Genomic DNA, 144179 nt, shown 5'->3' with positions numbered 1-144179 from the left:
CGACATCAATGATGGGGGGTGATTCAGGAAGGATTTGAGGTGTACATCCTACAAGCTGTTTACAAGGTCATTCAACTGTTTGTCACCCGCAAGTGTTTTTGTTGTGACAAGTGATGGCAGCGACTGTACTGGTTGCGGTGATTTCAACTGTTTTTGCTTGAATTAGGATGTTCCGCTGACCTTCCGACAATCTAAGTTAAGGAATTTCATCTAGTGACATCACGCACAATGGAACAGGACTATCACTATCTTCATCATTCAAAATCTGTGCGATCTTACTGTTCATGATCAGATGACTGTCACTGCACCACAAATACCGCTTACAGCATCATCAGCAATTTGTAGGAAAGGATTAAGGTCACTTTTTGAACACAAACAGCATGAGATAAAAAGTTATTATAATGCCATAAATATCATTCACAAAATGTAACTATGCAAACTTTTTTAGTTTTTGGTCTTCCTTCCACACTTTGTTAAAAACTGAACAGAGATACACTGATACAGTACGTGGACTTTACAGGCAAGAATTTATTGTATGGAAAGATGTACATTTTTTGAAAACCATGTACCACAATTATATTGACATGACATGACATGTATATGTAAATGCTGTATCTGCTGAGATGAATAAAGAGGGAAAATAGTACATTTCTTTTAAAAATCATCCGCAATTTGACAGTCTGAATTTTCTTCCCTTGACTGGTAGATACGTGAACACTAAAACAGATGCCTTGGCATTGTCGTTTAAATTTAGATAAACTATGGTTTAGGTATTACAAAAATACCCTGCAAATTAAAATGTTAATGTTTCCAAAAGCTTTTTTGGAAACTGTAATAAATGTAGTCAAAGATATTACCCCCATGGTAAACCTGTAAATAGACCACGGACCATGCTTGATCCATATCGTTAGAAAATCAGAAAACAATTCCTGGAAACGTCGACGAGACTAAGTTTTTTCTATAAATGTTTGAATCTACATGTAGAGTAGAATCAAGTCCAAAACATCCAAACCAACAAAGATTGATTATATTAATAATATGAGACAACTACACTACGAAGGTTCTTGTCAATTTCTTTTCTTTTTAGAAATTGTTCGGAAAATAGGACCCATATCATAGTTGTCCTTTCTTACCTAAACTTTGAAAATTATATCCAAACAAACTGCATATTTATATTTCAGGTCGTCCTGTTGGATACCCCTGTAGACTCTTCCTGATGGCTCCCTACCACATCACTGGTGATATCAGACACAGAGACAGATACAATTTTTTTTAAAAATATTTTTCTTTCAATTCAGTGGACATAAATGTAACTTTGGTACATGAGGCATATAATATGTAGCAATTCATAGAATCTTAAAACATGATCAGATATGGGTAAGTACATATAAAAGGTAGGCTGATAATTCCTTCCATTTTCTGTCGAATCTGTTAATACTTCTTTTTTTCATTGCGATAAATGTTTCTATTTTACATATATCTTTCAATATTTTGATGAAAAAGGGAAAGCATAATGGAGTTTTCTTCATGCAAGACTGGTGAATGTATTTTTTTGCAAGGAGAATTATATGCTTGAAAAGGTTGTTTTTGTTGTAGCAAAATAACTTATCCAGAATATTAATATGAATATCATATGTTTTGACTTTAGGTACCTTTCAATTTCTAATCAAAATTCCTCTACAAAAACACATTCTACATACACATGGTATACGTTTTTAGATTCAGAGACAGTAAATGAGCATATATCATCATCTATTAACTTCATTTTCAATCATTCCTTTTTGGTATATAGATCTCTATTTATGAATCTGTACTGGAAATCTATCAGTTTAACATCATTGGTACACATTCAACAATTTGAGAAAACATTATTACATAAAATGCTTTGATTAAGTTCATTTTCCCATTTATCACACATCAGAGGAAAGTTAGTTGTAGCTCTGAGTTTATCATAACATATTCTGGAGCCCTTTGTTCTTATCAACAAGTCTCTCAAAATGTTATTTATGTATAAATTAGCTGTGATACCAAATCTATTGCATTTCCCCATGATTTAGAGATATTAGCTTTACTTTATTCTAGTCAAATAAAGTACCTTTAATTTGAAATTTGTTTTGTGCTTCTTCAAATGTTAAAAAACTGTTGTTGCTACATAAATCTTTTAAACTGTGATAGAATACAATTCTTCTCTCTGTAGATTGAACAAACCTTTGGTCTTTTAAAGAAAGCCTTTCTTTGTCTCTCGACTTGATTGAGAACCAATCCAGCCAGAAGATGTACATATGTTGTTTCGTGTGCAGTTTTACATAATATAGGAATTTGAAAGAGGATATGGTGATTCATCCATGTATATCGGTTGACAGTACAGGGTCCACATCAGCAATAGGAGCAGTTTCAGAGAAATGATGGCTTTGGGATCAGAGACCACATTGCCCAGAGCTACTTTATGTAGTAAAAAACCCCAAGAAAACAAAACAAAAATCAGCCTTACTGGTTGGTGCTAATTAAGTAAGATGGCATGAAATTTTAGGTAAATTTTTCAATGAATGGTTTGTATGTGTGGTGTGGTGTTGTGGTGTGTGGTGTGTGGTGTGGTGTGGTGTGGTGTGGTGTGTGTGTGTGTGTGTGTGTGTGTGTGTGTGTGTGTGTGTGTGTGTGTGTGTGTGTGTGTGTGTGTGTGTTTGCGTAACGTTTCTTGTTTCCGACATCATCATATCTTATGTTCTTTGATGTTGATATATGTAAATCATTTTTTTTTATACAGCCACTACATCCATGCTGCTGTTTGTTTTCTTTCTCATTTGGGGATTAGCTACACATTCTATACCTTTTAAGCTCAAATAACGGAAACGTTATTTATCAGATTATAGACTCCGTCGTCTATCATCATTATATGGTGGATAGCAATGGCTACATATTATTACACATAGTGTGATGGGTAAGCCATACATCATGCGATGCATGTTTGTTACCTCGTTAACCCCAAACAACGACGTTCCCGTGTTTTTTTATGTTTGTACATTTATGCAACAAAACCCTTTCAATAATGCAATCTATGCCAAATGCGGGGTCCAATGTATTAGAGACACGTGATTATAAATCACTATCAAATTATCTCGTGGAGATCCGGTTAAAGAATAAAGACCAAATCTCAGAAATGAAATAGAAACCCTACATAGTTTCAGACGATGTGACCGTCTTCCTGGTGTTATGGACAGAGCTTCTACCCGGGGAATGGAAGGTCGGTTGGTTAGATCCCACAGTCGCGTCACACAGAAAGATGGTAACTCAATGTGCGAACAAGATCGACTGTGACATGACAAGTGACCTCACATTAAATATATGACTTTATGGTTATTGAACGACCAGCAGACTCGAACGGATTTGTACAAGAGAATGCTATCCAACCAGTTACATATTTATGACCTTGAAAGATAAATGCTACTCTTGTTATGGTTCTTTTGTAACCCACATTCGTAAAGGTTATGATCTTTAGTTTGTCAACACCAAATCCATGATCTCGGATTTCATCAAGGTCTGTGATAGACGCTGAAGTGCTCTCCTCCCTGACGGCTGAAATACCGCCAGAAGCGGATAACATCCTCTTTGCACAGTACAAGGGAAACAACTCGTGCAGTACAACAAATCGTTAAAGAAGCCATAACATCAACATTTTGTGTGGACTTTCTGGGATGGATCCAAGGTATCGCTGACAATTTGCCGTTTCACACAAAAGCTGGTGTACCTTTTCAGATATTAACCTCTGAGTGTGCGTGACTGTGTTGTTGTGGGTGTCATGTCATAGATATGCTTTGATGGTTTGGTCCAGAGTCAAGTATTTACATGTAAATGATATTGCTGACAGCAAAACACATCCAAATTGAACTATAATATTGTTCTGCTCTGACGAAAATTCCACTTGATCTGTTTCTTTCTGAACACAGCTGGATACAATCTAATGACTGTCCGTTTTAGCCGATTGTTCACTGTGTCCGATTCCCTATTGTTTTAAGTGTTGACTTGCTCTGTTGGCAGAGGGCGGTCGGGTAGCCTAGTGGTTAAAGCGTTCGCTCGTCACGCCGAAGACCCGGGTTCGATTCCCGACATGGGTACAATGTGTGAAGCCCATTTCTGGGGTCCCCCGCCGTGATATTGCTGGAATATTGCTAAAAGCGGCGTAAAACCATACTCACTCACTCACTGTTTGCAGAAGATAATATTTACTCCTATTTTAAATGCATATACATACCACAACCTCTGGTCACAAATGAGTTCAGTCAATGAGATACTGATACACACTGTGAGGGGTACAATGATACCCACAGTGACCTGTACATCGTGACACAAGTTTATGATACACTATTTGCCCTCAGACACATCTACATTAACGCCGCTTTTAACAGTAGTCCGGTCATATCACGGCTTGACAGCCCAATGTGGGAGGAAAGCCGGAAGTGATGCAGGTCTTAGACGTTTACCACTGCGGTGAAACTCACGAGCACGGGTATGGTGCTGACAAACCTAGAAACATAATCCGGGCGAACCGGGATTCGAACCCACAATCATAGGTTTCTGGTGTGCCAAAACGGACGCAACTCTGCTCAGCGAATCGCGGCGCCTTAGACGACTGGGCCACCCGTGCCCACGAGACACCACACCAGAGTTCTGGTTTAAATGATTGCCTTGATTAGAGAAGAGCGATTATAGTTCAAGGCTGAGCTTTAATACTAAATTGTAAATACCCCAACTGAGAGCAAAATGACTAATTATTTCAAGTGAAAAGAGAAGAGAATAAAATTAATTATTTACGTTTTTCTTTTTATGAGAAAATTCTTACCCATTAGTTCAGAACAATGCTGTACACGAGAGAAGAAGAATAGAAGAAAATAGAATTAATTATTTACGTTTTTCTTTTAATGAGAAAATTCTTACCCATTAGTTCAGAACAATGCTGTACACGGGTCATGAAATGTTAATTTCCTTTGTTTGCCTGTTGATGTAGAACATGAAAAGACATGTCGATTTGTGAAAATCCAACATATGATACACGTGTGCCCACTTTCGAATAGCCTCAATTCGATTAGATTTCAGTATCGAAATGTTAAGGCACGCCATTAAAGGGAATGGATTACCTCGCTTTAAAATGTTTGTAAAGGAATCGTTGAACCAAATAATATTTCATTTCATGTACATGTAATCATTAATCAAAATATCTAATCGTGGATGTTTGGATGATGTGAAATTAGACAAAGTAGACACATTTATGGATAACAACTTCTTGAATGCCGTAACTGGACCGATATTTGAGCCGATGATCATCAGTCCCTGGCGTTCCCAAGGGACGCAACGCTGCACTGCGAATTGCGGCGCTTAAGGCGGCAGGGCCACCCGTGTCCTACCCGTGACCTTGTTGTCCTACCTGGCTTCCCCAATTTATAAACACCACCTTCCCCTCACACCTTATAAATCCCACTTCACCTTATAAGTACGTGATAAGCACCACCTTCCTGTCCCACCTTATAATTAACACCTTGCTGCACCACCTTAAAAACATGCATTATATGGTGTGATACGTAAACCACAGGGCTACTGCACTTACCCCAGAAGGGGGTCTTTGGGGTTAAAACATTGCATTCAGAACCATTCACCAGATCAAGTACTAAACAAATAAAAATGCGATTGCATTAGGACTATTCCAAGTATGCTCTAGAGGTATGCTCATAGCATTATAGAGCACGAATGCAAACTGTCATAACCACAGCAATTCGATCCCGAGTCGAAACCCGCCATGTAATCTTCGATACAAACAGTGCTTACGCAATTTAACTATTATCCTTGAAGGGATACGGAATCTGAAGAATTGCACCAATATTCCTTTCACCAGAGCTAGTAATATATATCGTCATGTTTGATCCTGATTGGATGGTCAAAGGAAACTCAGCATGCAGCTTGCCTCAACAAGGAGTAGATATGAGCAGCTGGTGGAAATAGTTGTTCCTATGTTTTTTACAACTCCTCTGTGCACCATGAAAGGACACAGTTTCCTGTTTTCACGCATTTTATGTTACACACAGTTTCTCACTGTAAAGGTCCATTCTTGACTTTCGGTATCTCTTGAGGATGGTGGTGCATCTAGGTACCCGTATCTTGACAGAAGACAGGTACCGTTTTTGAGTGTGTGCTCGCAGGTAACACAAGTAAACGTTTTCTCTGTTATGCACATTTCAGAACATTCCTCTGCAGTTTTACCAAACTCCTCTTTAGTGTTGTATCCCCATATGCCTAGGCCTTGGTATGTCGTAAATCCGTTACCATACGTTTTGCAACCTGGGAAACATATTGCCACGCCATGAACATTGCATATATCATTAAGCATTTGGAATAAATGCACTTGCTTTGTATGAAAATACAATATTTACTTTTGTACATTGGACATTGATTCTTTCTCGCTGCATGGTTCAACACATGTTTTCATTATATTTGTTAGTGTGCCAAACTATCTGACGATTAAAGTCAATATTTCCCGATGTGACACAGCATTGTATTTCCTAGTTAATACCCCTTAATACCAGACTTAATTGTGTCCGACTTAGTCCACTGAGACAAAACGAAATAAGTGTGAGTAGAACATTTGGCCTTTCCTGTCACAAAAAACGATGCCACAAGTACTGGATCCGATCATATATCCTGTCTTTATTTTGTTAGGATCGCAGCCACAAAAGCCGCATTAAACCAGTCCCTACAAAACTGACTTACTCCGGACACAGTTGTTGTTGTCAGGATTAAAGCTGTATCCTGGTTCACACTTGCAGGTCTTGGTGAAGCACACGAACATCTTGGCTGCTGGGCAATCGGAGTCAGTTATGCATCTCGATTCCAGGGCGCTGGTGACAGTGTGACCTGTGCATTTTCCACTTAATTCAGGCTGACGTTTGTATTAACGATACAGGACACAGTTAAATTCTCTCAGGTAATTGATTTAATTGTGGAGTGGAATAATCTTCCGGTTCAGAGATAATTAAATCAAGTCGGATAAGACTTGATTTAATAGTGCTACATTCTCTACTTCAGCTTCGCACCTATCTACACCTTCACCCTCAGAATCATCCTCTCGCTCAGCTTCACCATCAAGCTCAATTTGATTCTCAACGACAACTTCACCATCACATTCAGCTTCACCTTAATCCCAATCTACCCCCAAACTCACTTCACTCTCACCCAAAGTTCTTAGCCTCACCTTCAAAGATGATCATCACGATCATCGTCACCTTCAGCTTCACCTTCACACCGAGCTGCATCAGCACACTCAATGTGAGCTTCATGGTCACCCAAAACATTATCCACAGCTTCATCCTAAACCCACATAAACACACTGACCCTAAGCTTCAACACTAACACCACCTGCACCACCACCTACACCTACACCGTCGCACTTGACATCAATATCACTTTCAGCTCAATATCACTCAGCTTCACCATCACACTCATCTTCATAGTCAACCCCATCTTTACCATCATACCCATAACCAAGGTTACACCCACAACTCAACTTTATGTACAGGTCTCCCATAGATTTCCCATTGCCCTCAGCTTCACCATCTCCTCGCCCTTATCTCCACTGTAGCCCTAAGCTTTTACAACAAATCATTTTAATTATCAGTTTCACCACCATCATCATCAGGTACATCATCACCCTTATCTTCACCACCACACACAGCTTTAACATCCCCCTACAGCCAAACACAACCCCCACCCCACCCCACCCCCACACACCAACACCGCACCTACGCGATCACCCTCAGCTTCAACGTCACCCTCGGTTTCACCATCACACACAGCTTTAACATCCCCCGTACAGTCAAACACAACCCCCACCCCATCCCCTCCCACACCCCCACAACGCGATCACCCTCAGCTTTGCTCTAACCCTCAGCTTCAACATCACCCTCAGCTTCACTATCACACACAGCTTTAACATCCCCCGTACAGTCACACTCAACTTCCTCAACCCCACCAGCACACCCTACTCACCCCCACCCATCCCACAAACACACCTCAGATTCTCCCTCAGCCTCCTATATATCATTACACTCAGATTCAACCTAACTGTCATTTACATCCCCAGTTTTGCCCTCATCCACAGCTACACCCTCAAGCCCAGCTTCACTCTCACCCCAATCTGCCCCATCGCACACAGCTTCACTTTCACAATCTGACTGTGCACGCAGAAAATGTCGCATCTAGCAAACATATTATAAGGTCTTGCCCTGGTCATAAAAGAAGCCTTACCCTCAACACATACTGCGACACCATGGCGTGTCTCAACACAACGAGTGTTCGATTTACAGTTCACGAAGGAGCACATATTTGTTGAAACCTGAAACAAACATAACATTAAATTAGTATCAGTAATAAGAATGCACTTACTGAGGATAAAATGTCTGTTGCTTTTAGGAAAGGTGATGTTTTCTTACACCTGATTGTTCAACAGGGGTATTTGAATATCAACTATTGTGAATTATGTGTTTTAGTGCATATGAGGTTCCATTTATTTATTAAATCAAACCCTTATCAAACTAGATGAAAGAAGACAAAACGTGCTGATGCAATGTGGTGTGTTTGATGAGAGAGTCAATATGTTATTAGTGTAATACAATTTGCATTTTAAAGAACACCATATGCATGTAAATTACCACCACATTTGAAGAAGCAGTATTTCGTCGACTTAAGATACTGTATTTCCACAACATCGATAATTTCCTTTCCTTGTGGTTTGTTATAGAACATATCTTCAGTGAGGAGCAAAACATTGGTTATAAATGCACAAATTTGAGTCCGATCGTCGTGCTAAGATATCAATTAATAGTTTCAGGACCAAAGTTAGAGCCATCGAGAGACAAAGGACAACACATTTAATTTCTTTCAAATTTAGATCTTATCAGTCTGTATGACGAATTGAAATATAATGAGAGCTGCCTTGATACATCATTATCCCCCCAATGTCACACATTTTACAACATGAATTCTGCATGATTAAAGATATCGTTAAAATTGTTTGATTTTTACACATTGACATCAATGCGGATTATTATCCTCACATCCAAAAAGAAGTATTACTTGGTTTCTTTGCTTTTGGTGAACAATATATCCCTCCTTCATTGTCGAATTCATTGCCTCATTGTGCAAAAGATGACACGCAAGTCTGTCAATGTTGTATGAAAAACTCAAACAGGCTCCCCTTTCAATACATTTGAGGTTGCATAGCTTGATTCCGATACCGTAAACAATTTCCTGTTCCAACGCATGTCCCCTTGAGTGGTACATGAATGTAAGTAACAGAAATAGTAACACCATCTTCTCAAGAGTCCCAAGATTGAAGACCTTCAAGAATGTATCTGAGTTCCTTGGATGACTCAACAGAAGCAAGGGGGTGGCCCTAGTGTCCTACGCGCAAACTGTACTTCAGTCCCTGAATGTATAGCAGCTCCTTGTATGTCTCGAGGGAAGCAGGCTTGGGGCGCTTACTGTCAGAGAAACGAGTTGTACTTTAGGCAAATAATCTATAAAAGCCACACGAATGATTGAACAAAGCTGTTAGTCTCTGATATCCGAACCCCCTGATATAGTTCAGTCCATGAATGTATTAGAGTTCCCTGGACGGCACAATGATATCAAGTTGGTGGAGTTGGTGGAGCGTATGTATGCACGTCCATGTGAACCTATTATTGATGAACGTGAATAATATATCACACCAAATATGCCACATTATTCAGTTTGAAAGTGCCATTATTTCTGAATACCACGTGACAGATGCCATGTATCATGTGACAAATAAGCTTGCATTCCACAAGTAGTCAAAGGAATATCATCAACTCATTGAAAGTGGGACAAAGTCAAATCCCTCGCCACCAAGAGTTCAAAATCAGAAAACGACAAGAAGCCATCAAAAGACTCCAACCATTACTCAACCGTGACCAAGGCTAATACGTACCACCAAATCATCAAAGACCCCAGTCAGTTTTGTTGTTTATATTACTGAATTCATCCTTTTGTTTATATGACAGGCTTCATCGGCCAATATGTTTTACCCTTCTGTGTAATAAAGGGTTTCTCCACTCCAGCAGTGTAACTGCAACTTAAACCTGCTCAACTGTATAAACACTGTCTCCTATCCTGCATATATACATGTCTACCATACCCTGTACATCACTTGCTTGATAACGGTGTTAGAACCAACACCGAAACGTCGCTCCTAATTGTAATAAAGAAGTTTTTCATCCGTGTATCTTATCCTTACTTAGTTCTCCAACTTCTAAATGTCTCTCAAATAAGTCATTGAAAGTTGATGATTTTTTTGAAGATCTATATTTATATCCGGATCCCTGCAATAAATTCAGCTCTTTGTCTTCTACAAGGCAAATTTAATTGATATGTAAGTAATTGGTGAGGGGCTCAACACATATGGCCGGTCATTTCCCATACTATGTATTTAGTCCTTAATTGACATGACACTTTGCTTTTACATGTTCTCAAAACATTTTAAATTTTCAGACTGAGGCCATGTAAACTTTGCCATGTAAGTTGTCCTTTTAACTGTCGTAGTCATTTATTCAAGTCTATTGTTCTTAATTACCTGTAATAAAATGCTGAAAACAACCTATTTAAAACTTTCTTAGTTTTAAACAGGAAATTCCATATCCGGAATATCTACAGTGAAATTAGTTTATCTTCTCTCTTCGTCAGCTGGACATCAACCTGAACTGTTTTGTCTTGATTCACCTTCTGACATTGGTGGTGATTGGCACATCATCTGCTTGCTAGAAATAATAGAAACAAACATGCAAAAGCAACACCAGTATTTGCGTGATAATCAGATGACGGAAACACTTTTCAAGAAATATTTAAAACAATGCAATCATAATACTTCCAACGCGGACCCGTTTCATTGCAAGATAAATGAGTGAGTGAGTATGGTTTTACGCCGCTTTTAGTAATATTCCAGTAATATCACGGCGGGGGACACCAGAAGTGGGCTTCACACATTGTACCCATGTCGAGAATCGGACTCCGGGTATTCGGCGTGCAGAGCGAACCCTTTACCCACTAGACTACCCCACCACCCCCATTGCAAGTTGAATGTATTGAGTTCGAGACAGTATTTAAACTATTTATTGTCCATATATTGATGTACATATCGGTCTTAGAACACAGCAGCATGAATCAAATAATATCAGCATTAAACGAATAAAAACATCTCAAACCAGTGTCATCAGATTGAAGACACTGTTTTTACGGAGAAAAATGTACTTTGTATATTTATGGTCGTTCCTGACATCCGGTGAAAATCCGTGTTAGAATCGATCACCAGCAACACATGCATGCTTGTCATAACAGGCTCCTGACGGGATGGGGTGGAGTGGCTATCAAACAAACTTTTCTGTTTTGCAAGGTTTCACGGTACTCTAGTCATCGTATACAAAGCAGTGACAAGTGAATGTTTTTTTAACAACAGAGTCAGCAATATAACAGTTTTACAAAGTCTGAAAATGGAGCGAGTGAATGAGTTACAATGTGTATCATCGTATCTAAAAATCGTTGCTCATGTTATCAAGCTTTGGTTGGTATAGTTCAGACTCGATCATTTACAGGCCGTCGTCATGTTGATCTAATGTTGCTGACAACAAACACAAAATCAAATTTAAGTATATTCTACCATGATACATGATTTTAAGTGGTTGAAAGAAGTTTTTTCTCACTGAAATTTAAATGCAGCCTATACACACGATAACCTTGTGTATGAACACATCGATAGCATATGTATTAAGATATTTGAAACCGTGTGATAAAGCTCTGGGATCCCAATTAGTGCTACAGTGGGACTATAGCAGATTTCACAGCAGGTTTATCTCATAGATATCGTCGTGCTTTGACTGAAGACTCACTTGTTTGCATTTTTTCTTGAACATTGCTCGAAAATTTGTGTCCAATTATAGCTAGATACTATCTATATGACTATTTGTCAACAAGGGATTAAACACTCGGAAGGCTTTATCCGAAATTGACTAATGATTGATCGCTTTAGCTGACTGTTCAGGGTCTCAGATTCCTTCATACGTATTGAAGTCCGGGGTTGATTGAATGGATTGATTAGAGACAAGCTATTCTTGTCCCAGACAAAACTTTAATCCTAAGTTTTACATACCCAAATTGACAACAAAATGACTAATTCCTTTATTAACAATCATGAAATACTCATATCCCCTCGCCAATATGTCATGTCCGGTCTAAGTCAAAGTCGTTGCTATTGAAACTCGAAAAAATGATTTTTGTCAAAAGTCCTAAACTATCAAAAGACACCAGTTCACCACTAGAACTAGCACCCGTTCCTATATCCCCCTTCTACTTCGTGGCTGGTGATAATTATACACCACGCTGACAGAAAATACCTTAATGATTTACGTTTCACTTTCAATGAGAACATTCTTACCCATCAGTTTAGAAACACTGCTGCAAGGGTGATGTTAATGTTAACGAACACGGGGACACATATTACATATTACATGAAACCTTTATAGTCGAAAACATTGATTTATTTTAAATACGCTCATTGAAAACAAAAGGACATATTCCTGTAACAATAATACGCAATGTGACAGAAGGTTACCTTCCATTGTTTGTGTTTTCTTTGTTAGCAAATTCGTTCGGTAGCTATTTATTATATAAACATGGAAAGTTTCTATGAGTAAGTAGAAAAAACAATCACTCCAAACGATTATTTTTTTATTTTTTTCCCTATTGATGAAGAAAATGGAAAAAAAAATGTTGACAATAGAACATCGAACGTCTCAGACATTTACCACGAGCTCGAAAAGGTGCTGACAAATCTAAGAACACAATCATGACGAACCGTTGATCAAAGGTTTCTGCTGGTGTGCAGACCTGCAACATTGAATATCATACAAAAGTCAACTGTTGTAGATTTTCAGAACCTATTGATGCCTCACACACCTCAATTACCCTTAGAATATTATATTACACTATGATGTTTTCTAATTCTCAATATAAACACATGTGAATGTATTAATGTGTAAACACCCAAACTGTCAACATCATTTTTTTCATGCATTGAAGACCCTCTACCTACCTGTACAAAAGATTGATACATAAACTACTGCGCTTATCCCAGGAGGGTTCCTTATGGTTGAACAGAACCATCCATCAGAGCAAGTCTTGACCAAATGGAAATGATATTGCTTAAGTTCTAATCATCCATGTAAGCAATCCTACTAACGCCCACCCCCACAACATCCTCCCCCACACCCGCGATAATAACATGAAAATTCTCAATCTCAATAACAGAAAAAAATTGATACAGACTGTCAAAGCCACAGCAATTAGTACCGAGTCAAAACGCATCACCTTGTTTTCATATTTACATAATAGAACATTGTCGGTGCTTAAGCGACAAGAATATAATACACTTGTACACTTAACACAAACTGTCAAAACCACAACAATTAGAACATGAGTCGAAACACATCACTTCATCCCCCTTAATGGAAATAAGAGCATAATCAGCGACAGGACTGATCCTGGTAGGGAGACTAATACGCATTGCATCAATATTCATTTCACCAGAGCAAGTACTAAACATTGTCATATTGTCTTGACTGAATGGTCAAAGAAAACGCAGCATGCAGCTTGCCTTAACAAGGAGTAGATATGAGTTGCGGGTTGAAACAATGGTTCTTATGTTCTATATAACTCATCTGTAGCTTGCCTTAACAAGGAGTAGATATGAGTTGCGGGTTGAAACAATGGTTCTTATGTTCTATATATCTCATCTGTAGCTTGCCTTAACAAGGAGTAGATATGAGTTGCGGGTTGAAACAATGGTTCTTATGTTCTATATATCTCATCTGTAGCTTGCCTTAACAAGGAGTAGATATGAGTTGCGGGTTGAAACAATGGTTCTTATGTTCTATATATCTCATCTGTAGCTTGCCTTAACAAGGAGTAGATATGAGTTGCGGGTTGAAACAATGGTTCTTATGTTCTATATATCTCATCTGTAGCTTGCCTTAACAAGGAGTAGATATGAGTTGCGGGTTGAAACAATGGTTCTTATGTTCTATATATCTCATCTGTAGCTTGCCTTAACAAGGAGTAGATATGAGTTGCGGGTTGAAACAATGTTTCTTATGTTCTATATATCTCATCTGTAGCTTGCCTTAACAAGGAGTAGATATGAGTTGCGGGTTGAAACAATGGTTCTTATGTTCTATATATCTCATCTGTAGCTTGCCTTAACAAGGAGTAGATATGAGTTGCGGGTTGAAACAATGGTTCTTATGTTCTATTTATCTCATCTGTAGCTTGCCTTAACAAGGAGTAGATATGAGTTGCGGGTTGAAACAATGGTTCTTATGTTCTATTTATCTCATCTGTAGCTTGCCTTAACAAGGAGTAGATATGAGTTGCGGGTTGAAACAATGGTTCTTATGTTCTATTTATCTCATCTGTGCACCATGAAAGGACACGGAGGAACATGTTTTTTCCATTTAAGCTGTTGCCCGCTTTAACTCCTGTAATGTTACGCACAGTTTCTCACTATCAATCAATCTTTATTGTATGAAAGGCCATTGGCCCATATACACATACAGATAAACAATATTATTTACAGCTGTACAGCGCATTTTATAATTATTTGATAACTAATATGATGCTTGACATATAATAAAGGTATCGTAATAACATTGGTAATAACCACAGTGGCAGCAGTAGTAGTAAAACATACAAAAGGAATACAAAAGGAATGGAATGGAAATATGAAGTTTTACGTCGCAAAGGCTTTCAGCCATAACGCGACATTCAATAGAAAAGGATCTATCAGGAGGATCTATCAGAAATATACTCATCATGTCAGGACAATTTGACAATTTAAATTTATATGCATTTCTAGTAGAAACAAACAGACAAAAATGAAATGTAGATACTCCTGATCTAGATGCGAAAGTTTCAAAACAACTTATTATTTCTGGACATATCGGATTTACTAAGTAGTTTACTACGCACTCGTAGACTCCATCCGTGCTCTCCCGTCTCTCTGCGGGATGGTGGTGCATCTAGGTACCCGTATGTTGAAAGTTGACAGAGACCATTACGGAGCTGGTGCTCGTGGGTAAAAAGTAAAACCTTTTCTCTATAATGCACATTTCATAACATTCCTCTGAAGTTTTACCATATTCCTTTCTCCCATTGTATCCCTTCCGAGCTAGGGCTTGGTGTGTGGTAATTTCTTAACCATACGCTTTACAACCTGGGAAATATATTGTCAAACCATCACTATTGCATATAAAATTAGGCATATGGGATGTATGTACTTGATTAGTATGAAAATATATTATGGAACGTTTCTACATTGAAAATGGATACTTTCATTATGTTTATTGCGTGCGATATTCATGATATTCATAAAAGATGAATATTTCACTCACATGTGATCAGAACATTTGGCCTTTCTTGTCAGAACAGTTGCGGATACTAGCAGAGAGAATGTATTTACAAAATTAATCGATTAAACATAACCGGTATCTGCTGCTTTTTTCATCATGTTACAAATGATCACTCTGAAACTTTCCTAGAATCCTAACGAATGTTTGTGATACTACAGGGCCCTAATGAAGAGCAACCTTCACGTGGTTAGTGCTCGCTAGCCCAAACAGCTTTTCCCCCCATGTGAACCTGGGGTCGTATATGTCCTCAGCACCCCGTTGTAGAGGCGACTAAATTGTGCAACCTGTTTGCCGTGGGTTGCGTCCCTGTGTCGGTGGAGGAAGGGTGTCTGGTAGTTGAGGGCACTGGTTCCAGGAACTGTGTTCCTTTGCCCAACATACTGCTTTGATCCTGACTTCACCTAGACGAGTGGTAAAATCGGCCAAGACCTGTGCATAATATTGTGTATTCACATTTGTGATTTTTATAAATGTTTTGTTTCGTCTTGGCCATGTACAACAAGTTTGAATTCTCAAATTATTTATGTAACAATTTGCCAAGTCGTGGCTCATGGGTCAATCTGGTGATGTTAACCTCCAAATTCAGTATGTATCCAATTCTTGGTACCAGCCTGGCATAGTTTTGTAAACAAATATTGCTATTTGTGTCATATTTGCTGGAGTATGACATCCCTGTATCCATGGTGTATCTCAGATATCTGGTGCACCAAACCACTGTTCTTTGTGACACTTCGTGGTGGGTAGGGAGCAGGGGTACAGAATTACTTTATCTCATCATGTCTCACACTACCCTGCTTTAAACCGTTCAATACGTTGACCTGTCGATCTAGATGATCAAACTGAACAGTTATCACGTGGATTGGATTTCTGGGTCTGATTGTTTGTGATCGAGGCAACTAATATACAACCCCTTGAGCTTAACCTATTCGCCTTGTCCAAAGCTGTTTCTGGCACTTGTGGAGAAGTGAATAATGTGACAGGTCTCAGTAGTGGCTCTATTCTTGTTGAGTGTTCATGGAGACATCAATCTCTCATTCTTTAACTTCATTTGCAAATATCGAGGTTGCTGTGTCCGTGCACAAAACCTTGAATCCTTGCCGAGGCATTGTTCGAGAGAACCCACCGATGCCTGTCGGACGTGTCAGTGCAAGAAATTACAGATGAATTGGCAACTCAAGGGTTAACAGCAGTTCAGCGTTTTTCTATGAAATCTAGAGACGGTGACATCATCCTGTCAAACACTCATGAAATTCTAGTCAACCGTGACATCCTCGTCTACAGAGGTACTTCTCCACAACTCCCTTGATGTTCTGGACATGGATGCAACCTCATCGTCCCAGAGCAGCAGTAAGAGTCCATCTTCCTCGCGTGCATGTGAGAGATCCCCTTTGGAACCACCATAACTCAATCTCCTAATTTTATTCAGTGGAATTGCATAGGACATAGAAATAATCATAATGAAGTACAATTTTTTGCACACGATTATAAACCATCAGCATTTCGTTAACAAGAAACCTGTCTTCAGCATAATGACAAACGGACAAGTCTCATGTCCTCCTTCGTTGAGAAATGCCAGCGTTGTACCCATACCATCATACAGATCCCTCAACCTATCGAGGGGGGGGGGGGGGGGGGGGGGGGGGGGGTCATTAATCTGCTCTAAATTGGAGGAGCTTGAAAGAGTTATTAAAAAAGGCTAGATTCCATCCACCATCAAGGACTGAGACTATACCCTGTTTTGCGGCATAGCTGGCACTGTTGTAAGCATATACACTGTCGGTTCTCCTGGCGTGCCGAGGTCTGATGTCAAATCCACAGTAGCATCTTCCCAGCTGCAATAAGTAATAGGTGGATGCTATATCCGATGTTCTGCTTATTTGGACTCACTAAACCAACGATAACCTGATGTATCTATCTCAACCTTTGATTTTTTAGATGGGAATAAACGAACTCGTAACCATTAGATAAAAGTCATTTTACAATTCTGCAGGTCGACAGTAGCAGACATTTGCATGTGTCGTGGTAACTATCCGATATGCAATGATGTACTGTTCTCACGACGTGGTCTGACGTATTGGTCTGATGTACATGGTCTGATGTATTAGACTTACTAGTCCACCAGTTAGTGGATCGTGGGAGGTGTTGTCATGTGTGTACTTGTAGTCACAGTAGTTGTTGTCATGGTGGTGGTAGTAGCAGTGAAATGGAAAAATGAAATTTGATGGAACAGGTGAGTTAACATCAAGGCTAATAAGCGTATGGTGTAATATCGACACTCACATCATGTCAGATGTCACTGTAAAACTTCAAATTCATGAAAACAAAATGTTTGAGAATACTGAAAAAGTACATTTTTTTATAAAAACTGCTTCCGGAACAAATAACATTTTTTTAAAATGGACAATAATAACATTGATAACACAACAATCGCTGCTGGATCAAGAGCAACACTCAGCTCAACCTTCCACACAGCGATTACAAGCTATACACATTTAAAGTAAAAGAAGCCGGACACCCAAGTAGTTATTAACAAACTTCATGGCATCAAACCAACGCATAAATATCGGCATGAGTTGTTAGTCCAGCTTTGATGCTATATGATCAACACAACACATGTAATAAATTATGTGAATTGAATTTGTAAGTAAGATATTGGCGACAGACTCAAGTGGTATTTCAAATATCAGTGTGTGTGTACTAACCGACTGTCCACAAGGGCAGATGGTGACGAGACACAAATGGTTACTTTCAAATGAAGCAAAAGATGACAAGACGCATATCTCGAGACCAGTGAAGAGAACAGGCGACAATGCTTGTCTTAAGAGGCGACTAACGGGATCGGGTGGTCAGGCTCGCTGAATTGGTTGATGCATGTCATCGTATCCCAATTGCGTGGATCGATGCTCATGATGTCCATCACTGGATTGTCTGGTCCAGATTCAATTACTTACAGACCGCCGTCATATCGCTGGAATATTGCTGGGTGCGGCGTTTAACAACAAACAAACAAGGCATATATCTAATGATTATTTTGTTTGTTTATTGGTTTAATTATTGTTTTACGATACAATCTGCAATGATCTCGTTATATAGGAGAAGGAATCCACCTGTGCCTACTCATGGATATACATTCTATTGGACGTTGGTTGTGATAATATAAAACCAATCGTATTGAGTGTTTGATATTTGGCAGCTATACAAGCATACAGCATCGGACGACAAATAACATGCAGTTGTTACGCTTGTGTTGACTCAGAGTAAAAGAAGAATGGAGGTGAGATGTGACCGGAAGATTTACATGCCATGCTATAAGCGTACTTCCAAATCATGTGCTTCCAGACGATTTTGTGTAGACCCTCATGAAAATCTACCAATATATGTGATACCTCTCTGGTTGTAATGCAATACAATACCCTGTTCTTGTCACGATATAACTAAGAAAGAGAATTTATGGATGTCAACTTCTTATGAAGGCCATCGACACGACAAGGTCATGTATCTATTGGGCTACACTACCAGGCCGTCGGCATGATGAGGCCATGTGTTACCTACTGAGCTACCCCACCAGGTCATCGGCATGACAAGCCTATGTATTATCTACTGGGCTCCCCCACCAGGCCATCGGCATGACAAGCCTATGTGTTATCTACTGGGCTACACAACCAGGCCATCGTCATGACACGGCAATGTGTTACCTTCTAGGCTACACCACCAGGCCATCGGCATGACACGGTCATGTGTTATCTCTTATTGCTTACCCCACCAGGCCATCGGCATGACGAGACCATGTGTAATCTAGTGGGCTCCCCCACCAGGCCATGAGATACGGCCATGAGATACTATGCTGGTCTACACCACCCTGGCTATCGCCAAGACGAGACCATGTTTTATCTAGTGGGCTACCCCATCGGGACATTGGCATGATATGGCCATGAGATTCTATACCTGGCTACACCACCCGGGTTATCGTCATGACGAGCCCGGTATGTTATCTACTAGTCTCCCCCACCAGGCCATCGGCATGACGAGGCCATATGTTATCTACTGGGCTGTACCACCCGGGACATCGGCATGACGAGGCCATATGTTATCTACTGGGCTGTACCACCCGGGACATCGGCATGACGAGGTCATATGTTATCTACTGGGCTGTACCACCCGGGACATCGGCATGACGAGGCCATATGTTATCTACTGGGCTGTACCACCCGGGACATCGGCATGACGAGGTCATATGTTATCTACTGGGCTGTACCACCCGGGACATCGGCATGACGAGGTCATATGTTATCTACTGGGCTGTACCACCCGGGACATCGGCATGACGAGGTCATATGTTATCTACTGGGCTGTACCACCCGGGACATCGGCATGACGAGGTCATATGTTATCTACTGGGCTGTACCACCCGGGACATCGGCATGACGAGGTCATATGTTATCTACTGGGCTGTACCACCCGGGACATCGGCATGACGAGGTCATATGTTATCTACTGGGCTGTACCACCCGGGACATCGGCATGACGAGGTCATATGTTATCTACTGGGCTACACCAACCAGAATATTTCAATGACAAGAAATGTGTTATATACCCTGCCCACTGCCCCAATCCCCATCCCCAAAAGTCATCTGACAGAACATGAAAAACAAACATTTGTGTGTGAAAATAGTTTTATTCAGTCAAAAAAGCGTATTTATTTTGTTCTGGTATCTAAAATGAAATCTAGATATATATTTTAAAGTCTTCTCCGTTATTATCTTGTAAAAATAACCTGTTCTATGCCAATTGTTTTCAATTGTGTTTCCAATATCAAATGTACTAGGTATATTTAGTCTATTTCAGAGAGAGACAAATTCACAGTTTTCGAGCAAAATATATAAATGGACAAGTGAAAGTGCTGATATCACACGCACAGTAATCGTCTTCTAAATTCAAACCTATTTGTGGCGTGGTCTAAAGCTACCCGCGCAGCGGTGACAACTGCTTTCATTGTCTGATATATCTGCAGCGTTTATTAATCTTGTTATTCTTTGCCGTTATAGACATACTGTTTCTGCTGTTACTGTTAATCCTACAAAAATACAACATTGAATATACAGTGGAATGTGCGAAACAACCTTTGCTCTTGATATTCTGAATATTTAAAATAACATCAAACTATTCACTATTTTATCATTACGGTGTGGCTCTGAGAGTGAGGAAAAATCCCAATATGTGATAAGTGCGTTATAATCATATCTGTAATTCATGATGCATAACACGAAGTTTTAACATTTTGCCAGTTCTCAAGGGGTTTAGGTGTAAATTAATTACAATTACTTTGTAAACGCTACTTGGAGAAATACTGAAATACTGTTTTGCATGTCGATTCACTGTAGGGTACGTAAAATACGATCAGGTATTTTCTTGTAAGAAGTGTCTGTGAGCACAGAAATATCCCACTCTCATTATTGTGTTGAACTATGTTTGAAAAATGCTGTAATTCAAGTCCAAAATTATCATCGCCAAAGACAAGTGGCTTCATACAAGTTGATCAGTGATATCTTCACGTCGTGCTTGTCTGCTTAACTCACTGGTCTGATTCATGCAGGTGTTTCTGGAAGTAACAATTACAAACGGTACAATAATATATTATCAGCACATCGCGTATGAATGCCCACACGACATATATTGGTTTTCTATAGCAATCCATGCAGCACCAATTGTGTTGTGACATTTGCAATTACATAATTTTGTTTTTGACATATGATCACGCCATTGCTGTAATATATATAGTAGCGGATGCATCGTCCATCGGCATACATGTAGTAAGGTGGTAAAAGCTTGGAAATGACATACGCTACAAAATACATAAGGTTTATATATAGCATTGGTTATAATACGTAACAATATTACATTGTCTCTTTAGAGCTATTATCCTGACAAAACATGCTAAGAGGAAGACATATTTATATATAAAACATAAGCAGGAGAAATGTGAATGTCAACTTCCTTATTATCAGGAACACAACGTTGTGTTCTTCATGATAAAGAAGTTGACATCCACAAATTCTCTTCCTTATGTGGGTCACAAAGACTTGAAATAAAACAAAACACATAATAAAATGTACATAGGAAGTTAAAAAATATTTACAGTGACATATAATTAAAAGAAGAAATACAAAAACAAACCACGGGGGGTAATCATTTATCATATTTACACAGAGAGTACTTGCATATGATGCCTGAACAGTTCCAATGAAGCCTGCAAATATCTCGATATGATTCAGCAGACTCCTAAGCAAACACATTCAGCCCGAGCTCAGAGGCTGTAACCCGGAGAAATTTCCGCTGTAAGTTCTGTCTGAGGGAATAGGTCGGCTGCTTTAAACACATTACGCGTGTCAGATTGCATTGCAAATTCTGTAAACTTCCCGTTCAATGTCCTTCAGACGGTGAAAATGAATTCAGTTAGTGTCAGCTTTCGGGGCTTGGGAGAGGACTAATGCAATCATTATGCATACAATCTACGGATTCGTTCCTGATTTTTTAAAAATCGTTTTGAACAAACAGTTAGTTACAATTTGAGTGAATGAAAGATTTGTAGAAAACAATCGTATCCTGCCTGGTGAGGTGCTGACCTATGCGTTTAAAACCTGGAGCTACTTTGCGTTCTTTTTGCACAAATGTCGTATCACGCTGTATGGCGTTTGCGTTGAGTGTTTTAATCACGTGGTATGGTGTTTGGTTAGAGCATCGTATAACGTGGTATGGCATTCGTTTTGCGCGCCGTTTGCTCAGAGTGCAGTTGACCGTGGTATGGTGCTTTTACCGACGTGTCATGCCACGTGGTATGGTGTTTGCTCAGAGTGCAGTACACCGTGATATGGTGTTTTATAGCGACGTGTCGTGCCACGTGGTATGGTGTTTGCTCAGAGTGCAGCACACCGTGGTATGGTGCTTTTACCGACGTGTCATGCCACGTGGTATGATGTTTGCTCAGAGTGCAGTACACCGTGATATGGTGTTTTATAGCGACGTGTCGTGCCACGTGGTATGGTGTTTGCTCAGAGTGCAGCACACCGTGGTATGGTGCTTTTACCGACGTGTCATGCCACGTGGTATGATGTTTGCTCAGAGTGCAGTACACAGTGATATGAGAGAGTTATAGAGACGTGTTGTTCCACGTGGTATGATGTTTGCCTAGAATGCAGTTGACCGTGGTATGGTGTTTTTTATCGACGTGTCGTGCCACGTGGTATGATGTTTGCTCAGAGTGCAATACACCGTGGTATGGTGTTTTATAGAGACGTGTTGTGCCACGTGGTATGATGTTTGCTTAGAGTGCAGTTGACTGTGGTATGGTGTTTAAAGAGACGTTTTGTGCCACGTGTTATGATGTTTGCTTAAAGGTCAGTATACTGTGGTATGGTGCTTTTAGCGACGTGCCGTGCCACATGGTATGCTGTTTGCTTGGAGTGCAGTATAACGTGTTAAGGTGTTTTCTAGCGACGTGCCGTGCTATATGGCATGGTGTTTCCTTAGAGTGCAGTATACCGTGGTATGGTGTTTGTTTGGGGTGCCGTGTCACGTGGTATTGAGTTTGCTCAGGGTGCTTTGTCACGTGGCATGTTTTTTTCCTGGGATCCCGTGCCACGTGGTATGGTGTTTGCTTGGGGTGCCATGTCACGTTGCATGTGTTTTCCTTGGGATGCCGTGGCACGATGTATGGTGTTTGCCTTGGGTGCTGTGTCACATGGTACTTGTGAGGCGACGACTTTTATGACGTTCTTCCTCGCGGGGCCAGGTGACCTCCCCATCACAGTTGCATAGAGCCTGCTGTCAGTCTCTTCTTCATCTACAGGCCGGGGGTCACTAGGCTGATTTTGTGAGTCCGGATCAGTCGTATTTACCTGTTTTCTGTAGATAAGGAAAACGACCACGACGACAACGACCATGATGAGAACCAGAGAAGAAGAAACTGCAACAATTATTGTGGTCTGTTCTGTTCCTATATCGACATTGTTTGAGGCACCTGCATCATTACCTAAAACAAAACTTATAACGATACATATTCATTGAGAATGTTACTAATAACGTGGTATACACGTGATAAATACACAGCCGTCACACTTATTTCTGGAAGACAGTGGATATGGGCAATTCAGAGGAAAAATGTACCCATTGTGCAAATGGGCATTTTAACGGAGTAACGTATACATAATGGATGATGGCATTTTAACGGAGTAACGTATACATAATGGATGATGGCATTTTAACGAAATAATGATCACAAATTGGATATTGGCATATTAGCACACATAGTGAATACTTGCATTTTAACGGAATAAAGTACTCATTGTGGATGTGGGCATTTTAACAAAATAATGTACTCATTGTGGATGTGGGCATTTTAACGGAAATATGTACTGATGGTGGATGTGGGCAATTTAACGGAATAATGCACTCATGGTGGATGTGGGCATTTTAAAGGAATAATGTACTCATTGTGGATATGGGCATTTTAACGGAAATATGTACTGATGGTGGATGTGGGCAATTTAACGGAATAATGCATTCATGGTGGATGTGGGCATTTTAAAGGAATAATGTACTCATTGTGGATATGGGCATTTTAACGGAATAATGTACTCATTGTGGATGTGGGCATTTTAAAGGAATAATGTACTCATGATGGATGTAGGCATTTTAACGGAAAAATGTACTCATGGTCGATGTGGGCATTTTAACGGAATAATGTACTCATGGTGGATGTGGGCATTTTAACAGAATAATGTACTCATGGTGGATGTGGGCATTTCAGAGGTATAATGTACTCATGGTGGAAGTGGGCATTTTAACAGAAAAATGTACTCATGGTGGATGTGGGCATTTTAAAAGAATAATGTACTCATGGTGGATGTGAGCATTTCAGAGGAACAATGTACTCATGGTGGATGTGGGCATTTCAGAGAAATAATGTAAACATGGTGGATGTGGGCGTTTTAACACAATACTGTACTCATGGTGGATGTTGGCATTTTAACGGAATAATGTACTCATGGTGGATGTGGGCATTTCAGAGGAATAATGTACGCATGGTGGAAGTGGGCATTTTAACAGAAAGATGTACACATGGTGGATGTGGGCATTTTAACAGAATACTGTACTCATGGTGGATGTTGGCATTTCAGAGGAATAATGTACTCATGGTGGAAGTGGGCATTTTAACAGAATAATGTACTCATGGTGGATGTGGGCATTTTAACAACATACTGTACTCATGGTGGAAGTGGGCATTTTAACAGAATAATGTACACATGGTGGATGTGGGCATTTTAACAAAATACTGTACTCATGGTGGATGTAGGCATTTCAGAGGAATAATGCACACATGGTGGATGTGTGCAATTTAACAGAATACTGTACCCCTGGTGGATGTGGGCATTTCAGAGGAATAATGTGCTCATGGTGGATGTGGGCACTTCAGAGGAATAATGTTCACATGGTGGATGTGGGCATTTCAGAGGAATAATGTACACATAGTGGATGTGGGCTTTTCAACGAAATAATGTACTCACGCTGGACGTGGGCATTTCAGAGGAATAAGGTACTCATTGTGGATATGAGCATTTTAACGGAATAATGTACACATGGTTGATGTGGGCATTTTAACAGAATACTGTACTCATATGTATGGTGGATGTGGGCATTTTAACGGAATAATGTACTCATGGTGGATGTGGGCATTTTATCAGAATACTGTACTCATGGTGGATGTGGGCATTTTAACAGAATAATGTACTCTTTGTGGATGTGGACTTTTAGCGGAATAATGTACTCATGGTGGATGTGGGCATTTTAACAGAATAATGTACTCATGGTGGATGTGTGCATTTTAACAGAATACTGTACTCATGGTGGATGTGGGCATTTCAGAGGAATACTGTACCCTTGGTGGATGTGGGCATTTAACAGAATACTGTACTCATGGTGGATGTTGACTTTTAGCGGAATAATGTACTCATAGTGGATGTGGGCATTTCAACGGAATAATGTACACATGGTGGATGTGGGCATTTTAACGGAATAATGTACACATAATGGATGTGGGCATTTTAACAGAATAATGTACTCATGGTGGATGTGTGCATTTTAACAAAATAATGTACACATGGTGGATGTGGGCATTTCAGAGGAATAATGTACCCATGGTGGTTGCGGGCATTTTAACAGAATAATGTACTCATGGTGGATGTGGGCATTTTAACAGAATACTGTACCCATGGTGGATGTGGGAATGTCAGAGGACTACTGTACCCATGGTGGATGTGGGCATTTCAGAAGAATAATGTACTCATGGTGGATGTGGGCATTTCAGAGGAATAATGTACTCATGGTGGATGTGGGCAATTTTAACAGAATAATGTACACATGGTGGATGTGGGCATTTCAAGAGGAATAATGTACTCATGGTGGATGTGGGCATTGTAACGGAATAATTTACACATGGTCAATGTGGGCATTTAAACAGAGTACTGTACTCATATGCATGGTGGATGTAGGCATTTTAACGAAATAATGTACACATGGTGGATGTGGGCATTTTAACAGAATAATGTACTCATGGTGGATGTGGGCATTTCAGAGGAATACTGTACCCATGGTGGATGAGGGCATTTAACACAATACTGTACTCATGGTGGATGTGGACCTTTAGCAGAATGATGTACTCATAGTGGATGTGGGCATTTTAACGGAATAATGTACACATGGTCAATGTGGGCATTTTAACAGAATACTGTACTCATATGCATGGTGGATGTGGGCATTTTAACGGAATAATGTACTCATGGTGGATGTGGGCATTTTAACAGAATAATGTACTCTTTGTGGATGTGGACTTTTAGCGGAATAACGTACTCATGGTGGATGTAGGCATTTCAGAGGAATAATGTACTGATGGTGGATGTGGGCAATTTTAACAGAATAATGTACACGTGGTGGATGTAGGCATTTCAGAGGAATAATGCACACATGGTGGATTTGGGCATTTTAACAGAATACTGTACTCATGGTGGATGTGGGCATTTCAGAGGAATAATGTGCTCATGGTGGATGTGGGCACTTCAGAGGAATAATGTTCACATGGTGGATGTGGGCATTTCAAAAGGAATAATGTACACATAGTCGATGTGGGCTTTTTAACGAAATAATGTACTCACGCTGGACGTGGGCATTTCAGAGGAATAATGTACTCATTGTGGATGTGGGCATTTTAACGGAATAATGTACACATGGCGGATGTGGGCATTTTAACAGAATACTGCACTCATATGTATGGTGGATGTGGGCATTTTAACGGAATAATGTACTCATGGTGGATATGGGCATTTTATCAGAATACTGTACTCATGGTGGATGTGGGCATTTTAACAGAATAATGTACACATGGTGGATGTGGGCATTTTAACTGAATACTGTACTCATATGTATGGTGGATGTAGGCATTTTAACTGAATAATGTTCACATGGTGGATATGGGCATTTCAGAGGAATAATGTACACATAGTGGATGTGGGCTTTTTAACGAAATAATGTACTCACGGTAGACGTGGGCATTTCAAAGGAATAATGTACTCATTGTGGATGTGGGCATTTTAACGGAATAATGTACACATGGTGGATGTGGGCATTTTAACAAAATAATGTACACATGGTTGATGTGGGCATTTCATAGGAATAATGTACTCATGGTGGATGTCGTCATTTTAACGGAATAATGTACACATAATGGATATGGGCATTTTAACGGAATAATGTACCCAAGGTGGACGTGGGCATTTTAACAGAATAATGTGCTCATGGTGGATGTGGGCTTTTTAACGGAATAATGTACTCATGGTGGATGTGGGCATTTTAACAGAATAATTTGCTCATGGTGGATGTCGGCTTTTTAACGGAATAATGTACACATGGTGGATGTGGGCATTTCAGAGAAATAATGTACTCATGGTGGATGTGGGTATTTTAAAAGAATAATGTACACATGGTGGATGTGGGCATTTCAGAGGAATAATGTACTCATGGTGGATGTGGGCATTTCAGAGAAATAATGTACTCATGGTGGATGTGGGTATTTTAAAAGAATAATGTACACATGGTGGATGTGGGCATTTTAACAGAATACTGTACTCATGGTGGATGTTGGCATTTTAACGGAATAATATAGTTATGGTGGATGTGGGCATATTAACGGAATAATGTACACATGGTGGATGTGGGCATTTTCTTGGAATAATATACACATGGTGGATTTGGGATTTCAGAGGAATAATGTACTCATGGTGGATGTCGGCATTTTAACGGAATAGTGTACACATAATGGATATGGGCATTTTAACGGAATAATGTACTCATGGTGGATGTGGGCATTTTAACAGAATAATGTGCTCATGGTGGATGTGGGCTTTTTAACGGAATAATGTACTCATGGTGGATGTGGGCATTTTAACAGAATAATGTGCTCATGGTGGATGTCGGCTTTTTAATGGAATAATGTACTCATGGTGGATGTTGGCATTTTAACGGAATAATGTACACATGGTGGATGCGGGCATTTTAACGGAATAATGTACACATGGTGGATGCGGGCATTTTAACGGAATAATGTACTCATGGTGGATGTGGGTATTTCAGAGAAATAATGTTCTCATGGTGGATGTGGGCATTTCAGAGAAATAATGTACTCATGGTGGATGTGGGTATTTTAAAAGAATAATGTACACATGGTGGATGTGGGTATTTCAGAGGAATAATGTACTCATGGTGGATGTGGGCATTTCAGAGGAATAATGTACTCATGGTGGATGTGGGCCGGAGTAATGTACACATGGTGGATGTCGGCATTTTAACGGAATAATGTACACATAGTGGATGTGGGTATTTCAGAGGAATAATGTACTCATGGTGGATGTGGGCATTTCAGAGAAATAATGTACTCATGGTGGATGTGGGTATTTTAAAAGAATAATGTACACATGGTGGATGTGGGCATTTTAACAGAATACTGTACTCATGGTGGATGTTGGCATTTTAACGGAATAATATAGTTATGGTGGATGTGGGCATTTTAACAGAATACTGTACTCATGGTGGATGTGGGCATATTAACGGAATAATGTACACATGGTGGATGCGGGCATTTTCTCGGAATAATGTACACATTGTGGATTTGGGATTTCAGAGGAATAATGTACTCATGGTGGATGTCGGCATTTTAACGGAATAGTGTACACATAATGGATATGGGCATTTTAACGGAATAATGTACTCATGGTGGATGTGGGCATTTTAATGGAATAATGTACACATGGTGGATGTGGGCTTTTTAACGGAATAATGTACTCATGGTGGATGTGGGCATTTTAACGGAATAATGTACACATGGTGGATGTGGGCATTTTAACGGAATAATGTACACATGGTGGATGTGGGCATTTCAGAGGAATAATGTACTCATGGTGGATTTGGGCATTTTAAAGGAATAACGTACTCATGGTGGATGTGTGCATTTTAACGGAATAATGTGCTGATGGTGGATGCGGGCATTTCAGAGGAATAATGTACTCATGGTGGATGCGGGCATTTTAACGGAATAATGTACAAGTGGTGGATGTGGGCATTCTAACCGAATACTGTACTCATATGCATGGTGGATGTGGGCATTTTAACGGAATAATGTACACACAGTGGATGTGGGCATTTTAACAGAATAATGTGCTCTTGATGGATGCGGGCATTTCAGAGGAATAATGTACACAGGGTGGACGTTAGCATTTTAACGGAATAATGTGCTCATGGTCAATGTGGGCATTTTAACAGAATACTCTAATCATATGCATGGTGGATGTGGGCATTTTAACGGAATAATGTACGCACAGTGGATGTGGGCATTTTAACGGAATAATGTACACACAGTGGATGTGGGCATTTTAACTGAATAAAGTACTGATGGTGGATGTGGGAATTTCAGAGGAATAATGTTCACAGGGTGGATGTGGGCATTTTAATGGAATAATGTACACATGGTGAATGTGGGCATTTTAAAAGAATACTGTACTCATATGCATGGTGGATGTTGGCATTTTAACGGAATAATGTATTCATGGTGGATGTGGCCATTTTAACGGAATAATGTACACATGATGGATATGGGCATTTCAGAGGAATAATGTACACAGAATGGATATGGGCATTTCAGAGGAATAATGTACACATGGTGGATGTGGGCATTTTAACGGAATAATGTACACATAATGGATATGGGCATTTCAGAGGAATAATGTACACATGGTGGATGTGGGGATTTCAGAGGAATAATATACCCATGGTGAATGTGGTCTTTTTAAGAGAATAATGTACACATGATGAATGTGGGCATTTTAACAGAATAATGTACTCACGGTGGATGTGGGCATTTTAACGGAATAATATAGTCATGGTGGATGTGGGCATTTTAACAGAATAATGTACTCATGGTGGATGTGGGCATTTTAACGGAATAATGTACTCATGGTGGATGTGGGCATTTGCACGGAATAATGTACTCATGGTGGATGTGGGCATTTCAGAGGAATAATGTACTCATGGTGGATGTGGGCATTTTAACGGAATAATGTAATCATGGTGGATGTGGGCATTTTAACCGAATAATGTGCTCATGGTAGATGTGGGCTTTTTAACGGAATAATGTACACATGGTGGATGTGGGCATTTTAACAGAATAATGTACACATGGTGGATGGAGGCATTTTAACGGAATAATGTACACATGGTAGATGTGGGCATTTCAGATGATTAATGTGCTGATATTGGATGTGGGCATTTTAATGGAATAATGTACTCATGGTGGACGTTGGCATTTTAACGGAATAATGTACACATGGTGTATGTCGGCATTTTAGAGGAATAATGCACACATAGTGGATGTGGGCATTTCAGAGGAATAATGCACATATAGTGGATGTGGCCATGTCAGAGGAATAATGTACACATGGTGGGTGTGGGCATTTCAGAGGAATAATGTACTGATAGTGGATGTGGGCATTTTAACGGAATAATGTACACATGGTGTTCGGGGCATTTCAGAGGAATAATGTACTCATGGTGGACGTGGGCTTTTTAACGGAATAATGTACACATGGTGGATGTGGGCATTTTAACAGAATAATCTAGATATAGCGGATGTGGGCATTTTAACGGAATAATGTACACATGGTGTTCGGGGCATTTCAGAGGAATAATGTACTCATGGTAGACGTGGGCTTTTTAACGGAATAATGTTCACATGGTGGACGCGGGCTTTTTAACGGAATAATGTACACATGGTGGATGTGGGCATGTCAGAGGAATAATGCACACATAGTGGATGCGGGCATTTCAGAGGAATAATGTACACATGGTGGGTGTGGGCATTTCAGAGGAATAATGTACTGATGGTGGATGTGAGCATTTTAACGGAATAATGTACACATGGTGTTCGGTGCATTTCAGAGGAATAATGTACTCATGGTGGACGTGGGCTTTTTAACGGAATAATGTACACATGGTAGGTGTGGGCATTTCAGAGGAATAATGTACTGATGGTGGATGTGAGCATTTTAACGGAATAATGTACACATGGTGTTCGGGCCATTTCAGAGGAATAATGTACTCATGGTGGACGTGGGCTTTTTAACGGAATAATGTACACATGGTGGATGTGGGCATTTTAACGGAATAATCTAGACATAGTGGATGTGGGCATTTCAGAGGAATAATGTACTCATGGTGGATGTGGGCTTTTTAACGGAATAATGCACACATGGTGGATGTGGGCATTTCAGTGGAATAATGCACACACAGTGGATGTGGGCATGTCAGAGGAATAATGTACTCATGGTGGATGTGGGCATTTTAACAGAATACTGTGCTCATGGTGGATGTGAGCCTTTTTAACGGAATAATGTGCTCATTTTGGATGTGGGCATTCCAGAGGAATAATGTACTCATGGTGGACGTTGGCATTTTAACGGAATAATGTACACATGGTGGATGTCGGCATTTTAGAGGAATAATGCACACATAGTGGATGTGGGCATTTCAGAGGAATAATGCACATATAGTGGATGTGGGCATGTCAGAGGAATAATGTACACATGGTGGGTGTGGGCATTTCAGAGGAATAATGTACTGATAGTGGATGTGGGCATTTTAACGGAATAATGTACACATGGTGTTCGGGGCATTTCAGAGGAATAATGTACTCATGGTGGACGTGGGCTTTTTAACGGAATAATGTACACATGGTGGATGAGGGCATTTTAACGGAATAATCTAGACATAGCGGATGTGGGCATTTTAACGGAATAATGTACACATGGTGTTCGGGGCATTTCAGAGGAATAATGTACTCATGGTAGACGTGGGCTTTTTAACGGAATAATGTTCACATGGTGGACGCGGCTTTTTAACGGAATAATGTACACATGGTGGATGTGGGCATGTCAGAGGAATATTGCACACATAGTGGATGCGGGCATGTCAGAGGAATAATGTACACATGGTGGGTGTGGGCATTTCAGAGGAATAATGTACTGATGGTGGATGCGGGCATTTTAACGGAATAATGTACACATGGTGGATGCGGGCATTTTAACGGAATAATGTACTCATGGTGGATGTGGGTATTTCAGAGAAATAATGTTCTCATGGTGGATGTGGGCATTTCAGAGAAATAATGTACTCATGGTGGATGTGGGTATTTTAAAAGAATAATGTACACATGGTGGATGTGGGTATTTCAGAGGAATAATGTACTCATGGTGGATGTGGGCATTTCAGAGGAATAATGTACTCATGGTGGATGTGGGCCGGAGTAATGTACACATGGTGGATGTCGGCATTTTAACGGAATAATGTACACATAGTGGATGTGGGTATTTCAGAGGAATAATGTACTCATGGTGGATGTGGGCATTTCAGAGAAATAATGTACTCATGGTGGATGTGGGTATTTTAAAAGAATAATGTACACATGGTGGATGTGGGCATTTTAACAGAATACTGTACTCATGGTGGATGTTGGCATTTTAACGGAATAATATAGTTATGGTGGATGTGGGCATTTTAACAGAATACTGTACTCATGGTGGATGTGGGCATATTAACGGAATAATGTACACATTGTGGATTTGGGATTTCAGAGGAATAATGTACTCATGGTGGATGTCGGCATTTTAACGGAATAGTGTACACATAATGGATATGGGCATTTTAACGGAATAATGTACTCATGGTGGATGTGGGCATTTTAATGGAATAATGTACACATGGTGGATGTGGGCTTTTTAACGGAATAATGTACTCATGGTGGATGTGGGCATTTTAACGGAATAATGTACACATGGTGGATGTGGGCATTTTAACGGAATAATGTACACATGGTGGATGTGGGCATTTCAGAGGAATAATGTACTCATGGTGGATTTGGGCATTTTAAAGGAATAACGTACTCATGGTGGATGTGTGCATTTTAACGGAATAATGTGCTGATGGTGGATGCGGGCATTTCAGAGGAATAATGTACTCATGGTGGATGCGGGCATTTTAACGGAATAATGTACAAGTGGTGGATGTGGGCATTCTAACCGAATACTGTACTCATATGCATGGTGGATGTGGGCATTTTAACGGAATAATGTACACACAGTGGATGTGGGCATTTTAACAGAATAATGTGCTCTTGATGGATGCGGGCATTTCAGAGGAATAATGTACACAGGGTGGACGTTAGCATTTTAACGGAATAATGTGCTCATGGTCAATGTGGGCATTTTAACAGAATACTCTAATCATATGCATGGTGGATGTGGGCATTTTAACGGAATAATGTACGCACAGTGGATGTGGGCATTTTAACGGAATAATGTACACACAGTGGATGTGGGCATTTTAACTGAATAAAGTACTGATGGTGGATGTGGGAATTTCAGAGGAATAATGTTCACAGGGTGGATGTGGGCATTTTAATGGAATAATGTACACATGGTGAATGTGGGCATTTTAAAAGAATACTGTACTCATATGCATGGTGGATGTTGGCATTTTAACGGAATAATGTATTCATGGTGGATGTGGCCATTTTAACGGAATAATGTACACATGATGGATATGGGCATTTCAGAGGAATAATGTACACAGAATGGATATGGGCATTTCAGAGGAATAATGTACACATGGTGGATGTGGGCATTTTAACGGAATAATGTACACATAATGGATATGGGCATTTCAGAGGAATAATGTACACATGGTGGATGTGGGGATTTCAGAGGAATAATATACCCATGGTGAATGTGGTCTTTTTAAGAGAATAATGTACACATGATGAATGTGGGCATTTTAACAGAATAATGTACTCACGGTGGATGTGGGCATTTTAACGGAATAATATAGTCATGGTGGATGTGGGCATTTTAACAGAATAATGTACTCATGGTGGATGTGGGCATTTTAACGGAATAATGTACTCATGGTGGATGTGGGCATTTGCACGGAATAATGTACTCATGGTGGATGTGGGCATTTCAGAGGAATAATGTACTCATGGTGGATGTGGGCATTTTAACGGAATAATGTAATCATGGTGGATGTGGGCATTTTAACCGAATAATGTGCTCATGGTAGATGTGGGCTTTTTAACGGAATAATGTACACATGGTGGATGTGGGCATTTTAACAGAATAATGTACACATGGTGGATGGAGGCATTTTAACGGAATAATGTACACATGGTAGATGTGGGCATTTCAGATGATTAATGTGCTGATATTGGATGTGGGCATTTTAATGGAATAATGTACTCATGGTGGACGTTGGCATTTTAACGGAATAATGTACACATGGTGTATGTCGGCATTTTAGAGGAATAATGCACACATAGTGGATGTGGGCATTTCAGAGGAATAATGCACATATAGTGGATGTGGCCATGTCAGAGGAATAATGTACACATGGTGGGTGTGGGCATTTCAGAGGAATAATGTACTGATAGTGGATGTGGGCATTTTAACGGAATAATGTACACATGGTGTTCGGGGCATTTCAGAGGAATAATGTACTCATGGTGGACGTGGGCTTTTTAACGGAATAATGTACACATGGTGGATGTGGGCATTTTAACAGAATAATCTAGATATAGCGGATGTGGGCATTTTAACGGAATAATGTACACATGGTGTTCGGGGCATTTCAGAGGAATAATGTACTCATGGTAGACGTGGGCTTTTTAACGGAATAATGTTCACATGGTGGACGCGGGCTTTTTAACGGAATAATGTACACATGGTGGATGTGGGCATGTCAGAGGAATAATGCACACATAGTGGATGCGGGCATTTCAGAGGAATAATGTACACATGGTGGGTGTGGGCATTTCAGAGGAATAATGTACTGATGGTGGATGTGAGCATTTTAACGGAATAATGTACACATGGTGTTCGGTGCATTTCAGAGGAATAATGTACTCATGGTGGACGTGGGCTTTTTAACGGAATAATGTACACATGGTAGGTGTGGGCATTTCAGAGGAATAATGTACTGATGGTGGATGTGAGCATTTTAACGGAATAATGTACACATGGTGTTCGGGCCATTTCAGAGGAATAATGTACTCATGGTGGACGTGGGCTTTTTAACGGAATAATGTACACATGGTGGATGTGGGCATTTTAACGGAATAATCTAGACATAGTGGATGTGGGCATTTCAGAGGAATAATGTACTCATGGTGGATGTGGGCTTTTTAACGGAATAATGCACACATGGTGGATGTGGGCATTTCAGTGGAATAATGCACACACAGTGGATGTGGGCATGTCAGAGGAATAATGTACTCATGGTGGATGTGGGCATTTTAACAGAATACTGTGCTCATGGTGGATGTGAGCCTTTTTAACGGAATAATGTGCTCATTTTGGATGTGGGCATTCCAGAGGAATAATGTACTCATGGTGGACGTTGGCATTTTAACGGAATAATGTACACATGGTGGATGTCGGCATTTTAGAGGAATAATGCACACATAGTGGATGTGGGCATTTCAGAGGAATAATGCACATATAGTGGATGTGGGCATGTCAGAGGAATAATGTACACATGGTGGGTGTGGGCATTTCAGAGGAATAATGTACTGATAGTGGATGTGGGCATTTTAACGGAATAATGTACACATGGTGTTCGGGGCATTTCAGAGGAATAATGTACTCATGGTGGACGTGGGCTTTTTAACGGAATAATGTACACATGGTGGATGAGGGCATTTTAACGGAATAATCTAGACATAGCGGATGTGGGCATTTTAACGGAATAATGTACACATGGTGTTCGGGGCATTTCAGAGGAATAATGTACTCATGGTAGACGTGGGCTTTTTAACGGAATAATGTTCACATGGTGGACGCGGCTTTTTAACGGAATAATGTACACATGGTGGATGTGGGCATGTCAGAGGAATATTGCACACATAGTGGATGCGGGCATGTCAGAGGAATAATGTACACATGGTGGGTGTGGGCATTTCAGAGGAATAATGTACTGATGGTGGATGCGGGCATTTTAACGGAATAATGTACACATGGTGGATGCGGGCATTTTAACGGAATAATGTACTCATGGTGGATGTGGGTATTTCAGAGAAATAATGTTCTCATGGTGGATGTGGGCATTTCAGAGAAATAATGTACTCATGGTGGATGTGGGTATTTTAAAAGAATAATGTACACATGGTGGATGTGGGTATTTCAGAGGAATAATGTACTCATGGTGGATGTGGGCATTTCAGAGGAATAATGTACTCATGGTGGATGTGGGCCGGAGTAATGTACACATGGTGGATGTCGGCATTTTAACGGAATAATGTACACATAGTGGATGTGGGTATTTCAGAGGAATAATGTACTCATGGTGGATGTGGGCATTTCAGAGAAATAATGTACTCATGGTGGATGTGGGTATTTTAAAAGAATAATGTACACATGGTGGATGTGGGCATTTTAACAGAATACTGTACTCATGGTGGATGTTGGCATTTTAACGGAATAATATAGTTATGGTGGATGTGGGCATTTTAACAGAATACTGTACTCATGGTGGATGTGGGCATATTAACGGAATAATGTACACATGGTGGATGCGGGCATTTTCTCGGAATAATGTACACATTGTGGATTTGGGATTTCAGAGGAATAATGTACTCATGGTGGATGTCGGCATTTTAACGGAATAGTGTACACATAATGGATATGGGCATTTTAACGGAATAATGTACTCATGGTGGATGTGGGCATTTTAATGGAATAATGTACACATGGTGGATGTGGGCTTTTTAACGGAATAATGTACTCATGGTGGATGTGGGCATTTTAACGGAATAATGTACACATGGTGGATGTGGGCATTTTAACGGAATAATGTACACATGGTGGATGTGGGCATTTCAGAGGAATAATGTACTCATGGTGGATTTGGGCATTTTAAAGGAATAACGTACTCATGGTGGATGTGTGCATTTTAACGGAATAATGTGCTGATGGTGGATGCGGGCATTTCAGAGGAATAATGTACTCATGGTGGATGCGGGCATTTTAACGGAATAATGTACAAGTGGTGGATGTGGGCATTCTAACCGAATACTGTACTCATATGCATGGTGGATGTGGGCATTTTAACGGAATAATGTACACACAGTGGATGTGGGCATTTTAACAGAATAATGTGCTCTTGATGGATGCGGGCATTTCAGAGGAATAATGTACACAGGGTGGACGTTGGCATTTTAACGGAATAATGTGCTCATGGTCAATGTGGGCATTTTAACAGAATACTCTAATCATATGCATGGTGGATGTGGGCATTTTAACGGAATAATGTACGCACAGTGGATGTGGGCATTTTAACGGAATAATGTACACACAGTGGATGTGGGCATTTTAACTGAATAAAGTACTGATGGTGGATGTGGGAATTTCAGAGGAATAATGTTCACAGGGTGGATGTGGGCATTTTAATGGAATAATGTACACATGGTGAATGTGGGCATTTTAAAAGAATACTGTACTCATATGCATGGTGGATGTTGGCATTTTAACGGAATAATGTATTCATGGTGGATGTGGCCATTTTAACGGAATAATGTACACATGATGGATATGGGCATTTCAGAGGAATAATGTACACAGAATGGATATGGGCATTTCAGAGGAATAATGTACACATGGTGGATGTGGGCATTTTAACGGAATAATGTACACATAATGGATATGGGCATTTCAGAGGAATAATGTACACATGGTGGATGTGGGGATTTCAGAGGAATAATATACCCATGGTGAATGTGGTCTTTTTAAGAGAATAATGTACACATGATGAATGTGGGCATTTTAACAGAATAATGTACTCACGGTGGATGTGGGCATTTTAACGGAATAATATAGTCATGGTGGATGTGGGCATTTTAACAGAATAATGTACTCATGGTGGATGTGGGCATTTTAACGGAATAATGTACTCATGGTGGATGTGGGCATTTGCACGGAATAATGTACTCATGGTGGATGTGGGCATTTCAGAGGAATAATGTACTCATGGTGGATGTGGGCATTTTAACGGAATAATGTAATCATGGTGGATGTGGGCATTTTAACCGAATAATGTGCTCATGGTAGATGTGGGCTTTTTAACGGAATAATGTACACATGGTGGATGTGGGCATTTTAACAGAATAATGTACACATGGTGGATGGAGGCATTTTAACGGAATAATGTACACATGGTAGATGTGGGCATTTCAGATGATTAATGTGCTGATATTGGATGTGGGCATTTTAATGGAATAATGTACTCATGGTGGACGTTGGCATTTTAACGGAATAATGTACACATGGTGTATGTCGGCATTTTAGAGGAATAATGCACACATAGTGGATGTGGGCATTTCAGAGGAATAATGCACATATAGTGGATGTGGCCATGTCAGAGGAATAATGTACACATGGTGGGTGTGGGCATTTCAGAGGAATAATGTACTGATAGTGGATGTGGGCATTTTAACGGAATAATGTACACATGGTGTTCGGGGCATTTCAGAGGAATAATGTACTCATGGTGGACGTGGGCTTTTTAACGGAATAATGTACACATGGTGGATGTGGGCATTTTAACAGAATAATCTAGATATAGCGGATGTGGGCATTTTAACGGAATAATGTACACATGGTGTTCGGGGCATTTCAGAGGAATAATGTACTCATGGTAGACGTGGGCTTTTTAACGGAATAATGTTCACATGGTGGACGCGGGCTTTTTAACGGAATAATGTACACATGGTGGATGTGGGCATGTCAGAGGAATAATGCACACATAGTGGATGCGGGCATTTCAGAGGAATAATGTACACATGGTGGGTGTGGGCATTTCAGAGGAATAATGTACTGATGGTGGATGTGAGCATTTTAACGGAATAATGTACACATGGTGTTCGGTGCATTTCAGAGGAATAATGTACTCATGGTGGACGTGGGCTTTTTAACGGAATAATGTACACATGGTAGGTGTGGGCATTTCAGAGGAATAATGTACTGATGGTGGATGTGAGCATTTTAACGGAATAATGTACACATGGTGTTCGGGCCATTTCAGAGGAATAATGTACTCATGGTGGACGTGGGCTTTTTAACGGAATAATGTACACATGGTGGATGTGGGCATTTTAACGGAATAATCTAGACATAGTGGATGTGGGCATTTCAGAGGAATAATGTACTCATGGTGGATGTGGGCTTTTTAACGGAATAATGCACACATGGTGGATGTGGGCATTTCAGTGGAATAATGCACACACAGTGGATGTGGGCATGTCAGCGGAATAATGTACTCATGGTGGATGTGGGCATTTTAACAGAATACTGTGCTCATGGTGGATGTGAGCCTTTTTAACGGAATAATGTGCTCATTTTGGATGTGGGCATTCCAGAGGAATAATGTACTCATGGTGGACGTTGGCATTTTAACGGAATAATGTACACATGGTGGATGTCGGCATTTTAGAGGAATAATGCACACATAGTGGATGTCGGCATTTCAGAGGAATAATGCACATATAGTGGATGTGGGCATGTCAGAGGAATAATGTACACATGGTGGGTGTGGGCATTTCAGAGGAATAATGTACTGATAGTGGATGTGGGCATTTTAACGGAATAATGTACACATGGTGTTCGGGGCATTTCAGAGGAATAATGTACTCATGGTGGACGTGGGCTTTTTAACGGAATAATGTACACATGGTGGATGTGGGCATTTTAACGGAATAATGTACACATGGTGGATGTGGGCATGTCAGAGGAATATTGCACACATAGTGGATGCGGGCATGTCAGAGGAATAATGTACACATGGTGGTTGTGGGCATTTCAGAGGAATAATGTACTGATGGTGGATGCGGGCATTTTAACGGAATAATGTACACATGGTGGATGCGGGCATTTTAACGGAATAATGTACTCATGGTGGATGTGGGTATTTCAGAGAAATAATGTTCTCATGGTGGATGTGGGCATTTCAGAGAAATAATGTACTCATGGTGGATGTGGGTATTTTAAAAGAATAATGTACACATGGTGGATGTGGGTATTTCAGAGGAATAATGTACTCATGGTGGATGTGGGCATTTCAGAGGAATAATGTACTCATGGTGGATGTGGGCCGGAGTAATGTACACATGGTGGATGTCGGCATTTTAACGGAATAATGTACACATAGTGGATGTGGGTATTTCAGAGGAATAATGTACTCATGGTGGATGTGGGCATTTCAGAGAAATAATGTACTCATGGTGGATGTGGGTATTTTAAAAGAATAATGTACACATGGTGGATGTGGGCATTTTAACAGAATACTGTACTCATGGTGGATGTTGGCATTTTAACGGAATAATATAGTTATGGTGGATGTGGGCATTTTAACAGAATACTGTACTCATGGTGGATGTGGGCATATTAACGGAATAATGTACACATGGTGGATGCGGGCATTTTTATCGGAATAATGTACACATTGTGGATTTGGGATTTCAGAGGAATAATGTACTCATGGTGGATGTCGGCATTTTAACGGAATAGTGTACACATAATGGATATGGGCATTTTAACGGAATAATGTACTCATGGTGGATGTGGGCATTTTAACAGAATAATGTACACATGGTGGATGTGGGCTTTTTAACGGAATAATGTACTCATGGTGGATGTGGGCATTTTAACGGAATAATGTACACATGGTGGATGTGGGCATTTTAACGGAATAATGTACACATGGTGGATGTGGGCATTTCAGAGGAATAATGTACTCATGGTGGATTTGGGCATTTTAAAGGAATAACGTACTCATGGTGGATGTGTGCATTTTAACGGAATAATGTGCTGATGGTGGATGCGGGCATTTCAGAGGAATAATGTACTCATGGTGGATGCGGGCATTTTAACGGAATAATGTACAAGTGGTGGATGTGGGCATTCTAACCGAATACTGTACTCATATGCATGGTGGATGTGGGCATTTTAACGGAATAATGTACACACAGTGGATGTGGGCATTTTAACAGAATAATGTGCTCTTGATGGATGGGGGCATTTCAGAGGAATAATGTACACAGGGTGGACGTTGGCATTTTAACGGAATAATGTGCTCATGGTCAATGTGGGCATTTTAACAGAATACTCTAATCATATGCATGGTGGATGTGGGCATTTTAACGGAATAATGTACGCACAGTGGATGTGGGCATTTTAACGGAATAATGTACACACAGTGGATGTGGGCATTTTAACTGAATAAAGTACTGATGGTGGATGTGGGAATTTCAGAGGAATAATGTTCACAGGGTGGATGTGGGCATTTTAATGGAATAATGTACACATGGTGAATGTGGGCATTTTAAAAGAATACTGTACTCATATGCATGGTGGATGTTGGCATTTTAACGGAATAATGTATTCATGGTGGATGTGGCCATTTTAACGGAATAATGTACACATGATGGATATGGGCATTTCAGAGGAATAATGTACACAGAATGGATATGGGCATTTCAGAGGAATAATGTACACATGGTGGATGTGGGCATTTTAAAAGAATACTGTACTCATATGCATGGTGGATGTTGGCATTTTAACGGAATAATGTATTCATGGTGGATGTGGCCATTTTAACGGAATAATGTACACATGATGGATATGGGCATTTCAGAGGAATAATGTACACAGAATGGATATGGGCATTTCAGAGGAATAATGTACACATGGTGGATGTGGGCATTTTAACGGAATAATGTACACATAATGGATATGGGCATTTCAGAGGAATAATGTACACATGGTGGATGTGGGGATTTCAGAGGAATAATATACCCATGGTGAATGTGGTCTTTTTAAGAGAATAATGTACACATGATGAATGTGGGCATTTTAACAGAATAATGTACTCACGGTGGATGTGGGCATTTTAACGGAATAATATAGTCATGGTGGATGTGGGCATTTTAACAGAATAATGTACTCATGGTGGATGTGGGCATTTTAACGGAATAATGTACTCATGGTGGATGTGGGCATTTGCACGGAATAATGTACTCATGGTGGATGTGGGCATTTCAGAGGAATAATGTACTCATGGTGGATGTGGGCATTTTAACGGAATAATGTAATCATGGTGGATGTGGGCATTTTAACCGAATAATGTGCTCATGGTAGATGTGGGCTTTTTAACGGAATAATGTACACATGGTGGATGTGGGCATTTTAACAGAATAATGTACACATGGTGGATGGAGGCATTTTAACGGAATAATGTACACATGGTAGATGTGGGCATTTCAGATGATTAATGTGCTGATATTGGATGTGGGCATTTTAATGGAATAATGTACTCATGGTGGACGTTGGCATTTTAACGGAATAATGTACACATGGTGTATGTCGGCATTTTAGAGGAATAATGCACACATAGTGGATGTGGGCATTTCAGAGGAATAATGCACATATAGTGGATGTGGGCATGTCAGAGGAATAATGTACACATGGTGGGTGTGGGCATTTCAGAGGAATAATGTACTGATAGTGGATGTGGGCATTTTAACGGAATAATGTACACATGGTGTTCGGGGCATTTCAGAGGAATAATGTACTCATGGTGGACGTGGGCTTTTTAACGGAATAATGTACACATGGTGGATGTGGGCATTTTAACAGAATAATCTAGATATAGCGGATGTGGGCATTTTAACGGAATAATGTACACATGGTGTTCGGGGCATTTCAGAGGAATAATGTACTCATGGTAGACGTGGGCTTTTTAACGGAATAATGTTCACATGGTGGACGCGGGCTTTTTAACGGAATAATGTACACATGGTGGATGTGGGCATGTCAGAGGAATAATGCACACATAGTGGATGCGGGCATTTCAGAGGAATAATGTACACATGGTGGGTGTGGGCATTTCAGAGGAATAATGTACTGATGGTGGATGTGAGCATTTTAACGGAATAATGTACACATGGTGTTCGGTGCATTTCAGAGGAATAATGTACTCATGGTGGACGTGGGCTTTTTAACGGAATAATGTACACATGGTAGGTGTGGGCATTTCAGAGGAATAATGTACTGATGGTGGATGTGAGCATTTTAACGGAATAATGTACACATGGTGTTCGGGCCATTTCAGAGGAATAATGTACTCATGGTGGACGTGGGCTTTTTAACGGAATAATGTACACATGGTGGATGTGGGCATTTTAACGGAATAATCTAGACATAGTGGATGTGGGCATTTCAGAGGAATAATGTACTCATGGTGGATGTGGGCTTTTTAACGGAATAATGCACACATGGTGGATGTGGGCATTTCAGTGGAATAATGCACACACAGTGGATGTGGGCATGTCAGAGGAATAATGTACTCATGGTGGATGTGGGCATTTTAACAGAATACTGTGCTCATGGTGGATGTGAGCCTTTTTAACGGAATAATGTGCTCATTTTGGATGTGGGCATTCCAGAGGAATAATGTACTCATGGTGGACGTTGGCATTTTAACGGAATAATGTACACATGGTGGATGTCGGCATTTTAGAGGAATAATGCACACATAGTGGATGTGGGCATTTCAGAGGAATAATGCACATATAGTGGATGTGGGCATGTCAGAGGAATAATGTACACATGGTGGGTGTGGGCATTTCAGAGGAATAATGTACTGATAGTGGATGTGGGCATTTTAACGGAATAATGTACACATGGTGTTCGGGGCATTTCAGAGGAATAATGTACTCATGGTGGACGTGGGCTTTTTAACGGAATAATGTACACATGGTGGATGTGGGCATTTTAACGGAATAATCTAGACATAGCGGATGTGGGCATTTTAACGGAATAATGTACACATGGTGTTCGGGGCATTTCAGAGGAATAATGTACTCATGGTAGACGTGGGCTTTTTAACGGAATAATGTTCACATGGTGGACGCGGGCTTTTTAACGGAATAATGTACACATGGTGGATGTGGGCATGTCAGAGGAATATTGCACACATAGTGGATGCGGGCATGTCAGAGGAATAATGTACACATGGTGGGTGTGGGCATTTCAGAGGAATAATGTACTGATGGTGGATGTGAGCATTTTAACGGAATAATGTACACATGGTGTTCGGTGCATTTCAGAGGAATAATGTACTCATGGTGGACGTGGGCTTTTTAACGGAATAATGTACACATGGTAGGTGTGGGCATTTCAGAGGAATAATGTACTGATGGTGGATGTGAGCATTTTAACGGAATAATGTACACATGGTGTTCGGGGCATTTCAGAGGAATAATGTACTCATGGTGGACGTGGGCTTTTTAACGGAATAATGTACACATGGTGGATGTGGGCATTTTAACGGAATAATCTAGACATAGTGGATGTGGGCATTTCAGAGGAATAATGTACTCATGGTGGATGTTGGCTTTTTAACGGAATAATGCACACATGGTGGATGTGGGCATTTCAGTGGAATAATGCACACACAGTGGATGTGGGCATGTCAGAGGAATAATGTACTCATGGTGGATGTTGGTATTTTAACAGAATAATGTACACATAGTGGATGTGGACATTTCAGAGGAATAATGTACTCATGGTGGATGTGGGCTTTTTAACGGAATAATGCACACATGGTGGATGTTGGCATTTTAACAAAATAATGTACACATGGTGGATGTGGGCATTTCAGAGGAAAAAATTACTGATGGTGGATGTGTGCATTTTAACGGAATAATGTACACGTGGTGGATGTGGGCATTTCAGATGAAAATAATGTACTCATGGTGGATGTGGGCTTTTTAACGGAATAATGTACACATGGTGATTGTGGGCATTTCAGAGGAACAATGTACTCAAGATGGATGTGGACTTTTTAACGGAAAAATGTACACATGATGGATGTGGGCATTTAGCTGACTAATGTACACATAGTGGCTATGGGTATTTTAACAGAGTAATGCACACATAGTGGATGTGGGCATTTCAGAGGGATAATGCACACAAACTGGATGTGGGCATTTTAACGGATTAATGCACACATAGTGGATATGGGCATTTCAGCGGAATAGAGTACACATGGTAAATATTGGCATTTTAATGTAATAGTGTACACATAGTGGATATTTTGATTGACATGTTACACGTTTATCTCAATTGATGACGGGACATATTTTGTTTTACAATAAAAGTTCAATGTTCTGTTTCTAACATATACGGTGTTGATTTGAAAGTGTTTATTTTCTGAGTCAGATTTATTATTTGTGTACACAAATATTTATTTATCACTAAACACATTATACTTGAGGAGGAGTATTTTATTGTGTTGTTGACATCTTTAAACCAGCGTTTGTTAAACTCAGTGAGGATATCGCCAGACATTGCCGGCGACATGACAAATTCGACATACGTTATGAAATATTGTGATCATGTAATAGTAATACAGGATAATACTTTGAAATTCTAATATTATATCGTTAAAGATACTAATACTACCAGGCAACAATGTGTTAAGCCCATCTCTGTTTCCCCTGCGCTGTGGACTATTGATAAGAGTGGCACATTACCATACATACACACAACTTAACGCTCGATTGTGACACGATATTTCCTGTTCGATACACATAAACAATTTCAGTTGACTGAATGCCCACCAATATATGAAATATTTGCAAATTCAAAAGGCATTTGCATGATCTTGAAAAGCATACACGTGTCAATATTTCCAATCAGTTTGTGAGCTTTTCCTGGTAGATGATAATTTTGAGGAAAATGTTTGTAGATCCTGCTGAGGTCATAAATCAGCATGAAGGCAATGAATAACAATTGATAGTTTCAGCTAGGCAGGGGTAATTCAGGTGGTGTTATCGAAGTATCGGGTTTTGTTGCAAGCAAAGTAGGGGATCATGAAATATGCATGCTATAAATAGTCATCAACTTTGAAAAATAACTTCCATAACGGTTTCAGAACCACAACAAAACGCCCCGATAAAAACATGAAATACTTTCATTTGCAGACTTTGGAACATGTTTCTGCAGACACGAAATATTACTGATCAGCCCCTAAAGGTGAACAGCGCAAGTCCAGGATCAATTAATCAGAAACTAGGCTTTTAGGTATCGAGCCCAAACAGCTGTTCAATTGCGTCAGGCCACCGGGATGCTAAGAATACATAATACCACTACTAATAAAGTGTTTCACAAATATGACATTTGTTACGTGCTTATGTTAACTGACTCACTTTTAATAAGTTGGGTAACACCATCACAGGTCAGATTCCACTGTTCGGTGTGACACCTAAATATCAGTCTGACCCCACCCAAATGTGCCTCCGTCACAGTCAGGCTTGTTGGAGTGATGTAATCAGACACATCGGGTACACTGGTTGGCAAAAGCTTGGTGACTGCCCCTGTCTGTACTGAGAAGTTGAAGGCTGTAGAGCAATTGTAGCCTCGTATATCCACTGTGAGGAACAACGGCTCATGTAGGGAGAGTTCATCAGTTCTGTTGTTGCTTGTTATATTGCACGTTGGAATCTCTGAAACAGACACCAGCTCCTCTCCTTGGCGATACTTGTTTTTGTTTCAAAAGTGGATCATTTCAATAACAAATAGTTCAAATCAAATGACATTTTGAATTATCTGTCACAAAAACAAAACACACAATCGTCAGGTTAGAGTATTAAAAATTACCCTTTTCTTCAGCAACCCATGCTTCTCATAAAAGGCGACTATGCTTTTCGTAAGAGGCGACTGACAGTATTGCGTGGTCAGGCTGCTGACTTCGTTGATACATGTCATGATGTTAATCACTGGATTGTCTGGTCCAGACTCGATCATTTACCGACCGCCGTCATACAGCTGGAATATTGCTGAGTGCGGCGTTAAACAACAAACAAACTTCCTGTACACAGCCGCACGAATGAAATTATCTTCACATTTTGAGTCTCCGTGCATGCTTAAAGGAAAACTTAAAATATCATGTGAAGATCTCTCTTTAACATAAAATCTGTCAACTTATCAATTTGTCAAGAATCAGTTACATCAATATGCATTCTGACTTTGTTGTTCAAATTTTATAGCTTTAATCACACCAAACAAATCAGCACACATTGATGAACATAATGGATTGTTCTATATTTGTAATGAAGACGTTGGACAAAGAGTCGCCATTTCAAGTTTTGTTAGGGAGAGGGGTGGTTTTGTTTTGTTTTTGTCTTTGTTGTGTTTTTTGTTTGTTTTGTTTTTTTTTTGTTTTTTTTGGGGGGGGGGATTGGGGGGGAGGACATTGATATCTATTTATTTTTTTATTTAATGTTAATGTATGTTCCCGTAAATGCTGGGGAAAATACCTGTCACCTCATGCTTAAAAAAAGAAAAGATGAAATCTTTCACTCGACATGCTCAAAAGTCCCAAATAATTACTTGGTTCCTCTTTCAAGAGAGAGAAAATAGTTATATGTATTTTAATGCTCAAGAATCACAAATTGTAATTCCATTCACAGCTACACCCACAGTCACACCCAACCCTGAGCTATAAATGGTAAATGCAGTTCGACTGTCACAGTATGCATTAATATTACCGATTTAACAGTTTTCCTCATAGATAGTGTTGATACACTGAGTATATTGTCTGTATTCATCATGGTGTGGGGTTAGAGGTTTATCTATGAACACAAACACAGTTAGTAAAAACATCAGCAAGTTGATGACACTCATTAGTACTCGAACATTAAATGGTCGACAATTGATAGAATAGAAGACTTAAGTTCCTTCACACTAAAGAGTTAGCTTGATTCATAGAACATGGTAAACAATCTAACAGTCAGCTCATAAAAAAAGTCAGGTAGAATATTTACAATATCGAAAGTCTCATCGTTTTAGTGTTGACAGGTAACGTTTTCACGCAAACTATGACATCCTCACTTGATTCTTTGAAACTTGATTGTTTCAGTGGTATACATGTAGTTCATTCAAAGCAAAAAAAATATCATACCTTACATTCCAATGTCTACACATTGTCCTAAAGCCACATTAAAGTCACTGTCAAAACAAGTATTTTAACAAATAGTTGTAAGGATTGTAAGCATGACTTTGGTTAGACGCATTTAAAATATGTCTGAAGTCATCAATACTTAATTGAATGCATTTGTACCTCCGCTGGGAGAACATAAATTGATTATTAACATGTGGCGTTTAAATTAATAGAACCAAGATTGTGTCTGATTGAGTCTCAGTACTTAAGGACTAACTGTTCTAAGTGACTCTACACTGACTCACGTGTGACACAAAGGGGTAAGCTTGACCACTGTGCTACTAGCTGAACATAGTATTATCAGAGACTTTTGCTATCATCACTGCTTTTATATTTCATCCTGACCACTGCCATCATATTATATTTTGCATTGAATATTGTATACGACTCTATTGTTTACTGACATTGTAAAAGGTACAGTCAATAATATGTCTGATCAGTTTTCTCAGTCTATTCTTGATGCTCCTATCGTTCAACAAGAGATAATCTATTCCGATGATAGTTTAAAATTTAGTAAATTGGCTGGCAGCGACGGACTTATTTCTGAAATGTTTGGAGTTGTTATGAATGTTATGTCCTGGTCCCATTCAGGACATTGGTCATTGTTATGTTCGATTCGACGTAGTTCCGCCTGGTTGGTATCATGAATTAAGTGTCCCTTTTCATGAGAAGGGAAACATCGACAATCCAGAAAACTACAAAGGCATTACAATTTTAAGTAGTTCAGTAACGTTTATATTTCCATTCACAATACAATATTACAGAGTGAGGCATATGCTTCACTGGCGGAATCACAGGTAGGTTTTCAGACAGGCTATTCTACAACAGATAACTTCTCCAATCAGTCATTCAGCGTTATATACCTAAGAAAGGGGATAAAAAGTATACTCTCTTTGTAGACTTCCACAAAAGCTTTTGATTCTATCGATAGGACTCAGGTGTTGATGGTTTTGAATGATAATGGGATTTCTCCATAGATGTATAATTCTGTTAAAGCTATCTATAAATGTGTATATTCTCGGTTAGAGCTTATTCTGCTGCTATTTACGGATGACATAGCCCTAATTGCTGACACTGTATTTGGTCTCCAAAAGTGTATTAATCTTCCGAGACGTTATTGTAAACCTTGATAAAACAAAAATAGTTGTGTTCAAAAGGGGGGGAATGTTGTCAAATTTGAAAAATGGTATTAAAGTGACTTTCACTTAGAATGCGTGTCATCTTATAAATACTTAGAGGTTACATTTATATTAACTTTAAATTTGAACAAACGTGTTTCAAATGTAACGATACAGTCAAAAAAAGTACTTGCTCCAGTTTTGAAGTCCCTGAGAAATTTGCAACCATATGATTAGGATGTGTAACACTTTTTTGTAAGAAAGTTGCTCTAATGTTATTTTATGGAGCTGGAATGCATGAATTAACTATTTTGCAAATATATTTATTTTGCATGTATGCAGTAATAAGGGTTAAAGTATTCCACGTCAAACCACTGTGTCACTGGTGAATGTGCAATATATATCCATTGTATTTTTCAGTATTTAGACTCCTCCCGTGGTCTAGTAGTAAAGCGTCCGCCCGTAGAGCGGAAGGTCCGGGGTTCGATACCCGGCCGCGTCATACCAAAAGACGTAAAAAGATGGTATTTGTTGTTACCCTGTCTTGCGCTCGGCATTTATGGGCTAAAACAAGGACTGGTCGGCTCGGAGTCAGTATACTGTGTCTCAGTGGGATATTCATGTTAAACTGCGGTATGGTATCTCAGTCGGCTAGCACTATAAATCGGCATCAGTCCGGTCTAGTACAAGCAGCCACACACAGAGGTGCATGCACGTCGCTACATAAATCTTTGACGCGATTTTAAACCCATTTCACCTCACCTCTCAGTATTTAAGCAACGTAGTTCACATAGGTGCAATATTCGAAAATGCCTGAATCGTGTTACCCTAAAATAAACGTTAACCATCTTTTAGTGGAAACACTGCCATGTTCATCTTCCGAGCTCTTTGGCCATATTGAGTTTTGTTGACCTTCAATTGTAAATTGTGACCTGACCTTTTTTTTTCAAATTAAGAACTGTATCTTGTATATGTTTACGTTGCTACTCACTGTAACCTTCCACAGTACACTGTGATTTACTGGAGGGAGTGGCGCAGGTCCAAGCACCGATGTCTTTAAATCCCACTTTCAGTATGTTTAGCTCACTGCGCGTGGTATTACGCTCAACTGTATATCCATTTGTGTTCTCACACCCGTTAGATATGCAATTGCCTGCTAAAACACCATCAGGATTTGTCCATGAAATCGAGGAAATGTTTGTCTGTGTCTCAGACCAAAGCAAACGAGCCGAAGACCCAAGTTCCACAACATTAGGGCAATCTAACTGGGATGAGCTCACACCTGTGTTAAAGAAAGATAAGACCAAATAGTCGCCAGGCACCCCTGATAATATATTACATCTAGTATACCGCATCAGACACAAAGACACTGCATGCTAACAATATTCTGGAAACAATTATATATTGTCCGTTCGTTTTGGCTTTCAGTAAAACCTCATTTAGAACATATATGAGAAATGTCAAATAACCAGGGTGTGAAACTAAGAAGAAATGATTGATGTATATATCTTCATACAAGATTAACTTCATCAGGAATGTGTACAAAGACATATGTTCACATTCGTTGTCATTAACAATTCAAGTACATCATATTTCTAAAACAAGGAACACAAACTAACCTTGAAGAAGAGAAACTAAAATGAATTCAAGTTTCATAATCTTCTCTTGTTGATGATTCCACTTGACATGCGTGGCTACAAAAAAGTGTTGAATGGGGAAAGTTATTGGCATTGCATGTTTATTTAAAGAAATAGCGAACATTCTGGTGCAATTACATACAATGGTCTTTATGAAACACTAGATATGCAATCCAATATTGCCATTCTATTGCCACTTTTGATCTTTTGATATTTCACCATGCTCAATAGATCAGTCATTTGTCCATTCATATAATTTGCTATTCTGTCTTTCACGCCCGATGGAATACGTTTCGGCGGACGCCCAATACTGGTTATTTTCTGGTGTTGATGTTTTATAACTCCTAGAACTGGCTCGATGTTTCAACAAAATCAGTAAATACGCTAACGTGTCACTGGACGTTCCAGTATATCACTTTGTTCTCAGATTTGTTTGCAGGCTGCGGTCGCACGACAATATTTCTTTGGGTCCCAGAACTGGTTGTTCTCTGGTGTTGACCATTTATTTTATGATTGTGGAAAGGGTTTTGTCCTTTTCATATACATAAGTCAGACACCACTACAAGATCTTTGAAGCGAGTGGAACGTCATATCTTTCCACAAGATACGTGCTATCTAGCTTTTACATACATCTGTAATCAACATGTCATCGTTATCTTCACAAAATGTTTTTCGGTCCCAATTTATACAGTTGACCCTTCTATAAAGGCGCGTTGTATACAACACAATATAAATAAAGCCTATTCTTGCCTTTATGTTCTCAGTAGGATACACATGTGTTGCTTGTCGCTGATGTCCGTTGATGCGTGAACATTCTACCTTAACCCAGGCTTATAAGTGTGTTAATTGTCGTAGATATAACATGAAACGATGTTGTTATTCACAACAGGAGAATGTTTTACAATACATTGTGATCGTTTGTATTGTGTTATTGTTATTGTTCCATCAGTTAAATTGTTTCTTGATCATGGACAGAACACTACAGATTACGAAATGGAGATGCCAACGTCAGTTACCCATCTTGCTAAGATTCTGAATAGTTCGAACATGTGTACTATCACAGCTACATTGTATAAAAACTTACTTTTGTTGCAGGTAGTCAACAGGCCTTGTTTCTTCCCTGAACACTCCGCACCTCACAGTGGCAAATCCACAGTCAACCGACCTGTATTTACATGGAACAATGGTGCTAATATTTTCCCTCTGAATGATACATATGTGGTTATATTTCCGTATTAAAGTGGTGTTGTGGTAGATTATATTTTCAAAGTTTCACAGAGACAGAATGCGGCTGTGACATGTGATAACCCGGGAGGAAGCAGAAAGTAAAAGGTCAAACTTTCAACAATGTGTCATTATATATGGGTATAAAATCATATATTTGAATGAAGAAAACGTGACACTAGCATGATGTAGAATGAGCGCATCACGAGCTTACTACGAATATAACACATGTTTAATACGATGAACATGTCCAAAATATCTCTGACAAGTTGCTTTTCTTTTTTTACTTTGATGCAACTGTTTTACACCAAAGCGGCGGTTTTGACATTTGTATCAAAGATGTGTGTTAACCACACGGTATGCAAAGAAATAGGCTAGCATATGAAGAATGTGTTTGTTACTTTGAAGCTCAGGGCAAATACAAGCCACCCGAAACACAGTTCTTTAGAAGATGAATATTTGTACCCAGCCCAAGATCTCGCTCACATATTACTTGCCACACCATACAGTAAAGGTTCTGGTTGACTTTATACATGGTACATGGGCACGGGTGGCCCCGTCGTCTGAGGCGCCGGGATCCGCTGTGAAGAGTTGCGTCCCTTGGGCACGCCAGAAACCTTATGTTTCAAGGTATGTCAGCACCATACCCGTGCTCGTGGTTTGCACGAAAGTAGTAAATGTCCGAGACCTGCATCCCTTCAGGCTTTCCTCCCACATTAAGCTGATACGCTGTGATATAACTGGAATATTGTTAATAGGGGCGTTAAAACCAACTAACTCACTCACTAGACATGGTACAAACAGTAATCGCTACTACAACATGTAGTGTCAGCCCGTCCTTATTTAGAGATTACCCACCACAACACCATACCTTAAAGGGTAGGGTATGAAGTGCTCATGTAATGGTAATTTAAATCGCATTGTAGTTTCGAAAATTAATTTCCTCAACATCAGTTTCACACGTGTGAGGAAAACGTTGCTCTGTATGTATGCAAATCAAACTTATTATACAACCAGTGCATATCGTTATAACTATACTAACACACCTGTGCCTCCATGATAACAATACTATCCTCCTCTTCGCACCATACTGAATAAAATAAAAGTATCAACATCATAGTTTATCTTGGTGTCTACTGACGTAGTGATATAAGTTAAATAAAGTTCAAAGTGGGCTTGAAACAAACAAACTGATGCCCCTCAACGTGAAAACGTGTCACTCTTAAGACAGTGATAAATGTTTGATTTCTCTTTATCAAATGGGACTGAACTATACCAGTCCATACAAATACACATACTCCATCCCAAACACATACACACATCATCTACTTCAACCATACTGGATTGTTTACGGGTCGTCATCGAAGGGCAGGAGTATTGATGGGCGTGGTATTAGGCAACAAATACTTCCCTTTCATGCTTGCCCTTTCGAGAACACCTGGTGTCATCCCTGATTTTCCGTTATCCATTTTACATAATTTAACCTAGGGTTCAAACGGAAACACTGTGTTAAGAACATGTTTAGTCATTAGTTTTCCTGCAACCTGTACCTGAGCCACATCATCAGTAGCAGTCGTGTTTTTCAACCTATCTAACTCACACTGGATCTGAAAACAACAATACAACTACCAATTACAATTAGTCGATTTATTTTTGCGCTCTCTCCAAATCATAAAGACGTTTTGAAAAAAATAGAGACCATGAAGCGTGCGTAATGCAAACGATTTAGCATACACATATTTGTATAATACATATTCTTTTAATATTCATACATTGCTGCCTTATTTCCCAAACTCAATGCTACTGTGATGTGTAACATCATTGTGCCCGTACTTTGGTTTGTCCCAATTGGTTTTACATTGTTTTGCTTTCTTGTTTCTTGTTTAACACCGTGCTCAGCAATATTTCAGCTGCTTAACAGCGGCCTGTAAATAATCGAGTCAATCCAGTGAGCAACGATCCACTCCAATGACACAATGAGTCAATGGCTCACTATCGTGTCATAGACCCTGACTTCCCAATGCATTTGGTCGTATAGTTACTGTTTCTATCACAATTCTCTTTACACATTCGATCATGAACAGTGTCGCGAGTCACAACTTGCTTGTCGCTTGGCAGGCTCACCCCAGTGTTGTGAAGAGGACCTTTCAAATATCTTGACAAGTTGGTCAAGATGATACGTCAGGGTATGTCCAACGCTTTGCACCCTATGTAAAGTTTCACTTGTGCACACGAAGGGGTTTACTTGAACAAATTTACAATTTACAGTTCGACACTGATTAATTTAGAAATTAATTAATGTTCAAATGATTATCAGTTCAAAAAGAGAGTCTCATTTGAAATTAGGATGTCTTAAATATTACAAAATGGGTACAGCGTTGGACGCATAACAAGAAACAAGGCACATACGAGGGGCGTTTAATAAGTTTTGCAACTTCAATATAAGACCAAGTCGCAGAATATCTTTTGCACTTTTATTTTTCAATATAATCTCCATTCACCTAGTGTACTTATTCCATTTGTCCTTCGAGCTATTAATACCATTTTTATAGAAATCCGCAGATTGGCCCTCTAACCACGCCTCGTGGCAGCCTTTATGTCCTAGTCATTCTGGAAGCGTCTTCCACATTGGGCAGATTTCATTTGCCGGAACAGGAACCAGTCACTGGGGGCCAAGTCTGGGCTGTACGAATTTACATTCACATATGGCGGCCTGTGCAATTCTCGACTTGTGAGCCAGAGCAGTGTCATGCAAAAGTAGAATACTACGAGTTAACATCCCACAGGGTTTTTGGCGAGTAGATTTTCTGCATAATAATGTCAATTGATTGTAGTTTTTGGTGGAATGTAATCAATCAGTAATATTCATCTTGAGCCAAAAATATGGTGGCCATTACCTTGCCAGCCGAAGGTTGAGTGCGAAACTTCCTCGGAGGCGGAGTATTGAGGTGCTTACATTGCATGGATTCCCATTTAGTTTCTGGGTCCCAGTGGTGGATCCATGTTTCATCACCTGTCACTAGACGAGAAAGAAATCCGGGTCCATCAGCAGTATAGAGATCCAGGAGGTCGCGACAACTTTCACTTCTCTGATGGCGATCTTCAGCTCTGAGGTTTCTAGGTACCCATCTTGGAGATATCTTGTGGCTTGAGTAATGGTTACAGCAGTTCCAACTGATATTTGGAATTCCCTAGAAAGTTCAGATACTTTCACTCGTCGGTCAGACAAAAAATTCTTCTTTCTGTAGCAGCAATGGTTTCCGGTTGGGTGGCATCGGAAGGCCTGCCTGACCTTGGGTCATCGTCTATGGACTCCCTACCCCTTTTAAACTGTAGAGAACCACGGCACATTGGAATAGTCAGGAGCATCCTTACCCATCACTTTACACATGCGATCATGGATTTCTTTTGCTTTGCTTCCCTCTTTGGTAAGGAACGTTATTACAGCGTGTTGTTCATGTTTGAGAGAATCCATGATTGTGACCACCATTAGGTGAATGAAGCCATCACATCTAACTTATTGGTGTTTCTGGAGCTTGTTATGACAAGTGTCAACCTGATGGCATGACTAGTGTCACACCTGCCACAAGTTGACATTGTTTGTGTAAACACAAATGCCCAAGTTGCAAAACCTATTGAACGCCCCTCGTATTTGAAAGTAAGACTCCAGTTGTAGTTCATTTTGTAGCTCTTGATTCATATGGGTTTATGCATTTCAGTTGTCTTGGCTTCAGGTGCACTCCATCTCATATTTACAAGAATGAAAAAGTAAATACAGTTATTATACCCTCAATTTTGCAATGCTGGAAACTAAAAGTAAAAATGCGATTCCGTATTTTATCAGAAATGGTTTCATATGGCATTATGCATTAATGGTGATAGTAACTAGTACGATGCTACATGTCCAGTTTTGTCAAGTTAAACTGTACAATTTGATACCGATTGATTACTAGATTTTTCTTCTTTTCGTTGTAACCTAAACGATTTGAGACAAAAACGCTGTGAATAAGTTATAATGTGACTCCAGTGAGGTATGGAATCAACATGACTGGACATACCAAGTATAAAGTTGTTTTTTGATGATTTAGTTTACTTTAAAACGCACCAACTGTTTATTGCTCTTTTGATACATTTGACTGTCATAATAAGATAACACTGTGAAGGGACCATAATTCTGATAAATATACCAAAAGTTGTCTGCCATTTGACTGTGTGAGCGAGAATGCGAGCAGAGCGCCTTGCCGTCCTCGTGTTGGCCGTGTGAGGTGATGGGTTGAGTACTGTATACTAATTAGTTTGACACGTGTTGAGAACATGAACCTATTTAAAGTATATCTCAACATATGTATTCATTTCTAAGACGTACAATAATGTGTTAACACAGACAATTTCATAAGGAACGCCTTATATTACTAGCATTGGCGCTCACAGTATTCTGCAGCTGGAATAATTCAATTGATTATTATTTAAACTCTTATCTCTTGGAAACGAAAGACCAGAAAACCTTTCCTTCAATAAGACAACTGTACTGTCTCTGCAAGGATGTTCAATTGATTATTATTTAAACTCTTATCTCTTGGAAACGAAAGACCAGAAAACTTTTCCTTCAATAAGACAACTGTACTGTCTCTGCAAGGATGTCCAGATTTGTTATGCAAGCTTTCAAGCGTTCAAGCGCAGACCTTCATCTTGAAGGCAAAACTAGTTTCTCATGCTCATCATCATTTAGCTTTGTGGGTCTATATCAGACTCTTTTCAGTCTGAAGTGATCAAAAAACGTCAGCAATGCTGTCATCTCCTGATCCTTAATGTAGAGTGGACGGTCAGGATTGCTCCCCGTTTCAAGAGAGTTCATGAAATGGCGAATGCAGAGTCTCTGACCAGACACTTTGGCTTTTTTTGCAGATCTTTTTGCATTAACATGTTAATCCATTTTTGATAATCTTGATATTGCATCAGCATCAATGTTAGATCCATGTCGAACAGCAATGGATTATTGTATGTTAATACCAGACTGTTATGCCTATAGAGGTAATCACAGAACCTTTAAAGAGATAACCCATTTGTGTGTTGAGTAGTTCTGCTCTGATAGCAAATATTGCCAGTAGCGGGTGACTTCGCTCAGGTTAACCCTACCAAGCTAACTGTCGTTCACTTCCCGATGAACGTCAGTATGTCACGTTATTTCGAAGGCAATCGAGCGGCGACATACAGAACTACTTTAGGGGAAATCCTCAATGTCTAAAAATAACATTAAAAATCATTTGGGAAAACTAGTAGCGACATCGATTCAGGCTATGAATGATGCAGGCTTTGAAGCCAGGCAGATCATGTATATGTCAGGTTCCTGAAATGAAGAGTTCATTCGAAGCCAGGACAGAGAATGCTCAATGTACCAAAAGAAATCACTGATCAGCTCCACACTGTGGGGTATTGCTTCGGGAAGTCCAAGCAGTAATCCCCGTTATCAGCAGCCGTAGTTTGACTCAAACACACACCTTAAGTTAACAGAACATTAATATCAATCCATTGTCAGGTTCAGCCGGGACTGGATTTCTTTACTAGGTTCAACTTTTATTTCAAGTGTTTGTTTGTTTGTTTCTTGTTTAGCGCCGCACTCGACAATATTCCAGCTATATGACGGCTGTCTGTAAATAATAGAGTCTGGACCAGACAATCCAGTGACTGACATCATGAGCGTCGATCCACGCAATTGGGATCGATGACATGCATCAACCAAGTCAGCGTGCCTGACCACCCGATCCCGTCAGTCGCCTCGTACGACAAGCATGGATAGCGGAAGAGCTATTCTAACCCGTATCTTCACGGGTCTTATTTCAAGTGAATAACATTGCCGTAGCCGCCATTTTCTGTCGTTTGTAAAACCAAGGGATGTCACTCCAAATTGAATTTTTTAGGACGAATGACGTCACGACTCTCCGCGTTGATTAAGTTTGCTTCAAAAAGTTAAACTTTGATATTTAATCTATTTTTTTGTTATTGTTTATGTATATGTCAATGTAAGGATTGAAGCGCTCATATATTGAACAATGTTATTTTTTAGAGAGAAGTATCTAGTAAATTGTTCCCCAAAGATCGCATCCAAAACTGTACGGGGCATGTCATTAGCATGTACACAGAAAGCCACAATTCATAGACAGAATGTCATCATAGTCACGTACACACGACTATAGTCGTTATCAAGTTTTTCCTCTTGAATGAGGCAGGACTGTGTGTGTATAGCTGTGTGTCGGAACACAACGTTCGAGCCATTGTGGCATATATGGGGACATAAATATCTGATTACAGATCACAATGTCCTTCCTGGTTTCGGTTGTGTTATCTTCTGCATATCTGTCCTAACATTGCTTTGAAACCATACTTATTTCATCGTCTCTAATTTTACTTGCAACAATATTTTTCATTTCATTAATACCATTCGAAAGAATACGTAGATCCATGCAACTGCAGAACTGGTGAGTGAGTGAGTTAGTTAATGCTTTACGTCACATCGGCAACATTTCAGCCATAACGTGACGAGAGGTTATACATTCTTAATACGTATATTTAAACGAAATAAAACCTGTCATCGAGGGACAGTAAAACACTGAACGTACTTCCCTGTCCACGGTCATTAATTTAGTCCACATCTAATCATTATAATCATAAGGAATCTCTAACGACGAGTCCATTGTGTGATTCCGACTATATCAGTTTCACGTGTTTATGAATCACTATTGAATAGTGATGATTCCATGTATTGGCCCACAGTTGGCACCATTCACCGGCACATGCAAAGGCAACTCAACTGTTTACCTGCAAAATATCCTCCTTAATGTGGGAGGAAAGTTACTCGTGTTGTATATCTGAGACATTGACCATATGTCGACATGAATAAAGAGTCTGTTACAAAGAATTGTAAACACTTGAAATAAAAATGAAGTCATATCAAGTCTTCCAGGTTTCAAAGAATATACAATATTACCGACTGACATACATTTTTTATTCAACAAATAAGCCGACCCATAAAACATTATAAGCAACAATACACTAAAATAATATACACAACGTGGAAAGTTTTTTCTGTGGCAAGTGGAATATTGTTTATATAACGTGTTGTTGATCTTCAAAATACGTGTGGTTATACTCTTGACAGTATTCTCATAATCCATTCTCGTAAGGCATGGCACTTTGTCGCCCAAGCTCAATATTGGAAATTGTTACATCTTAACTTTAAAATAGACAACTTTTTACATTGAATGTCAAAACTTCAGACACGCCGAAGGATGAAAAGATATTTTCTGACAGTCGTTGTAGGAACAGTGAGAGATCGCCATCAGGAATACAAAACTGTCAAGTATCTTAACGATGCTTTCATAAGATAGGTATACATATTATTTTAAATAATAATATCTTATCGATGTGTTAGCATGAGTTGGGGGAAACTGAAGGTTTTATTCGATGACGACTTTAAGCTGAATATAGAATATAACTTCGCTGCTTATTCCATTTTTCGTACCTGCTCAGTATGCCGCGTCTTCGCAACACAATCACTGTAGTTATAAAAGCAGTCACTTTTAATCCAGTAGTTTCACAACAATGTTCAGATGTGGCACATCATTACAACATATTCGTGCTCCTGTCACATCACGATCGAGTGCCGATATTACAGTTGAAATACTATTATCCGAAGTTACCATTCTTCATTGGAACACATGCTGAGCAAGACCATATAGATGTGGCTAACAAGTTGCCATTTACTCCCTCTCGTTTAAAACTTCTCAAAAGAACACCATTGTTTACTCTGTAGCTGCAGCAGAATATGCCCTTGGTCGTGGAGAAGCATTTCGGAACAGCATTTGTTGCTTAACGAGAAAGTATTTAGTCTATAATTGAGCTATTCCGGTATAAACCCAGTTTGTGACTAATTTGTAACATTATCATTGTCTCAAGAGGCCCGCTTTCTTCTGTCAAAAACAAATGTAAATAATTTGCAAAACGTGTCAGTGAGGGAAATACATATGTGATTATCAGGTAAATCGTATAAAAAAATACTAATTGCTTTGGTGGCAAACATTACAAAGATAATGAAACAATATTGGTTGTGATCGTCGTGCTACTAATGCGTATTGATGGACAGTCTATCTTCGCGAACACCAGCTGCCGTCACAAATCTTCAGTGATCCATTCACATAAATGCCACCACTATGTTGCCTTTTATGCTGTTTCGGAACGTTATCATAACTGATCTGATTATCTTCTGTCAGTGTCGTTTTGAATTTAGAATATGAAGGACAGACTGTTTGAATGCAGTTTCTGATTGCAAAACAAGGGCGTACATACGATCCAAATTACGGCTTTCAAAATAGCTGAGACATGTCGACAGTGCCATGTGAATGTAAACGTCGACGCGAGGGAATTAGTCCGTCTATATTATCTTTCAACAGATTTCACTGGGCGTAACAGGTGAATACGAAATGGGAATATGACTGAATCACGGAAATCCTGTAATGACACCGGGTGTTCGCGAAAAAGGTAGACATGTCCTGTTCTATATGCATTCTGCATCAGGTCGCCCTCGGTATATATATATATATATATATATTCGTAAGCAAAACATTTAAAGAAGCAGAAAAGCAATTGGTCTTGAAATAAGTGTTGCTAACGAATAACTTTGTTTGTTTGTTGTTTAACGCCGCACTCAGCAATATTCCAGCTGTATGACAGCGGTCTGTAAATAATCGAGTCTGGACCAGACAACCCAGTGATTGATATCATGAGCATCGATCCACGCAATTGGGATGGATGACATGCATCAACCAAGTCAGCGAGCCTGACCACTCGTTCCCGTTTGTCGCCTTTTAGGACAAGCATTGTCGCCTTTTACGGCAAGTATGGGTCATTAAGCATGACAAGAATTTTCAAAAAGTGAATACATGATAGAAGTTTTACTTAAATGGTATTTAATAAGGAAATAAACAGAAAGAAGTTATGCTGACTTTAAAGACGTTAGTATAGTACACCTTGTGTGATATTTTCAGGTCTAACTTTACAGGAGTTGCGATGTCCGCAGTTTATAATCTACAACACCTGAAGAAATACCTATGTTACGGTCGGCAAGTGTCAAACACCTTCCGTTATAACACTTCGCTGGATAATTTATCTGAAACGCACGTACAATCTCTGATGTCGCCCACACAGGTAGTAAAGACTGGTCTGTCAGACATGTCACAACGAATGGGTTACACTGGATCTTTTGGGGGACAAAGTGCCAGAACAATTACACGCAAAGGAGATAACGAAAAATATGTTGTGACCTAAGGGATACTAACGAATACTATGATGCTGTGGCAAACATTTTGGTCTGTGCAACATTATCTTTCCAGAAAACCCTCATAGCATAACATACTGTCTGAACATTAGCCTGTATCCCATTTCATCTTTAAGGAAAAAGTAACGTAAGACAAGTATTTGTGACAGGTGAAATCATTACCATGTAGATTCTGAAAGACTTAACATATTTGCTTGACTTTTTGCAATCTCAGAAAAGAACCAGTTTCAATTTTTTCAAAACATTTCATTTTTTAACTTTGAACATCACCATCCCACATGACAAACTTAAAGAACAAATTCATTCCTGAATCAATGAGGTGTTGCTTACAAAACGTGAGTGAGTGAGTGAGTTGGGTTTAACGCTGCTTTTAACAGTATTCCAGTTACATCACGGCGTGTCAGCTTAATGTGGGAGGAAAGTCCGTAGTGATGCAGGTCTCAGACGTTTACCACTTCGGTGAAACCAACGAGCACGGGTACGGTGCTGACAAACCCAGAAACATAATCGGGGTGAACCGGGATTCGAACCCAGAACCTTAGGTTTCTGGCGTGCCCAAGAGACACATAAATATAGATGTGTATTTTCGGTGTTTAAGGTAATTTTGTTACACATGAAAGCAAATGGCATAAGAAATTCACTGAGGAACCAATATGTGAAATGTTAGACTTTCTCATTGATAACATTCATGTAAAATTAGGGGTAATACATTTAGCGAAGAAGTAGCCATCCTCCATCAATTACGCTCACCTTCTTGCTGATCTCCTTCTTTGTGCATATGAGTATGCCCGAATTGGTAAATTCAAAAGAAGGTAATTTGACCAATAAGTTTAACTTGAGCTTCAGGTATATATCGATGATCTGATATCGTCAAATAACTATAAAATAAACGTTCCAATTATTTACCCGCCTGAACTAGAAATAAAGGAGGCCGGTGAGACGGCTTCAAATGTTTCATATTTAGATCTATATATATAATCATTTAGAATGACAAAATATATCCTCAAGACTATATGACAAGAGAGTTGACTTCAACTTTCCAATAGTCAACTTTCCCTTTATGTTGAGCCATATTCCTGCAGCTCCCGCCGAATTACACGTTCGGGGTTTTCCAAATTTGTTGTTTATATTGAGATATTCAATGCAGAATTGATATGATCGGAAAAACTAATACATGTCCCCAATGACTACTTACTATACGTTTGGAACAGTAAATCAAACCTTTACACTTTATTATGCATTTACAACAATGGGAACGCTAACTCCATCCTGGACATCTTAACAGATTCATGGTCCTTCATAATTTAACTTAACTTAAATTGCTTTTTTACAAAACCTGTAAACAAAGGCAACAAATCCTTTTCATAATGATTATAAATGTCCATTGTACCTTTCCGAATAAACATTAATCACATGTTAATGAATTACTATCGGATACAGATGATGCCAGGTGTTCGCGTAAGGGTAAGGCTATCCCATCACACTGGTGGCACCTCACACATGCAACACATGCAAAGGCAAGTCAAGTGTTAACCTGAACAAACACGAGAACAAATAGTACGCATTAAGATATGTACTCTTTTATAATCTTATAATTTAATAATTCATTCCCTGCCAGATTTGATTAGAGTTTTCCATGTTCTTTTGAAGTGAACACACATATAACCAATTGTGACTTCCTGGAAAGGTGAAAAACATGTATTCAATATAGTATGTTTTCATTGAATGTTGACTTATTGTAGGCAGGATTTTCTACAGCTTCATTCGGCAAGTCGCTTTGATTGTCAGATGTATGGGTGTGGTGCGACTGTTTCACTCGGTGGCGGTAGCAGCAACCAACGGCTGTCAAACTGACGACTACAATCACAATAAAGGATACAACTGCTGCAATAATCCTAGTATTTAACATTGCTGACGTTGAGGGTGTAGAGGTTGAGGGTGTTGAGGTACTGGCCGTGCTTTCTGTGGGGAAAGTTGTAGGAACATTGATATCTGCAAACAACAGTTTAAAGTAATAAGCAGTGAAGAGGTGATACGAAATATCCAGGCATGTTCAACTATATTCAGATGGACAGGTACAATGTATATACCGTTATTGATGGTATCAACATCAATAGTAAACGATTTGTTTCACTGTCAGATAAGGTTCACGCATGTCATCGTGAGATATAAAAAACGATGTTGTTTCTTTTCAGATACAATGACTTTCAGTATTGTTATCATTTGTTTTGCCAGCAAGGCCAAGAATCGACAGAAATATGTGGAATAGATATGTGTAGATACTATTAGGCATAGAAAATTAGATCAGTTTTTACATTGTGCATTATGCAAGTGATGTGCAGCAGGTCAGGTATTTCATATACATGTACATTTTACACACACATTATAATCCACATCTCAGACCCCTCACGTCACACCACACACCACAAACGCCCCGTGAAGATCCGGAGTAGAATAGGTCTTCAGCAACCCATGCTTGCTGCAAAAGGCGACTATGCTTGTCGTAAAATTCGACTAACGGGATCGGGTGGTCCGGCTCGCTGACTTGGTTAATGCATGTCATCGATACCAATTACGTGGATCGAGGCTCATGATATTAATCACTGGATTGTCTGATCCAGATTCGTTGATTTACAGACCGCCGTCATATAGCTGGAATATTGTTGAGTGAGGCGTTATACAACAAACAAACAACAAATATTTGGCACATGATTTCTTCAATGTCGCTGTTAGCTTTAGGTAACGACACGTTTTCAGGGACATTATTTTATCAGCAAGGTTAATTACAGGAAGGTAAAAGGAGTTCTGTCAGTATTAAGCGGTGTATATTTAACAATCAGTTAGCTAATATATGGAGTGTGGTGTTCAACAACAAACCAACCAACCAACACCACAAACAAATCACACACGACGTACAAACCATACAAAACATGCCAGATGTAATGCGCCCTATTGCATACCATTAATCGGTAGTTAAATGCCATATGCATCAGACATATCATTCATAAATAAACCAGGTAACTGAAGATGTAAAATAGCATTCTTTATAAATGATATACATGCACATTTTGATTATTAACACTTTTGCTTCAAACCGCATGAAAAGGACAGGCACACATGCAATCGTCAAAAGTAACGTGAAACCCTTTCTATCACAGTGTGGGGCAGAAAACCTTGTTAGAAATCCTATTCAAACTCACCTTTGATAGATTGAAGTCCCTGACAGGTAAGGACTTGGTGTTGGTCGTGACAAAAGAAGATGAGTCGCACGTCTCCGAAGTTTGAGTCTGTGACGTTCAAGGTGGTGTTAACTGACATTTTCGTTAGTCTAGTACCTATTTGAGATGTAGACAAGGCGTGACTGACATCTCCGACCTGCAGTGTGATGTTGTATGATGCAGAACAGAAGTAATCCTGTATGTCAACAGTAAGGTCTAGTTCCTCGTGCAGTTTTACAGCGTTGGAAGTTTTGCCACTTGTGATGCTGCATCGTGGGAGAACTAAAACGAAGGCAATACCTGTACACACTGTCTTATGATCAAATGCTTAATAAAGATAACAACATTGCAAAGCAACTCTAACAAAATAAACAAAACTAAAAATTGGAAAAGAACAAGTTGGTTTCATTCATCACTTTCGAATCAATTAAGGTGTATATTTATGTAAAGTTGATATTGTTGAGTAAGTGTTCACGACATATTGTACAACACCACTTCATTGGTATCTCGTCACATAATTAATACAATCAAATAGTGTTTATTACCGAAACTATAAATTTAGTACTTATATTCGCGAAAAAAAGGAAATGAAAATGATGCAGAATAAATTCAAAGATGATGTAAGGTGTAAACTTACCATTGATGAATTTAACGCCATCACAGGACAAGTTCTGCTCTACGTTGTGACACCGAAACACCAGCTGAACAACCCCTAAAGATTTATCTGTGACGTTGACGATTGTGGTAGCTGTTTTGTCTGTAGGTTTGTTCACAGATTCAGAAACCGGTAGTTGCACAATGACCTCCCCAACCAGCAGCATGAAGCTGTATTGTGCAGAGCAGTAGTATTCCTGTATGTCCACAGTAAGTGCTAGGTCCTCATGCAGTGCCAGGGTGTCTGCATTCTTGTCACTGCCGATGCTGCATCGCGGAACGTCTTAAATAAATACAAATACAAGTAAGTTTTGATTTTGTAGGACTGAATGTAAACAAGTAAAGTTGAAGTGAATGAGGATGCAGGTTTGAAACTTTCAGAATATCTACCAGTTCCAGAATGTCATGAATCACCCCCGTGGCGTAAAGGAAACGACATATGCCCAGAGATTGGAAGATCTGTGGCTTTGACACACACAAATGAGTTACAATATGGTACTTGTATTCACAAAAGTAAGTGTTTCTTTGCCGTCTAACGCTTTAGTCTGGACCAGAAAATCCACTGACACGATAGCGCGTTGACTGATTTGTTGAAACTAACATGATATGTAAACTTTTAAATTAGGTCTGCTGCATACAAGCAAAGAGAAAGGATAGGAAAGGTTAAATGTCTCGGCCAAAACATCGTTAAGAAGTCAACTCAGTACATCAAAGACATATACAGTGACACTATGGGTTTAACCGTAGGAGAATAATAGACACGCACTTGCAACGGCCATGGAGCACTTTGACGGAGTTGATTCTGATCCACGCGTACATTCCCATTCGCCTGCATCTGACTGCTTGACACTGGATATCGTGAGAACAGTCTGAGTTGCATTGATGACTGTCCCAGTGTCATCGCCAGTATCTATACAATGTTGGCTGGTCACACCGCAAGTGGAAGCGGTACTTCCACTGGGCTTGGAATAGGCATGTGTTGTATTTGCACCAATGCAGGTGATGCTTGCTTCAGAGCCAATGTAACCCAACTCTGGACAGTTCATTTTAGCAGCACCTGCCGAGAAGGAATAATGGGAGGCTGTTAATTCAAACATAAATGATAAAATTAGATAATTATGAGATTATTTAAAGTGCAAATCGCAACCAATCAGTATGGTCTTACATTGGTGACCTGATTAAATATAGCCAGTAAGGCATGTAAATTATAAACATAATAATACTGTTTATATACTACATTGACTCCGTGGGTTGGTGTTGTATTTCGTAAGGTTACAGACAATCACACACAATGAGCTCAATGGGTGTTCATACAGTCAAGTCTATATCAAAAGAATTATAGAAAATAACCCTTCAAATTGCGTAAAGAGGCAAAACGACCGATTTCCGGAAATAAGAAATATGTAGTAGAAACACTGCTTATGGACATACCGTTATCCTCCCTCAAATGAGTGTTCTGTTGAATCCAATACAAATCCAGTTGAAGGATACTGAATCAGTGTTAAAATATAAAACGTTAACCCCAGAGTAATCAGTCTCGTTTATTGCCGAAACAGACTTCTCTGGACTGTAGAAGCAAAATGGTGCACTGAAATATATTGGTACACTATGATACGACAGAGCTGTATAAACACACCAAAACACATTTTCGTTACCCTGCACAGTGTAATGTAGAACTAATGCGTCAGCATAAATAATAGTGACACTCCGAGGTGAAACAATGTACATACAGTGTGATAGTTGAGCGACTAGAAGAAGCGTCCGGAGATGAACAGCGTACATGGTTCTCCTCTCACTCATTTTCACCTATTACAACAAGGAAGAAATATTCATGATATGTGTGCTAAACCATACAACGATGCCTCTGACTAAGTGTAGAAGCGGCCAAGACACTGACCTTCTGCACTCATCTAAAGCCAACAAACAAAAAATGGAATATTTTATGCTCATATGTCACGTGATCTATATACTGGCAGTGAGGATGTAACTATGTGATGTCATACGTAATCTCGAGCATCAAGGGACGAATTTTTGTAATAACCATTGTCTCACCATTTTATCAACAGCTTTGTAAATGTATAGCTCCCCCGATTCGGAAGCCTCAGCTTCAACCGACTGTGAAAATTACTACAACTATATAAAAGCCAGAAAAAAATAACGCTCTATAATTATAAAAAAAATATGTGCTGAAGTCACATTGAACCGTTGAAGATGGAGGCATAACTAAAGCTATAGTCATCACGTTTTAGTGGCAAATGCCCCATGGATTTAAAGTGAAGTTTTCTTCAAGTTGGTCATGTGGGACCATAATATCCACTGATCGTTTCGAAACGATTTCTGTCTCACTGTCAATCGGTTTCATTACCTATACCATGCCGTCATGTTGTGAACAGCTGTTGTTATAGATATGCAGGTACTATGCCAACGAAGCTTAAAACTGAAACATATACGTTAATTATTCCAAAACCATGGTCTTACCTCTTATTTAGAGATGCATTCGTGGTGAGAAAATCTTGATATCATGCCTGCTTGTCTCTACTCGGTACGCCCTGTAATTAGCTTCCTGGTTGAGCGTTATCTTGATTTGATTACTGGCAACGTCAGCAACTCACGGCCATACGGAAACACGTTTGACTTTACAGCTATATATATGATTATAGTTCAGAGCGTTATATCACTAGGTGGGAGGAAATATACAGATTTCAGACATGTGCCACTTTTTTGATAATGTTATCAACTCTGATATTGCTCAATGGTTAACGAAGTTTGACACATCATGCCGACACTAGATGAAGATTCAGACACTTGTTTGAGGTATATGTTAATATACTTGAACGTGGCTTTACACCAAGTATATGCGTCTGCTAGTTTGTGCTCTCCCTCAACGAATATTGCTTTCCGAAATCAGAGCAAGGTTTATTGTGCCCCTACACTATTCAAACCATTCACTTTTGTTATGTCTCCTTTCAGGTAATGTCAATTGTCATACATCATATTTCCCCATGATAATACCAGATTACACCTGGAGAGAAATAAGCCAACAATATGATTTTTGTAGCCGAAGGATTTTATTGATCGTAGACAAATAATACTGTATGAACATTACTGAGAATTGAACACTCAAATGATGTTATGATCATGTAACTGTATGAATGGCTATACGAATGTAGAGTATCTCTCTGTCGATCTTAAACACACTAGAATAAATTCAATATGTTGAATATTGAATGGTGTTCGATTAATATACATACTATGTTCGACTGAACGGGCACTGTGACAGTATAATTCCTTTACAATCACTCACGTTGAGCAAAAAGTAGGGAGTGCGTGAAATACGCCGGTTCTTATACTGGAGGACAGGTATCCTTGTATTGAGTATCTTTGTGTATATACGTTTGGCCTACGGTGAACATATCTTTCTCCGGGAGGGGGTGCCGCACACACTGTAGGAAAGCAACATCATGCTCTTTGGCATGACGAACCGATGCTTTTATTCCAAAACTACCCTACTAACTCCATTATCGCATTATCTTTCCATGTCAGATACCCAATACCGCCATGTCGACCGGATAAATGAATAGTTGCACAATATACTTAACTTGAATTGACATGAAAGATATATAGACATAATAAAGATCTGCTTCATAAATCACTTGAACCAGTAGTTGTTGCTGGAGAAGGTTTACCGTCAAAACAACCATGAAAGACCTGCTTGTGTGTAGCCACAGTATCATCACGCCGCACACAGTCCAGCTACAGACACACATTGTGTTATTCAAACAGACAAAAAAGATAAGACGTTAACGTTATGATACAGTATTTATGTTTTAACTTATTTTCGGAAAATAAACACTTATGTGTGACTGTTGTTGACTGTTGCACTCCTCGATATTTAAGTTTTTTGACGGCCTATAAATAATCGAGTTTGGACTAAACAGTCCTGTAATCTATATGTGAAAAATGATCTACGCAGCCAGCGTATGATGGCATGCAATGAGCCACGTTACCGAGCCTGACCACCCGATCCATTTGGGCGCCTCTTATTCAGGAACACCCCAAGGGTATTTTTATACTCTGCAAAATAAAAAATGCAAAAGTGGTAAAATCGTGTTGCCGTTATCTACACAAAATTATTACCAAAAGTAAATCTATTTGAAAACAATGAGGTACCGCAGAAAAAATGGATAGATCGCAAAAAATACAACCACATGAGAGCCTGGCGCAGAAACACATAAACATGATATGTGCGTGCAACATAACTTGTAGGGCTATAAAAACATTTGGTTTTCATTTGCATGCCATCACAATCTTACAGCAAGTGAACAGCGAAAACATGCCACGACTGACGGAAACCCAACGTAACAACGCCATCGGCCGACTGCATATTAGGCCGTACCCAGGTATTGCCACGTAGCACCAAGCACCATTACAAGGCTCTGGAACCGTTATCAGATACAGAGGATAAAGCGTGACCTTCCCAGATCCGGTCAACCACGTATCACTACCAGAGCACAGGACAGGGTCATACGACTAGGTTACTTACTTGAAAGAACCACCACGGTCACATCCACAACTTCGGCAATACCAGGGGTGCCTAGTGTAGGATATCAGCCCAGACAGTGAGAAACCATTTACGCGCTGAAGGTGGTCGCGCTTGACAACCAGTTGGAGGTGTCATTTTGACTGACCAGCATCGTCAGCTTCGATGTCAATGGTGTCAAGGTCTCAGAGTATGGCCACAACTGCGATGGAGTTTAGTGATGATTCCAGTTTTATCCTTCGACTTGTTGATGGGTGAGTTAGTGAGTCAATATTTTACGTCTGATCGGCAATATTCCAGCCATATCGTGACGACAAGATTAATCATACATAAATTTAGACGAATAAAAACCTGTCATCAACGGACACTATAATAACTAAATTATCACAGTTTAAAATTAAAAAGGTTGAGAACAATTAAAAAGAATAACCTATAATTCAACAATTCATTATAAAAAAAAAACGGGCTAGAGATAAAGATAACGGGCGCCAACAACTAAAGGGGACTTACGATACTTCTGCTACCTGCACGGTTCCCCAGCAGGATTTACACCATCGCTTCAGCTGCTGGCGATTGTAGTCATTTTTGACCACCAATTAAAAGTCACAACTATTCTACGATTAAAAATTACGGTAGGACTAATATAAGAAACTGTGAATGACTTTGTCCTATGATACCCCATCAGGGAGACAATTGTTACCCTACTTCAACCCCCTCCGAGGGGACAACCACGAACAATCTCGGTTAATAATTATGCACTACCATTTCGTAAAATATAACTCTGTACATCAACATTTATCAATTCATTCTATTTCTTGAGAAAAAAATTGGATTAAAAAACTAAGATTACAAATACCCTTTATGGATGAAACTTTGAAATATTGATACCTTCTAATGGAAATATCAATACAGTCAAGCAGGCCATGCTTGTTGAGTGCTGCTTTTGCACCAGCATCGGCCATTATGTTACCTATGATACCAACATGGCTGGGTAACCAACAAAAGACGATGTCACATTGGCCAGTGGCAATATCATTAAAAAATTCAACAATTTTTTAAATTATTAAATGGATTAAAAATGGATGTTTAGATGACATATTTTTAATATCCTGGGGGCATGAAAGTGAAAAGAATATATTGTTTTTGTTCAGATTAGTTATTGATACATTTTAGTGCTGTTAAAATGACGTTTGCTTCTGCTGTGAATATGCAACTGTTATCAGGCAATCTCGAAGATATTGTTCTTGGATCCAATGATATAACGTTCCTGTGGTAGACATCGTGTTAAGAGGCGTCGCGGGCAAAAGTTATGCCCGACGATGCCAGTCGGGTTTGAACTCTAATGGTGGCCATACAAGATATTGAGCACCAATGACCTTCATCTTGAAAATCTACTGTTCCACGTGCGCCAAATGGAACCTGGATCAATGAGAATGATGTGTGCAAATTTTGAACAATCGATTATCATTTGTTGATTATTCATATGCAATATAAAGTATACTAAAATCTAAAATCATTTGTCATGTTTTGCAGAGTATACATTTTACATATTGTCAGGACACAATTACACTGCTGGAAGATAAAATAAAGTATATATTTATGTACAAGTGCGAGATACTAGGATATAGATTACCAAAACAAAGATATAAGAGTTGAGATAAAAAAGAGATAGATGTAATAATATTTGCATTACATATATTATCACATCCAGCAAATATTATACAAACAGTATCTAAGTGACCTTTTCGAGAAATAACATTTATGCATGGCTTACCCGTACCAATAACAATAAAATTAAGTTCCTTATAAAGAGACAAAGTCATCAAAATCTTCAAATTCTAAATTCTAATATAATTCTACCCAGTGGTCATGTAAGGTTTGCACTACGCTATTGGTAGATGCGTGACTTTCTTCTTGTTAATGGTTGCATATATGTCTCCTTGTCTTATACTAGGTTCTGCTGCACTTTCCTCCTCAACACTTTCATCGCATTCCGTCTCTAAAGGTTTAGCTGCGACTTCTCTCTGTGAGCTAGTTTCTGCAGCTTGTCTGTCAGCAACAGTTGAATATCCTGCAGCATTAATTTGGAGAGGGAGGTCTCCCTGCATTACACAAGGTGCTGCTGCACTTTGGCCCTCAACAGTTTCATAGTAGCCCGTGTCTAAAGGTTTAGCTGTGTCTTCTCTCTGTGGGCTAGTTTCTGCAGCTTGTCTGTCAGTAACAGTTGAATATCCTGCATCATCAATTTGGAGAGGTAGGTCTTCCTGCATTATACTAGGAGCTGCTGCTCTTTGGCCCTCAACAGTTTCAGAGTAGCCTGTGTCTTGGGATGTAGCTGTGTCATCTCCCTTTGTGCCTTTGTCGGCAGCACGTCTGTCAGCAACAAGTGAATAGCCCCCCGCGTCCATTTCTAAATGTAAGACCTGTTTCATTGTCTTTGTTTCTGGGACACTTAAGTCATCAACAATTGCATAGTGCTCTATGTCTACAAAAGCTGCTCCACAACTTGGGGAATTGTCCTTCTTGGGTCTTGGCTCAGGGAAGTACTTCACACAGGCGTCGGCATAATACAAATTTGTTAAATGTTGTTGCGGGTCGGGATTTTGATCCTTTTGATCCTTTTTCTTCCTTTTGTGGATGATGATTATGATGGCGACGACGATGACCGTGACGAACAAAAATGGCACAACTACTCCGATGACGATATAATTATCCTGGACCTTCTGTATTGGTGGTGTTCTATCTATAAAGAAATATTAATTTTACAGTTTAATTCAATACTCATTAAGAAATCGACCAGTCGCCAGTCCATATTTTTTTTTAAATGTGTGGCTCTGTTGACACGTGCGGTGATCGTTATAACACTGGACTCTGTTATATATTAATAAATCACATGCATTTGAATTCCAGTTAATATTTTTTACAAGTCAACATACTTTCATGCCTCCCCACTTGTTACTATAGTGAAACATATTTCTATTTTACATTGACTATTACTACAAGATAAAGAAAAAAATAAGACACTGAGTAAAAACACATAGGAAGCCACAGACGCAAGTGAACACTATATCGTCATTAACAACATGGACAACCTTAATTACGCATATCTGATTTTCGTTCTAAAGTGAATTTAAAGAAAGAAATTGTGGTGCACTGAATGCTTCAATTGACCGAGATAATTACATTTGGGATGATGTTTGTCTGATCGATACGATGTAGGTTTCGACCCTTACATGTGTGTGATGGTAAACAAGATCACCTTACTTGTGGTAACATTATACAGGAAAAAGTACTAACTATAATAATAGTGACATAGTAAATTAGGCTTATTTCAGTTATGTCATGGCGTGTCAGCGTGATGTGGAAAACCAAGCCAGTGATGACCGGACTTTTATATGTCTTAGAGACGCAAATTGGCATTGGGAACACCGGCGTCATCCAAAGAGAATGATGCATTTACTTCACTCTCAGTGAGTACAATTACAAACAAAACAATTTTTGGTCGATGAATTATTGAAAGGGTGTTATAACGTTAATATGTCTTTACATCACCCATGCACTCATCATCCTCAACCCAATGTATTGTACATGCATAAGTGCATGCTTAGTACCTTCGCAAGCAATTTCAGAACTCTTGTCTCCACAGAAATAGACCAACTTCTTTGTCTGTTCAAACGATGTTGTTTCATTAACTGTGATCTCAAGCATGCCGCCAGTATTGGTAGTAGATGATGTATTCAATAGTCTTCTTGTCAAATTTCCAGTATCCATATATAGTTCAATGGAATCAGGACAATGGTAGACTTGTACACGTATTGTCACTTCCTCTGCAGTCCGTTTACTCAAAATAATACAAGACGGAAGTTCTGAAATACAACATTCAACAAGAGTATTATTTTGTCCCAAAACACACATAAAACAACTGCCGTTTACATACATGTATACATGTACATTCCTAAAACACATGATACCATGTCATACCAATAACTCAGAAATATTTGTCTCAAATATACGCTGCCATGCAAACTATTGTACAACCCTAAATGTTTCACTTTCACTAACGGTGTCATGTTCAAGCAACAGTAACATCTTGTTTTTCTTTTCGTTTTTCATTTCCCTGTAAAAGTTTCTATTTTTAGTTCACATAGAGGTTTTGTGCCTGTGCGCTGGTGATAACCGTGAGCATTATTTTCTTTCCAGCTTTGCAATACTATCATTTCTATTTGCAATATATATATTTTTTGACAGGCATTACCGTATTCGACGTAATAAGCGCCCCGCTCTAATAAGTGCCCACGTCGATATTTGCTAATATATTGGCTAATGAACAATTCCAATTAGCACCCCTTCCGATTGATCAATGTACACAAGACTTATTTATTCGTGTATAATACGTGTGTTATATGCATCCTTAATTATGATAAAAAAGATTCTGGAAAATATATATCTGTTGTATTTAAACATTTTAGGCTGTCAGCATAAACCAAAAAAAATATGATCTTTATTTCAACCCCGTTGTTTTTCACCAAAATAATATTCTAATAAGAGCCCCCTATTTCTAATTTTGAGAGCGCCCTGGGTGCTTATTATGTCGAGTATGATATATCCTTGATAATTATCCGAAACGTTTCCAAAGATTCGTTTCGTCATTAGGTACGCGATATATAATTAAATATTTCAGCAGCTAAAGCTAGATGGTTAATAAAGTTGTGCTTCAAGTTCAAAACAATATTGCAAAGTCGGAGACTGACACATAACATTTTTTTTTATCCATAACATACTTACTTGCAACTGTCATGACACAACCTGACACATTTTCCCCAATTGAGCAAGTCCAGTTTCCTGCGTGTGACTGGTTTACCCTAGGTAGTGTCAGAACACTGTAGGAAGAGTTAGGTATAATCACCATCACGTCAGGTAGACATTTTGCTGTGGTCAAGCTACATGTAGTCACAACGCCCCCTGCTGGCTGCTTGTAGGAGTGTGTACTTCCATTGCCAATACAGGTCAGGTTTACCGGCGAGTCCAAGTAGCCTATCTTTGGACACACAAGCCTATGAACACCTGGAACATTAACATAAAGAGTCATTCTGTTGAAAGGGGTGACCTTGGGGAATATTGGCGACCTTGCTGATTGCGAGTGATCTTACCTCGACAGCGTTAGATTTGCTCATGACAACCATGACTGTACACAGGCTGCCGTGCTATAGCTGGAATAATGCTTACTGCACGTAAATTACCTGTCACACAAAACTATTTTTATTCTGAGCTTTTTTTATTCTGTATTTCATGCAATGAGTCGAAATACAATTGTTTTCCTATTCTACGTACCTTGGGAAACTTGAGTCAAATGTATACCAAGGAGGATGCATAATCCGAGGCTCTTCCTTCTTCCAGTGACCTCCATCTATAGAATGAAGGTGCTCCTGTTCATGCATATGGTTTAAGAAAAGAAAGTTAAACTTTTTTCAAACCTCGTGATTTATAGCATATTGTTGCTTGTACAACTCCTTACTGCACCAGAAAAAACAGTGCTTGGTATTATGAACATTGTTGACGAATTAGTTGGTAATGTCACGTTAACGAATTATTTAGTAACGTCATACAATCAATCAGTGACATCACAACGTATATCTGTTTACGTCATGTTGATCCTGTCTCAAAATGATTTTCAGTAAAAAGACTGAAAAGGAAAACATGTATTCGTGTAGTCCAATATCGATAACAGATTAGTGACACATGTATATCAATATTGATACTGAGTTCCCATCTCCTCGACCCCCATACATATTATGAAGTTAATACACACACACACACACACACACACACACACACACACACACACACATAATTAGTTCATTATTTATAACAGTCATGTGAAGGATACGACTGTGTTGTACGGACTGGTTAAAGTTTCAACCGATCATTCCTTGATTATCATTATTTGATTACATCTAACTAAAACAAACACATATACTGACTTTCATGAAACATTTCAACAAGACCCTGGTTTCACTCGTTCCCACATATTTTCTCCAAGTACTAAACTCTAGTACGCTGAGAAAAAATCTCCATAAAAAAGAACAGTTGAGAGAGAAGGGGCAAAACAGTTTATGTTCGATTAGTGAACATTGTGTTCAACTACTTGGTCGTTTGGTCCTTCCTATTAAGCTTCGATTATTTCAATAACACCACTACCAGGACGTCGGGCCTTCCTATCATAACAATGCCAAACCAGGGGTCCAAGAAAAGGTTAATTCTGGTTCAAGTGTATTTTTCCTGGATAAATATATATATGTATGAATTTGCCTGTGACGTCATAGGATAGGATAGGTGATGTCACGTTCAATAGTGACGCTAAACGCAAGACGCAACAACATATTCGATTACATTGGCCATTTTCTCCATGATATACTGACACAAATCTAATCCAGAATAATGTATGAAGAGCTTGAGTAAGAATAACAAGACTGACAAGAGTGGTTACAAAGTACACACATCATCATGCTGGTGTCAGACGTGGTTACTTTGCTAAGTAGTACCCCGTACTTGACGGCGAATCCGCACTACACTATTAAGTGCGACGTATTTACTCTATCCATATACATATCACTACATGAACATCATCATGTGTTAGTGTTATCAAGCACCATTATTATCAAACTAGTTTAATAGGATACGCGCTAAATTGTGCACACATGTTCATAGTCCCTGGTTAGCCTATCCGTGTTTTATTCTTAAAGGCAAATTCAATCTACATTCCACCGATCAATCATTTAGCCTGAATTTGAATAAATGGAATGTTCTACCACTGTCCCAAATGAGGACATGAACTACAGATACTTGCTAACATTTACCATTAAGTAGATGGCGAGAAAATCATGATACAAATGATAGCTAAAACAAAATAAGACTTACCACATTCACAAAAGTGAATTCGAACAGGACAGTGCGTCTCGATCTGTCACTATAATTGAATGTTGTAAGCTATTCATGTATTTGGCAAAAGACGCTTTAGAAAATCCATTCTTTAACTATTTGTAATGTAACGTTGAATCTCAAATGTACATTCATGAACGATCAGGCCGTGGGCGATACTACCCGGATCTTACGTCAGGGATTTATATGAAAATGATTAGGGTGCTCCTAAAAGCAAACACGGTTTCTCTTGTTAGATACTATTTTCTTTCCTGCCCACCAGTGAATATACAAACCCTTAATGGTATTCCTAATGTCGTTACAGTAGCTGCCTCACGTTGACTATTTACCCAGCCATAATACATGAGACGGAATTAATATTATCATTTTTTTTACCTCGCATGGTTGTACTACATTGTATTAATCTTAATGGCGTAATTTCCCATTTTGTCATGACGGAGTTCTATTAATAATCGACACCAACAACGACCTCTCAGCACAAGATGCATTGACGGACCTGCTGAATAGATAAACTATGTATCAATGTACAGTAAAGTACGGTTATAACGAACTCAAAGGGACTACTAATTTTAGTTCGTTATAACCGTATACGTAGTTCGTTATAAGCATATATACAGCATAACTACAGCAAATAGTCGGGACCAAAAAGTAAGTTCGTTTTATCCGTCAGTTCTTTATAAGCGTGTTCGTTATAACCGTAGTTTACTGTAGTTACAGTGTTTACGGTTGAATAGACATGGGATCTTTCCATGAAAACACAGAAACACGTTGATAATAGCATTCACATTGCACATTGTAAAATGGCTATTTAAACATTTTACCTGTGTGGAGAAATGCACACCTAATCCTACATGCAGCAGTATAAATATTATCAAACACAACACATTTTACGAATGCCCAGAATGTTTTCACTGTCACAGTCCTGCACGTTCATCGCTGCTTGTTACACATCATGTAATGTCTATCATAACATATTTCACTTTTTCACAATGTTTTTCACAATTTCGTTGCATTCGGGAAACGCTTAAATCGATACCCTTGATGCTTATATCAAATGGAACTATACATGTCCGTCCATCCGAACAATCCGAGAAGAAAGGAGACCCATTAGACCCACCATCACTTGGCAGACGGTAAGCTAAAATGTACAACAAAAAGCCTAACAATTTTCATAAGAAATTTATGAAATCCATTCTACAGTTCCGGCTGAAGTAAAGAAATGCATCAGACATGCTCGGTGCCAATGATAAGCACATTTGAAAATTTCACCCACATGTCTACAATCTACCATTCTGAATGTGAGACACACTTTGTTTTCTAGTAAACATAATTAAATATTTGTTTCATTTTCAACAAATTGTCTTGAAAGATTGAGATGTAACTTTATCTGTGGTCACCACGTGACAAATGCACATGGATGAAGTAATTACGTTTTTCCTTTAATTTGAAATGTGGGATAAGGTGTATAAAAAGGAGAAAAAATCTAATGCTTGTACAGTATTGCACTTTGTCCTTTTTATAGATTGAAACATTAAAGAAAATCATTCAATAGGTATCATTATTAATCCCACTTGTCTCAAATCCAATGTGGTTAGGATTATGCCCAATGTTAACGTCAAGGTGTACATGGTACATTTGTTGGAAATAACGACAAGCAGTGACTACTACCGAACATAAATGTAATGGCCCAATGTTCAATTTCTCGAGAATGTTCAGGAACGCGGCTTTGTTTAATTTCTGAAGCCTTTGGCCGATCGAGCTTTATATTCGGGTGCATTTATTTGCACACATAGGGGGTAGGAACGTGCAATTTCAAATGCCCTCTATCCTGATTCAAATTGACAAAGCTTATCATAACACATACCGTACGTGAATCACAATGAATCATATGCACACATTTCCTCTCTGACGGGTGGTGTTTATTCACACCTCTTGTGTTTGCATGTATTCAAAACGATATCATTGTGGAACTTATTTATGAAAAATACATTGAATCAGTTCAATAGCACATTACATTGGGTACGATAGTGTATTGACAATGGACACAGGCGATTAAGGTCGAAAACACCGAGAGCTTGAATGACGTGAAGTCTTTTCTCTCTGTTGGTTGAGTCCAATCCATTGTAGATCAAAGCTCTTAAATAGCTCTGGTGTTATCATGAAATGTCTAAAGAACAACTCTTTCCCCTTGTCCTGGTTGTTTCCCGACGATTGCGCCAGTGGAGCGTTAAGAGTTGAGGGTGTGTGGTGAGATGAGGTGAAGGTTTGCCAATCGAGCTTGTTTAAATACATTTACTGTGGAAGATATCCGAAACGGCAATTCGAGATGCATCCGAAACGGCAATTCATGTCGAGGTCGTTGGCATGTCGAGGTTACACCATAGCACGCAGGTGGTGCCTACTTCATGTAAGTGGTGTAGAATTGGTCTTCAGCAACCCATGATTGCTGTAAGAGGCGAGTAACGAGACATGGTAGTCATCCTCGCTGATTTGGTTGATCCTGTCCCAGTTGCGAAGATCGATGCTCATGATGTCAATCACTTGATTGTCTGGCCCAGAGTCGATTATTTACAGACCGCCGTCACATAGCTGAAATATTGCAGAGTGCGGCGTCCAACAACAAACAAACACACACACACACACACAAACGAACGAAACAATGCGTTTGGTAGGCTATCGGGTTAAGTGTCAAACTGTGAAGATGTACGTTCGATTCCCGACATGGGTATAATTTTTGAATCATTAATCTGGAGTCCTGTTGAGATATGGCCTGACTATTGGTAAAAGTGGCCTATGTCTCTGTGTGTGTGTGTGTGTGTGTGTGTGTGTGACAGACGTACACTCATTATTTCCTCCAATAACTGAAGACTACATATGAAAGTTAATAAATCAATGCTCATAACTAAATCAGTCAAGGTGGATGCTAGTGAACAGAAACGATTATAACTAACCACAAATGTCATCCTGCTTACCAATACTTAATAACGTCGATTGTGTGTGTGCGTGCGTGCGTGCGTGTGTGTGTGTGGGGGGGGGGGGGGGGGGGGGGGCGGGGGGGTAGGGGGGGGAGTGAGGGGCGTAATGTATACTCCAATAAAGACATCATAGAATTAATTTGGAATCAGGTTCTACCTCGCAAACATAAGCGTTTCGTGCTCAACATTACAACCCATTCCAACACCCTGGGCGATATGTTCCATCGGGTTTGTGTGGTGTTCTTCAAATATACTGCATCCATTCTTCCTTAACACAAGTCATGCCTTGCATTGTTTTGTTATGACCAGGGTGATTGTAACGAATGCATGTTTCACTGACATTTGACTTAGTTGTAAATGCTTCTACTTTTATTGCTGTTTGAATTATATACAGGTAGTTCAAACTTTCGGGACCCCAGTTTGACAATCGTATCAGCAGGTATATATTTTCTTGTGTGAGTCACATTTTGACTGTGAACATGTGTATGGAGTTTCCTGTGCATATTTGACAACCTACAAATACCCTGTATACTGAAAGGTTGTGATTTAAATACGGGATAACAAACTGCAAATCTGCAACTCGAACATAATGTTATTTTAATATGGCCAATGACTGACATCAATTCTATTTGCATTGGCTATGTACGGGAACTGAACAATTTATTTCGTATGTGTGTCTGTCTGTCTGTTGATAGAGTCTTGATATGTCTTGAGTTGATAGCACCCTTCTCGGAGTCATTGTTTTCATCCACAATGCAAACGACATTGGCACTTTGGGTCTTCTCCCGTTGTAAGCTGCCACGACGCGTAGCGCTGGATGCAGCGTACTCACTCACGAACCTCCTAATGTTTATATAATATAAGAATACCAGTTTTCAAAACAGAGTTGAAACAAAATAGTGATACCATAACATAAAAACGGAAGACATTGGTCAGATTTGTTGGAGGGCTGCTTGTTTAAACTACATTTCCTGTGAAGTAATAGTTGTAGAAGTGGTCTTCAACATTGGAGCATAATCTAAAATACTTAACTATATACTCGTCAAATAAATGATATTCAAGCTTTATGAAACAATGGTTAATCGTTCCATGTATATGCTTGTAAAACCATCAAATTAGGAACAAAAAGATGGTTAATGGTGTTTTATTAACTTAATTTTGAAGCAGTATGACTTTAAGAACTCATTACATCAACTCTATGGTGAACTAGGGGATAGATAATCACTTTCAGGATGACAGCAGTTTCCTTAAACCACAACCCACATATATTAAACACGAAGTACATATATTGAGTACAGCATATTACTTCCTAACAGACAAACAGTGAGCAGGGATAACTCATTCCCCATCCTCGACTTGATGGTTTGAACTTATTTCAGAATTTCAGAAAATAAACATATCAAAATCAGACTATGCACTGCACCTCTCCTATGGCTATAGAAACTGTACCCCTGATTGGAAAGGTCGCACAAATGTTGCAGTAAAATAAAATATTCTTACTTAAAAACATGAAGCGATATTTTTGTCAGAAACTACACCTATAAAAATACAAACTTTTGCACTGCACCTCTCCTGTTGGTATGGAAACTGTTCCTTGAAAAAATGCATGCGGTAGTTTTCAAGTTATAGGTCGAACAAATATTTAAGTAAACAAATTCCAAGTAAACAAAATCAAAAAAGGATGTATTCGTTTAGAAAATTCAAATATTAAAAACAAATTTTGCACCGCACCTATCCTATTGGTATGGAAGATGTTAACCAGGTTTGGAAATAATATGTGCAGTACAATTCAAGTAATAGGTCGGACAAGAAAATGTCCCCAGAAGGACACACGGGTGGATGGAGGGACGGAAAGATGGAATTCATTTGTACACTACATACCCGCGGCCTTTCAGGTCGGGGGAAAAATAAATAGTCACATTCTCAGCATGACAAAGTTAAATAGCTTGATTCAAGCACACTGGATGTTTTCCTCGATACTTAACATAATGCGGGGACCAGTCGAAACCAGGCGAATCATCTTGATAGTAAACAATATAAATAGAAGAACTTGGGTGAGTGAGTGAATGTTGATTATCGTGCATAAAACGGGGTCCTGCATCAGGCAAACCAATAAATCGAGTGCCATGAATCGGGTGCGATGACGTGCCTCTGCACGATAAGAAAGCTTGACCACCGAATTCCGATTGGTGTTGGCTCTAAAGACAAGCATTGTACCCTCTCGCCATTCACCCTGGCTTAACAAGTGGTGATTGTTGAGACCAAGGAGTTAATGTACGTGGTCACTACATTGATTTACCGCCGTGACTACAGCCTTATCATACTACAGTGAATTTGAGGTCAAAGCTGCAATTCATCCTAGCAGGGGACTGTGATAATATTATTTTTGATCAACCCCATTCATCATCACTTTCCATAGCCTACCAGCAGAATAGTCCTCCTGTCGATCAGACGCATATGGAAAATCACGACACCCTAATCTGAATATGCTAATCCCATGTTCATACTATTTTCAAAGAGATATAATTCGTATCTAAATGTATATCAATATATCAAGGTGACAATAGCAATTGTGTCATCATAGTGAATAACAAGTGGATGTGAATGTGACCCTTGTTATAAGGAAGTGAAGCTTGTGTAATTAAAAAAATATATCAAAAATACAGCAACAAGTTTACTTTTAGTTCGCTTTGAGTGCTTGTACTGGAGTCACACGAGTTGGTCCCGAATGTCTAAGCCCATCTCTAATAAAATCCAAGGTTAGTCGTAACATTGGCATCTTAGAAAACTAATTAAGTTTGATCAATCCCAATGTCTTGTGTAAGAAAATACAGTTTTGTCATAACTATTGTAGTTAAAGCACGAGGACGCTTGCGTCATGGGCAAAACTATATTCTATTACGCTACACATTGGGTATACCACACTTTATTACTTTTCTAAGATGCCTTACGTTTTCTTGGAGCTCTGTTTAAAACCAAATATGTAATGCCCTGTGACGTACATTGAGAATCTTTGAACTGACCGGCTCTTCCACCTCCTCCTGATTTAACACTAATAGTTCAGGCAAAATCTATACTTTATTACATTACACATGAGGGTATAGCAAACTTTGTTTCTTTAATACCTGAATGAACACTGGTAATTATAATTGCCACAAGTCGGTCAGGTAACTTACCTTATGTCGCCCACACAATCAGCAAAGACGGGCCTCTTAAGTATTAGTATGTTACAATATATGGGGCGGTCTGGTAGCCTAGTGGTTAAAGCGTTCACTCTTCACGCCGAAGACCCGGGTTCGATTTCCGACATGGGTACAATGTGTGAAGCCCATTTCTGGTGACCCCCGCCGTGATATTGCTGGAATATTGCTAAAAGCGGCGTAAAACCATACTCACTCACTCACTCACTACAATATATGGGTTGCGTTCGTTCTTTTCTGGGACAAAGTGCAGAAACAATAACATTCAAAGGAAATAACGAAAGCTTTGTGACATGAATGATCCGAATAATGCCATGTTGCGCTGGCAAACACAGACAACCCTCATGACCTGATATTATATCTTAACACTATCCAGATTTAATATCATATTACACTTTTCATTTTTTTTTAAAAAGTATGAACATAAACTACATGAATGACCTTTTAAAGGGTTCATGGCCCTTCGGAATAAAACCAAGTTCAGATTCCATTTTTCAAAACCTGTTAATACAGACGGTGAACCCTTTCCATGGTGATAAGGAATATCCATTGTACCTTTCCGACTATGTATTAAGCCTGGCTTAATGAATCGCTACCCGATAGTGATGATGCCAGATCATCGCGTATCCTGCCCCACCGGTTTCACATATCAGTCAGAAACACGTGCAAGTGTTAACCTGAACAAAAACAGGAACATATGTTGCACGTCAATGATGGATATGCTCTCTTCTTCAATCTAATAGCTTTATATAAACTTTGTTCATGTTTGTTTTGGCCTAATAGCAGGAGCCATGTTTTGACTGGATATGTGAGCATCGTTTACCTATATTTACCCATTCAATATAGCATGGGTGTCAGTAAATATGGTCAGGCAGAAGGGATTAGGCTACTTTCATTTGCATGGACCCAGTCTCAATGCAGATATTATTTTCGAAAGTTGTATTCGACGAGAAACTGTGCATGTAAGATTCGAATGTTAAACTCGGTGGCAGCAGCAAAAAATGACTCTCAAAATGACGGCTACAATCACAATGACGGATACGACAGCTGCAGTGAGGATAGTCTTTGACTCTGATGATGGTGTTGAGGTAGTGGCCATGTTTCCTGCAGGGAAAAATGTAGTGGCATTGATATCTGCAAACGACTGTTTTTCTGTTGGTAATTTGCGATAAATATTGAGGCTTGTTCGATGTTGGTATCAACCCCTTTCAAATATATTAAGCCTTTTCACCAAAAAAACACCCCGTGCATATGAATACATCGATTGCCTACATATCGATTCGTTAAAACTACAGCCGATCGGTAACCCCAAAATGAACTGTTAAACGTATCTCTATTTCCTCTATTACCCGCTGGGTCTCTACACAAGCCAGGTCATTTGATACACGCCGAGTCAACGGCTTTTGCGAAATCAATAGACGGCATTGCGTCTAGTATCTGAAATACGTTAGTTTGATACATTATGTGATTATTTATACATTTCAAACCCCGTGCTAAAGCAATCGGTTCCAAAAATCGGTTGAAAAAAAGAGGTATCTACTCTACAGTGGGACAACATCAAATCATGCTTGACTGTGATTCTTTCATCACAGGGGATACAAAAATGTGGATCCTCACCTTTTAATAAATATTCATGGGTATATCTCGAGTGGCCAATACGACATTGTCGTAAAATGGCCTCTTTAAATATGGCCCACGTAGGTGTAGCCGATATTTGTTATACCTACTTGGGTGTCCCACTACCTTTGCATCAGATCTCGGATGTAAGATCTAATTATAGATGTTTAATCACAGATTTGTTGAAAGCTGCTTTTGCAGCTGCACGGCCATTGTGTTACCCATGATACCAACATATCATTGTTGGGTAACCAACAAAAGACGATGTCATATTGGCCAGTGGCAATATCATTAAATAATTCAACATTTTTTAAAATTTTAAATGGATTAAAAATGGATGTTTACATGACATATTTTTAATATCCTGGGGGCATGAAAGTGAAAAGAATAAATAGTTTTTGTTCAGATTGGTTATTGATACATTTTAGTGCTGTTAAAATGACGTTTGCTTCTGCTGTGAATACGGAACTGTTATCAGGCAATCGTGAAGATATTGTTTTTGGATCCAATGATAACGTACCGATGGGTGACGGCACAAGGAAAGTTATGCCCGAACCTACACACAGATTAGTGGTGGCAGTGTGACGATGTGGGCGGTCATCTCCAACACTGGTAGAAGAGACTTGGTGCAAACGAACGTCATTTTCCAACAACGCCCGACTTTACAAGGCAAGACTCACAACAACCATGGCCATCCAGGTCTCCAGATTTAGACACAATCGAACATTTATGTGATGCACGGAATCAACCACTGCAAACACGTCAACAACAACCACACAGCACTCCAGAAGAGTGTGTGAACATCTCCCAGGCCACAAATCGGAATCCTATTGTTTCCATTGGACGACGATGCCAGTCGGGTTTGAACTCTATCGGTGGACATACAAGATATCGAGCACCAATGACCTTCATCTTGAAAATCTACTGTTCCATGTGCACCAAATAGAACCTGGATCAATGAGAATGATGTGTGCAAATTTTGAACAATCGATTGTCATCTGTTGATTATTTATATGCTATAAAAAGTAAGATAAAATCACTTGTCATGTTTTGCATTGTATACATTTTACATATTGTCAGGGCACAATTCCACTGCTGGAAGATAAAATAAAGTATATATTTCTGTACAAATGCGAGATACTAGGATATAGATTAACAGTGCAAGGCTATTAGGGTTAAGATAAAAAAAAGAGATAGATGTAATAATATTTGCATTAGACATATTATCACGTCCAGCAAATATTATACAAACAGTATCTAAGTGACTTTTTCGAGCAATGGCATTTATTCATTGCTTATCCATACCAATAACAGTTAAATTGAGTTCCTGATAATGACACCAAGTAATCAAAATCTTCAAATTCTAAATTCTAATACAATTCCACCCGGTGGTCATGTAAGGTTTGTACTAAGCTGGTGGTAGATGCGTGACCTTCGCCCTGTTAACAGATGCATATATGTCTCCTTGTCTTATACTACATGTAGGTTCGGCTGTACTTTCCGTGTCTAAAGGTTTAGCTGTGTCTTCTCTCTGTGGGCTAGTTTCTGCAGCTTGTCTGTCAGCAACAGTTGAATATCCTGCAGCATCAATTTGGAGAGGGGGGTCTCCCTGCATTACACTAGGTGCTGCTGCATTTTGGTCCTCAACAGTTTCCTAGTAGCCCGTGTCTAAAGGTTTAGCTGTGTCTTCTCTCTGTGGGCTAGTTTCTGCAGCTTGTCTGTCAGCAACAGTTGAATATCCTGCAGCATCAATTTGGAGAGGGGGGTCTCCCTGCATTACACTAGGTGTTGTTGCACTTTGGTCCTCAACAGTTTCAGAGTAGCCTGTGTCTTGGGATGTAGCTGTGTCATCTCCCTGTGTGCCTTTGTCGGCAGCACGTCTGTCAGCAACAAGTGAATATACCCCCGCGACCATTTCTAAATGTAAGACCTGTTTCATTGTCTCTGTTTCTGGGACACTCAAGTCATCAACAGTTGCATAGTGCACACATGCGTCGGCATAATACAAAGGTAGTTGCGGGTCGGGATTTTGAGCCTTTTGCTTCTTGTTCTTCCTTCTTCGGATGATGATGATGGTGATGGAGAGGACGTATATGAAGGTAAGGAACACAACTTGCACCACTACTGGGATGACGTTATTACTATTGGGGACCTTCTGTATCGGTGGTGCTCTATCTATAAAGAAATATTTATTTTACAGTATAATTCGATACTCATTATGAAATCGACCAGTCGCCAGTCTATCATTTTCTTTTGAAATGTGGTGCTCTGTTGACACATATGCGGTGATCGTTATAACACTGGACTCTGTTATATATTAATAAATCACATGCATTTGAATTTCAGTTGATATTTTTTACATGTCTACAAGTCAACATACTTTCATGCCTTCCCCCTTGTTATTATAGTGAAGCATATTTCTATTTTACATTGACTATTACTACAAGATAAAGACAAAATAAGACACTAAAAAAACACATAGGAAGCCACAGACACAAGTGAACACTATATCGTCATTAACAACATGGACAACCTTAAATACGCATATCTGATTTTCGTTCTAAATTGAAATTAAAGAAATAAATTGTGGCGCACCGAATGTTTCAATTGACCGAGATAATTACATTTGGGATGATGTTTGTCTGATCGATACGATGTAGGTTTCAACCCTTACATGTGTGTGATGGTAAACAAGATCGCCTTACTTGTGGTAACATTATACAGGAAAAAGTACTAACTATAATAAAAGTGACATAGTAAATAAGGTTTATTTCAGTTATGTCATGGCGTGTCAGCTTGATGTGGAAGAAAGGACAAACCAAGCCAGTGATGATCGGATTTTTATATATCTTAGAGAGGCAAATTGGCATTGCGAACACCGGCGTCATCCAAAGAGACTGGTGCGTTTACTTCTCTCTCAGTGAGTATAATTACAAACAAAACAAATTTTGGTCGATGAATTTGTTGAAAAAGGTATTATAAAGTTAATGTGTCTTTACATCACCCATGCACTCATCATCCTCAACCCAATGTATTGTACATGCATGAATGCATGCCTAGTACCTTCGCAAGCAATTTCCCAACTCTTGTCTCCACAGACATAGACCAACTTCTTTGTCTGTTCAAACGATGTTGTTTCATTGACTGTGGTTTCAAACATGCCGCCAGTATTGCTAGTAGATGATGTATTCAATAGTCTTCTTGTCATATTTCCAGTGTCCATATATAGTTCAAAGGAATCAGGACAATGGTAGTCTTGTACACGTATTGTCACTTCCTCTGCAGTCCGTTTACTCAAAATACTACAAGACGGAAGTTCTGAAATACAACATTCAACAAGAGTATTATTTTGTCCCAAAACACACACAAAACAACTGCCGTTTACATACATACATACATACATGTATAACTATGTATACATGTACATTCCTAAAATACATGATACGGTGTCATGTTCAAGCAACAGTAACAGCTTGTTTTTCTTTTCGTTTTTCATTTCCCTGTTACAGTTACTATTTTTAGTTCACATAGAGGTTTTGTGTCTGTGCGCTGGTGATAACCATGAGCGTCATTTTCTTTCCAGCTTTGCAATACTATCATTTCCATTTGCAATATATATATTTTAACAGTCATTACCGTATTCGACGTAATAAGCGCCCCGCTCTAATAAGCGCCCACGTCGATATTTGCTAATGTATTGGCTAATGAACAATCCAAATTAGCACTCCTTCCGATTGATCAATGTACACAAGACTTATTTATTCGTGTATAATACGTGTGTTATATGTATCCTTAATTATGGGAAATTAGATTCAGGAATATTTATATCTGTCGTGTTTAAACATTTCAGGCTGTCAGCATAAACCAAAGAAATTACGATCTTTCAACCCTGTTGTTTTTCACCAAAATGATATTCTAATAAGAGCACCCTATTTCTAATTTTGAGAGCGCCCTTGGCGCTTATTATGTCGAGTATGATATATCCTTGATAATTATCAGAAACGTTTCCAAAGGTACCTTTCGTCATTAGATACGCGATATATAATTAAATATTTCAGCAGCTAAAGCTAGATGGTTTATAAAGTTGTGCTTCAAGTTCAAAACAATATTGCAAAGTCGGAGACTGACACACAACATTTTTTTTTTTTATCAATAACATACTCACTTGCAACTGTCATTAGACAACGTGACACAGAATCCCCAAAGATGCAAGTCCAGTTTCCTGCGTGTGACTGGTTTACCCTAGGTAGTGTCAGAACACTATAGGAAGAGTTAGGTATAGTCACCATCACGTGAGGTAGACACCGTGTTGTGGTCAAGTTGCATGTGGCTACAACGTCGCCTGATGGCTGGATGTAAGAGTGTATACTTCCATTGCCAATACAGGTCAGGTTTACCGGCGAGTCCAAGAATCCTATCTCTGGACACACAAGCTCTGGAGCACCTGGAACATTAACATAAAGAGTCATTCTGTTGAAGGGGGCGACCTTGGGGGATATCGGCGACCTTGCTGATTGTGTGTGATCTTACCCCGACAGCGTTAGACTTGCCCATGACAACAATGATTGTAATCAGACCGCCGTGCTATAGCTGGAATATCGCTTACTGCACTTAAACTACCTATCACACAAAACAATGTTTATTCCGAACAGGTATTTGATGCAATGAGTCGCAATATAATTCCTTTTCTTTTCTACGTACCTTGGGAAACTTGATTCAAAAGTATACCAAGGAGGATGCATAATCCGAGACTGTTTCTTCTTCCAGTGAACTCCATCTGTAGAATGAGGGTGTTCTTGGTTATGCATATGGGTCAAGGTAAGCAAGATAATGAGTCGAAATATAATTGTTTTCCTTTTTATGTGGTTTAAGGAACGAAAGTCAAAGTTTTTCAAACCTCAAAGATTTATAGCGAGTTGTTTGTTTGCAGCCGCTCTGCACCAGACAAAACAGTGCTTGGTATTATGTACAATGTTGACGAATTATTCAGTAACATCATACAATCAATCAATGACATCACAAAGTATATCTGTTTACGTTATGTTGATCAGGGGCGGTTGGGTAGCTTAGTGGTTAAAGCGTTCGCTCGTCACGCCGAAGACCTGGGTTCGATTCCCGACATGGGTACAGTGTGTGAAGCCCAGTTCTGGTATCCCCCGCCGTGATATTGCTGGAATATTGCTAAAAGCGGCGTAAAACCATACTCACTCATTCACTCATGTTGATCCTGTCTCGACGTGATTTTCAGTAAAAAGGACTGAACAGGAAAATAATATCGATAATAGATTAGTGCGACATGTTTATCGAAACTGATACTGAGTTCCCATCTCCCCGACCCCCTTACACAGTATGAAGTTTATATATGTCTCTGTTCTGAACCATCTGTTTAGATATAACTGATCATATACATTAAAATCAGGAAAACATCATGTACTTCCACTTATGAATCAAACTACGTGCATATGAAAAAAAACAAGCGTACGTTAAACTGTGTGTCCACACATTTCCGTATGACAAAGTGCACACTCTACGTATATAGCCTTACTGAAACATTGTGACGAAACACCACTACGCTCATATATACATACTACATACATACATAATTAGTTCATTATTTATAACAGTCATGTGAAGGATACGACTGTGTTTTACGGACTGGTTACAGTTTCAACCGATCATTCCTTGATTATCATCATTTGATTACACCTAACTAAAACAAACACATATACTGACTTTCACGAAACATTTCAAACAAGACCCTGGTTTCACTCGTTCTCACATATTTTCTCCAAGTACTAAGTTTTAGAACGTTAATCTTCATAAAATAATAGAACAAATGAGAGAGACGGGGCAAAACAGTTTGGGTTCGATTGTAGAACATTGTGTTCAACTGTTTGGTCGTTTGGTCCTTCCTATTAAGCTTCACTAACACCACCAATAGGAGGTCGGGGCTTCCTATCATAACAATGCCAAATATGGGGCCAAGAAAAGGTTAATTCTGGTTCAAGAGTATTATTCCTGGATAAATATATATATTTATGAATTTGCCTTTATATATATATATATATATCGGATCAGATGGCTACATTATGTGACCTTGTTAATTGTGTGTCTTTGTATCCCGTCAACGAAGACCGTTATTCAATGTCATTAAGAACAACCACTGTTTGACAGATCTCGACTTCGCCATTTTCGCCATGATACACTGACACAAATCTAATCCAGAATAATGTATGAATAGCTTGAGTAAGAATAACAAGACTGACATGAGTGGTTACAAAGTACACACATCATGATGCTGGGTCAAACGATGTCCATTTACTTGGTGACAGACGTGGTTACTTTGCTAGGTAGTACCCCGTACTTGACGGCTATTCCGCACAAACACTATTAAGTGCGACGTATTTACTCTATCCAAATACATATCTCTACATGAACATCATCATGTGTTTGTGTTATCAAGCACCATTATTATAAAACTACGTGATGAGTTAAATAGGATCCGCGCTAAATCGTGCACATTAAATGTTCATAGTGCCTGGTTAGCCTGTCCGTGTTTTATTCTTAAAGGCGAATTCAATCTACATACCATGAATCATTTGGCCTGAATTTGAATGAATGGAATGTTCTACCAACGTCCCAAAGGAGGACATGAACTACAGACACTTGCTAACACTTACCATGAAGAAGATGGTGAGAAAATCTTGCTAAAAATTATAGCTAAAACAAAATAAGCCTTACCACATTCACAAAAGTAAACTCGAACAGGACAGTGCGTCTCGATCTGACTGACAGTCTTCACAATGATTGAATGTTATAAGCTATTCATGTTTTTTGGCAATAGACGCTTTAGAAAATTCATGTTGTGATACTCTTTTTTTACCTCGTATGGTTGTATTACATTGTATTGATTTTAATGGCGTAATTTCCAACTTTGTCCTGACGATTTTCTATCAATAATCGACACCAACACCGACCTGTCTGCACAAGACGCATTGACAGACCTGCTGAATAGACAAACTATGTATCAATGTAGTTATAGTGATTATGGTTGAATACACATGGGGTCTTTCCATAAAAACACAGGAACACGTTGAAAATAGCATTCACATTGCACATTGTTAAACGTCTATTTAAACATTTTACCTGCGTGGAGAAATGCACACCTAATCCTTCATGCAGCAGTATAAATATTATCAAACACAACACATATTACGAATGCCCAGAATGTTTTCACTGTCACAGTCCTGCGCTTTGAACGATGCTCGTTACACATCATGTAATGTCCATCATAACATATTTCACTTTTTCACAATTTCTTTGCATTCGGGAAACGCTTTAATCGATACCCATGATGCTTATATCAAATGGAACTATACATGTCCATCCATCCGACCATTCCGAGAAGAAATGAGACCCATTAGACCCACCATCAATTGGCAGGAGGTTAGGTAAAATGTACAACAAAAAGCCTAACAATTTTCATAAGAAATTTGTAAGAGCCCATTCTACAGTTCCGACTGAAGAAGAAAAATGTATCAGACATACTTTGTGCCACTGATGCATCACATTTGAAAATTTCACCCACTTGTCTACCATCTACCATTCTGAATGTGAATCCAGCATTTCACATTTTGTTTTCTAGTAAACATAATTAAATATTTGCTTCATTTTCAACAAACTGTCTTGAAACTCTGAAGATTGAGATGTAACTTTATCTGTGGTCACATGGGACCAATGCCCATGGGTGAGGCAATTATGGCTTTCTGTTAATTTGAAATGTCGAATAAGGTATATAATAAGTAGAGAAATCAAATGCTTGTACAAAATTGAACTTGAAGTACTATGCTCAATCTTAAGAATCAACGTTTTCGTGGTACATTTGTTGGAAATAACGACAAGTAGTGAATACTACCGAACATTAATGTAATGCCCAAATGAATTTCTCGAGAACGGGCCTTTAGGGAAGGATAATCACAATGAATCATATGCACATATTTCCTCGTGTGACTCTCTGACGTGTGGTGTATATTTAAATCTTTTGTGTTTGTATGTACTTGTATTCAAAACGATATCAATGTGGACCGTATTTATGAAAAATACTTTGAATCAGTTCAATAGCACATTACATTGGGCACGATAGTGTATTGACAATGGACACAGGCGATAAGGTGGAAAACACCGAGAGCTTGAATGACGTGCAGTCTTTTCTCTCTATTGGTATAGTCCAATCCATTCTAAATCAAAGCGCCTAAATAGGGCTGGTGTTATCATGAAATGTCTAAAGAACAACTCTTTCCCCTTGTCCTGGTTGTTTACCGACGTTTGCGCCAGTGGAGCGTTAAGAGTTGAGGGTGTGTGGTAAGATTAGGTGAAGGTATGCCAATCGAGCTTGTTTAAATACATTTATTGTGGAAGATATCCGAAACGGCAATTCGAGATGCATCCGAAACGGCAATTCATGTCGAGGTCTTTGGCATGTCGAGGTTACACGATAGCACACAGGTGGTGTCTATGTCATGTAAGTGGGGGTAGAATTGGTCTTCAGCAACCGATGCTTGGCATAAGAGGCGAGTTACGGGATAGGGTAGTCAGCCTCGCTGATTTGGTTGGTCGTGTACCAGTTGCTTGGATCGATGCTCATGATGTCAATCACTCGATTGTCTAGCCCAGAGTCGATTATTTGCAGACTGCCGTCACATAGCTAAGATATTGCGGAGTGCGGCGTTCAACAACAAACAAATTAAACAAACAAACGAACGAAACGTAATGCGTTTGGTAGGCTAGCGGGTTAAGTGTCAAACTGTGAATATAAACGTTCGAGTCCCGACATGAGTATACTTTTGGAAGCGTTAATCTGGAGTCCTGTCGAGATACGTCCACCAGTAACGAAATGTGAGTAAAGGCAAACGTGCTGTTGATGAATAAAGTTGGATGCTTGCACTGGTTTGACCTTTGCCGTTTAAGTTACGAAATGTAACGCATTAGCGACTTTCAAAAGGACATGTGTCTCAAAGATGTAGAACACAGACGATGTATCTTTCGATCTAAATCTACATCTACAGTTACAAAATACATTTTGATGTATGGTTATTACTTGCTTCAAAGATGTGTAATTGCAATAATTAATGTTTTCATCATTCCATCGAAATTAGCATTACATTTACCATTAGCATTTGATAGATTTCATATGATTGTACTTACGATGCGTTGTGTACTTGTTGATAGCTTTCAACCTGACCCCGGCACCAGCCCTCGTCACACGACAGCTTGTGACACCTGTACGTATAATAACAGAAATGTTGCAGCTAATCTTGTCTGAATGTAAGCTCAGTGTTTCGAAATACCCACTCATCCGTTCATTTGTACTTGTTTTTTATATAGCTTCCTGATAAATATTTGTTATCTAGTCACGTCTTTCGTGCATGTGTCATATCAATCCATTCAACCCCGGTCAATACATAACCCCCAATAAAAGGTTTGGGCACAATAGAAGCCTGAAAGTTTGTCCGTGTTTGCAGCTGTTAAACATAGGAAAGTAGAATTATCACTGGGAGACATGGGCGGACAACGGGATATATTTATTATTCCCACCAGGATGTGTACATGTATGGAGTGCTCAATCTGTAGGAATGTCTGTTGGGCCTGACATAATTTGAAATATATAGTTATCAGAATTATTAATACTAGATTGCCGGGTGGTATTCGACAGCTTATCGACAGGGAGGGAGGGAGGCAGGGAGGGGAGTTGCTCATTGATGGTTACCCTGTGTTATGAGGTACTGGGGTGTTTCGTAATGGCAATTGAACAGTAATCTGGATAGGGTTCCCTAGAGTTCCTCCATCAGGGGACATATACATGTAGCTGGAATATTGCTGAGTTTGGCGTTAAACAACAAAGAAACAACATAATGCACACAAGTTAGACAATTACAATGAATATTTATATGTGTCATTTCTTTTTTTGTATAAAATGTGTACAGATTGTGTGTACAGTATATTCCATACATGACATGATTATAACATACTGTCTATCTTGCCACACTCACCGTTTGCCTCTTTTCTATTCTTATTCACACTGGCATAATGTGCAATGAATTTCTGTTTAGATCCATCCTTTCTCCATTGAATCTGGAACCTGACCCGCGATATGAGCTTACCCTGCAACATCTATTCTGGGTACGACTTCATTATGGGAATTTGATTCATTTTGACCCCTCTGTTTTGAGCCAGCGTCATCCTTAACACATGCATGACATCCGTCGTCTTCCTGTGTGGCCTGTTTGTGATCAGAAGACATCGATTCTCCTCTTCTTCTATTCTTTGTATTAACTGAACCTAACCTGGTCATGTCGCCAGCAATATGGGCATACCCTGCATCATCTATTCTGCGTATGATTTCATTGTTGGAATTTCATTCAATTTGGCCCCTCTGTTTTGAGCCAGCGTCATCATTAATACATGCGTACTCTCCGTTATCTACCTGTGAGGATTGTTTGTGAATCAAGGACATCGCAGCTCGATTCAGCCCAATTATAACGCCTTATCATACACCTCAGTCAATGTCAATGGAAAAACAGATACAAGTGGCAATGGAACGAGCGGGTGAATCAAACACCCGTTATTATTTCACGGGTTGTTGTCCCACTCATTCTGATAATCCTCGTTGTTGGCATTGCTGTATGTGTCAAAACAGGAAAACAGCCAAGGAACACTGTACAAGGTAGAAATGAAGAACATGAACATACATATACCGAGAAGAGTGTGGCCAATGAATACCAGTATGCTCCTTTGTGTAGTTTTCTATGTATATATTAGTGTTGTAATAATTCACATTCAGTTCAACCATATGGTTCTAGAATCATTAGGGGATGAAGAACAAAATGTATGTTTAACATCAAATTGACCCAATTATTGGTGGGAAACTACTCATTTAAACCTCGACGGGTAAAGCCTTCAGGACGTCACGCTAACGGGTAACTCGCCGATCTTTTACAGGATCTTTTACAGGTTGTAATGCAATATCTCGAAAGCCCCGCGCTATAACCAAAACATAGCCTCCGTCTCTCGGAGGGCTTGAGTAAAGAGAATGAGAACCCAAGTCGCGCAGCTTGACCAGTTCTCCCGCAAGCTCCTAGCTAGATTTGACACTTGTAACTGGCGTGGGAATTACACATGTACGTCACGAGGCAAACCATTTGTGAGTGTGGCTCGAAGAAGGATCATGAGGGTCAAGATGCTTTAAGGCATCAATGACTCCGACAGGACTCCACCAAATACACTTTAATATGTCTCACTCAAAACATCTGCTTTGGTACAAGGGAGATAACTCCAGAAGGTTTAACATACCAATCAACCTGATATGCACAACTTACAATCTAGACAAGTCAACCTGCATAAGCACTCTATGACGGATGCCACAGACCATTACCAGAACGTGTCTACAGTCAGGACATAAGGCAGTGTGATAGATGCATTCGGAAGATATGAAGACAGACCAAATCAGTCTGGATGAGAACGTGAAGAGGCTCTACAGGGAGCCATGGCAACAGTAACCGTCTCCAAGTCAATCAAACAATGTAGACATGTTTCAGTTCCTTGCAGACGAAAAAGTAGAAATATACATTTCTGTCTCATTCGAAAGTTGAATAGATTAATGGGTGACTGCCAAAACATAAGGCGACAACATGTAATTGTAAAATAGGTCCATTAGGTTTGATCTTCTCAGTCAACATATAACCTGCTATACTGCCCGGAAAAATGAGAAGGAATGATGGTTAAAGTTTATTTATAAGCATTGACTATATATTTTTTTCGGTTTATTGAGGGACGCGGATTCATACAGTTTCCACATCGGTTTTTCGATTCATACCTCAATGAACCAAAAACAATACACAGTCAATGCTTATAATTGAATTCGAAAACGTAAAACATGTTTTATCTGCAATAGTGTTTCCCAAAACAGTTGTATATGTCAAAGCAGACAATAATGACGAGATTGATAAACATTCCACGTGTATGAATACAAACTGTGGCGTGGCATGAATCATATGATCGTTTAATTTATGCACATAACTTGACACGCCTACACAGTCAGTAGCCAATCAACGGAGCATAGGATCAAAATAATGCTCATAGGACCTGTCAATTAAGGCAAGAGGCGGGAAGGACTGTAACAGTCAGACTGTAACGAACCGAAATAAATATGTCCAGGAGAAGGCGGCTGTTTCCAATGACATGGTCAATTACCGCCAGATTCAAACATTACTTCCCTGAAAACGGGAAAAACACAGTTGGAAAAATGCTAGTTAGAATTGAAATCAGAAGACATGAAAGTTGAAAAAACCAGGCAATCGAGCCTGCACGTTTGCTGTTTCATTCATTCTCGGCCTTCAGTTTCAAAGGGTAGTTTGGACAATGAATATGCATGAAAGTTGCTGAATGTCCTGTGCATGACGATACACGTGAGCAGAAAGGGAATTCCCTCGACTGTAATATTGGGATTCCCCGACATTCCGCAGTAATAAAAGTAGTGCGCCTCGGTGGGCGTGGCTTAATTTTTTACATTCATTGGGAAATGAATGCAACATCACGTGACCAACTCAGCTGATCAGAATGCAGGAATTTCAATGAACACAACGGAAATTTAATGATTAAAAATTGATATCCGTTCCGGGTTTCCTATATTCTTTTACAAGGTCATCAGTCCAGATTTGACTTGTCACAAACCTGCTGTAGTCTCTATGGGCGACAACGTGATTGGAAATATCATTGGATACTAGTATTTGATTGATGAGGCTAATGGGATAGGAACAAACTGACGATGATAGATAGATAAAGTTTATACTACCTAAAAAGCAGCAACATCTCTGCATGTGTTCACAGCAGACGAAATTCTGAATTAACATATCTTTCTCATCGCTTTCAAAGGAGTCAGTGGATATTTTAACGTGTCACTGGCTTTTCCGGTTCATTGACAACTTGATTGTCTGGTTCGTCAACAGGCAATCGTCGAATGAAAGGAGTACCATTGTGTGGCGCCATGCTATACATGTATTTACCATCCTGTGATCGTGTGATGAATACAGAACTCTATATTCCAGAAAGACACTTTTTGCCCTTTTGTCCTATGCTACATAGAAACTCTGTTCCCTTTATCTACATTTCAATACGGACCCCATCGTGAAGGTAGAGTTACATTGCTTGAGCATGTGACAAAACGACTTCACAATGAAGGAAGCCATGCAAAGTAAAAAAATGCAATCAAAACCATTCAAGCCAACAAAAAAACAGAAATAGTTGAGAATCGGGCTTACAAAACCGTAGACGCGTACACAAGAAGTGCAAACAATACGTGCGGTGTCAAGATGACATGACTGGTGTAACCAAATAACCAGACATGCGCTTCTCGCATACAGCGTTACTATACCCGCACTGTAGAGGTACGGGTGGGGCGGTGAGGTAGTCTATAGGTTAAAGCGTTCGCTCGTCACACCGAAGACCTGGGTTCGATTCCCCACATGGGTACAATGTGTGAAGCCCATGTGTGGTGTTCGCCGGCCATGATATTGCTGGAATATTGCTAAAAGCGGCGTAAAACCATACTCACTCACTCACTGTAGAGGTAATGGGGTATACTATATATCCCTTCCCTACCAATAGCTGATGATAATCCCGACCTAATATAATGCAAATATTTCTTATTCATTTCAAATGTCTCTCCCTGCTGCAGGTTGAACTTGATATCTAATGTTGTGTTCGAACTAGCCAATTAACATCTTTAAAAACGTAGACAGGAGCACAATACTCCTGAAAATCCTACATTCTCATAACACATTCAGTTTGTATACCAGCTTAGCGCAGAGGTTATACGACATATACCGTCTGCTACCATTAGCAATACTGGGCTTCGTGTGTAGTCTTTGAATATCGTTGCACAGAATAGACTAACTGTCAATGCAGAAGGCAAATTGAAGCAAGTTACATGATTCATTGACAATAAAAAAAATAGGAGGCAAGAATATTTGGTTTGTACTTTCATTGTTCCACTTTGACAATAACCTTCACACTTAGATATATTACTTCATAATTTTCGTTTAAGCTGTAATAATGCGTTTCACACGCAGTTCATTCCAAATATAACTGGCACATGTCTGTGTTAATGAATTTCAGTGGTCCATTCATATAATTTTAACAGATATTTTGTCCTTTGCGTCAATTTTTTATCTGTTTCGGCGGATAACCTAGACTTGTTGTTCTCTGGCATTGACAATTCATATTTCAGTGGCCAAGATTCACAAAGGTGAGTGAGTGAGTTTTACGTCGCTTTCAGTAATATTCCCGCAATATCACGGTGGGGGACACCAGAAATGAGGTTTACCCAGTGTACTGATGTATGAAATCGAAACCGGGTCTTCGGCGTGACGAGCGAACGCTTTAGCCACCAGGCTACGCCACCGCCCCTAAAAATTCACAATATGACCAATCAATGTACTGGAATGAGTGAGTAAGTGTGGTTTTCTGCTGCCTTTAGCAATATTACAGCAATATCACGGCAGGGGACATCGATCAGAAATGGGCTTCACACATTGTACCCATGTGGGGAATCTAACCCTAGCCTTCGAGTGAGACTACACTCACTATTTTAAGGTTGATCTTTTGTTGTGTAGGTTTGTGTCTAGTTGTTTGCCGATTGTTGCACCAATGGACTGTCAAGGGTTGAGGGTCTGTGGTGTGATGAGGTGAGGTGAGGTGAGGTCAGGTGGGGTGAGGTGAGGTGAGGTGAGGTGAGGTCAGGTCAGGTCAGGTCAGGTCAAGTGAAGGTATGCCGTCACAATGAGCCTTGTCTAAATACATTTACTGTGGTAGGAACATCGCAAGGAAAACACGCTGCACACAGAAGACAATTCATGTCGAGGTTACACAATAATACGCGGGTGGTGTCTACATCATGTGAGGGTGGTTTGGTAAGCCTAGCGGGTTACTCACACTGAAGACACACGTTCCATTCCGGAAATGGGTGAGCTTTTTTAAGAGTATATCCGATGTCCTGTCTTGATGGTAGTATGACCGACATATAGGTAAAATTGGCGTCAAATCCAAAGCCCTCATAACTCACGGGATATTATATTAGTGATCACTCAAATAAGGGTCATGTAAAGAAAGAAAACAGTAAGGTGAGGTGAAAAGGCAAATTTTCAGAAAAATGGCAAACACAGACATTTTTTGACTGTGAGTATTGTGTTTTCTAAAATAAACCCTTATGGTTAACATACTATCTAAATATAAGCCAGTGTCCAATGTCATGTTTATGGACAAGATATTATATATTTGCTGCACCCAATCTGTGCAACTGCCCATTGCGTCACATCCGTCATAGGACGCCTTGCATTAAAACGGACTGCATAACGTTAGATATTGAAATGTGCCTTCTACTGATAACAGGAGTAGATTTGAGTTTACTTCATAGTGCAATTAATGTAATCAGACGATCCTGTCTTTGCGTCAGACGCCTAGGTCTCATTGCAACCACACCCGTTTGACGGTACTTGTCCCACAGTCGAGACATTACACGGTATGTAAAAATACAACTCAACGATAACTACATTCAACTCTTTATTTCCCTTATTGTTTATGGGTTGTATATATTTTGTTGTCAAAACACATCGATAGAATAGTCTACCCTCACAAATATTTCAGTTTCAAGCTAAATAAGCATTTCATATATCCATACGTGTGTGTAGTGGAAGGCAATATGTCTACAGTCAAGTATTTAACCAGGCGAAATTGTGTACTAGATACCACGTACCAAATACTGAAAAGGTATTAAAACAGAGTACAAAAGAACTATCCATGTATAAATATGTCTACTGAAGGGATAGTGTCTGTATGTTGCCTCATAATGTATCTGGCGGAGCTCACCATAACACCATTGGAAGAATTACATTGCAACAGTCCTCAATATATGTTTGAGGCTATGGCCCCTGCTGTGCATCTGCCAGATTGTTGCGGATCACCAGTCCCGTACATTGCATATCTACAAAAGAACATCAGTATGACCTTCATTTTCACACAGTCACAACGGCTTGGTTGTAGCCGGAGCATTTAACACAGCTCTGTGGTGCTCTGTTGAATATGATGTGGTGTGAGAAACAAGATAACATAGAAGTTTGAATTTATGTGAATGGTTTGGATTTCATTTATGAATTAACACACCAGTCACCACGTCTTTCCTTGACATGTTGTGTGTGGTGTGCAGTTGGACCTTTTAACCGGTTAGTAATGTTTCAGAGGAAAAATTGGGGCGGTGGGGAAGCCTAGCGGTTCCCTCGCTGAGACTTTGATGGTATATTGCTAAAGGCGGCGTACAAAACATATTCACCCACTTGTTCACCCAATCAGAAGAAAACAAAATTGTTGCAAGTTTATGTAAGTATGGTTGACATCCACCGGGAGTTTACGACGAAAAAAGTAATGTTTTCCAGGTCTAAACGTTGGCGGTGCTTTGCTATTTCAGTCAGTTTGTGAGGCAGGTGCAGTTTTCAATCATAGAACTCATTAAAACTCCAAACGTCGTCTAACGACTTCAATATGATATAACATCCAATAAGCTTGACTTAGAAAGACAAAAGGTTTAATTAGAGTTCATATTCATTACTGGCTATGTGTAAACATTAGCGGGAATATCTGTGCAAAGGAGCAACCAACTTCCTCCTTTAACGAGTATCGAATCTATATATTAGATCTGAACCACCTCTGTGGTGAGGTGGATAGAGCATCTGCCAGGAGAACAGAAGATTCGATATTCTTTCCCCTAGCCGCGCCATAGCAAAAGACACACACACACACACACACACACACATATGTGCATGCACGTCGCAACATAAATGCAATAATCTTAAGCGCAACGTTAACCACATTTCACTTTACCTGTATAACGTCAAGGCTATCCATATGTGATTGTTTACAATAACCTCCTAATTAAATCCCAGTGTGACCAATGTCATCAGGTTATCACTTTTACTTCTACCATTACTGCTTTAGGCATTCGTCACGATATGGCTGAATTATTGCCGATGTGACGTAAAGCATAAACTCACTCACTCCCTCTAGGCACAATTTCAGAAAAAAAACCTTAAAACTTAACAAGTGCAGGGGCATTTCATTGAACATCATATTCCTAAGTGTTCAAAATAGTGTACTTTATCCTCTTTCTGTATGTTAATGTATTTTCTAGACAGAGTAAATGATTGCTCATTGCCCCAGAACAATTTGGCTAGAAGTACATTCAGAGCTGCTTGGTCAAACCTGTGACATTTGTTATATTTTCTGACGTGTGTATAACACACTATAAGCTTCTCTGGGTCGGAAGGGCACATGCATCTGGAATCCAATGCACATGCGATCCAGGGCTTAAGTATCGCCTCTCTGATGAAACGCTCATTCTTAAAAACTAGAAAAGTCGCTGCCATCTCGCCCACCTGAGCAAAATGACATGTCTGTTCACTGAAATAATCAAATGTTATTTTTTGTACGTGATCCGAGATTGCATATTGTGGAGGGTACACTGGCATGATGGCGCCTTTCGTGTTGGCTTCTTTGATGAGTGGTCCAATTGCTGACTTTTGGAATCTTACGGATGCATCAGCCCAAATCAAAATGTCCGTGGAGCGAATGTTTGCCTGAAAGTAATATAATACAAAGTATATCATGTTATACATCACAAAACCGGTTCGCCCCGATCTTGTTTCCATGTTTCCATTACCCGTGCTCGTTGGTTTCACCAAAGTGGAAAACGTCTGAGACCTGCATTTATTTCGGGCTTACCTCCCACATTAAACTGGAATACTGTCACAAAGATGCGTCAAACCTACTTACTTACTCATTATCGGGGTCACTGACTAGATACAGTTAATCTTAGTACGGATTTAACCATAAAAAATGTTACCTCAATAATGAATGGTTTCCACGTGTAACATCTTAGTTTTTGGTGCATGTGTGGCATTTTCTCCACAGGATACCGTCGTACCTCGCACCGGCAATGTTTCTTCAACTGAAATATGACCATGAATGAGTCGTTATTATCGTTGCTTTCGCTATTGTGTTTGTTGCAAGACCTGTCTTATATGGATATCTGGTTGTCCCAATGTCTACAGCAAAAATATCTCATTTCGAACTCATTCACGTCGATATATCGTTGATGTATTCTTAGAGTCACGGTAACCAGGAAAAGTTATCTTAAATGTATAACTTATCACTTATATAAGCAACTGTTACCTGACTGGCCTTATTGATGTCACTGTTGACCACTACTTTTACTTGATTACTTCATCAAGGTTCACTGAAGGTCAACTTATGTGAGCAACTATTACCTGACTGACCTAATTGGTTTCACTGTTGAACACTACTTTTTCTTGATTACGTGATTCAGGTTCACTTCACATTCATCTAATGGCAGATGATTGAATACAAATTTCGGGTTATTATGCTTAGATCTCTTATATTCGGATACAACGTGAATATGCGGGGAATGGCGTCTTGCATCATTTATTCGTGATACTAAATTCCGATTGATATGTTGCAAATGTTATGCCAACAGTTCGGCAATACGAGAGGGGGACGTAAGAAATATACCTTACATTTTAGCGAGATACATTGAAAAAAAGTATAATTGGTCTCCGACAATTAGAATCCGACATGTGTTAAGTAAGATAAATTTACTTATTTACCTGTTCTCTCTGCTTTGAATCCAGCCCAAGATCGTAGTAAACAAAGGTGTAGTTATCCAGCTCAGGGAACACGTTCTGGTGAAGGCTCTGAATCAAGCCCTGCGATTCAAGGAAGTGATCGGACGACGCGCCTGTTACGATAAGAACCCGCGTGCCAGAATGCCGGACTTTCATCACCTCCATGATGTGATCCCTCAGAGTTGTATTGACAGTTTCTGTAAGCTGCATGACACTCTGTAATCTTTCCTCAAATCCCTGAGCAGTCCTCTTGCTGCACTTTGTGTCGTAGCATGGAGTGGCTGCAATACGAGAAAAAATAAAATGGGAAACATTGTTTGAACTTAATTTAGAGGGACGCAAGATCCGAGTGATTAACGCCAAGGCCAGATAATATATAGTCTCGGTTATCTGCCAGAACACATTGCATTGGGCGTAAAAAGCAAAATAGTGGTGGAATATTATGAATGGATCACACACAGACAGTAATGACACCAGGTGTTAGCTAAAAGAGGAGGCTTCTTCTGCCAACTGGTTACACCCGCCACACAAAACGAAAACACTAGACATTACGCTAAAACTGCAGACATAAAGTGAGCGTTTCTTGGTAGAATGAAGCCGCGCAGCAGTATTCCTGCCATGCGAAAGTACAGCCATAACTAAATAACTCGAACTCCTGGAATCACCCCGAAGGCGTTTGCAAAGTTCAAGACAATCGGAGTGCCTGTATCAGACGCTAGTACGATAATGATTCGAGCGAAGCAACCAAGTTGCGTCAACAAAACGATGTATCCACATAAAAAAATGGCATGTTGACAAGATGAATTTTGAACAGCAAGAGAATACGTGGAACACAGCAGCAACAGAAAAGTAGAGATGATTAACTTACATCCTGGTGTCTCGCTGCAGGACTTCAGAGGCGGGTTGGGTTTCCATAACCCAGCAGTTTGAATAGCTGAATAAATCAGAAAAATGTTGCATTATGTTTTACAATTATGGACGAAAGCACTTGAATACCTGACTTTGGATGTTATCGGATTTAGTTTCAGATAGCTTTTTCAATGACATTAGTATGACTGTGACATTTAATGTAAACTCAACAATATCTAATAAAGCACACGTTTCCTTGATGTGTTAATGATTTATGTTGAATGATGACACACTGCTGACATCAACATGTCACTGGGGTTTATCGATTAAGCGCATTGAGTATGACACCAAAGACACTATATGTGTCCTTAATCCTCTCCTCGATACCTAAATATGTGACATATTCTGAAAGGCAAAACTGTTACTAGGAATCTTCAATACTTGTTATATTGCATGCCACAATCGACAAGACACCATAGATGCCCCATACACTACTTCTATGTACGTTACTTGTACAACACAACACATACCAAAGGTAAACAACGGTGAATAACCAATCTCAATTATTCGTCGAAACAGAGTCCATTGGCCGTAAAAGGCAAACAAGCCATGAAATGGATCAATGAAAACGACACCGGGTGTCTACTCTACTGGTTGCAGCTGCCACTCCAAACACTTGTCAAGGCTCTAATTAGGAATAGTAACGATCAGGCGTTTGGCTATATTGTACTCCAGGCAATTGCTAGTCAGGCAGTTAGGCCATCAGTACTGAAACTAATTAATACAATATTTAATAATCAGTTTTAGGACACAATTAACAAAACAGAATTGACTTTAATTCTTATAAAAGAATTGCGTAAAGTGCATCGATAACTCACGAACCTGATATCTAAATTAACGTTTCATTCTGATGCAAGCACAATGTATGCATCATCAATGATCTACATACCACGTTATGGCTGTAATATTGTCGATGTGACATTAAATTTTAACTCACTCACTCACTCACTCTAGATACCAATTCTAGAGCAACACATTTAAACATACACTACACACAAATTGTTTGACTGATAAAGACAATATACGTGTTCATTTTCAGTTAATTTGTCTGTAATGTAGGAAAACAGGGTAGCCTCGTTTCACCTCCTTTCACAGTCAAATCGTCAGGAAACTTAAGGTCCGGATTATAGAAACATTGTTATGGCTAGAGGCCCATCGTAAAATTGAGCAGGGACGAAACAGGTCCGGATCCGAATAAAAATCATTTCGTTGTATTTGTAAGCACTCTCGGGTTTTTTTTCTCGGTGATTTATATTGAAGACATGGTCATAGGAATTATCACTTGTCAATAAACGCTGCAGCTCGCAATAACAGTAAACCTGTTTTGTCGAAAACCTCTCTGCCAAGTGTATAACCCTACGTTTATCAAGCATATGGAGTTTGAAAATGTACCTTTTATTTTCGCCTTGAAGTCTTGTAGCAGTGTAACCTTGGGACCCGTCTCTTGCGCTGGAAACGTGTATGCAAAGTTCAAAATTAATTGTAAATACATGAGGGCAGTCGTCATTCTCGTCAGCAGTAGCAGCATCGTCGTCGTCGTCGTCGTCGTTATCATTATCATTAGAATTGGTCGGCTCGGAGTCAGTATGATGTGTTTCTTTAGATTATACATATTAAACAGTGGCATGGTATCTCAGTGGGCCAGCACTATGAAATCGGCATTAACAAAAAGCAGCCACACACATATATACACATACACGCGTGCATGCACGTCACTGTATAAATGCAATAATGTCGAACGCAACGTTCTCCTCACCGAGGACAATTATTTCTATCATTGTTATGTACAGATTAAAAATAAACAATTCAGCAAGAGCTTGGTTGATCAGTCAGGCACAGTCAGGCTGGTAAGGCTCATCATCAGCTCAGGCCCCTTGCCACCTCTACACGCAGCCCAGACGGCAAATGGGACTTCTCCTGGGAAGCGCTGCCTTGTCAAACCCACCCAGAACTTTTCGGAGAGTGTGAAGACTCCCCAATGCCTTCTGCATTACCCAGATTGTCAGAAGGGCAGTATTTCCTGCAAACCCGGGTACTTTCCCAATCTCAGTCAACAGATTGGGAAGTACAAAGAAGGCACTTAGAACAATGGCGAGTCGGACAACTTGGCACTTGGGATGCAAGCATGACATTTCGAAAGCGGGATCTGTATATTTGCCATGTTTTTCCTGAACCTTGTCTATCACATTTGTGTCAAAAGGGACAGGAAATTCAATAATATAAATGATTTCTTTGGATTTATCAAACAGGACACGATCAGGTTTGTTGGGCTGGATACGAATGAGGCTGTATAAGGGCCCGTTCCAAAGAATTTTGTATTTATCATTTTCCATGACGCCCTCTACATATTCTGGGTCGAACCATGGATGGACCATGGATGTGTCAAGACCACAAGAATGGCGAAGATGGTAATAACATGATCGAGCCACTCCCTCATGTCGCTTAAGATATAGTGTTTGTTCTAAAGCTGGGCATCCACTGACAATGTGTTGGTCAGTCTCATTAAATTTATTACATAATCTTACATTTCATATTTACATTTTGATTTTGATCACACATTGACGGTTTCGAGTGGAAAGTGACTGGTCCTGAGCAGTGAACAGAATGCCTTCTGTTTCACTTTTCAGGCCAGACGACTTCATCCAAGCGAGGGACTCTGCAGGATTGCTTATGTTCTCAACACACTGCACATAAACTCGATGCAGTGGTTGTTCAAAAAGCCTCTTCTTGAAAAACTGAGTCTGGGCCTATTTGGCACTTCGCTTGGTTGACAAGCAGTCAAGCAGTACAGAACCCTCAACAAAATCAACACTGGCATAGGGATTATGTCCCACATGATTGGCTCGTTTTAGAAATCTGTGGAATGTCTTAATTTCATCATGAGTGTGCAAAAGTGAACAAATCAATTCTATCATGAAGAGCCTCCACATTATTCAAGCCTCGTCCTCCTATCATAATTGGTAAATATAAGCGATTGAGGGAAGAGCGAGGGTGGTGGGATCTATTGTCTCACATCATTCCTCGTGTGAGGGTGTCAATACCCTGAATTTCTTGTTTCATCCAATCAACAAAACCAAAAGCATAAGTATTTGTGGCTTTTACTTTGTTGCGAGCGTTGAGCTCTGAAATCCAGATTTTCTTAAGTCTACACTTGTACTCTGCCCGAAGTTTTTCCTTGATATGGGCATAGGCCTGACCTTCCACGAGATGGTCAATAATTCCTCCTGCAAGTAAACTGACTGATCCTCCCTCTTCTACCTTGCTACGTTTCAGATGAAGATATTGCATTTGTCGAGTCCAAAGGACATGCCAATATCATTAGAAAAGGACTTGACAAGGAGAATCTGTTTTCTGAGTGTGGATCCTCCATTGGCAATAAGTTCAAGGTCATCCATGCAAACGAGGTAAGTAAGGGGTGCTGGGGATCTGTGCTGAGGAGGTCCAAGATGATAACCTTCCTCTTTACTAAGTGGTAAGCTTAAAGGATTTAATGACAAACAGAAAAGCAAAGGACTGAAAGAATCGCCCTGAAATATTCCTCTTCTGATAGAAATTGGTTCCGAAGTCACCACCTGCCCCTGCGAATACATCTCAAGTTGAGTTGACCAGCAAGTCATTCTTAGCCTTTGTAGATTATTTAGATTACTTAGTTCTACCCCACTGACGTTTGTAATCTGAGTTAGCTAGAGATGATAGTTTAATTATTGGTATAATAGTGTATATTAACGTGAGTGAGTGAGTTGGGTTTAAGGCCACTTTTAACAGCATTCCAGTTATATCACGACGTGTCAGCTTAGTGTGGGAGGAAAGCCCGAAGTCATGCAGGTCTCAGACGTTTACCACTTCAGTGAAACCCACGAACACGGGTATGGTGCTGACAAACCTAGAAACATAATCGGGGCGAAACAGGATTCGAACCCACAATCATAGGTTTCTGGCGTTCCAAGGGACGCAACTCGGCACAGCGAATCACGGCGCCTTAGATGACTGGGCCACCCGTGTATATTAACACGATAATAGTGTATATTAAAAGTCTCTAAGGAGTTCTGATATTGTCATTGTTCATCTGTTTGAAATGTTTAGTTTCTATTGTCAGTACTGTGTAACTGAAACGTATATGCACCACTAGTCGAACAGTGGTCACACACATGATGTTGTAGAGAAAGTAGTGTTTCCATAGTGTCAGTAATGTCACCGGTCACAGGCGTTTATACAGATGACATTGTGTACAATGTAGTGTTTCCATAGTGTCAGTAATGTCACCGGTCACAGGCGTTTATACAGATGACATTGTGTACAATGTAGTGTTTCCATAGTGTCAGTAATGTCACCAGTAACAGGCGTTTATACAGATGACATTGTGTACAATGTAGTGTTTCCATAGTGTCAGTAATGTCACCTGTCACAGGCGTTTATACAGATGACATTGTGTACAATGTAGTGTTTCCATAGTGTCATTAATGTCACCAGTAACAGGCGTTTATACAGATGACATTGTGTACAATGTAGTGTTTCCATAGTGTCAGTAATGTCACCGGTCACAGGCGTTTATACGGATGACATTGTGTACAATGTAGTGTTTCCATAGTGTCAGTAATGTCACCTGTCACAGGCGTTTATACAGCTGACATTGTGTACCATGTAGTGTTTCCATAGTGTCAGTAATGTCACCTGTCACATGATGACACACTGTTGACATCAACATGTCACTGGGGTTTATCGATTAAGCGCATTAAGCACAATGTATGCATCATCAATGATCTACATACCACGTTATGGCTGTAATATTGTCGATGTGACGTTAAATTTTAACTCACTCACTCACTCACTCTAGATACCAATTCTAGAGCAACACGTTTAAACATACACTACACACAAATTGTTTGACTGATAAAGACAATATACGTGTTCATTTTCAGTTAATTTGTCTGTAATGTAGGAAAACAGGGTAGCCTCGTTTCACCTCCTTTCACAGTCAAATCGTCAGGAAACTTAAGGTCCGGATTATAGAAACATTGTTATGGCTAGAGGCCCATCGTAAAATTGAGCAGGGACGAAACAGGTCCGGATCCGAATAAAAATCATTTCGTTGTATTTGTAAGCACTCTCGGGTTTTTTTTCTCGGTGATTTATATTGAAGACATGGTCATAGGAATTATCACTTGTCAATAAACGCTGCAGCTCGCAATAACAGTAAACCTGTTTTGTCGAAAACCTCTCTGCCAAGTGTATAACCCTACGTTTATCAAGCATATGGAGTTTGAAAATGTACCTTTTATTTTCGCCTTGAAGTCTTGTAGCAGTGTAACCTTGGGACCCGTCTCTTGCGCTGGAAACGTGTATGCAAAGTTCAAAATTAATTGTAAATACATGAGGGCAGTCGTCATTCTCGTCAGCAGTAGCAGCATCGTCGTCGTCGTCGTCGTCGTTATCATTATCATTAGAATTGGTCGGCTCGGAGTCAGTATGATGTGTTTCTTTAGATTATACATATTAAACAGTGGCATGGTATCTCAGTGGGCCAGCACTATGAAATCGGCATTAACAAAAAGCAGCCACACACATATATACACATACACGCGTGCATGCACGTCACTGTATAAATGCAATAATGTCGAACGCAACGTTCTCCTCACCGAGGACAATTATTTCTATCATTGTTATGTACAGATTAAAAATAAACAATTCAGCAAGAGCTTGGTTGATCAGTCAGGCACAGTCAGGCTGGTAAGGCTCATCATCAGCTCAGGCCCCTTGCCACCTCTACACGCAGCCCAGACGGCAAATGGGACTTCTCCTGGGAAGCGCTGCCTTGTCAAACCCACCCAGAACTTTTCGGAGAGTGTGAAGACTCCCCAATGCCTTCTGCATTACCCAGATTGTCAGAAGGGCAGTATTTCCTGCAAACCCGGGTACTTTCCCAATCTCAGTCAACAGATTGGGAAGTACAAAGAAGGCACTTAGAACAATGGCGAGTCGGACAACTTGGCACTTGGGATGCAAGCATGACATTTCGAAAGCGGGATCTGTATATTTGCCATGTTTTTCCTGAACCTTGTCTATCACATTTGTGTCAAAAGGGACAGGAAATTCAATAATATAAATGATTTCTTTGGATTTATCAAACAGGACACGATCAGGTTTGTTGGGCTGGATACGAATGAGGCTGTATAAGGGCCCGTTCCAAAGAATTTTGTATTTATCATTTTCCATGACGCCCTCTACATATTCTGGGTCGAACCATGGATGGACCATGGATGTGTCAAGACCACAAGAATGGCGAAGATGGTAATAACATGATCGAGCCACTCCCTCATGTCGCTTAAGATATAGTGTTTGTTCTAAAGCTGGGCATCCACTGACAATGTGTTGGTCAGTCTCATTAAATTTATTACATAATCTTACATTTCATATTTACATTTTGATTTTGATCACACATTGACGGTTTCGAGTGGAAAGTGACTGGTCCTGAGCAGTGAACAGAATGCCTTCTGTTTCACTTTTCAGGCCAGACGACTTCATCCAAGCGAGGGACTCTGCAGGATTGCTTATGTTCTCAACACACTGCACATAAACTCGATGCAGTGGTTGTTCAAAAAGCCTCTTCTTGAAAAACTGAGTCTGGGCCTATTTGGCACTTCGCTTGGTTGACAAGCAGTCAAGCAGTACAGAACCCTCAACAAAATCAACACTGGCATAGGGATTATGTCCCACATGATTGGCTCGTTTTAGAAATCTGTGGAATGTCTTAATTTCATCATGAGTGTGCAAAAGTGAACAAATCAATTCTATCATGAAGAGCCTCCACATTATTCAAGCCTCGTCCTCCTATCATAATTGGTAAATATAAGCGATTGAGGGAAGAGCGAGGGTGGTGGGATCTATTGTCTGACATCATTCCTCGTGTGAGGGTGTCAATACCCTGAATTTCTTGTTTCATCCAATCAACAAAACCAAAAGCATAAGTATTTGTGGCTTTTACTTTGTTGCGAGCGTTGAGCTCTGAAATCCAGATTTTCTTAAGTCTACACTTGTACTCTGCCCGAAGTTTTTCCTTGATATGGGCATAGGCCTGACCTTCCACGAGATGGTCAATAATTCCTCCTGCAAGTAAACTGACTGATCCTCCCTCTTCTACCTTGCTACGTTTCAGATGAAGATATTGCATTTGTCGAGTCCAAAGGACATGCCAATATCATTAGAAAAGGACTTGACAAGGAGAATCTGTTTTCTGAGTGTGGATCCTCCATTGGCAATAAGTTCAAGGTCATCCATGCAAACGAGGTAAGTAAGGGGTGCTGGGGATCTGTGCTGAGGAGGTCCAAGATGATAACCTTCCTCTTTACTAAGTGGTAAGCTTAAAGGATTTAATGACAAACAGAAAAGCAAAGGACTGAAAGAATCGCCCTGAAATATTCCTCTTCTGATAGAAATTGGTTCCGAAGTCACCACCTGCCCCTGCGAATACATCTCAAGTTGAGTTGACCAGCAAGTCATTCTTAGCCTTTGTAGATTATTTAGATTACTTAGTTCTACCCCACTGACGTTTGTAATCTGAGTTAGCTAGAGATGATAGTTTAATTATTGGTATAATAGTGTATATTAACGTGAGTGAGTGAGTTGGGGTTAAGGCCACTTTTAACAGCATTCCAGTTATATCACGACGTGTCAGCTTAGTGTGGGAGGAAAGCCCGAAGTCATGCAGGTCTCAGACGTTTACCACTTCAGTGAAACCCACGAACACGGGTATGGTGCTGACAAACCTAGAAACATAATCGGGGCGAAACAGGATTCGAACCCACAATCATAGGTTTCTGGCGTTCCAAGGGACGCAACTCGGCACAGCGAATCACGGCGCCTTAGATGACTGGGCCACCCGTGTATATTAACACGATAATAGTGTATATTAAAAGTCTCTAAGGAGTTCTGATATTGTCATTGTTCATCTGTTTGAAATGTTTAGTTTCTATTGTCAGTACTGTGTAACTGAAACGTATATGCACCACTAGTCGAACAGTGGTCACACACATGATGTTGTAGAGAAAGTAGTGTTTCCATAGTGTCAGTAATGTCACCGGTCACAGGCGTTTATACAGATGACATTGTGTACAATGTAGTGTTTCCATAGTGTCAGTAATGTCACCGGTCACAGGCGTTTATACAGATGACATTGTGTACAATGTAGTGTTTCCATAGTGTCAGTAATGTCACCAGTAACAGGCGTTTATACAGATGACATTGTGTACAATGTAGTGTTTCCATAGTGTCAGTAATGTCACCTGTCACAGGCGTTTATACAGATGACATTGTGTACAATGTAGTGTTTCCATAGTGTCAGTAATGTCACCAGTAACAGGCGTTTATACAGATGACATTGTGTACAATGTAGTGTTTCCATAGTGTCAGTAATGTCACCGGTCACAGGCGTTTATACGGATGACATTGTGTACAATGTAGTGTTTCCATAGTGTCAGTAATGTCACCTGTCACAGGCGTTTATACAGCTGACATTGTGTACCATGTAGTGTTTCCATAGTGTCAGTAATGTCACCTGTCACATGATGACACACTGTTGACATCAACATGTCACTGGGGTTTATCGATTAAGCGCATTAAGCACAATGTATGCATCATCAATGATCTACATACCACGTTATGGCTGTAATATTGTCGATGTGACGTTAAATTTTAACTCACTCACTCACTCACTCACTCTAGATACCAATTCTAGAGCAACACGTTTAAACATACACTACACACAAATTGTTTGACTGATAAAGACAATATACGTGTTCATTTTCAGTTAATTTGTCTGTAATGTAGGAAAACAGGGTAGCCTCGTTTCACCTCCTTTCACAGTCAAATCGTCAGGAAACTTAAGGTCCGGATTATAGAAACATTGTTATGGCTAGAGGCCCATCGTAAAATTGAGCAGGGACGAAACAGGTCCGGATCCGAATAAAAATCATTTCGTTGTATTTGTAAGCACTCTCGGGGTTTTTTTCTCGGTGATTTATATTGAAGACATGGTCATAGGAATTATCACTTGTCAATAAACGCTGCAGCTCGCAATAACAGTAAACCTGTTTTGTCGAAAACCTCTCTGCCAAGTGTATAACCCTACGTTTATCAAGCATATGGAGTTTGAAAATGTACCTTTTATTTTCGCCTTGAAGTCTTGTAGCAGTGTAACCTTGGGACCCGTCTCTTGCGCTGGAAACGTGTATGCAAAGTTCAAAATTAATTGTAAATACATGAGGGCAGTCGTCATTCTCGTCAGCAGTAGCAGCATCGTCGTCGTCGTCGTCGTCGTTATCATTATCATTAGAATTGGTCGGCTCGGAGTCAGTATGATGTGTTTCTTTAGATTATACATATTAAACAGTGGCATGGTATCTCAGTGGGCCAGCACTATGAAATCGGCATTAACAAAAAGCAGCCACACACATATATACACATACACGCGTGCATGCACGTCACTGTATAAATGCAATAATGTCGAACGCAACGTTCTCCTCACCGAGGACAATTATTTCTATCATTGTTATGTACAGATTAAAAATAAACAATTCAGCAAGAGCTTGGTTGATCAGTCAGGCACAGTCAGGCTGGTAAGGCTCATCATCAGCTCAGGCCCCTTGCCACCTCTACACGCAGCCCAGACGGCAAATGGGACTTCTCCTGGGAAGCGCTGCCTTGTCAAACCCACCCAGAACTTTTCGGAGAGTGTGAAGACTCCCCAATGCCTTCTGCATTACCCAGATTGTCAGAAGGGCAGTATTTCCTGCAAACCCGGGTACTTTCCCAATCTCAGTCAACAGATTGGGAAGTACAAAGAAGGCACTTAGAACAATGGCGAGTCGGACAACTTGGCACTTGGGATGCAAGCATGACATTTCGAAAGCGGGATCTGTATATTTGCCATGTTTTTCCTGAACCTTGTCTATCACATTTGTGTCAAAAGGGACAGGAAATTCAATAATATAAATGATTTCTTTGGATTTATCAAACAGGACACGATCAGGTTTGTTGGGCTGGATACGAATGAGGCTGTATAAGGGCCCGTTCCAAAGAATTTTGTATTTATCATTTTCCATGACGCCCTCTACATATTCTGGGTCGAACCATGGATGGACCATGGATGTGTCAAGACCACAAGAATGGCGAAGATGGTAATAACATGATCGAGCCACTCCCTCATGTCGCTTAAGATATAGTGTTTGTTCTAAAGCTGGGCATCCACTGACAATGTGTTGGTCAGTCTCATTAAATTTATTACATAATCTTACATTTCATATTTACATTTTGATTTTGATCACACATTGACGGTTTCGAGTGGAAAGTGACTGGTCCTGAGCAGTGAACAGAATGCCTTCTGTTTCACTTTTCAGGCCAGACGACTTCATCCAAGCGAGGGACTCTGCAGGATTGCTTATGTTCTCAACACACTGCACATAAACTCGATGCAGTGGTTGTTCAAAAAGCCTCTTCTTGAAAAACTGAGTCTGGGCCTATTTGGCACTTCGCTTGGTTGACAAGCAGTCAAGCAGTACAGAACCCTCAACAAAATCAACACTGGCATAGGGATTATGTCCCACATGATTGGCTCGTTTTAGAAATCTGTGGAATGTCTTAATTTCATCATGAGTGTGCAAAAGTGAACAAATCAATTCTATCATGAAGAGCCTCCACATTATTCAAGCCTCGTCCTCCTATCATAATTGGTAAATATAAGCGATTGAGGGAAGAGCGAGGGTGGTGGGATCTATTGTCTCACATCATTCCTCGTGTGAGGGTGTCAATACCCTGAATTTCTTGTTTCATCCAATCAACAAAACCAAAAGCATAAGTATTTGTGGCTTTTACTTTGTTGCGAGCGTTGAGCTCTGAACTCCAGATTTTCTTAAGTCTACACTTGTACTCTGCCCGAAGTTTTTCCTTGATATGGGCATAGGCCTGACCTTCCACGAGATGGTCAATAATTCCTCCTGCAAGTAAACTGACTGATCCTCCCTCTTCTACCTTGCTACGTTTCAGATGAAGATATTGCATTTGTCGAGTCCAAAGGACATGCCAATATCATTAGAAAAGGACTTGACAAGGAGAATCTGTTTTCTGAGTGTGGATCCTCCATTGGCAATAAGTTCAAGGTCATCCATGCAAACGAGGTAAGTAAGGGGTGCTGGGGATCTGTGCTGAGGAGGTCCAAGATGATAACCTTCCTCTTTACTAGGTGATAAGCTTAAAGGATTTAATGACAAACAGAAAAGCAAAGGACTGAAAGAATCGCCCTGAAATATTCCTCTTCTGATAGAAATTGGTTCCGAAGTCACCACCTGCCCCTGCGAATACATCTCAAGTTGAGTTGACCAGCAAGTCATTCTTAGCCTTTGTAGATTATTTAGATTACTTAGTTCTATCCCACTGACGTTTGTAATCTGAGTTAGCTAGAGATGATAGTTTAATTATTGGTATAATAGTGTATATTAACGTGAGTGAGTGAGTTGGGTTTAAGGCCACTTTTAACAGCATTCCAGTTATATCACGACGTGTCAGCTTAGTGTGGGAGGAAAGCCCGAAGTCATGCAGGTCTCAGACGTTTACCACTTCAGTGAAACCCACGAACACGGGTATGGTGCTGACAAACCTAGAAACATAATCGGGGCGAAACAGGATTCGAACCCACAATCATAGGTTTCTGGCGTTCCAAGGGACGCAACTCGGCACAGCGAATCACGGCACCTTAGATGACTGGGCCACCCGTGTATATTAACACGATAATAGTGTATATTAAAAGTCTCTAAGGAGTTCTGATATTGTCATTGTTCATCTGTTTGAAATGTTTAGTTTCTATTGTCAGTACTGTGTAACTGAAACGTATATGCACCACTAGTCGAACAGTGGTCACACACATGATGTTGTAGAGAAAGTAGTGTTTCCATAGTGTCAGTAATGTCACCGGTCACAGGCGTTTATACAGATGACATTGTGTACAATGTAGTGTTTCCATAGTGTCAGTAATGTCACCGGTCACAGGCGTCTATACAGATGACATTGTGTACAATGTAGTGTTTCCATAGTGTCAGTAATGTCACCGGTCACAGGCGTTTATACAGATGACATTGTGTACAATGTAGTGTCTCCATAGTGTCAGTAATGTCACCTGTCACAGGCGTTTATACAGATGACATTGTGTACAATGGAGTGTTTCCATAGTGTCATTAATGTCACCGGTCACAAGTGTTTACATATGAAACATTTTGCAGAATGTAGTTTTTCAATAGTGTCAACGGTCAGAGGTGTTTATAAAAAGAACACTTTATAGAATGTAGAGTTTCCATAGTGTCACTAGTGTCATTGGTCGCAAGTTTGATATCATTAAGATTGTAGTGTTCCCATAGTGTTAATAGTGTGTGGCTCATTGCTGCATTAGACACGTGAAGATCCCGGGTAAAATAGGTCTTCAGCTACCTACCTATTCTTGCCGTAAGAGGCGACTAAGGGGATCGTGTGTTCCAGACTCGACCACCATCATACAGCTGGAATCTTGCTGATAACGGGCGTTAAACAACAAAGAAACGAACATTGCTGCATAAACACAGAGTAATGTTATCATAGTGTTGTTGATGACAATAAAGGTAGCAGGTGTTCACACAAAATACACAAAAAAGCAAGTACTGTTCCAGATATGGTTGCCATGCGACTGGTCGTTTATTCAGACGGGGAAGAATCTATTTTCAACTGAACAAAGTTAGTAAGATATTACGTGCATTTGGAAAATAATGATTTTGCATAAGCAGTGTCAATTCATTCTTCCCTGATCGATGCGACCTTGCACGAATTATCGATCATCTGGCATGGAAACAATAGATCACTCTCGGCCAAATTCATAATAAATGTAATATGAGAAACTACACCCAACAATTATTAACATGCCTTTGTCAGTAAACTCTTGTATGCAATAGGCATGTGGGAAATCAGAGAGTGCAGAGAAAATAATTGCACTTGTTTGCTGAATGTCACATGTCTTCTCAGGGACCAAGGTTCCTTTTTTCATTGATCTTGACGCTAAGCTGCCTAACCGGTTATCTAACCCACATCGACAGTAGAATAATTTCAATACACCGTTGAGGACAATCAAGACTATCTGCTGCATAGAGTGCGGTATGATTCTTGGTAATAAGGAATGTGTCTGCAAATGGGTATGATCTGGTTTCAACATAGACACAAGTTCTTGCAATATATCTTTCAATATGCCAACATGCATCAGTAGCTATACATTGGTAACAGTTAATGTACGATGATGTAATTTATATCACATTGGTGTTGCTTACATTACACCGATGTTACTTACTGAACACCGATGTCAGTTATCAGTTACTTGACACTGATGTCAGTTACTGTACACTAATGTCAGTTACTTTACACTGATGTCAGCTACTTTACACTAATGTCAGTTACTTCAGACTGATGTCAGTTACGTTATACTGTCATTTATTTTACACTGATGCAATTTGCTTTCCACTTATGTCAGTTACTTTACACTGATGTCAGTTCCTTTACACTGATGTCAGTTACTTTACACTGATGTCAGTTACCGTACACTGTCAGTTACTTTACACTGATGCCAGTTACTTTACACTGATGTAGTTTACTTTACACTTATGTCAGTTACTTTACACTGGTGTCAGTTACTTTACCCTGTCAGTTACTTTACGTTGATGTCAGTTACTTCACACTGATGTCAGTTACTTTACACTGATGTCAGTTACTTTACACAGATGCTAGTTACTTAACACTGATGTCAGTTACTTTACACTGTCAGTTACTGTACACTGATGACAGTTACATTACAGTGATGTCAGTTACGATATACTGTCAGTTACTTTACAGTGATGTGAGTTACTTTACAGTGATGTGAGTTACTTTACACTGATGTGAGTTACTTTACACTGATGTAAAGTTACTTTACACTAATGTCAGTTACTTTACACTGATGTCAGTTACTTTACACTGATGTCAGTTACTTTACACTGATGTCAGATACTTTACACTGATGTCAGTTACTTAACACTGGTGTCAGTTACTTTACACTGATGTCAGTTACCGTACACTGTCAGTTACTTTACACTAATGTCGGTTACTTTACACTGATGTCAGTTATTTTAAATCGATGTCAGTTATTTTAAACCATTGTCAGTTATATTACACTGTCATTTACTTTGCACTGTCAGTTAGTTTACACCGATGTCCTGTATAGTACAGTGATGTACGATAATCATGTTACAGTATCACTTACTTTCAGGCGCTCCTTCACGTGAACCCCGTTTGACTGTAACTCCCAGGATCAGACACGCCGTTAAAACAACGGCACCTGCAACATTACTACCTTCACTGTTCATTCTCTCAGATACAAAAACAACAGTGAAGCTAGATATCCACCTTGCTACTCAATATTTGCAAAATATGAATAAACATTCTTTACAATGCATACACTTTATCCCGTGTGTGAAATTTCATTGCCATTTAAATATAAATCAAAATAGTAGCCTAGGGGAAAATCGATTTCCCAGCCAAAATAACTAACAAAAAATGGACCTAGATGATTCCTTGAACACTGTGGACCGTGGACTGAAATGAACACAATTGTGTTGCTTTAATGTAAGTAATTAAAATGTGTTATTTGTATGTACCTTCAACATGCTGTCAAAATTTTAGTTACATATTGTTATTTTCAACGGCAAGCATTTAGAAGTGAAACACATAAGGAAGAGAATTTATGGATGTCAACTTCTTTATGATGAGGAACACAACGTTTCGGAGTATATGCTTACTCCTTCACCTGATGAAGGAATAAGCATATACTCTGAAACGTTTAACAAATTAAATTGGACTGGTGTCCCTTCGTCGAAAAGAGAACCCGTAGTTTTTCTAAAGATTCAAAACATATATAAACAATAACATTAATATTTTGTCCAGGCTCACTTTTGTGTTTCTTAGATTAGGTTATGATGAAACGTCTGATTGTCTTCATCATCAGAAATGTACAACAATTTTAAATGTGGATATATTTTTGCACCAATTCACATGAAAGCGGTATCATACGAGCATGTCAGTCAACAATACATCAATACATAGACAGTGTCGTTTGCCTTTGAATCATATTTATACAGTTTACGTGTTTCTCTTACATAAACAAACGCTGCTTCATGAGCCATTTATCGATGAACACCTGGTATCATCAATAGTGTTCCATAACCGCATCCGTATGGTATAGTCGGAATCGTCCGATAAATTCTGTTCGTGTGATGCCGCTTTCATTTGAATTGGTGCAAAAAATTATCCACATTTAAAATTGTCCTTTCTTCTCAAACTGTTGTTCATTTCTGATGGTGAAGACAATCTGACGTTTTATCATAACCTGATCAAAGAAAGATAAAAAATGATCCTAGCAGCAAATTTTGTGATTTTGAAAAGTAGAGGACTTTTACATGTGTTGTCCATTAAGTATTTCACATGTGAATGATATTTGTTGCAAAGGCATCCGCTCAAAATGCCCTGACCACGTTAAGTAAGGGGCGGTCGGGTCGCCTAGTGATTAAAGCGTTCGCTCGTAACGTCGAAGACCCGGGTTCGATTCCCGAAATGGGTACAATGTGTGAAACCCATATTGATCATGATGTCCCCCGCCGTGATATTGCTGGAATATTGCAAAAAGCGGCGTAAAACCATACTCACTCAGTCACTCACGTTGATTTTCAGCTGACTGAGATGGAGCCCAGTACATCGACGCTGAACATATCTCAGTGTTGCACAGCTGGTATGATGCCAATACCGCTGTGTGTACACATCGTTGGACTGCATGACAATACCTGACAACGTAACAAGCTGGGTGCATTTTCGATATTTACACGTTCTGTCATGTCAGTAATAAAGGGGTTGAAACCTCAGCCATGTGGTTAATGATAATACGTCAGCATATAAAGACCCTGTTTACACCGAGCCTTATTTGATAAGAACAAATATTGTAAACATGGTTTTGAATAAATGAGGAGTTGTATTCAAATATATGAGAAAATGAGAAGGACGGGGGGCATATCATGACAAATGTTAAAATGTCAGTTTTTAGGTTAGGAAAGATGGACTAGAAACCAAAAGAAAAGGACCTACCCGCAAATATCTGTTTTTTCCGATTTCTCATGAAATACTCCATACTTTTCCCGCTTGGTTAGCTGTCTTTTCCGATCTTTCAATTAGGGATAGGACCTGTGATGGAACATGAGTTTAAGCCTGGAGGAAAACATATCAAGCAGACAAGCCAGATATATAATGCCGCACCTCCTACGCACAAACACAGGATGTACCGCTCTTCTACTACACCATGCACATACTCCCAAAGTACACATGCGTACTTCAACAGTTGAGGCGAGGTGAAATTGGGTTTAACGTCGCATCCAAGATTATTGCACTTACATAGCGACGTGCATGCACGTGGTAGTGTGTGTGGACTGATGCCGATTCATAGTGCTAGCTCACCGAGATATCAGCATGCCACAGTTTAACATGAATACCGTACTCAGACACAATATACTGACTCCCAGCCGACCAGTCCTTGTTTTAGCCCCTTAATGCCGAGCGCCAGACAGGGTAACAACAAGTACCATCTTTTAACGTCTGTTGGTATGACGCGGTCGGGGCGCGAACCCCGGACCTTCCGGTAACCGGGCGGACGCTCTACCACGGAGGCGGTCGCTTTAACAGGCAGTTATTGTGTGAACAAATTGAAGAAATGTGTACATTACGGGTATGCAGTGAACATAATGACTGCTGGTTAAAGCCGACGCCGTACCAGCAGTCGAGTGGAATAACACGTTATACCGAGCCTACACAATAATGTCCTGGGCGTCCGGAAACGTCCGTAAGCGTTCGTAAACGTTCGTAAGAATGGTACTACATAATATAGTGTTCTATATAACTGTGTTCTTGTATTAGTTATGATGAAGTGCCGTTAATGAGGGTGCCAACCCCCTCCACCCTTGAATCACGAATACCGTCTGATTTTTCACACTTTGCCTGTCTGAATCCCGAATACCATCAAACACAAATCTCAAAAGCATTGAGAAAAGGGATGAGAAAGAAGGGATATAAGATAATGTCACATACAGCACTATTCTTTTTGAATGTTGAATCTGCGAACCAAATATGATTTGATTTTATTCGAACTGACGCGATGGTCGCAACTTAGTCTTTCAAGGGTACAATTTCAATTTGCTTATGAAAAAGAAATGTGCATTTATAGTGTCATATTCTGTTTCATAAATAATATTGAAAGTCAGACATTTCCAAAAGTTCATGCGTGGTCCCAGATGTTTCACTGGGTGTCAAACGTCTGGTAGCGTCCTGGCAACGCCAGGGAGCGTAAGAAAAGTCTAAAGCCGAGTTTGTGGCATTGTCATCGAGCGGATTAGAGAGGCGGTGAACACAGCCTGCACGAGTGTGCACAATAAGCACCTGTAGGAGGGTAAACAATTAGCTGCAAGAGCTCTTAAACAAGTACACAATTTAAAACAGTCAGTGAGAAAAGACATGGGTACCAAGCGACAGAGCACCGCAGACGACCATAATCAGCATCATTAACGCGATTCACAACAACGAGTTCAATGAGGAGATTATTCACACAGGATCAAATTAAGGAATACAAACGGCTCTGTTCAAGTGCCACAGAAAAAAGCAGTTGTACGTAGTTGTAGTTGACAAGACGTTAATTTAGAGGCATGTCTTGTGACTTCATTAGTGTTTCAACATCCGAACTTATACAGAAAAGGTACAGAGACCCATCCTTTACCGTCACTATGATGGGTCATACCTAACATATCACAGATCTTTTTAACATATCCAAGCACTTCTAGATCCTAATCTTGGGGGGGACTCAGACACAATTAGATACTGTTGTTAATATATGTGATGTGAATAGCACCACCTATCACTCATCCAGGGCTGATCATAATTCATACGCTGATGATTGTAATATAATTGCCTTTAATGAGACGTGTGATACCCCTAAAACAAATGCTAATATTGAACCCGGTGATTGTGACTTTACTCCATCTGAAATAAGTTGTATTCTGCATGACTTGTCTGTCTACTGTTAACAATTGCCAGGACAACTGTGTTCCTAATCATAGTTATTTCTCCAGTCAAAATGCAATAACCCCTAATTCACAGTCAATGAATAACACAGTGGATGAATTTAGTAGTGTTGGGAATATTTCCGTCGAGGGTACGCTTCTTTCTAATTCTGTATATAATCTACATGTTACTGGCCTAAATGTCTGTGGACTAAGAAGAAGATTAGAATACCACACATTGATTAGCCTAATTGACAAATCTGATATAATATTTGACTCCAGGAAAAAAAACTGATCAACTTGAACTTGATATTGAAGGTCATGGGTTACAGCTACAACACAGAAGTAGAAGAAGAAGACGTTTATTCATGAATGAAGGCCACATGGCCCAGAGTTCATTTACAGGAATAATATATACTATGCACATGCACAAATTTTCTTACAATAAACGTTCATCCTTTTTGACATTTGTATTTGCATAGGTAAATGGCTTTTTAAATATATGACCAGGTTTTTAACAACACAGTCATTTCTGGTAGATAGAAGACTGATAGATTTTGGGACAGATGGTTGTACATGGTAACATTTTGGAATTAAATTTTCTAAACTACTTTTATAAAAAGGACAAATTAACAAACAATGGCATTCATATTCTATTTCATAGCGGTTACATTTCATACATAAGCTGAACGATGACTCTATGGTTGTATTAAATCGAGTTTTCTGTACGTTTAGGTTATGGCTTAAACAACGGAATTTACATAAAGCACTAAGAAGATCTCTTTCACATGCTAAAGTAGACAGATATTTTTTTTCTGGTTCGAGTAGTGATTTATAAATAAATAAACATCACGGAAAGAAGAATTTGTGATTTTGTAATGCCAGTTTTGGAATTCTATATGGGTATGAGTTACAGCTACAACATAGAACTTGGTTCCAAAGAAAATCTTGTGGTGGTGGCTTATCAGTAAGACAAAAGATACGTTGAATACATCTCACCTGTTGACTATAAATTTTAGTATGCAATATTGTTCCTTATGTCAAAAACATTGTTCAACTTTGATCAAGATTTATACTTTGCTGTTATATATCTACCCCAAGAAGGATCTAACTATGCTAAAGATGACATGTACTTCTTGGTGGAACAGTCTAATGCAAGCTGAAAGTGATCACATTTTATTAATGGGAGATATAAATGCAAAAACAAAAGCACTTAGAGATTACTGTTCTGTTGATAAACATATAATTGAAAAACTTGATATAGAAATTGAGGAAATGAAGAATACATATGAACCTGATTATGTACTTGAATCTTTGTCCCTTCCACTTACAAGGAACAATCAAGATGTAGGAAAAATAAATGGTCAGGGTTTCAGCTGTTGGAACTTTGTAAAAATACAAATTTGTCTTTCTGCAATGGACATGCAAAGACTAGTGTAGTTTTTATGTTTTATCTTCATGCACGTACCTCCCATGCTTTCATGAATTTAATATGTCTTGATTTTCCAACCTGTACTCAAATATTCACCGCCCAATTATAGTTTTACTGTTTGTGTACAATGTTTATAATAATGCGAGAACCAACGCTTCTAAACAAATTAAGCCGAACGAACTTACATTGATACACACAATGCTAAACCGAAACGCTATGATAAAGAGAAGGCAAATGTATCTGTTGACAATATCAACACAGCAACTGTGCAATCCACGAAGCCAAGAATGATTTGGCGCATGTACTTGTTGAGGCAGCATGTGCAGCCTTTGGTGAACAACGCTCACCCCGGAACTAGCCAAGCGTAAAACCAGCTAATAAACCTTGGTTTGGGATAGAATGTAGGGAGAAACGTAAAACCTTTCATGAGGCTAAACGACGATACTTTAAATACAAATCAACGATCAACAGACTTGATTATAGACTCAAATCTAGAGAATACAAAACAAATAAATAGACATATAAACAAGAGCAACAAGTTTAGTTCAGTGATAAGAGATAAGGCTAAACATTCGCCATGAGCATTCTGGAAGATCCTTAATACAACTACTAAAAAAATTCTAAAACTGAAATGCTTAATATCAATGAATTTTATGAATACTTTAAGGTAGATAACCGTGAACAACACGCGGAGACTGTAGATACTGGAACTGGCGACCCTAATTGTTAGGACAATGTACCGAATAGTAGCATAACATTAAAAGAAATATATGAATCGATCAAGGGACTCAAACGTATTAAGTCATCAGGAACTGACCATACTGAAAATGACTATATTATTGATTCATTTGATACCTTTAGACAATTATATGTTGAGTATTTTAATTTGATTTTATCTTCAGGTATTATGCCTGAAGCACGGCTTTCAGAATCCATATAACCTACATATAAGGGTAAAGGCAACAAATCAAACCAAAATGCGTATAGACCTATTACATTACTGAGCTGCTTTGGGAAACTCTTCACTACCATCCTCAATAACAGATTGAATAAATTTCTTGAATTAAATGGTATTATTACGGCAACTCAAGCCGCATTTAGAAAATATTTTTCCACGGTTGATAACATTTTTGCATGGGTTTATGCTTATAAAGATTTTAAAAGACAACAACAAAAATCTATACTGTGCGTTTGTCGATCTGACAAAAGCCTTCGATAATGTATGGAGAGTTGAGCTATGGCACACACTATTAAAATCTGGCATAAAAGGTAAATTTCTATAGTTGGTAAAAAAAATATATGCAAATATAAAATCCTGTGTGTTAGTAAACGGTGACTTATCAGAAGCATTCCCATGTTATTCTGGCGTCCGTCAAGGAGAAAACTTATCGCCACCTCTGTTTTGTCAGCTTATTAATGTTCTTGGAGACACTTGACGATGACTGTGCAAGCGTTGCAACTGGCGACTGAAATCATGCAAAGTTGTGATTCTGTGTTATCATTCTGTTGTATGCCGTGACACTGCACTTTTTCTGACTCTGCACCAACACTTCAGGATACTTCATCTCATCTTGTAATTACTGTGACATATGGCAATTAAATGTGAAATTTACTTATCTTTGGTAGCAGTCCATCAAGCAATAGCAAATTATCCTTCCACTATAGAAACTCTTAGCTTGAAATTGTGAATGATTATTCATTTCTGGGTATTACCTTCAGTAGAAATATAAATTTTAAGATGGCAATAAAACGTTTGACAGAAAGCGCATCTAAGGCTATGTTCTGCCTCCTTAAAAAATTCAAACATTTAAATATGCCATTAGATTGCCTTCTGATAGCTTTTGATGTACGGATTTTACCTATCCTAATACGGTTGCGAAACATGGGGATATGAACACATGAATGTTATTGGAAAGATTCACATCACATTTCTTAAGCTGGCGTGTGGCCTTAGAAACTCTACCCCTAACTTCATGGTATATGGAGGACTAGATTAAACACCTGTGTATTCAAGTTGCTAGACGTGTTATCAATTACTTGCATAAACTTTCTAAGCTGGGCACTTCAATAAAGCTATGGCACTTGATATACAACTTCGCATAACTTCAGCATATAAATAGCAACTATGATAATGTTTGGATCAAGAATGTTAACACTATTCTCGATAACTGTGGTTTGTCGTATATAATTACCGACGCACAGAGTGTATCATGACAGTGGCTAATAATTTGGGTAGAAAATGTTTTGAAAGATCAGTTTGATCAAAATTGGAGGGGGGACGTTGAGCTGGACTCAAACGGAGGAAATTATATAAATACTTGAAAGATATACTGTCATTTGAAAAATTCCTCCTACTCCCTATACATATTACATTAACATCTTGAAATTCCGAACATATACCCACCATTTACCTATATAAGTTGGCTACTGGCTTGGATAGACAGACAGCTACGAACGTGTAAACTCTGCAAATCGCGGTCTATAGCTGATGGATTTCTTTATCTATTTAAATGATAATGATAATAATAATAATAATAATAATAATAATAAGCTTGAGTTCAGAGCTGAACGCTCGCAACAAAGTAAAAGCCACAAATACTGATGCTGTACCTGTCCTTTCATATTCTTTTGGTGCTGTTGATTGGGCGAAACAAGAAATTCAGGATATTGACACCCTCACACGAAGAGTGATGTCAGACAATAGATCCCACCACCCTCGCCCTTCCCTCAATCGCTTATATTTACCAATTATGATAGGAGGGCGTGGTTTGATTAATGTGGAGGCTCTTCATGATAGAATTGTTTTGTGCACTTTTGTCTAATGATCTTCTTGTGACTGCAAAACACACAATGATGCCTGTCCTCACTATTACCGAGCATCTTGTCCGTCAAAAACATGGACGAGTATCAACAATTTGTTCCTACAGGTAATACATGTCATACATTTGAGCATTATTATTAATTATTATTAATTGTCGTATTGTCGCACTGTCTTGACGCCCTTTCAAAAACAAGCAAAACGTGTCGAAATTAACCAAAGCTCGACAATTCGACAACGCTGTCGCTGTGTGAATAATTTAAAAAAAATTATTTTACCAAAGGGCGACGATGCCGTAACCAGACATTTTCCAGGTCAAAATATGTTTCGTTGTCGTATTGTCGCCCTGTCATAAATGTGAATAAAAGGCATAACATTCAGTTAATGCTGCAGTTAGGAAGCGGTTACCAAGTTATATCTGTCGTAGAAGTTCACCCTATATGAGGGTGGTTTGTAAACAATCGAGTCTGGACCAGACAATCCAGTTATTGACATCAAGAGCATCGATCTACGCAATGCGGATACGATGACATGCAGGAACCAAGTCAGCGAGCCTGACCCCCTGATTATGTTAGTCGCCTCCGTACAAGCATGGGTTGTTCAAGGCCTATTCTGACAAGGATCTTCACGAGTAATTCCTTTAAAAGTAAGGTACAATGAATTTATGTCCAGGATAAGTGTGTATGAAATTTCCATCCCACTACTTATAAATTTAAATATAGCTTCTAGTTTTAGTCAAAATAATATATTTTCAAAGATTAAGCGTTAGTCTAGTCGTGAAGTACAACTATCCAAAAGATTCCATGCAAATCTATATTTCTGCAGACAGAATATGTATGTTCCTATCGATATATCTCAAAAGTCAATTATATTTTTTTAATATAAATTCAAAGTGTCTATGTTAATCTTGCGGCTTGCTACAAGTTTCAGTTTCAACAGTTTCTCCTATTTATTTTCAGCACTTGTGTATAGGTTATATGCGTATGTCAGCGTCGATCCTACACTATTTTTTGGCGCAAAATACATATATACTGATGAATTAACGTAGTAATACTACGCAAATATGTGTCCAGATGTATACATCAGTTTCATCTCGTGATCTTTATTTGTGCTTTTAGCCCTTTTTCTACAGAAGATTATGGGGTGTAACATCACACTAGAAAGCCAGGTCCAAATTCAAGTCATGATTTCATGTTCCGTTTTGTATGTTGGAAACCAATATCGCAATATGTCTTTATATTGCTAAACGTGGTTTTGACCCGATTACTCTTATAATTATTCCATTTTCTTTATGCACGTTCTACAATCATTTACGATCACTATCTATAAGGCGGTATATCTATATTCATCCAAATGTCCATACATATATGTCCACATATATATGTATTAAGCAAGTCCTACACTCTCCCTTACAGATAAATGCTAAGCATTTCCTCTGTATGTATTTAAATATGTAAATATCATTTTAATGTCAACACTGATGCAGTGAACGTACTACAGACCTGATGCTAGAATAACATCTAATCTCTTATCTTCTTGTTTCTGGGTCTGTATGCCAGACAAACGTGATGCCTTTAAGTTGAATGACTGAGTAAAGTTCGTTGAAATACATTCTTCATATAACATTTTCTCATGATTGCCACCTTTCTTACAATGTCCTGATCAAAATGTGCTGAATTATAAAAATGTCCTTTCAAACGTGCATGGGATGGGTCAGCTCTGTTAACAGTTCAATAACATTTAGCAGGGCCTTTTATTTAGAAAGGATCAAATCATCAAATTAAAGATGAGAAAGTATAGCTGTTGAATATATTCAAATATATTTCTGATTAACCCAACCTTGAAATAATATTGAAAGATGAGTGGTAACTATTTATATCATTATTTCAAATTAGAATGACAGCACAGCAGGAAAGCATGGCACTTTAATACACGTATCTTGTTAACCCAATACTTTTAAAGTAAGAGCAACATGTATATCGAGAGTATAGGTTTGGTACGTGCATACTCTGTTTATCGGCAATAAATGACATATAAGACGATTCATACAGGTGAATACGATTTACTTCAAAAATAGTACAGGTTACTTTAGGTTAGGGGAAAATGTATGCTATTATCAGAACTTTGGATTTCGGCAAGCGTCGTGCTCAGGGGGTTGTTTCGTCGGCCTTATAGGATTTGGGTACTGGCTTGGGCTTTGAGTTGGACGTGTAAACGGCTTTTCCAGGTTTGACGTATCAATGACCAAAATAATGTCTGGTGCAATTCTCTATTTTGACATGTACCGCGTGTTCCCGTGCCTTTTCGTGTGAACCATTGGCTTGCCTTTGCATGTGTTTGTGGCGGGTGCCACCAGTTGATCGGGATGAGCTCGTCTCTCTGCGAACAGTGTCTTCATTTTTTTATGGTGAATCATGACACATGCTCCTGGCGTTGTCGGAATCGTGCAGTTGGCTCTACTTTTGACATGGGTTTCTTATGATAATGTAAAGGCTTATGTAACTTTGGTTAGCTGATAAAAAGAGATAATGTCAGTGTATATGTTCATGTAATTAAGAAACAGACAGCGAGTGGGAGAGTTGTTTGTTGCACGATAAAGAACGACCACAACTAGTATATTTCTTAAATGAGGCATCAACATAACGTACAACCTCTTTAAGGGTGTTCAATTAGTTAAAGGTACACACTTTAATAATAGTTAATGATGATTCCCTGAATATAATCTGAATGTTCGAATCTCCAGAAATGACGTCATGATAGAACAATGTTTTATCGTGAAATAAATAATGCTTCCTTCATCTTTGTTCTTTGTGATTTATCGTGTAGCTATCTTATATTATCAAATGGCAATTTCTCATCGCTTTATCATGACGTATCCGTGTAATAACCAGTCGTGTAGCAATATCATAGACAATATCGTTGACCTCGACGTAGAATAGCGTCATGATATAATGATTATCCTTTAGTGTGCAATATTTCTGGTTGACAAATCTAACATATGCTTACTTTTAAAAATATCGATTTAACATTTTTCTATCACTTTATCTGGTCTCTGTAAAATTTGAAAAATAATACAAATGTATTATTACTGAACCTAAATATGTGTAAACCGTAATATCCTTATGTTGCTGATTTCAGCATTAAACAACAAACAAACAGAACATAATATCTTTAAGAATTAACAATGCCGATGCTAGGAAATAATCTCCACAATCTCCATAGCTCTTTCTCTATGTTCAGTATGAAAACATTATAACCTTTTTGGGAATAATCTGAAGGAATAATAATGGCAATAATTTCATCCTAATATCATCATTATTTATGTTACTAATCCTCAACTGTAGCAATCCCTCACACTATGCATTCAGTGAAGACGCCCATGAACATATTAACTATGTAACATACATTAATGGAAATTAGATCAAAAGTTGAAGTTATATTAGCAAATGATATCATTATGTCAAACGTCTATCAGTCAATACTTCATTATGGAATTGTGAGTCTACAGTGATATTTGCAAGGCTACTCTCACGCAGCACGCAGCAATATTCCAGCAATATGACGGTGGTCTGTAAATAATAGAGTCTGGACCAGACAACCCAGTGATTGATATCACGAGCATCGATTCACGCAATTGGGATACGATGACATGCATCAACCATGTCAGCGACCCTGACTACCCGATCCCCTTCGTCGCTTCTTTCGACAAGCATAGTCGCATCAGTTGCTGAAGACCTATTATAACCCGGATCTTCACAGTCCAAGTGGGATTCAACTGATATATTAAGATGAAATTAAACTGTATTATATTTGTTGTTTACATATCAAAGTTTGCCAATTGGTATAGCATGTTTGGCAACCCTTCCCCTCTCTTAACGGCAGGCGTATTCCTCCTTGTGACGGAAAACTGCAGGTGATGGGGCCAGTTAAGTTCATGGTACAGACAGGAGAGATCTTGTTACAATTGTGAAACCTCATTCAACAAAAGAGGAGGCGAAAGCTGAAACTTTGTGACACACTTAGAGAACAAAGGCAGTTATATGTAGTTCCTTACTGACTCTCGAGGATGCATTTTATAGAACAATTAATGTGTGTGTGTGGGGGGGGGGGGGGGGGGGGGTGTGGGGGGGGGATAGGGGTAGGGAGGGGGATAGATGATGGGTTTAAGAACAAGTAGAAAACGTGCTAGGTAATCAAATATTTCTTACCTTTCTTCCCGTACTTATTTTTACCTGTTTTTGTTTTGACGTGTGTTCTGCTTTATTTGTACTCCAGTGGATATTTTCACGATCATACAAAACTGAGAAAGTCATGTTTTATTGACTTACTGCTCCCTGATGTTAAATAGTACTGTTTATACAGATACCACCAATGTTTACGTATTGCCAGTTGACCGGATGGTCATCCAGGTTACCTTGTTAATAACGTGTCATCATACCTCAGTTGTGTGGTCCAGATATAAAGAAGTAGTATAGGTAATGGGGGTTCTGGCTCACTTCCACTGGAGCTGGATTCATATACCTATACTGCTACTACAGGTAGCATTTTTTATGTGTAAATGACTATGCGATTCAACGATAGTCATGAGATTAAACTAAATTGACTCCAGCTCACCACCACCTGGAGTCTATGATATAATTTTTTATAAGTAATGATGGTTCTGGCTCACTTCCACTACAGATGGAATTTTTTATGCCAAAATGATGATGCGATTCAACGATAGTCATGAGATTGGCTCTAGCTCACCAATACCTGGGGCCAATCATTGCTTTAGATGAGCCTTAATGGTAATAAAAATATTCTTCATTATTTTTATCGATAAAGCGATATTCAACATTTTTATTAAGTTCTTCGTTCATTTTACTAGGAGACCAGACTATATAACTACACTCTTCTGTTCTACCACTATTATATTTTTCATTTTTCACTGGGACACTTCTGAGCAGAGTTGAAGGACTTTCTAGTTGAATATTATCCGTCGTGCTGATTTGATCAAGATGGATGCACAACTCTTTATAGGGAACTAAATCGGGTAATGCATATACACTCACTGTTTTGTTGTGTGGTAATGTTATTGGCTGTCCAAATCCAAGTGTAATTGCTAAGTTCTCGTCAATAACTATATCTGTTTCTCCAGTGTTGATTTTCACTATCCAATTCGACTCATTTTGTGTGATACTAATTCCATTAGGCTTAAAAATTTCATCATTAAGTAAGCATACGCTGTAATACCCATCAGGTATAATAATGAATTTTTTAATACCACTGTTTTCACCTGGTATAAACATCGTATTATTTCTTTTCGCAGCATTTATATTGGTCCACCATGGGTAATACATTATATCGCATAGTGCTACTTTGAGTTGTCCATCCGAGTTATCGATTGTATGAAGCAGTTCAATAGACTGACCATTTGTCATTCCCTGGAGTGTAACATACATATTAATTATACAATGATACTATATCATAACTTAAATATGAAATCAACTTACATTACTAATCAATCGATTATAGTAACTGCCTCTGGTGCTGATTTTTACTTAAATTCCCCGATATCTTTGAAAAATACAGAGTCACGGCAACTAGCGATAAAATGGTGCACGATTGGTTTCACAATCCGATGCAATTTTGGCAGAATCAGTTAAACTTTGCCATATGGTGTGCCACAACGGGATGTGGCGTATCTCTTTATGCTCCAGGATTTGAACTGAATAAATCTGTTATAACATTTCACGTGTACTATCAGATTAGACGTATACTTAAAGAAATTAGTGCTCCATTACCGCAGGATCGAGCGTGGAATTCCACAAATAATAATTATGATAGGTCCGCGTATGAGCGTATTTGTCAGGAATTTAATGTTTCTACGAGTAAAGATTGGCGTATTAAAGGAGCAAACCATGGTCTAGGTGTTCCTTACACAGAGGAAAAAATATCTGTCAAAGAAGAAACCGATTATGTATATAAAGTACTTAATAAACTTCCAGTTAATTTTGTTAAGTTGTATAGTACCAGCAAACTTTAAGCAAGAATATATGATCATTGGCATAAAACCGGTGATTGGTATAAAGGTTGGGAACTTTATAGTAACGATTGGAGGGGATATTATGGGTTTTAAGAGTGGTTTAATTTATATTGTTAAAAAATTTGTACAAATGAACGATACCGCAGACGCTTGGAATGAATTTCTTAATTTTACTAACTCAGGATTTGTAAGAGTTAATGAATCGATAAGAACTTATGTATGGGCAATTCTCGGAGCGCAATCGCAAACACTATCCATTATCGGTTCTGGGACGGCGCTCGATGCGCAAAAACAGTTTGTCTCAAACGTGGAGGACGCCATTAATTCACCAGTTGACATACCATCATCTATAAAGCGTTTTCAAGATACATTACAGTACGTTCAATCCAAAGTGGACTACGTTTATGCCCCGGGACTATACATGTCTCCGAGTAATATGGAACTTAAGATCGGTCAAGTGATGGGCTATAATAATAAAATTGTTATCGCTACCGATCAACAAAAACCAGGTATAAATTCAGATATGAACGTCGAATTAATAATGCAAACGATCACGGGCGAAAAGGGAATAGTCAAGCCACAAACACCACATATTTCACAAACATCTACTAAGCACAAACACAAGTGCCACCGCATATTGGGGCTAAAAATCAACAACATATAGATGAAAAAACAGTGCTTGTAGTGGGTGGAGTCACGGCTGGTTTACTCATGATTTGGTTAAATAGTTCTTAGCGAATACGTACAACAGCCCTGCAATTGCTACGATCAACTCCCACAAGTTTTGACCAAGCCAAGTGTTTGGTCTTAGCTAATAAATTCAATAGCCAGGAAACAACAAGCCCTATTATACCGGGAAGTGCAGCCGCGGCTTTCTCAGCGAGCTTTCCCAGTGCTGAACCTAATGCTTTTAAATGCTTTTTTATCCACTCTTTTATACCATTTTTATCACTAGTGGGTGATCCGCCTCCACCTGTACCACCTGTGTCACCTGTTAACGCGAGAGTCAAAGTCGATATAATAAATCCCAACGCGGTTAAAATACTGGCAATTGTTATTCCCTGTTCTCTGAACAATGTTTTAATTTTATCGGCCAGTGTAGTGTCATCGTTGAGGACTTGGTTGATAGTTTCTCGAATACGACTGATTTGCGAACGAAGTGCCTTTCTATTACTGGAAGCTGCTTCGAGGCGGGCCGATCTTTCCTCTTCTAAGTTACGCAATCTTTCCGCTACGCGGCGTCTACTGAACTCATCGCCCGCCTGTTCGAGTTTTGTTTTCTCGTAAGCTATATGCTTGTCGATTTCGGATAGCTTGGCTGTATTATTGATGAGTTCTCCCCGCATTGTTCGCATTGCCTTGTCAAGACCTCGTAATTCCCTAATACTGAACTCTGAATGTGGTACCTGTAACGTGGAATTATCGTAATAGGTATCTAAGATTTCTCCGAGTCCGTCTGAGGCCACCATCGAGGCTGCTTCCAAATCATCTGTATTAACAAGTTCTTTCCTCATAGTCTGAAGAACCTTAGTAGTCTTCGCGGAAAGTTTTGGTCGTCAGTAGTAGTCCACAAAACCTAATTCATCACGAACAGTGCCGATGCCGTGTTTAGCAGCTATCGTAGACAAGGCAAGGGGAGAATGCATAAGATCAATATCGGGAGCGCCACGCAGTCGCAATATTCCTTTACTATCTATCTCAAACTTTGAATATTCACGAACAATAGGACTATCATCTTTAAAGGAATCGTAATAATCATTGACGGTTGATTGTAAAATTTCATCGTTAAGATTCGTGCCACCAAAGTTGGTTTCATCAGTATCTTCGATTGGATTCTGGTAATCAAAGTCATCAAAGGTACTTAGATCTAAGTCATTATGTTCAAAATTAGCCATTTTTATATTAAACATAGGGTACATAGACTTCGAGATCCATTAGGGGTCAAGGCAATTTGTCAGTCTGTAACTATAACTAATAACCCTAGTACCATCGATCAGAATCAAACGCTTCTGGTTCGCTTTCTTAATCTCGGCGCACACGATGTGTTAGTTCCGGGAACTGTCTGACTAGCATTTACGATTAGTTTGACTTCTACCGATGTTAACAGGGAGCCCGTTCAGAACATAGGTCGTGCTATCGTTAAGAAAATCGCTATTAAAATTAGCGGTAATGAGGTTTTAAGTATCGACGATAGCGATGTATACTATTGTTACATGGATCTCTGGAGAATGGATAAAGAGCGGGAAAACTTACAGTACCAAGGTATTTGTAATAAGAACACATTGAGACTGCGCGTAGGTGCTGAAAATGGTGTTGATACCAACGAAAAAGATAAGGCCGTTGCCGACGCATTAGGTAACAGATTCTATGTTCCCCAAGACTTTGAATTACTAGATTCCCACATGCCCTTTTATCAAGCATAGGCGATAGGTTAGAATACGAACTCACTTTTAACGACTACGGCAGAGTAATCAGAGCTGCTGAAGATGCTAGCTATTTCATTGACAATATCTCTTTGGAGTACCATATGACCAACGGACCCCGAATTAGCCAGACAAATTCGTAACCATTATTCGGGAAGTTTAGCCATTTTGTACGATCGCGTGCTGCGACATCGAAAGATCACGAGGGACAAAAAAGATACGATGTGGAATATCAATCTAAACGTCCCCACGAGGTCATTAAAGGGTATTTTAATGTTGTTCGAGGACCCCTGCGATGCGTTCAAAAGAAATACCGAGAAGTTCTACAATCCCAAGATTACAAAAGTAGAATTGACTATCGAGGGCGTTCCTAATCAACTATATAGCCAAGGAATGTTAGCGTATCACCAGTGGGATGAGAAAAAAAAACAACTTCCCTCTATAAAACGCTCCCCGCAAGTTAACGCGGTCGTGAAAGATCTGTCTCTCGGGAGTGTATCGATGGGTGAATACCTCACCACGAAGTATGCGCTATGGCTCGACATGCGAACAACGGACGATGACCAACTACACGGCAGTGGGAGGAGAATAGAAAATGCTAGCGAGGGTGCCACCATACAGATAACGAAGCTCCAGGAATCAGCTGGTAAATTAAACATACATTTGTACGTGATTATGGACGTGAATGGACGATTTGTGCAAGCAATCTATTAATAATCTTTTACCTAAAGATCCGCACTGCGCTATCATATGCGGGCAAACGGGCTGCGGAAAAACAGCTTTTATTCTAGATATTTAAGAAAGGCATTATCGGGACGTTTTCGATCATATTATTATTCTGTGCCCGACTATAAGCGTTAATAAAACATACTTATCGAGAGATTGGGTAATGAATGACGATGGGGTACACAGAGTCGATCCGGGGGATCGTTTACAAGACTGTCTCCGAGTATGTCACGAAAAATACAAAGGAGAATCAACCCTTTTCGTAATAGACGACTGCAGCGCTAGTACAGAACTAACCAAAAAGAAGGATATGCTTTCGTATTTAGCATTCTCCGGACGGCATACTCAACATAGCGTTTGGGTACTTACTCAAAAATACAGCTCTGTCCTGAAAGATCTCAGAGAGCAGACCAAATGGGTAGCCCTGTTTCATTGCAAAGACCGAGATTCATTCGAGGAATGTTTACGCGAAAATGACGTCATTTATACCAAGGGTGAACGAGATAAAGTCAGAAAAGTGTTAGCAGCAACGAAGCACTGTAAACTCGTATTAAAAACCGATCAACCAGCTACTTATGTAATTGTTTAGCAAAATGTAGCAAAAATGTAGCAAATGTAGCAAAATATAGCAAAATTGTAGCAAAATTATAGCAAAAATGTAGCAAATTGAACATTAGCGGTTAATATTACATAAAATGTGGTTCGAAATCCTCATTCTTTCGCAACAGTTCATTATTACAGGATGTATTGGATATGTCATATTCCATTATGTTAGACTTAAATATCTCCTTAGGTATTACATTATGGAATGGGACGAACTCATCGAACAAATGCTCAAAGAATCTGATCAAAATGTAGATAAATCTTTAGATAAACATAGAGAAAGACTCACGGCTTTGGTAGCCGGTGGAAAATGTTCCCAATATTTGGGAGACAAATTATACCATCGAAAAAATTGATAACATGACCGACGAAGAGATTAAAAAACTGTACGCGCGTTACGAATCTAGACTGGGAGCTACCATGACTAAAACGATAGGGTTGTCTATATTACAACTATACACAGTCGTAGCTAGTACGTTTCTCCCCATCCCGGCAGAACATCGCATGTATTTATGCGAATCTCTAGAGAAAGACCCATTCATCAAACACGCTATAAGCGCAGTGAGCTGTGAGTTTTATCATAGATTCGGAATGTTCTTAGCTCCGTTCACCACAGCTTTAATAACGGCTAGGTATTGTCAATTTAAACATACGTGCCCACTTAATAATATAAAGAACGAAGTTCAAATAAATAATGGAGACTCAACTGGTGACACCACAACAGATTGTGAACACGCAACCACAACAGATTGCAGAAACGCAACAACAGATTGCGGAAACGGAACAACATGTGAATGAGGAACCACCACATGTGAATGTGAATGCACCACAACCACAAAAACAACCCAGAGTTACTAAGAACCCCAAAAAAGTAGCTGCAGGAAGAAAGGGAGGGCTGGCGCGCAAAGCAAAATTAATAAATAATTCAAATATTAATCCGATTAAAACATGGGCACTAGTAGGAGTTGCAGGTATAGCGGCTGTATGGTTCTTTTATAAGACCGGAGAAGAGAAAACTTCACCCCCGCCGCAACAACAAGTTCAATTAGAGGTTAGTCCTCATATAATGCTATAAGAAGCATGACTACTCCAGTTACAGACGGTAAAATGTTGGTAAACGCGACGTATCATTCAGCGGTGGTCACCGGCTTGGCCATTGGCTATGCTCGTATGGCTAAAATGATTACTAAAGCCACACCTCCCAAGCTAGATTTTAATGGATTTGATATAGGTATGATGGTTCTGGATATTGGATTAGCAATGGCAACGAAGGATATGCTCATCAAACAAGGACTTATCCCAGAAGACATAATGAAGTAATTAAACATTTGAATATTTTATATTCATATACTATGGCATCAATTGCGATGATGGTCGGTGGAGCTGTTGTCAATGCTCTAGCTTTTTCGGGGAGTAATTATTTATTTTCCAGTATGAGGGAATCAAACGCTAAAGAAGAGGAGCGTAAACGACATAACAAAGCTTTAGAACAATACCAAGCAGCCCAGTTACAATATACACAGCAGAGAATGAAGAGAATGAAGAGATTAAAAAATGATTAAGGAAGGACATTCAATTCAAACGTTTAAGGATGTCGAATCTGCCATGCACGAATACTACCTCGTTTATGGGAAAAAACTCGACCCAATACCGAGACCAACAATGAGTCAGTTTTATACACCGTCAGAGGAACAAAAGAACCGCGAGATCACATTTTGATTATTGGGTTATCTGCTGTATTGATTTTCAGCTATACAATAGCTACGCAGTGACAGCCGTGGCTATGCTAAATCAATATCTCGCCTAGTGTAGCTGTGATTTGCATTTCGAGAAATGATATGATAGATGTATAACCATGAATAACTGCAAGTTTACACTCATGGGGAAGACGACTCTATGTAACCGACGCTGTGTTGATAATTTACTGCGGCGTACACAATTATTACATCAAGCGTGGACACATAAACTATACGTGTTCTGAATGCGGGATAGGGGTCAAAGGTCGTTATTGTTTATGTAAGAAACACGGTGCTGATGGGGTCAGGAACCAGATTATTTATGGTAGGAAGAGAGATTACATCAATGAGAGGAATAGGTTGGGGATAATATGTATTTAGATATATGAAAACAACCAATTAGACATTTGTCTCATTTTGCATATACCACAATGGTTTTTGTCAGAGAGTTGAAGGCTATTGCAAAGCAACGTGGTCTACGTGGATATTCTCGTATGAGAAAAGCTGAATTGATTACCTTACTAGGTTTGGAATACAACAAACCCCAGACTGTTAGAGAACTCAAAGCTTGAGCGAGAAACAGTGGGCTGAGAGGTTATTCTCGAATGATCGCTTTACTAGATGATGATGATAATGATAATGATGATGATATTCAACAACAAGAATTAATATTTGTACCCATATCCGCCGGCGTTGGTAACTATCTAAGAGGTTGGAAGATGGATGTTAATTCCAATATGGATGTTAACGATATTAAGCCCATCATATCGAGTAAAATTAGCGAGGAGTTAGATGATTTACATAGTATAAAATACCAGCTGACGACTAAAATGTCATTGAGTAAAAGTAACACAGACGATAGCGTCGAATATACCGAACCATATTTCCGAAGCAATCAAGAAGTTATAACCGAATCTGATACTATAAACGCATCATTAGATACATCAATTCAGAGGATACAGGAAACTTTAGAACGCTGGACTAATAGAGGTTCGGGTTGGGGTTTTTGATAAAATCGATAGGTTATATTTAGATATAGCGAATTATATGCCTTTCAAAGGTGGATCTTATATAGATTTACCCCCGTATTATAAGAAGAAAAAAGCCATAATTAACGTAAAAAATAAATCCGATGATTGTTTAAGAATGATGATAAGATCTGCATTGTTCCCCGTAGACAAGAATCCGGATAGACCTTCTAGCTATACCCAAAACGATGGACTCAACTTCGATGGTATAGACGAACCTACACCAATATCACAAATTGATAAGGTGGAAAAGCAAAATAAAGGAATTGTTGTACATAGGATAAGCTCCGCTCCGGAACATATTCCCAGAATCAATTCCGTTCTGATCGAAAAAGATGGAAAATATCATTTTACGTGGATAAAGAGTTTAAACAGGGTGCTATACGATCAAACAAAACATAAGGAAAAGAAATATTTCTGCATGGGTACAGCAGACAAGATCTATTGCATTCGCATAAAGAAAATTGTAGAGGTGTTGGACAGAATGCTATCAGGATCGATATGCCTAAACAGGGGGAAAAATATATTAAAATTTGAACATTATTGTAATGAAATGCCAGTACCGTACGTAATTTACGCCGACTTCGAAGCGCTTATCAAACCCATAGAAAATACCAACCATAATAATCAAGGTAGTAGTTTTACGTACAAAACTCAAGAACATATTCCTTGTGGGTTTGGATATATAGTTGTAAGGTATGATGGGAAAACAAACACTCCCATGATTTACAGAGGTCCCGATGCAGCGGGAAAGTTCCTAGAATATTTACAAAATGAAGAGAGAATAATCAGGGAAAAATTATCGTGTAAGAAACCCATGCGTATGACGATAGATGATTGGAGGGCCCACAAGAAGTCAACGAGTGTAACTTGAAACTAAAAATGAATGCTCAAACAATACCCATCCCCGTTGTGTTTCATAACCTTAGGGGATACGATTCACATCTCATTATGCAAGCTATCTCAAAGACCGACGGCGGTTTAACGTGCATTCCTAACAAAATGGAAAAATACATATCATTCTCGTTGACTAAACCTATAGATTATAGGGACAAGGATGGGAAATCTAGAATAAAGCAAAGTAATGGGCTTAGATTCATAGACTCCGTACAGTTTCTGTTATCTTCCCTGGACAATTTAGCTAATGCGAACAATCCAGATGACTTCGCGATAATAAATCAATATACCAATAAGATAACTCGTCATTTGTTGCTGAGAAAAGGTGTATATCCTTACGAATATATGGATGATTGGTCTAGATTCGAAGAAACTGAATTACCACCCCTCGAATCATTCTATAGTAACTTAACAGAATCTAGAATAACAGATGCCGATTATGAACACGCTCTTACGGTCTGGGATAAATTAGGTTGTAAAAATTGAGGTGATTATCACGATCTGTACTTAAAAACCAATGTACTGTTACTCGCCGATATATTCGAGATATTTAGAAAGACGTGTTTAAAACAATACGGCTTGGACCCAGCATGGTACTATTCCAGTCCCGGACTATCGTGGAATGCATTGTTGAAGAAGACCGGCGTAGAACTAAAACTACTCACAGATTACGATATGCACTTGTTTATTGAGAAAGGATTAAGAGGGGGTATATCGATGGCAGCGAAAAGGTATTCTAAGGCTAATAATAAATTAGTGGAAGGATACAATCCGAGTAAACCTGACACGCACATATTATATCTCGACGCCAACAATTGGTTCGGATGAGCTATGAGTCAACCTTTACCCACGGGTGGTTTTGAGTGGGTCGACGATATCGATATCCATAATAATGATGAGAATAAAGGGTACATACTAGAAGTTGACTTTGAATATCCAAATTCCTTACATAAACATAACAGTTATCTGCTAGCTCCCGAAAGATTAATGGTTAATAAAGACTGGATGTCGGAATATCAACGTTCATTGATGGGTAATAGTAGGTTAGCTAACGTAGAAAAACTCGTACCAAATTTGATGGATAAGACAAAATATATAGTTCACTACAGAAATCTCCAGTTATATCTATCGCTAGGTATGAAACTTAAGAAAATACACAGAGTTCTAAAATTTGATCAAAGCCCTTGGATGGAGCCCTATATAAGGTTGAACACAGATTTAAGAAAGATAGTTACCAGAATCTATATAAGCTCATGAATAACTCTGTATTCGGTAAAACTATGGAGAATCTAAGGAAGCGTGTTGATGTTAAATTAGTCAGATCTAATGAGGAAGAAAGACTCAGGAAACTCATAGCCAGTCCGGCTTTTAACAGAAGCAAGATATTCGATAACGACTTAGCCGCGTTGCATATGCAGAAGAGTAATATAAACTTCAACAGACCGGTGTACGTCGGTATGAGTATTCTCGACTTGTCAAAACACTTAATGTATGACTTTTATTACAACGAACTTAAGAAGCAATACGGCGATAGATGCGAGGTGTTATATACCGACACAGATTCTTTGTTGATGGAAATACAAACCGTATATGTATATAAAGATATGGCAGAAAAAATAGATATGTACGACACGAGCGATTACCCTAAAGATAATCCACTGCACAGCGTTGTAAATAAAAAGGTGTTAGGTAAGATGAAGGATGAATGTGCTGGGACCCCTATAGCGGAGTATGTAGGATTAAGACCTAAGATGTATTCTATAAAGAAGTCCGATAATGGGGAGATAAGAAAAGCCAAGGGCGTTAAGAAGTATGTTGTAAAAAAGCATATCAAACACGAACAGTATAAAGAATCATTATTCAACGGTAGAACGTTCAAACACGAGATGAACTCTTTAAGAAGTTACGATCATAGGATATATGGATTAAGAATGAACAAGACATCATTATCCCCCTTAGATACAAAGAGATGGATTGATAATGATGGTGTAACTACCTATGCTTATGGTTATGGTGGTAATACCGTACCGTCGGGAACTATGAACAACTCTTCTCGTACAAATGCCCTACCCGGTCCATCTTGAAGATAATAAAGAATAGGCTCTCCTTCTTTCATAACCAATCGACTAATGTTATACGTCTTAAGGGACCATATGGGATCGGTTGCGCGACGTAGGCCTCCTTCGAGTTCACCGGGCTGGTATAAATATCTTACCCTTACTCTATCCGGAAGTTTTCGTTCTTTGCCTCTCCTCGGTGCTGAAGATTCGGAAGTCACGGATTTCATTTTAAATGCATCGGATGGTTTCTTCCCTATTAATCTTGTTACTTCATTATTCAGCGCTGATACAACGGCTGATAATCGTGTCACCCATTCGGTTGATCTCAATCGCTCGGATTTCATTTCGATCCCATACTGATAGCCAAACAAACGTTCCGCTAATGTCCTGTTAAATCTTTCGACGATAGCTTGACTGCAGTGGGCCTCTCTTTCACCACGGACGATTTTGACGTTGTGCTTTGTTAACAGTTTAGTTATTTATCCCATAAACTCTCGACCGAGATCTACTTGAAATAGCTTAGGCCATTTTAGTGGTCCACGTTTATATATGCGACTCAGTGCATTAGCTACTTCTGTTGAATCTTTCGAGGTTAATGGCTCAGCCTCTTTGTATCGACTAGCCACATCCACTACTGTTAAAGCGTATTTATACGTTTTGCGTTTTACCTTATCGTGGGGAAGAAACAAGAGGTCAGCCTGATGAACTTCATTCGTTGTAAAAATATCAAACTTCTTCCTCGGTATATAACGCGGTGCCGGTAAATATATTTGCCACATCGCTTGTTTCTTTAACCAATCCTTGGCCACATCTTTAGATACCTTAGCCGCGGTGGCTAATTTTTTTATTGCTCCTATACCTTTCCAATATCCTCATGGGCTATAGTAAATTTTATCCATTATTAATTAATATTGATGTTTCGTTTGATACAACTCATGACTATCGTTGAATCGCATCATCATTTTGGCATAAAAAATTCCATCTGTAGTAGCAGTATAGGTATACAAATCCGGCTCCAGTGGAAGTGAGCCAGAACCTCCATTACCTATAGAAAATTATATCATAGACTCCAGGTGGTGGTGAGCTAGAGTCAATTTAGTTTAATCTCATGACTATCGTTGAATCGCATAGTCATTTACACATAAAAAATGCTACCTGTAGTAGCAGTATAGGTATATGAATCCAGCTCCAGTGGAAGTGAGCCAGAACCCCCATTACCTATACTACTAAAGAGAAATTGTTATCGTGGAATCCTATAGATCAAGCTGACAAAACACGACTCACCTTTTCCTGCGTTAAAAATCCAATATATCTGTGACTGTGCAGTCCTCGAAGATCGAGCAGTGATTAATGCGATGATTAAGTCAATGAATTGATTGATTGCTGACAGAGTTTGTGTGAGGGCGTCGTTATACAACAAACACACAATATGTTCAACGAAACACGATAAGCCATTGAGGAGACATTAGAGCGGAGAATGTACAGTGTACACAGTGCTGCAAACCTCTGTCGTTACGTTGTACTGTGCTGTCACAACATGTTCACCAGATACTGCTGGCAAGGCAATAAGTGGCGTCCTTCATGCTTCGTGAGATCTCTTGATTGAACAACCTGCTCATGTTCAGTAACTGATCCCCTCCGCAGCTCATACGAATAGTATAAAATTAACACATTCAGCGCCTTCCGTGAAAGGCGTCCTATGGATAATCAGTTTCAGTTTAATATTCTCCAAACCACCGTCGGTGGTACAAAAGAGTACCAAAGAACAAGCATGTAAACAAAGTATTAATATGTGACAAGATGACAGTATGTCATGCATGAATATGTTATATCTTTTCTGCTTTGTGTTTTCTTACTGGTTTAAATATTTCATCAATAAATCTCGATAGGTTCTTAAGATATCTCGTGTTTTGACTGGGTAATAACCTCTTGAATGTATATAAATTAGACCAATTATTTTGGTAAGCAGTTGGTAAGTATACA

At 39.3% G+C, this 144179-nt stretch overlaps 6 protein-coding genes across 10 annotated transcripts; all 6 read right to left on the bottom strand.

Annotated features, from left to right (window-relative positions):
* Positions 1–6064: 6064 nt before the first annotated feature.
* On the bottom strand, positions 6065–9354 carry LOC139457951 (uncharacterized). Its single transcript, XM_071239294.1, has 4 exons — positions 9118–9354; positions 8290–8377; positions 6757–6900; positions 6065–6327 (listed from the first exon to the last, which is right to left on the bottom strand). Exons 1-4 carry the CDS (start codon positions 9352–9354, stop codon positions 6065–6067), a joined length of 732 nt encoding a protein of 243 aa, XP_071095395.1.
* A 10867-nt stretch (positions 9355–20221) lies between these two features.
* On the bottom strand, positions 20222–52124 carry LOC139457862 (uncharacterized). Of its 2 annotated transcripts, XM_071239212.1 has the most exons (6): positions 52052–52124; positions 50950–51024; positions 50322–50612; positions 46420–46716; positions 23411–23544; positions 20222–21114 (listed from the first exon to the last, which is right to left on the bottom strand). In XM_071239212.1, the coding sequence occupies exons 2-6, from the start codon at positions 50984–50986 to the stop codon at positions 21088–21090; spliced, it is 786 nt and encodes a 261-aa protein (XP_071095313.1). In that variant the 5' UTR covers positions 50987–51024; positions 52052–52124; the 3' UTR covers positions 20222–21087. The 2 variants fall into 2 exon arrangements, with proteins under 2 accessions (XP_071095313.1, XP_071095312.1); XM_071239211.1 differs by lacking the exon at positions 20222–21114 and having other exon boundaries at positions 22867–23544.
* A 7088-nt stretch (positions 52125–59212) lies between these two features.
* Positions 59213–67938, bottom strand: LOC139458416 (uncharacterized). 3 transcript variants are annotated; one of them, XM_071239839.1, is made up of 6 exons: positions 67873–67938; positions 67125–67200; positions 66161–66451; positions 65378–65677; positions 64723–65022; positions 59213–63514 (listed from the first exon to the last, which is right to left on the bottom strand). In XM_071239839.1, the coding sequence occupies exons 2-6, from the start codon at positions 67192–67194 to the stop codon at positions 63225–63227; spliced, it is 1251 nt and encodes a 416-aa protein (XP_071095940.1). In that variant the 5' UTR covers positions 67195–67200; positions 67873–67938; the 3' UTR covers positions 59213–63224. The 3 variants fall into 3 exon arrangements, with proteins under 3 accessions (XP_071095940.1, XP_071095941.1, XP_071095942.1); XM_071239840.1 differs by having other exon boundaries at positions 59213–63484; XM_071239841.1 differs by lacking the exon at positions 64723–65022.
* Positions 67939–71659: 3721 nt separating this feature from the next.
* LOC139458407 (uncharacterized) lies at positions 71660–76944 on the bottom strand. Its single transcript, XM_071239831.1, has 5 exons — positions 76853–76944; positions 75266–75360; positions 74720–74998; positions 73546–73800; positions 71660–72677 (listed from the first exon to the last, which is right to left on the bottom strand). The coding sequence occupies exons 2-5, from the start codon at positions 75339–75341 to the stop codon at positions 71818–71820; spliced, it is 1470 nt and encodes a 489-aa protein (XP_071095932.1). The 5' UTR covers positions 75342–75360; positions 76853–76944; the 3' UTR covers positions 71660–71817.
* A 9111-nt stretch (positions 76945–86055) lies between these two features.
* LOC139458408 (uncharacterized) lies at positions 86056–93938 on the bottom strand. Of its 2 annotated transcripts, none has more exons than XM_071239832.1 (5): positions 93870–93938; positions 89367–89442; positions 88831–89109; positions 87729–87983; positions 86056–86840 (listed from the first exon to the last, which is right to left on the bottom strand). In XM_071239832.1, exons 2-5 carry the CDS (start codon positions 89440–89442, stop codon positions 86320–86322), a joined length of 1131 nt encoding a protein of 376 aa, XP_071095933.1. In that variant the 5' UTR covers positions 93870–93938; the 3' UTR covers positions 86056–86319. The 2 variants fall into 2 exon arrangements, with proteins under 2 accessions (XP_071095933.1, XP_071095934.1); XM_071239833.1 differs by lacking the exon at positions 93870–93938 and adding an exon at positions 91407–91432.
* A 6346-nt stretch (positions 93939–100284) lies between these two features.
* On the bottom strand, positions 100285–120759 carry LOC139458414 (uncharacterized). Its single transcript, XM_071239837.1, has 9 exons — positions 120491–120759; positions 118620–118694; positions 113477–113533; positions 109593–109649; positions 105713–105769; positions 104280–104345; positions 103394–103692; positions 102613–102717; positions 100285–102346 (listed from the first exon to the last, which is right to left on the bottom strand). Exons 1-9 carry the CDS (start codon positions 120531–120533, stop codon positions 101837–101839), a joined length of 1269 nt encoding a protein of 422 aa, XP_071095938.1. The 5' UTR covers positions 120534–120759; the 3' UTR covers positions 100285–101836.
* Between the last annotated feature and the right edge of the window lie 23420 nt (positions 120760–144179).

This window comes from Haliotis cracherodii, unplaced genomic scaffold, assembly GCF_022045235.1.
Source record: "Haliotis cracherodii isolate W230 unplaced genomic scaffold, xgHalCrac1.p SCAF_12, whole genome shotgun sequence".
In the NCBI taxonomy this organism is placed as follows: Eukaryota; Metazoa; Mollusca; class Gastropoda; order Lepetellida; family Haliotidae; genus Haliotis; species Haliotis cracherodii.
This window is presented reverse-complemented; position numbering and strand designations above follow the sequence as displayed.

Bases quoted from the DNA above. Each gene is read 5' to 3' on its own strand.
- LOC139458407 (XM_071239831.1), bottom strand. From the start codon at position 75,341: ATGGAGGTCACTGGAAGAAGGAAGAGCCTCGGATTATGCATCCTCCTT. The intron at 74,999-75,265 runs GTACGTAGAATA...TTAATGTTCCAG, and splicing joins TTTGACTCAAGTTTCCCAAG to GTGTTCATAGGCTTGTGTGT. The intron at 72,678-73,545 runs GTACTAAGCATG...ATTTCTTTATAG, and splicing joins TTCTGAAATTGCTTGCGAAG to ATAGAACACCACCAATACAG.
- LOC139458416 (XM_071239839.1), bottom strand. From the start codon at position 67,194: ATGAGTGAGAGGAGAACCATGTACGCTGTTCATCTCCGGACGCTTCTT. The intron at 66,452-67,124 runs GTATGTACATTG...CCTTCTCGGCAG, and splicing joins AGTCGCTCAACTATCACACT to GTGCTGCTAAAATGAACTGT. The intron at 63,515-64,722 runs GTGAGTTTGAAT...TGTTGTTTGCAG, and splicing joins GGGACTTCAATCTATCAAAG to ATATCAATGTTCCTACAACT.
- LOC139458414 (XM_071239837.1), bottom strand. From the start codon at position 120,533: ATGGAGTATTTCATGAGAAATCGGAAAAAACAGATATTTGCGG. The intron at 104,346-105,712 runs GTACATTTTCAA...TGATTTATTCAG, and splicing joins CTTCAAGGCGAAAATAAAAG to CTATTCAAACTGCTGGGTTA. The intron at 102,347-102,612 runs GTAACATTTTTT...TATTACTTTCAG, and splicing joins GGAAACCATTCATTATTGAG to GCAAACATTCGCTCCACGGA.
- LOC139458408 (XM_071239832.1), bottom strand. From the start codon at position 89,442: ATGGAGTTCACTGGAAGAAGAAACAGTCTCGGATTATGCATCCTCCTT. The intron at 89,110-89,366 runs GTACGTAGAAAA...TTAATGTTCCAG, and splicing joins TTTGAATCAAGTTTCCCAAG to GTGCTCCAGAGCTTGTGTGT. The intron at 86,841-87,728 runs GTACTAGGCATG...ATTTCTTTATAG, and splicing joins TTGGGAAATTGCTTGCGAAG to ATAGAGCACCACCGATACAG.
- LOC139457951 (XM_071239294.1), bottom strand. From the start codon at position 9,354: ATGGTGTTACTATTTCTGTTACTTACATTCATGTACCACTCAAGGGGA. The intron at 8,378-9,117 runs GTAATACTTCTT...TGTTTGTTTCAG, and splicing joins ACCAAAAGCAAAGAAACCAA to GTTTCAACAAATATGTGCTC. The intron at 6,901-8,289 runs GTAAGGCTTCTT...GAAAATGCACAG, and splicing joins TGTCGCAGTATGTGTTGAGG to GTCACACTGTCACCAGCGCC.
- LOC139457862 (XM_071239211.1), bottom strand. From the start codon at position 50,986: ATGAAACTTGAATTCATTTTAGTTTCTCTTCTTCAAG. The intron at 46,717-50,321 runs GTGAGTAGCAAC...TGTCTGTTTCAG, and splicing joins GTGTACTGTGGAAGGTTACA to AGATTCCAACGTGCAATATA. The intron at 23,545-46,419 runs GTGAGTCAGTTA...GTTTTGTTTTAG, and splicing joins TGTTACCCAACTTATTAAAA to GTAATGATGCAGGTGCCTCA.